The 144179-nt window shown below is 40.5% G+C and overlaps 2 protein-coding genes across 2 annotated transcripts in view; one reads left to right on the top strand and one right to left on the bottom strand.

Moving 5' to 3' along the window:
* Positions 1-40084, bottom strand: part of ICE1 (interactor of little elongation complex ELL subunit 1) — a gene marked incomplete at its 3' end in the record, with an annotated part of 45230 nt that extends 5146 nt beyond the window's left edge. Inside the window, exons 1-14 of the mRNA XM_081996465.1 lie at positions 39995-40084; positions 39131-39189; positions 37546-37601; positions 36197-36306; positions 35137-35213; positions 25536-25573; positions 23565-23647; positions 23258-23297; positions 23112-23168; positions 19437-19526; positions 14252-14601; positions 6183-10925; positions 4240-4408; positions 474-634 (exon numbers count right to left, since the gene is read on the bottom strand). Of these exons, the coding sequence (XP_081852591.1) occupies positions 474-634; positions 4240-4408; positions 6183-10925; positions 14252-14601; positions 19437-19526; positions 23112-23168; positions 23258-23297; positions 23565-23647; positions 25536-25573; positions 35137-35213; positions 36197-36306; positions 37546-37601; positions 39131-39189; positions 39995-40078 (6117 nt within the window). The 5' untranslated portion in view covers positions 40079-40084. The remainder of the gene's footprint in view (positions 1-473; positions 635-4239; positions 4409-6182; positions 10926-14251; positions 14602-19436; positions 19527-23111; positions 23169-23257; positions 23298-23564; positions 23648-25535; positions 25574-35136; positions 35214-36196; positions 36307-37545; positions 37602-39130; positions 39190-39994) is intronic.
* Positions 40085-73032: 32948 nt separating this feature from the next.
* Positions 73033-138879, top strand: NFX1 (nuclear transcription factor, X-box binding 1; the record flags this gene model as incomplete). The annotated part of the gene is made up of 24 exons (XM_082015571.1): positions 73033-73057; positions 79666-80715; positions 82424-82585; positions 88767-88844; positions 91093-91198; positions 97703-97774; positions 99421-99560; positions 100627-100726; positions 100835-101052; positions 102126-102223; positions 103662-103692; positions 104833-104915; positions 105352-105460; positions 110838-110957; positions 111614-111693; positions 112027-112257; positions 112549-112622; positions 115309-115410; positions 118387-118428; positions 118790-118888; positions 124806-124872; positions 130533-130678; positions 137204-137305; positions 138804-138879. The coding sequence occupies 24 exons, from the start codon at positions 73033-73035 to the stop codon at positions 138877-138879; spliced, it is 3411 nt and encodes a 1136-aa protein (XP_081871697.1).
* Positions 138880-144179: the final 5300 nt, after the last annotated feature.

The following is a 144179-nucleotide window of genomic DNA, read 5'->3' as shown; positions in this document are numbered from 1 at the left end:
AAGGAAACACACAAGCCTGTTACACAAACTCCTTCTCCAGAAGTAAAGTACCTCCAGCTTTCCATCTGCATGATATAAATTTGCTCCTAATGATAATCAAGTGTGTCCCAATATTTCCTCTTTGCAACATCCCTTTCAGGATAGTAGTATGTGACTGCTGAAAACTGAAACAAATTAAATGACTCACCCAAGGGCCCAAAGACTCAAAGTCAAATCTCAAAAGTCCTTCTGCCATCACTGCAGTTTTGTACTGATCATCATCACTGCTTATGAAATTAATGGACTCATTTTTTTTGGTGATAAATGTGTATCTACAGTCTACGTCACATTAGTTGTGCAATTGTACAGACTCCATGGGAGATTCACAGGGTATATTCATACCCTTCATCAGAAGTAAGCTGCTTGATTTTGCTCAGCCAGCAAAGTGACCAACGCAGACAAAAGCTGATACTGACAACAAAAGCAGACATTACCTGTTCCCAGTTGAGATAAGCATTCAAACAGGCCAGCATCTCACTGCTTGCACCTTGCCTAACAACTAATTGCATAGCTTTGTTAATTGCACCTTGGAAGACAAATATGTCAGGCCATACATTTGTGATAAATAAAACCAATTTTTCTGAGTCTGGAAAGTCTAAGAAAAAAAAAAAGAGAACAAAGTAAGTTTTTAACATTTAAAAATTATAAAATATATACTCAGGCATTAAAAGTTAGTACACTCTTCAGCAAGATAACTAGGAAAGAAGGCATAGAAGTCACGTAATGACTGCAGCCCAGGAAAGGGGGAGTCATACTAGCATATCTCAGCCCCAAGATTAAATAAGAAAAAAAGACCCAAGGAAAAAAAAAAAACCCACACATCCCCAAGCCATCTCCCCTATTGTAATTTCACTTTTTTTTTTTTAAAGGGGGGAAAGGCTTCACTGGACTTTGCTGTATGATGACAGTGCAAAAGGACCTTTCCTTTTGCATTTTGAGGTTAGTCTCCCTTCACCATTCTTAGTGCACTTTAGTCCACTAAGGAGAGTAGTCTTGGAGCTTTGAAACTGGATTCTTTTAGGATGAAATTAAACTGGGAGATGCACTCCAGAAGCTTACCTAATATACTAATGAGCACTCTGATCACTTGGTCAAACTAGAGCTAGTCCAAAAGAAAAAATAATTCTGAGATGTGTAATAATGTAAAAAACAGGTCTTCAGTACAAATCCACAGTACTTGCTAACACCTTGCACCCATACACCTATGAAATCCACATTAAAAAAAAAACAAAACCAAAGACTTTGCAAAGAACTTTCATATAATTCAAATACGAAATGTGATATTGCTCAGCAATCTTCCCAGACTCCGTCAGGTAAATTATACAAGTTGTAAGTGAGCGTATATGAATGATGCATGTCAAAATTTTTATTTTCATAGACACAAAAACGTGTGCTACTGATATAATTGAAGAAACCTCATTTGATAAATTAATTCAGAGCAAGTATCTGACAACTGTATATCCAGAACAATATGCGTAAGAAAGGACAGAGTTCCAAGCCATCAAATGGAAGCTAACAGACCCTTCTGAACACCAAAGCAGAGATCTTCAAGGCAAAATATTAAGAGAAAACATGAGTGTGTAAACTGCAAGCAATAAAAAGTACACTGGAATAAGCAAGAAGTAGATATTACTTTCATGCATGAAATAAAATACTGCAATAAATATGCCTGAAACACTACTGTCACTGTAAAAAGCTATAAAAAAACATGAAAACTGAAAAGCTAAATGTGTCTTCCCTCTTCACTTCAGCATAACTTCTACATTTTTAGAAAGATCTTAAGATCTACTATTTTTTTTTGTTTAAACTGTGAAGGATTGAGGTGCTAGAGTGTATCCAAAGAAGGGCAATGAAGCTGGTGAGGGGTCTGGAGCACAAGTCTTATGGGGAGCAGCTGAGGGAACTGTGCTTGTTCAGTCTGGAGAAGAGGAGGCTGAGGGGAAACCTTATTGCTCTCTACAAATACCTGAAAGGGGGTTGTGGCGAGGTGGGTGTTGGTCTCCCAAGTAACTAGCGATAGAACAAGCGGAAATGGTCTCAAGTTGTGCCAGGGGAGGTTTAGACTAGATATTAGGAAAAATTTCATTACTGAGAGAGTGGTCAAGCATTGGCACAGGCTGCCCAGGGAGGTGGTGGAGTCACCATCACTGGAAGTATTCAAAAAACGGGTAGATGTGGTACTTCAGGATATAGTTTAGTGGGCACGGTGGTGTTGGATTGATGGTTGGATTTGATGATCTTAAAGGTCTTTTCCAACCTTAACGATTCTGTGATTCTGTAACTAGCGAGCATGTGGAGATACATCAAATCCAGAAGTTTTAATGGATTCAACCGAGCATAAAGAATTTACAGAGTTCCATCCAGTGTCTTGGATGGACCTTCTCTATTTTGAAGCTCCTCATCACATAAGAAGAAACTTTTTTTTGTCAGAACAAGGACTGTTGCTAAATTAGAATTATCTACATGCTGCAACTTGAACTGCCTGCCCATGAATTTGGAACACTTAAAAGACTCAGTGATGAGGAAGAGTTAAACAGGCATCAAAAGAAGAAAAGAGAAGAAGAAAAAAGGAGGGGAAGAGAGGAGAGGTAAAAGGAAAAATAACCAAAGAAAGCTAACATTTCATTTATAGTTATTTAAAGCAGAGTATCTGAAAAGAGAACAGAACAAAAAAGGATGGACAAGAAGACAAGAGGACAGATGATGCAAGTCTAATGAGGTAGTACTGACTGTTTATAGTCAATTTGGCAATTGTGTAGCTGGCACATAGCTCACACTTGTATTATCATAATTCTGATGGGAATTAATATGTGAAACTATATGAAAGAGAAAACCCTAAAACAAATGCATTGAATGCAAATCAAAATAAACAAATAAAAACTCCAAACAACACTTAAGATGTGTTTACAGCTGTTCACACTCAAAAGATAGCAATAAAACCACAGAACAACCACAACAGGAATTTATGCATTTCAAACTATAGAACAGAAAAATCACTCAAGAAAAATCTACATTTAGCTACTGAAGTTTTGATCTTACCCAGAATAAGAAAGGAAAAAAATGGGAATGTTTAATATTTGCAAGAGCCCACAAAAAGACAAGTTACCAAGGTACTGCAAAACAAAAGGCTTAACTGTTAATTTAGACTAAGAAAAGATATCTGACAAGTAATAGTTTCTGACATGGTGCAGTATTAAAATTACTAACATGAAAAAAGTGAAAGGAGAGTTATAACAGACTGCATGAAGGACAGAAAAACAGATAAAAAACCAGGAATTCCAAAAAAATCACAAGCAAAAAAACCCAAACAAAAATAACCAAACCCAAACAAAAAAAAAGATAATTAAGAACAAAATAAAATTACAATCCTTAATAAGATAAAAAAAAAAGAAAATAGAAAACAAACAGGGATGTTATATGGAAGATAACCACTAACTGAAGCAATCAAAAGTTGTACCATTTTGCTCCTCAGTGGTCTCAAATTTTATTTTATTTTAATTTGAAAGACAGAAACCAGTATACTGTTTCGAGCCCTGGATGGCTCAGTATTCTCAAACTAAGTGAAATCCTTCCAGAACTAAGCCAGATTCTTAATTTAGTACAGTGATAGTATGTATGTATTACCTTTGTTACGCGGAACAAAAAGCAGGGAGGGAGACGAAGGGAACCAAAATGAAAACACCTTTCAACCAAGCAAGACTTTGGATAATCGGAAGTAATAAAACTTTTAAGGAGAACATGCTGTACAAGTGGAATGGTTTTGATCAAGGTATTGTCCAGCTCCTGACACTATTTTAAGCCAATACATGTTTCTAAATCACACTTGCTTTATGAATCAGTGCTTACTCAATTAGAATTAGAAAATACTAATAAGCAAAAAGTATAAAATTCCGTGGAATCACATTAGCATTTTGGAGATGATGGGGCAAAAATGAAAGCACAAAGAGGATCCTAAATAAAATATTTCTTTTGAAAAATAAGTAGATTACTAAGAGCCCCGGTCATCACCAAACTGAGACACAGATGTGGAAGAACTGTGAGAAGGGAAATTTCTTCTAGAATAGTCTATTCTTCCTTCTTCTAAGGAAAATGTCCCTTTCATAGGATTTTTGTTTGTTTGTTTTTACAAACATAATCATTCTGGAACACTACAGCAAAGACAGCATATGTATGATACAAGACCACCAAGCCATACTATACCTTCTTTAAGTAGGCTGTAGCAGAAAAGGCGGGCTCTTTCCAAATCTCCCAATTGTCGACAAGTTCCTGTATAGACTCGACATAGAGCCTGACTGAAATTGTAATTCATGGCATTCTTCTGAGCCTTGAGTTTATTGAGAATTACATGCAGCAAGGACTCTGCTAAATGCTACAAGGCACAAAAAATATTGTTAGACTATTATATACTTGAGAATATTTAATAACATTATAGTAGTGTGACAAGTAAAAAGAACTACTCTCTTATTTGCAAGAATACTGTTTGCATACATATAAAAATGCAGAGAACTAAATCAGAGGCAACCAGCAAAAGAAAAAAGAGTGAGGAGCAACTTCCCAGAATAAACATGCCTTGAACAGATGCAGAATAGGACTACTGTTCTTTAAATATAAATTGTATGTGATGAAAAACTATCTTCCTTAAAGAAAAAGTGAGGAGAGGAACAATGGCAGGTAGAAGAACCCCAATAACCTCATCAGAGCAAATGGAGCTCCCTGACTTGGCTACTTCCAGAGCTGTCACAGAAGGACAAACAGCCCATTGTCCAGGTGTAAGACTTACTAGATTAGTCAACAGCAGTCTCTCCCCAGATCATCTTACACACTGCAGGAGGTGGGTAGGGGGTGTTACTGTCTACAGTAACATGGGACTCCACATGAGATACAAGGAAGGAGAATACTGGGATTGTGCAAGACTTACTATAGGATGTTCAGAGGGAGGGCTAAAAGTGGGGAGTAGAATGAGAGGCTTAGGAGCCAGGTGCTGGAGAGGCCACAGGTTAAGACTGGCTACCTGCAGATACCAGGGAGTCTGAGTGTTGGCTTCATGAGGAATCAGAAGGTCCAAGACAGCTACCTGAAAGACCAGGGGTCTGAGGGTCAGATGCAGGCAAGGCCATAGGTCTGGACCAGCTACTGGAGCGATCTGTGTGTGCTTCTGTGACTGTAAGTCTGTCAGTGCATGAGACAAGTGGGGAAAACAGGAGTCACCTACTGGAAATACTGAGTGTCTAATGTTAGCTACCGGAGGGATCCATACTGTCTGTATCTACATGTATGTATCTTCCACTACCAGGCTTTCATCCTGATCAGCCAGAGAAGGGAACAAGATTAGGTGCATATTGTGTGCATGTGTGCCTATTAGCAGTACGTATCCTGCCTTGCTACTGACTGGACCTGGAAACAAAAAGCTGCCGCAGCCTTGCTTCTATGAAGTTACCAGATTTGGCAACTTCTAACAAAGATGACCTCAGAACTTGGTAGCAACCTCTGGATAACTTAATTATATTCAAGAACTGAAACAGGGCAAAATGCTGCCATGCATCAGCTGGTGAATTGCTGTGCTACAGACTACAAATTATCTGTAAGAAAGATAGCAGTTAAAGTGAATTTTTTCAACACTGACGCTAAGCAAGTTCTGAAAAACAGACTAATGCAGGATTTTTACAATAAAATTCATTTGAACAACCTGATGTAGAATAATAAAGGTAAACATGGAATGAAAGGGTATGTCACTGTTGACATACAATGATATATGACTTCATATGCAATGAAGTTTATCTTATTTAATTGAAAAAATAAAAATGGTAACCAAACCTCACACTTTTAGAGCAACTCCTTCTACAATTGTTAATGCTATCCACTACAAATAATGCTGCAAAGCCAAAGTGGTTTATGCATACATCAGGAAAGCGAACGTATTTACAAATGCAGTTTTGCGTCTTGGACACCATTGAACAGGAATTTCTTGAAGTTCTTTATTTTCTAAAGTTATACAAGTTTAGATGTCTGATAACCTTTCAAGACTGCACTTTGGCACTGCACATTACCTGAACAATTGATAATTCAAATACTACATACTTACACTATTTTCGTTTGCACAGAAGCCATTATTAAAACACAAAATTAAAAATTATGCTACTTACCTTGTTTTTTATACCAAATTCATAGACAACTTCTTTCTCTTCATCTCTCATTATTGGAATCTTTGAGATATTGCCGACATATATGTGACCTTTAATAACTGGTAGTAAGTCAAAACAGGATTCAGCAATTTTCTTCAATGCCAAAGAAACTTTCTGGCAGTCAGGATCAATAACATTCTTTACTGGTAGTGATGCTTCTAAACTGGAACTGTGTATGGAATCACTGATTTCACAGCCTCTGTCATGGAAAGCCTCCTGCATTTCAGAGATTGTGTCTTCAGTATTTCCAATAGCAGCAATATCATTAGGCTCCACCTTTGGTGGTTCACTGTCCAACCTCAGCCTCTTTGCACTTCTTGGCATAGATATTGGCAATAGTGTCCGTTTTTCAAGATGATTTGATGAGTTTGAAAACAATTGCTGATTTTGCACCTCTTTGTCTTCATCTTTGCTGCTATCAGATTTCAAATTGTTCCCAGTTTTAACAAAAGCAGTTGAAGTAGATGCAATTGCTTTGAACCCACCTATTTGAGCCACGGGTCCTGGCAAACTTTGGCTGTCTGAAAAAGCACATCGGTTAAGCTGAATATTGCCTTTCAGAATGTTTAGTGTCCTTGCCCTTGCAGACAGCTCTGGATACATAGTGTCCAATATTTTCACAGAGTTCTCCTGAGGAGCACCTGGAGCAACACTATCAGCTGCAAACAGGGGAAGTCTTCCTGGGACAGGAAGTGCGTGCTTTGGAATGGAAGTACAAAATTTCAAAGGTGAGGAGCGAATCTTTCTACCTACTGCCATTTCTGAGGGTGAGGGAGGAGAAAATAAAAGAGCAGATTTGGCTGTTGGAGTATCTGTTAATGGAGACATGAGAGGAGGAACAGGAGTTTCATGTAGTGGGGATATCAGGTCATCAAGAGGGGAAAGCAAAGAGGATCGACCCGTAGAAGACATTACTGGGGACATAGTATATGCAGCTTTCGGAGGAGTAGCAATCAAAGGCAGTAGCAAAGGGGGCAGAGGAGGACCCATCTCTTGCCTAATTTTATTTATAGTCTCAGATGAGCACTGTGTTGGCATAGAAGTATCAGCATTTGCAAGAACTGGCTGAGTTTGTTTAACTTTGAGAGTCTTTGTTTTTCTTTTACCTTGAAACAGCCTCTTTGATAGCTTGGCATGCATTACTTGGGCAGCTGTCTTGGTTGAAAGGGTCAAGGTTTCAGATTGTTCTTGCTCTTTGCACTTCAATTTGTTGCTCTTTTTGAGAGCAACATCCACACAAGACACTGACTCTAACATACATAGCTTCTCAAATACTGGGTTTTGTGGCTCAGAAGGCTGCCCAACGGTCTGACAACTGCACTGTACATTACATAGGGCTGGATTTCGAAGATACTTGACAATTTTTTTTTTTCTACTGCTACCATCTAGGATAACACCAGTGTTGTTTTCTCCTATGTTGGAAGCAGTGCAAGTTTGATTGTGATTATATCCTTCAAACACTGAGACCCTCATATCAACACCATGTAGACTTTTCTCCACATTTGACTGAAGTTTTCCAGAATCATTTTCTTCTAAGGAATTTCCAAGTGCTAACATTCTTGTATTTAATTCACTGTTTTTTACAGCCAGTCTGCAAGTTTCTGAGTATCTGGTTAACATCAATCTATTTTTTGAAGCATTTGGTATCACAGGGCTTTCTTTTGATGTTCCAGTTAACAGACTTTCCTCAGTGTCACTGATGCATCCAGCTTTGTTAGAATCTACCATACATTCATTAGCACCCTCAGTATTTTCAGAGGTTACTAACATACACTCTCTTTTCCAAGAGCCTGAGTCTTCAGGACAACACTCCCCAGCCACACTTGACAACTCATTTGCAGTATCTGGAGGAGTATTTGTTTCACAGTGTGTATCCATATCCACCATAGTGTCTCCTTTTAGATGACTAACTGTCAAAGTATTTCCTGGGTGCATGGTTGAATGAAGTTCACATACTTGGTAATCAGCATCAACAATTGCACCAGTTTCCAGAGCATCCACTGCAATTTTCCTGGAAGCTCTCAGTTCCTTTCTAAACATGGGAAGACATTCAGAACATTTCACATCTCTAACTTCTTGTATAGAACAGTCTTTCTCTTCAGATTCAGTGCTCTGCTCTGGCATATTAAAATCATTTTCAGATGTTTTTATGGCATTTTTCTCAGATGCCTCAAAAGTATTCAATTCTTTGCTTTCTCCCCCAGCAGTTAGTGAAACAGTTCTAGAAGGACCTGTTCTAACCTCCCACATAGAAGTCCTGCATCCCGATTCTTGAGAATCAAACTTCTGGAGAAAAAAAGTAGTGTTCTTATAAGAGTTTGCACCCAGGATCTGTGATTGAATAGATGCCTGAGGTTCTTTATCTACTGGCTGCTCCTCCTCATCTGGAATTTTCACTTCATTTTTGTGTACATACTCCCTCTCAGGGCAGTCCAGTTCTTTGCATATGTTGTCTTTTTCAACAGATAGGATCTCAGCACCCTCTTTCAAGCTTTCTGAAGAACAGTTATACGCACTATCTGTAACACAATTTTCATCTTCTTTGTTTTCCCATGTATGGGAAAAAGTAACCTTTTCTGTGAAATTAGTTTCAACAAAACCGACAACTTTCTGAAGACTGAAATTTAGATCAGGAGGCATTGTGGACTCCAAACCAATTCCCACTTGCACAGGAGAATCTCTTTCTTCAGTATTTATACAGCCCGTCTCCAAGTCCCCTTGAGTAGACAAAGCCAAGCCACTATTAAAATCCATTTCTGAAGTAGGCTGGCGGATAATCTCTGATATATTATTTTTCTTCACAACATTCTCTTCCCAGTTAAATGAACTGGAACATGTCTCAGCCAGCAATTCCTTGCTTTGTTTATTTAATTCCCCTTTTATTTCATCACATTTAACATTTTCAGTTACCGAGAACTGATTCAGAGGTTTTGCAAACTGTGCCTGAGAAATAAGATTACTTTCTACTAAGGCAGATTCAATGGTATCCAATCTTTCTAACAGCTCACTGCTTTCCTCTCCAAAATCTTCTGGATTAACTTTCAATTCAGTCTCTTGAGATTTAAACACTCTAAAGTTTTGAGTTTTGGACAACTCGTGTTCTAGTGTACTACACCGGTTTTCAGGTTGTTTTATTTCTGCAAAATCTAACACAGAAGATTCACACTTAGCTACATTGCTTTCTGCATCAATGATGCATGCTGTCTTTGGTAGTGCAAGTATACTTTGCAAGTCTGACTTCCCTTGCGATAAATTACTACCATTTTCTTCGTGGTGTGGTTTGCCTTTTAAATATCCCTCCTCCTTTCTATCTACTAATTTTCCATTTTCTGCACTATGGAGTAATTCTGACAATCCAACTATTTCTACAACACTTTCTCTGTTAAATTTCATGGCTAGCTCAATAGTCTCTGGTCTGGTTATGTCTTCAATTTTGAGTTGTTCATCATCTTTTGGAAAGGCTGACAAAGCTGTCCTCTCCATACCTACATTTTTGTCTATGTCATCCATAGACAATGAATTTCTGGTTCCTTCAACAGCAGACACAGGTAGGTAATGTCTAGAGAATTCAACAGTCTCTGGTTTGCATTCTCTGTCCATTTCATCTTTTACTGTTTGCACACGTTGCTTCTCCAGTATCTCTGTGCTGTAATGTTCTACTTCAGAGCACTGACAGTGTGCAGAGATCTCAACAGCTCCAGTGTCTGCCTCAGTCTCTGTAATTATTCCTTCCCTATCACCCTGTATCATTAGGTCTTTAGGACACTCCACTTCACAGAAGGATTCTGAACTACTGAAATCAGATAATACATTTTCAGAGAGCTCTATCTCATTATTTGCCTCTGTACGGAGTCCCTTCATCTGTTTCGCAGCTGTTATTTCCTCTCCAGTTATCACTTGTTTTATGCTTTCCCCTATATCTCTTGCCATATTAGTTACTTGGATTAAATTTTTTGATTCATTTTCACCCACTTCATTCTGTATCAACACATCAGATTTCTCCTCAGAATCTTCACTTTGAAGCACAATGCATTGCTCAGGTGGCAAATGAGCAACATTTGGGGAAAGAGATACTGCTCTGGGAGTTTCTCTCTCTCCTGATAATCCAACTCTTTCTGCTTTCACCAATTCGCCATGCCTTTCATGCATACCCTCATGATCAACAGCTCTGATTAAGATTACATTCTCTGTTTGCTCTAACTCTCTACATTTCTCCATCTGATTCTGAGGTTTAAAACTGTGTAATACAAAATCAGCTGAAGAACCTCGCTCTTCACTGTGCATGTCCTCACTATCTCCTTTCTGTTTCTCGATGGCTTCCAATTCATGTGCTGTTGCTTCAGTTAGTTCTCTCTTCTCAGCTTCCTTATTCTCAGAACTCTCCTCCAAACAATCTTTGTTAGTTTCCATGTTTGTAATTAAAGTAGCAGCTTCAGCTTGCTTTGTTTCAGCATCGCTATCCTCATTGCTTGACATCTTTGGACCAATATGAACATTCTTTTCATTCCAACTCAGGTTACAGGAGCTTCCTGCATCAAGACCATGCTCGCATGATTTGCTCTGTCTGTTACACTCCTCACTGACGCTGAATACATTGCAACTCTGAGGCTGAACTTGGTCTTCTTGCAAAATATCTTCCACTGCAGAAGAACTGCAGTCAACTTCTTCGTCACTGGAACCTGTGACTTCTCCAAACAATATATCCTTCAATGAAAAATACAAAGTTAATATTCCAAAGCCTGGTGTCAGTTTTAAGATCTATTTCTTTAAATAAATACACTGGTGGCCCTGACATGCAGTGGTTTTGAGAGATTAAGGCTGATCAACAGAATTACATCCTTCTCCATCATTGAATTTTGGGTTTTTTGACCATGGGGCGGTTTACATGGCACTGGGCCTCCTCGCAGCAGATGGAGTGCAACTGTCTCCAAGGGGCAAAAGGATTCTTGCTCATGAGCTGGCAGGCCTCATCGAGAAGGCTTTAAACTAGATTTGGAGGGGGAAGGGGATAGAACCAGGCTCACTAGAGATGAGCCTAGGGGTGGCATGCCAGAGTTGAAATCGATAGCCCAGCTCAAGTGCATCTACACCAATGCACACAGCATGGGCACCAAACAGGAGGAGCTGGAAGCCATTGTGCAGCGGGACAGCTATGATGTAGTTGCCATCGCAGAAACATGGTGGGATGCTTCTCATGACTGGAGTGCTGCAATGGATGGCTACAAGCTCTTCCGAAGGGATAGGCAAGGAAGGAGAGGTGGCTCTATATGTTAGGGAGTGTTTTGACTGTATAGAAATCAATGATTGTGAACACCAAGTAGAGTGCTTGTGGGTAAGGATGAGGGGGAAGGCCAATGAGGCAGATGTCTTGCTGGGAGTCTGTTACAGACCACCTAACCAGGACGAAGAGACAGATGAGACATTCTATAAGCAACTGGCAGAAGTCTCACATTCGCTGGCCCTTGTTCTTGTGGGGGACTTCAACCTACCGGACATCTGTTGGAAGTATAACACGGCAGAGAGGAAACAATCTGGGAGGTTTCTGGAGTGTGTGGAGGATAACTTCCTGACACAGCTCGTGAGTGAGCCCAGCACGGGAGGTGCCTTGCTGGACCTGCTGTTTACAAACAGAGAAGGACTGGTGGGAGATGTGGTGGTCGGAGGCCGTCCTGGGCTTAGCGACCATGACATGACAGAATTCTCAATTGTGAGTGAAGTAAGGAGAGGGGTCAGCAAAACTGCTACCATGGACTTCCGGAGAGCAGATTTTGGCCCGTTCAGGTCACTGCTTGAGAGAGTCCCTTGGGAGACAGTCCTGAAGGACAAATGGGTCCAGGAAGGCTGGACAGTCTTCAAGAAGGAAATCTTAAAGGCGCCGGAGCAGACGGTCCCCATGTGCCGTAAGAAGAGCTGGTGGGGAAGACAACCGGCCTGGCTGAACAGGGAGATTTTGCTGGGACTCAGGGAAAAGAGGAGAGTTTATCACCTCTGGAAGAAGGGGCAGGCAACTCACAAAGAGTACAAGGATCTTGTTAGGTCAAGCAGGGACAAGATTAGAAAGCCAAAAGCCCAGCTAGAGCTCAGTCTGGCCACAGTTGTAAAGGATAATAAAAATGCTTCTACAAATATATTAACAACAAAAAGAGAGGCAAGGAGAATCTTCATCCCCTACTGGATATGGCGGGGAACGTTGTCTCCAAGGACGAGGACAAGGCTGAGGTACTTAATGCTGCCTTTGCCTCAGTCTTTAATATCCAGTCCAGGTATCCACAGGGTATTCAGCCCCCTGAGCTGGAAGATGGGGATGGAGAGCACAATAACCCACTCATAATCCAGGAGGAAGCAGTCAAGGACATGTTAAGCCACCTGGACACACACAAGTCTATGGGACCTGATGGGATCCACCCGAGAGTACTGAGGGAGCTTGCCAAGCCACTCTCCATCATTTATCAGCAGTCCTGGTTAACAGGGGAGGTCCCAGAAGACTGGAGTCTTGCCAGTGTGACACCCATCTACAAGAAAGGGCGGAAGGAGAATCCTGGGAACTACAGGCTACTGAATGGCGTTAAATCTGGCTGGCAGCTGGTCACAAGCAGTGTTCCCCAGGGGCTTGGTTCTGGGGCTGGTCTTGTTCAATATCTTTATTGATGATCTGGATGAGGGGATCGAGTGCTCCCTCAGTAAGTTTGCAGACGACACCAAGCTGGGTGGGAGCGTTGGTCTGTTGGAGGGTAGGAGGGCTCTGCAGAGGAATCTGGACAGGCTGGATCGATGGGCAGAGGCCAACTGTATAAGGTTTAGTAAGGCCAAGTGACAGGTCCTGGACTTTGGCCACAACAACCCCATGCAACGCTACAGGCTTGGGGAGGAGTGGCTGGAGAGCTGCCCAGCGGAAAGGGACCTGGGGGTGCTGGCTGACAGCCAGGTGAATATGAGCCGGCAGTGTGCCCAGGTGGCCAAGAAGGCCAACAGAGTCCTGGCCTGTATCAGAAATAGTGTGGCCAGCAGGAGTAGGGAAGTGATCGTGCCCCTGTACTCGGCACTGGTGAGGCCGCAACTTGAATCCTGTGTTCAGTCTTGGGCCCCTCACTACAAGAAGGATGCTGAGGTGCTGGAGCACATCCAAAGAAGGGCAACAAAGCTGGTGAGGGGTCTGGAGCACAAGTCTTATGGGGAGCGGCTGAGGGAACTGGGGTTGTTTAGTCTGGAGAAGAGAAGGCTGAGGGGAGACCATATTGCTCTCTACAACTACCTGAAAGGGGGTTGTGGCAACGAGGATGTTGGTCTCTTCTCCCAAGTAACCAGTGATAGTATGAGAGGAAATGGCCTCAAATTGCGCCAGGGGAGGTTTAGACTGGATATTAGGAAAAATTTCTTCACCGAGAGGGTGGTCAAGCATTGGAACAGGCTGCCCAGGGAGGTGGTGGAGTCACCATCTCTGGAAGTGTTCAAAAAACATGTGGATGTGGTGCTTCAGGACATGGTTTAGGGGACATGGTGGCGCTGGATTAATGGTTGGACTTGATCTTGAAGGTCCTTTCCAACCTTAGTGATTCTGTGATTATTCATAGCAAATGGAAGGTACCTCTGTGAAAAGTCATAGACTTCTTTACCTACCTACCTACATTTTAAGATTACTGGAAAACAACATTTGAGTAGGTTGCCTTTGACTTTCAACTGTGGAATTTTGCTATGAAAGCCACGCTTATACCCAACAGGAGATGGAACTGTAAGTCTGTAAGTTGGAACTGTAACATTGGGAAAATAAATTATGACAGCATTTGAGAGATGGGTGGCTTTGTTTTAAATATACTTCTGAAAATTATGTTTTGTCCCCTTCTACAGGCAGTATGCTAGAAGGTAAAAAAGTATTCATATGAATCTAAACACTCACATAGAGACCCTTTCAGTGCATGAGTAACTAATGCTGATGCTCAAAAAATTAAAAACCCCCCAGAATATAAAATCATTATTTTTGCAGTAATTATACAACCAAGTTAGTGCCAAGTCAGACACATCCTGAAGCTCACCTGTGTAGTTAGTGGTGAAAGCTGTACTGGAGAAAGTAGAGCAGGGAGAGGCCTGGCCCAATTCAATATATCCATCACATTTCCACCTGGGCCCTTTTGCTCCTGATCAGAGAAGTCTGAACTGCTGTGTGCCTCATCTGTCTGTATTATCACATCTACAGTTTTATCCTCACCACTGTGCAGACATTCTTCAGTAGTCCTGTTCTCAACACAGTCATCAAAAGGCTCAGTACTTGCTTGAAATTCCATGCCTGTTACAGAATTTTGCTTTCCAGCACTTTCTAGGGAAGAATACCAAGGTCGCGTCTTGCCATCACGCTTCCTGATCTTTTTGTGGATTTGTACAGTTTCTAAGACACAAACATATTGTTAAGAATTTTTTTCCCCTCCCATTTTTCTTCATAGAGGTAATAAATGATAGTAATAAGAATGCATTCCCATCTTTTCAAGTGTTGTTACCATAGACTAGTAATATGAAACACTTAATGCCACTTTCGGAAATATTTGCCTTACAGAAATCAGATGTTGTTATTCACAAACTATTATTTTTTCATGAAAAAGGTGTATGTATGTGCACAGAGCTCCCCACAAACCACTTCATGACTTGAATCATTAAGACTATTCTTCCCAATTTTTCTTATCAGGAAGGGCCATACTGGGTAGGACTGAAGGTCCATACAGCTCAATTATTTTAGTTTTAGCCCGATAGCTAATGTTCAGCAAAAGCAGGACAAGCATGCAGTGACACTCCCCACTCAGGCTGCAATTCTCAGCTGAAAGCAACCTGCATCTTTCAGCCAGCAGCTGCACTCGCAGGCCAGTTTCAATTATACCCTGCCATAAATACAGTAAGGGAGTTCTTAGGTATATTCCTAGTTTTATGATTTAATACATATATGCTTTTAAAGTGTTTGTTCTTTAAATTTCAATACTGAGTTTAATCATACAAGATTTTGTCTTTAATTATGTGACTTAGTTAAAGCTGGTCCCTTAAAAAAAAACAACCTTCTAAGAAGTGAGGCTCACCCTGCAACATACCTATGCACAAGTGTTTGAACCACTAAGACAATGAAAGATACTGAGCAGTTGACAACCCTTTCAAGATTATGTCAACTATACCAGTTTTAGTTATTATAGCAGCAAGAAAGCATGTCCAAGTGCTCTGTGTGATTCTTTGCATTGTACTTTTTTCCTTTTGAAATCACACTTTTTATTACTACACAGTAACCCATTTCTTATGCATGCAGACAAAACATGTTGCCTCAGAAAAGTCTAAATAGTAGAGACAGAGAAATTAAATACTGATTATAATTCTGCTAGATACTTTTAACAGTGCAAAGATGGCAGAGTTTTCTGAAATTTAAATTCTATGATTTCATAGAAAGAAAAGATGACATCCAATAAACCAGTAGAAATCAACAATCCCAAAACCCCAGTGTGCCACATAGAACTAGAACCTATTCTGTAGTATTTGCGATTCTTATACAACATTTGTATGTGCAATCTTTATAGTGCTCACAAACACTACCGGACACAGAATCAGCAGTATTCAAGCAAGAGATAAAACCTATTCTGTGTACATCCAAGAACCATCCCACAGTATAAAGAACAGCACGTGCACAAAATGGTCTTGAACAGAGGGTGTATCGATTTAATTGGCACAACTTGTATTCTGTTGGAAAAATAAAAAAGAATAGCATGTTCGTTATTGCTGTCAGTGTTTATCCACTCCTAGAATTTGCAGAGATACTCCTGAAGTAGGATCAATGGTAGTATAAGATTCAAAAAATTTAATTTGATTTGACAGGTGAAAATGACCTCCCAATAACCTTTAAGCAGATTCTGATATGTTGGCTCCACTAAAGAAGTTAGTAGGAAAACTGATCAAAAACCATATTTCCAAGATCCATCTCAGTCACTTCATGTAGCAGCTCCATGTCAAAATCTCAGTTTTTGAAATGGACAGTAGGAGGAGGGAGAAATTGTTCGGCCTAAAGGGCCTTACCACCTCATCTTCCCCAAAGATAAGTAAGCTCTGCTATCTCCTTTGATCAAAGCAGCATCTTACCAGTTTTAAGATCACACACTGTTTCATAAAGCTATTTCAGCCAAGAGAGAACATGTGAAAACAACTCTGCAGACACCAAGGTCAATGAAGAAGGAGGGGGAGGAGGTGCTCCAGGTGCCAGAGCAGAGGTTCCCCTGCAGCCTGTGGTGAAGACCATGGTGAGGCAGGCTGTCCCCCTGCAGTCCATGGAGGTCCACAGTAGAGCAGATATCCATCAGTAGCCTGTGGAGGACCCCACACCGGAGCAGGTGGATGCCCGAAGGAAGATTTGTCATAGCAAATTTCAAAGGTTCCTCTTACAGGAAACTTGCCAACTCTTTGGCACCAACTTCACATCCAGGAAAAGCCCTACTGATATAGAGCCCTTCTCATCATAAGGATCCTCTCCAAGATCGTATTTCACAGACAAATTTTACTTTATCCAGGGAATTGCACTCTTCATTATGTCACTTACCAAAATGATTTTTGTCCTCACATCTACAACCTGGAATCTAGTCCACATAGCTTCAAACCCTTACATTGCTGCCTGCTCCCACTTCTGAGAAGGTTAAGATTACTCTGATCTGAAAACACCATCAAAATCTACCACACAGTACTGTGAAATACTTCCTTGACAAAGAATGGAGAAAGGAAAGCAGAGATGAAATAAGCAAGCCAATGCTCACATGAGCTGCCTTGGTACTAAACAAATTGAATTGAATTTTACAGCTGAAATCTTTGCTCACGATTGTCCACATTGCAGGGCAATTCACCGTTGCAAACCTTCTCTCTCCTCCTCTTCTCCCCACTCTAAACTACAAAGCAACTTTTTGAAACAAGTCTTGTTTCTTTCTCTCAAAAAGAAGGACCAGATTAAGATTCTGGATATTTTATCAAAACTCATCTAGCCATAGATGAAACCTCTTCTGCTTTCCAGCAAAAAACTCGTCACTATTAGCACAGTGACTACAAGTGCCTGGCAGCAGCAACTTGCACACTTCTCAAAGACAAACAGCAATATTTCTCTGAAGAACAATCCCTCCACAGAAAGTTCGTAATGCCCTGCTGACAACCCTCAATTTTTCAACCTGTTTCCAATCATGTGAGTTTCAGGATGTTTTATACACTAGCTATTATTTAGAGCTACAGACAATATTCTGGTTTACAGAGGCAGCAAATCCACACATCCCATCATATGAAACAAACAGTTAGGGTGAACATTGCATGGTTGAAGCTAAATGCACAATACTATGCTACCTACAGACGTTATTTTGACAGATTTTCATATGGTCTTAATGACAGTAAATGCAAAGCTTTGGATATTTTACAGCACGCTTGAGTGTAAATCAGCCAAAGAGGTATCTTTCTGAAAGGCTAGATCCAGACAGACAGAAGGACTGACATTCTCTGGAAAAAGTACTTCAGCAATACTACCATCAAGCTGATTTGCTCTCTAAGATGAAACCATTATAATATGGGACAAGAAATTAGTGTAAACTCATTAAGATTTTTTTTTTCTAGAAGACTGCATCTGTAAACACAAACATTTTGCTATTATGAATGCAAGGTAATGGCTACTTTCATGAGAGGCAGAACAAGAAGATTGCTGTCGGAGGCTTAAAGAGGGAAAAAAACAAACCCAAAGCAACAGAAGATAAGATGTATTTCTACAATATCTAGCCACTCCAACAAAAGCAAAAGAGGGATGGACCATAAAGGGGTGTTATGGAAAACTGCTTCCTTTTGTACTGTAGTTTCCTTCAGAAAACGTGAATAAGAAAGATGGGACAGTACTCCTGGAATCTGAAGTTCCCCTTGTGGTGGATGGGAAGGGGATGACACTAGAACGAAATACCCCTGAAATAACCCATATTTTAAACTCTTCAGTTTCTTGTGCTTGTTCTTGTTATTTGATTGACCCTTGATCAAGAAATCCAATTCAGAATCTCAGGGGACAACTGTCTAGCTCAGTTTTGGAGCTGAAGCCACAGATCTGCTGCACTAAACTGGTGGTAGTGAGGTTGATAAACTGGTTTATGAGTCAGTCCTTGTATTTTGGCATCTCTTAAGAGGATTCCACTGGAACACAGTCTGAAACTAGATTCATTGGGATCTACATTGGTAGCAAATTTACAGAGTTAACAGGGTGGGGAGACAGGATAATAGTTCACCTTCAAAGCTCTTAAAAAGCCAGGGTATGCCAGACAGTATCTCTACAGCCTGAGTTACAGAAAAACAAAGTAGTAGAGAAAACAAAAATGCAAGATTAATAAGCACACTCTGGAGAGATAACTACAGAAACACTAATGCAGTTTCAAGGCACCTGTTAATCTTGAGGGCAGAAGGAAAATTACATCCGTTATGTGAAGTTAAAGCAGTTCAAGTTTGCTGTGAACATGCATGTGGATAACTACTCAGATTATTTTTTGCTATTATACTGAACATCATGTTACAACATTAAAGCTATCACCAAATTATGTGGTTTGTTTCTCTGTATCACAAACATGAAAATTAATGCACTGTTACCTATTATTATTCAGGCAGGCATGAATGAAGAAAATGGTGGCAACAGCTTTTAAAAGTTAGAATCCAGCTATGTCACCATGCGTTTGTTTTTAAAAGAGTTCTTGCATCCCATAATTCTACAAACTGCAGTTTATAATGATATAATAATTAAGGTATAAACATGAGAGGTGAGTTTTGACTACTTAGAAATAGTCAAAACAGCTGATAGCAAAAGCATTTGATTTCTCAAATGCAGCAGCAGATTACAACGGCTTTTAATCAGAAGAGCATTCCAGTTTACTTGGCTGTTCAAATTAATATTTGCAATTATTTTCAAATATTCTAATCACACATGTACTTGACCAGGCAGTCACCAAGGAAAGTATTTAAATCTCTCAAAAAAGCGTTATGCAAACAGTACCCAACCTGATGATACCCCAGTAAGACTAAATTAATGCACCTGCATATTAATAAATTCACATTTACTGGAGCCTACCTTCTGTAACAGTCAGTCTTCTTTTTTCAGGCCACACCTTATCCTGAACAGAAGCTGAAAAGGTATACCAATATTTATTTTTGGTCAGAAAAAGAGACAGCTTCAAGAATATGTCAAGACTTTGCATGCCATCTTACCCAAGACAGGATCATTTTCCTGATTCTCTCTTTTCCCTGTTGCACTGTCAATGCACATCCAGAGTTCTTCTAACAAGAGCTTTATTTTTTCTGTTAAAATAAATATTTTTATAAATTGAGGGAAATCTCAATTGCTCAGAGAACTAAGAATTTACATTTCTCTGTTTTTATTCAGAACACAGACATGCCTACAACAAAATACCCACAACAAAAATTAAGACAAGGGACATAGGGGCATTTTAGCCTTACAGAAAGTGAAATGCTAGATGTCATTGAGGAAATGTATCCTGTACTGGCCACAGCCACACAGCAGAGTACAGCAACATTTGCATAACACTTTAGCTTTTCCTTTCTATAGTGAGGGTAGTGAAAAGTTGTAGCAGCCCCCTGAATAAAATGTAAAAGAAGATTTGAATGTAGAATTAGTAAAATTAAACAGCTTTCTAAAACAACCCAGGTGACATAAATGGGGGAGGAAATCTTGTAGGCAGAAAGTAATTCACAGAATCACAGAATAGTTTGGGTTGGAAGGGACCTTTAAAGGTCATCTAGTCCAGCCCTCCTGCCATGAGCAGGGACATCTTCAACTAGATCAGGTTGCTCAGAGCCCCCTCCAACCTGACCTGGAATGTTTCCAGGCATGAGGCATCTACCACCTCTCTGGGCAACCTGTGCCAGTGTCTCACCACCCCTCATTGTGACAAATTTCTTCCTTATCTCTAGTCTAAATCTACCCTCTTTTAGTTTAAAACCATTACCCCATGTCCTATCACTACAGGCCCTGCTAAAAAGTCCGTCCCCATCCTTCTTATAGGCCCCCTTTAAATACTGGAAGGCTGCAGTAAGGTCTCCCTGGAGCCTTCTCCAGGCTGAACAACCACAACTCTCTCAGCCTGTCCTCTAGGAGAGGTGTTCCATCCCTCTAATCATTTTGGTGGCCCTCCTCTGGACTCTCTCCAACAGGTCCATGTCTTTCCAGTGCCGAGAGCTCCAGACCTGGAAGCAGTACTCCAGGTGGGATCTCACCAAAGCAGAGCAGAGGGGCAGAATCACCTCCCTTGACCTGCTGGCCACACTTCTTTTGATGCAGCCCAGGATACAGTTGGCCTTCTGGGCTGCAAGCACACATTGCCAGCTCACATCCAGCTTTTCATCCACCAGTACCCCCAAGTCCTCGGCAGGGCTGCTCTCAATCCCTTCACCTCCCAGCTGTATTGATACCAGGCATTGCCCCGACCCCGGTGCAGGACCCTGCACTTGGCCTTGCTGAACCTCATGAGGTTTGCTTGGGCTCAGTTCTCAAGTTTGTCCAGGTCCCTCTGGATGGCATCCTGTCCCTCAGGCACATGAACCGCACCACTCAGCTTGGTGTCATCTGCAAACTTGCCGAGGGTGCACTTGATCCCACTGTCTATGTCACTGATAAGGATATTAAACAGTACTGGTCCCAATACAGACCCCTGAGGAAAACCACTCGTCACCTATCTCCATCTCTACATTGAGCCGTTGACCACTACCCCCCGGATGTGACTGTCCAACCAACAGTCCACCCATCAAATCCATACCTGTCCAACACAGAGAGAAGGATGCTGTGGGGGACCATGTCAAGGGCCTGACAGAAGTCCCAACAGACAACATCTGAAGCTCTTCCCTTGTCACATTACCTTGTCATTCCATCACAGAAGGACACTAGGTTGGTCAGGCAGGACTTGCCCTTGGTGAAGCCATACTGGCTGTCTCGAATCACCTCCCTGCCCTCCACGTGCCTTAGCATAGCTTCTAGGAGGATCTGTTCCATGATCTTCCCAGGCACAGAGGTGAGGCTGACAGGTCAGTAGTTACCAGGGTTCTCCTTGCTACCCTTTCTGAAAATGTGTGCAATGATTTCCAGTTCCCAGGGACTTCACCTGACTGCCATGACTTTGAAATATCATGGAAAGCGACTTGCAACTATATCAGCCAATTCCCTCAGGACTCTGGGATGCATCTCATCAGGTCCCATAGACTTATGTATGTTCAGGTTCCTCAGGTGGTCACGAAACCTGATCTTCTCTTACAGGGGGAAGGTCTTTGCTCCTCCAGTCCCTGTCTTGCAGTCCATCCACTCGAGAGGTGTGGAGACACTGCCAGTGAAGGCTGAGGTAAAGAAGTTGTATCACTCAACCTCAGCCTTCTCCTCATCCGTTGTTACCAGTCTGCCAGTCTTGCTCATCAAGTTGTGTACACTTTCTTTGACTTTCCTTTTCTGGCTGACATACCTGTGGAAGCCCTTTTTATTGTTCTTGGCATCCTTTGCGAACTTCAGCTCCAGCTCCTTGGCCTTCCTGACCAAATCCCTACAGAATCAGACAGCATCCCTGTACTCATCCCAGGGTACCTGTCCCTGCTTCCACTGCTTGTGCATTTCCTTCTCACTCTTTAGTTTCACCAGCAGGTCTTGACTCAGCCATGCTGGTCTCTTGCCTTCATTTCCTGATTTCTTACACCTGGGCATCGAGCACTCTTGCGGTCTATAGAAAGTGTCCTTAAATATCTGCTCCCTTGCTTAACTAACTTAATTAGTGTACATTCTGTTAGTGTTCTTGCACACTTACTTAACTATCGTCAGATCCAACAATCAGGAACTGAGACTATCAGTTTTGTGCCAATTCCATAAGTCAAAGACCACAGCAAACTGCAACTATTTTATGAAGACACATATTAAAAAAACTCAGTACATATGAGGAACAGCCGCCAAATTTTGCATGATAGCTATTAATAAACATTAACAGTTTCTCATTAGTAATAAATCCTTGCTGCTATTTGAAGCTTAAATTAGAGCTCTGATCTTAATTTTCACATTTTGCCATTAATTAAAAATTAAAGGATGAAATTGGGTACCAATTTAGTACAATCCAATAGGCAGTAAAAATATGCCAAGACACACAAGAACTGACAAGGCCTACCTTTTTCAGAGAAGTTGAATTTTGGCAACAAACTTTATATACAAATATTGCAAAGCAAGAAATAGAATAGGGAAGTTCTTTTGCCTGAAAATTGCCTTCAGAATTTCTAACAACTCAAAAGCATTACCAGTATGTTAGAAGACTGAAAAAATACAAAAAAATATATTTGCTTAAAGTTTGGCCTCAGGACTTCAGAGGAAGTTCAGAAGGAGTATGCTCCATTACACAGATTCAGACAATTTGTAGCAGATATTTTAGATCACTAGGGAAAAAAAGTCAATAGGATAAGAAGGAACTATACATCCTGGATTTCCACTATGTTAGCCTCACATAAAAATTGTAGCAGATTACACTCCTATCTTGTGCCTTTTACTTTGCATGCTTCCTTTATATGATTCCAATGAGCTTCAAAGACAACGGGATTATTTGTATTTTTCTCAGTGTTTGCATTCTGTTTTAGAATTGCACATCAATTGACTTCACACACACATGGGGTAGACTACTCATTTTAATGAAACAAGTATTTTCCTTACTGCAAAACTGAAAATAGTCATCTATTACATTAGTTCTTCATCAGCGCAACATATCTGTATCAAACACATCTGCTCTTCTAGCATTTCTGTCAGTACCCTGTTTCCAAAAATGCAACTCCAGAAGAGTTGCAATAAATTCATAACAGTTGGTTCCACAGAGAGAACAGTCTTGGGGGAAGAAAAAAAAAAAAATTTACCTTTGTCTATATCTGTCGCAAGATCTTCACTTGAACTCTGGGTCTCAGCATGCTTAACTATTAAAAAGAGGAGAGGGGGAAAAGGAAGTGTTCAAATAGAAAGATACCAGACATAAATCTGAAGGCAATGAAATGTGAACACTTACCTTTTCTGCACTTCTCTTTAAGCACACCATCAAGTTCTCCCTGTTAAAATTAAATAATATTTATTTTTCATGTCAGACATAGTTTATAGAGTATCTACTCTTAATTAGCATGAAATCTATATCAACATTTAAAAGGTGATGCTTCAGTTGGAAAATTTCTATCTTTTAAGGTGAATTACTATGTTTAGTTACTCAATATCCCCCAAAAATGTAATTTTACTATTTCCGTATCTGTATTACTAGTAAATTCCTTTTTTCCCCCCGGAAATACTAAGAAGCTTCATCCAAAAGACCAGGAGAGACTTACTTGTGCCTTCTTTAGCTCCTTTTCAAGCTTTTTCTTTTCAGTTTTCAGTTGTCTGAAGTCCTGTGTATGCTTTGTTGCAGCCTCTTCAAGAAAGAGAACCAAAATTCAGGTTAGAAACTACAATATGAGAGACAACTAATTTAAGTAGTATTGGTCACCAGTTTGCAAATCAAATTACCAGAAAAAAACAATAGATAGCATGAAATACCAATCTATTGAAGTTGTATTTTGGCTCATTAAGACAACAACTCATGCATAAAAGTATGTGGTCTTCCACTGCATAATTACTGTTCTGAACTACTGAAATACATTTATTACTTTTTGCACTTACATGCAAGAATGAAGAGTGGGTCATATTGTAATGATACTGCACTGTAGAACAATATACACCAAGTGAAAAAAGGGAATAAAATTAAGAATGAGGTGCAATGTTTTTTTCATGTGTTTTATTTTCTTATTTAAAAGAGGGCTCTGGTTCAAAGATGAAAACACAACAGCCAACTGCATTAGAAAGGTGTAGATAGCACTTGATACTAATAAAGAGAGAAGAGTGCCTTATCTCTTAATATCTAACAGACACCTGGGAAGAGTGGAGATGGGATGGGAATAAAGAGTACAGGGCAGGAAAGTGAGGATTGAATGTGAGGTTCCTAGGGAAATTCTCAAGCGAGAGAGATACTTGAGAGAACTCCCAAGAGATCAGCTTGGTGACTTATATGTGGACAGCAGAGAAAAGACAGATGGAACTTGCCTGCTGATCAGATCAGGTCACAGAAGAGAGCATTTCAAAAGAAAGAGGATTAAAAAGGCAGTTCAGGTGGTAGGTTGACAAAACACAATCATGGGAAAATTTCAGATTGACAAAAGATACCAGGTGGGGTCTGGGATATTTAATGAACACAGAAAAGAACAAAACAGATAAAACAGTCACTCAAATTGGACCTAGTGCAAACTATCTCACATTATTTTGTTCTAGCTCTGCCAGAATTTGAGTTTTTTGGGGCAAGAGGGTATAAAAACATTGCTACCATGTAATGGAATTCCAAAATGCTCAACAAAATAAACACCCTGTACCTGTACTTTACAGTAGGATTTGTGGGGTTTCTAACACTAAGATAGAAGTCACTCCCTTCATTGTACTTTAAACTGTGGTAAGCACAGCCGTGTGCCACGAATAAAAATATTTGCCTTACCAACTAACAGCACAGCAAGTGAAGTATCAGAATGCTTTATGCATATCTACTCTCTACTAGCAAAATAAGAAAAACACAGCACCCTGAGGCAAGTGCTTTATCTCTACTTAAAAACAAAACAAACAAACCAAAAACCAATTGCCAGAATATTTAAAAATCATAAAACATGTGTCAGGATCACTACATATCTAAATATTATTATAAACATGACTAAAAGAATCCTGCCATTATGAGAATGCTGGAGCACATGCTCTATGAAAACAGGCTCGTTGGACTAGATTTAATTAGCTTGAGACCCAAAACCCAGAAAAGCCACCTCAGAAGGGATCCAAGAGCAGCCTTCCTGCACCTACAAGAAGGTATCAAGAAGATGGAATGAGACTGTTCAATGGTGCATGGTGGGAAGACAAGAGACATCAGGCATAAGTTGAAACAAGAGAGTTTCCAACTAGCTATCAGGAACAGCTTCATCACCATGAAGACAGTCAGTCATGTAGCGAACCAGAGTGCCTGGACAAGCTGGGCAGAGTCTGTCCTTTGAGGTTTTCATGACCAGAAGTTCCTTTCCAACTTCATTTATGCCATGTGCCTAACATACTGAATAGAAAACATTTTGCAGGAGGGCTGATGTAATTCAGAGACTAAGCACCACACATAATACTGTCCTGCCTTGCTCCGTGAGGCCTCAGAGTTAGAAAGTTGCAATTACTTTTTTGGATAAAAATGGAATCAAGACATGGAGTAGGAAACAGCACAGTAACACAGTGTAGAAAGTTACCTTCAAGTTTCTTCACTTTTGTTTCCAGTTTCTTTCTCCTGTTAAAAAGAAAAGATTAATATGTAATTTTTGTATACAATTATGTTGCATGAAAAGTCAGGGGAAAAAAAAAGTCTAGCCATTTCAGAGAAAACACATTTCCTAGAGCCAGGACCTGTGAGACCAACGTGTCCCTGAAGTTGAAAACGTAAATCAGTGGCACACTGGTGTCATTCTCACACAAACAGCTGTATCTGTTAAAAGACACAGTTTGCTCTTAAGAGTCAGTCCACTAATCCAGGTACATAAATATGCCTTCAGCTACAACTTGGAGTTACAAACACAACCCAAGAAAACTGGCTTCTGGTTTTTGCATTTCTGCGATGTAACACAGACGGGTTAGTTTTACTCCTTAAAAACAATTAAGCCTTGCTTACAATCAATAAGATCTAAGCAACGAGATAATCAGGAATAGCCTTCAGGATCACTTATGTCCCATAGCTTTTTGTTCAGAATATCTAGGTGTTTACTAAAGCCAAATGAAAACCAGTAACAATTATGCATCCTGAACAATTTTGACTTCAGAATTTCCAACCCTACCTTATATGTAAAAATACACAGAACCAGAAAATAAATTTTTTTAAAAAGTAAACACTTCTATTATTTCCTTCTGTTAAACACCAATATCCCAGAAACAGTTTTTAAACTCTTGTGATAAGCAGAGGACTCTGTCCTGACAAACACAAGCTACCAACGCTCACTGATTGCTTTCCTGAAGAAGAACACAGTTCATCCATTCCCATATTAAAACTTGTATAACGGATTAAGATGTATAGCCTTTCTGGATGTGCAAGCTTTAATCATCACTTCAGGCATTAACTGGAATAAATTTGAAAACCCACTCAGAAACAGGATGATTGACCATCTTTGGCACATTCAGTAGTCGAAGCATTTATAATATTAAGTAACAGACAGATGCACTTGGGCCTTCTCAGCCTGAACAGGTTCATACTTAACTCTCTAAACTGATGATAGCTTTGGCAGTCAAGCCATAGGTGAGAATTTCAGAATAAAATCCTCATAAAACATTTCCGCAGAAAAAAAAAAGGAAAAAAAAAAGGAGGGGGTGGTTGTTCTTTAAAAAGATAGCAGGTAATGAACTTCTCTTTCTCTGTAGATTATCTTCTCACCAATGCACACAAGTACCACATCTACAATGTATAGACACTGGAAGTAAGGACAGGCAACATGGGAGGCCTACAGAGATGCTGTTCGCCATTGCAGGGAGAAGATTCATGCAGCCAAAGCTCAATTAGAGTTCAAGCCGACCAGTACTCGGAAGGACAACAAAAAGAGCTTTTTAAAGTATGTTAACAGCAAAAGGAAGATCAGAGATAATATCGGTCCATTACTTCATGAGGTCAGTCACCTACCAAATAGGGACACAGACAAAGCAGAGACATTTAATGACTTCTTCACCTTTGTCTGTAACACCTGTGATTGGCCCTGGGACCCCAGGAGTCCTGTGTTGGAAGACTGTGACTGGGGGGTGATAAACTTCCAGCCAACTCTGAACTTGCTCAAGGCTTGCTGCTTCAGCTGGATGCATGCTTCAGCTGGATGAACGCAAATCTATGGGGCCTGATGGGATTCTTCCTAGGGTACTAAAAGAGCTGGCTGATGTTATCACAGGACCTCTCTCCATTATTTTTCAATGGACTTGGGAGTCCAGAGACATCCCAGTTGACTGGAAGCTGGCAAATGTTGTTCCAATTGTCAAGAAGGGTAAGAAGGAAGACCCTGGTAACTACGGGCCTGTCAGTCTCACTCCAGTGCCAGGTAAAATTATGCAGAAGGTTATTCTGGGAACTATTGTAAAACACTTGAGAGACAATGCAGTCACTGGTCATAGCCAGCATGGGTTCATAAGGGGAAAGTCCTGTTTAGTTAGCTTAATTTCCTTTTACAATAAGGTCACCCATCTAGCTGACCAAGGGAAGCCAGTAGATGTGGGGTTTTTTTGATTTTAGCAAAGCTTTTGTTACTGTCTCTCACAGTATCCTTCTGGACAAAACATCCAGCATACAGCTAGACAAGGCCATAATATGTTGGGTGAGCAACTGGCTGAGAGGTCAGGCTCAAAGAGTTATAGTAAATGGGGTTACATCAGGCTAGCAGCCAATCACCAGTGTGGTTCCTCAGGGCTCAGTTTTAGGGCCAGTGCTCTTTAATGTTTTTATAAATGATCTGGATACAGGAGTCAAATATGTACATTAAGTAAGTTTGCCAATGATACAAAATTAGGAGGAGCTGTAGACTCCCTCAAGAGTAGAGAGGCCCTACAGAGATCTGGATAGACTAGACAGCTAGGCTATCACCAACCATACGAAATTTAACAAAAGGTAATGCAGTGTTCTCCACCTGGGACAGGGTAATCCTGGTTATATGCACAAATTGGGGGATGAGAGGCTGGAGAGCAGTCCTGCAGAAAGAGATCTGGGGCTTTGGGTTGATGGCAAGTTAATCAAGAGTGTTACCTGGCAGCCAAAAAGGCCAACCATGTCCTGGGGTGCATCAAGCACAGCACCAGCTAGCTGGTCAATGGAGGTGATTGTTCCACTCTACACCCCACTGGTGCGGCCCTACCTCAAGTACTGTGTGCAGTTTTGGGTGCCTCAATATAAGATAGATATCAAACTATTAGAGTGTGTCCAGAGGAGGGCAACCAAGATGGTGAAAGGTCTTGAGGGCAAGACTTATGAGGAGCAGCTGAGGTCATGTGGTTTGTTTAGCTTAGATAACACTAAGGGGTGACCTCATTGCAGTCTACAACTTTCTCAAGAGGGGCAGCAGATGAGGAGGTGCTGATCTCCACTCTCTGGTGATCTGCGATAGAGCACAAGGAAATAGAATGAAGCTGCATCAGCAGAAGTTCAGATTGGACATTAGGAAAAGGTTCTTCGCTGAGAGAGTTGTCGGTCACTGGAGCAGGCTCCCCAAGGAAGTGGGGCACCAAGCCTGTCAAGAGTTCAAGGAGCATCTGAACAATGCTCTTAGTCATATGGTTTAGTTTTAGGTAGTCCTGCAAGGAGCAGGGAGTTGGACTTGATGATCCTTATAGGTCCCTTTCAAGTAGAGACAGAAATTCTATGATACAACCGACTAAGTATCTGAATAACCAGACAGCCACTAAATGCCAACATTTATCACTGCAATGATATTTACAGTTTAAATAGTTAATTTTACAGGTGCAATAGTATGCTGGCTAATTTCATCAACACATGAAATTACATTAAAAAAGAAAATAGGTCAACGCTAAATCTAGTAATTCATAAAAAGCAAGGTTTGTAGATGATGCATTTAGACAGAAGTCTCCTCTTATGCTACGCAATTCAAGCTCCTACCTGATATTTAAGATGCATGCACAACTTCAGCTAGCAGAAAGGAAGTTGCATTCAGAAGCAGCATACATCACAGAATCACAGAATCACTAAGGTTGGAAAGGACCTTCAAGATCATCAAGTCCAACCATTAACCCAGCGCCACCATGTCCCCTAAACCATGTCCTGAAGTGCCACATCCACACGTTTTTTGAACACTTCCAGAGATGGCGACTCCACCACCTCCCTGGGCAGCCTGTTCCAATGCCTGACCACTCTCTCGGTGAAGAAATTTTTCCTAATATCCAATCTAAACCTCCCCTGGCGCAACTTGAGGCCATTTCCTCTCATCCTATAACTAGTTACTTGGGAGAAGAGGCCAACATCCTCGTTGCCACAACCCCCTTTCAGGTAGTTGTAGAGAGCAATATGGTCTCCCCTCAGCCTTCTCTTCTCCAGACTAAACAACCCCAGTTCCCTCAGCCGCTCCCCATAAGACTTGTGCTCCAGACCCCTCACCAGCTTTGTTGCCCTTCTTTGGATGTGCTCCAGCACCTCAGCATCCTTCTTGTAGTGAGGGGCCCAAGACTGAACACAGGATTCAAGCTGCGGCCTCACCAGTGCCGAGTACAGGGGCACAATCACTTCCCTACTCCTGCTGGCCACACTATTTCTGATGCAGGCCAGGACGCTGTTGGTCTTCTTGGCCACCTGGGCACACTGCCGGCTCATATTCAGCCAGCTGTCAACCAGCACCCCCAGGTCCCTTTCCGCCGGGCTGCTCTCTAGCCACTCCTCCCCAAGCCTGTAGCGTTGCATGGGGTTGTTGTGGCCGAAGTGCAGGACCTGGCACTTGGCCTTATTAAACCTCATACAGTTGGCCTCTGCCCATCAGTCCAACCTGTCCAGATCCCTCTGCAGAGCCCTCCTACCCTCCAGCAGACCAACGCTCCCACCCAGTTTGGTGTCATCTGCAAACTTACTGAGGGAGCACTCGATCCCCTCATCCAGATCATCAATAAAGATATTGAACAAGACCGGCCCCAGAACCGAGCCCTGGGGAACACCGCTTGTGACTGGCCGCCAGCCGGATTTAACGCCATTCACCACAACTCTCTGGGCTCAGCCATCCAGCCAGTTCCTCACCCAGCGAAGAATAAACCTGTCTGAGCCACGAGCCGCCACCTTCTCCAGGAGAATGCTGTGGGAGACGCTGTCAAAGGTTTTCCTAAAGTCCAGGTAGACAACATCCACAGTCTTTCCCTCATCCACTAGGCGGGTCACCTGGTCATAGAAGGAGATCAGGTTGGTCAAGCAGGACCTGCCTTTCATGAACCCATGCTGGCTGGGCCTGATCCCTTGATTGTCCTGCACATGCCCTGTGAGCACTCTCAAGACCAACCGCTCCATGATCTTCCCTGGTACAGAGGTCAGGCTGACAGGCCTGTAGTTCCCAGGATCCTCCTTCCGGCCTTTCTTGTAGACGGGCGTCACACTGGCAAGTCTCCAGTCTTCTGGGACCTCCCCTGTTAACCAGGACTGCTGATAAATGATGGAGAGTGGCTTGGCAAGCTCCTCCGCCAGCTCCCTCAGTACTCTCGGGTGGATCCCAAAAGGCCCCATAGACTTGTGGGTGTCCAGGTGGTTTAACATGTCCTTAACTGCTTCCTCACGGATTATGAGGAGTATATTGTGCTCTCCATCCCCATCTTCCAGCTCAGGGGGCTGAATACCCTGTGGATACCTGGACTGGCTATTAAAGACTGAGGCAAAGGTAGCATTAAGTATCTCAGCCTTGTCCTCGTCCTTGGAGACAATGTTCCCCACCATATCCAGTAGGGGGTGGAGATTCTCCTTGCCTCTCTTTTTGTTGTTTATATATTTGTGATAACATTTTTTATTATCCTTTATGACTGTGGCCAGACTGAGCTCTAGCTGGGCTTTTGCCTTTCTAATTTTGTCCCTGCGTGACCTAACGAGATCCTTGTACTCTTTGTGAGTTGCCCACCCCTTCTTCCAGAGGTGATAAACTCTCCTCTTTTCCCTGAGTCCCAGCAAAATCTCCCTGTTCAGCCAGGCCGGTCGTCTTCCCCACCAGCTCTTCTTACAGCACATGGCGACCATCTGCTCCTGCACCTTTAAGATTTCCTTCTTGAAGACTGTCCAGCCTTCCTGGACCCATTTGTCCTTCAGGACTGTCTCCCAAGGGACTCTTTCAACCAGTGACCTGAACAGGCCAAAGTCTGCCCTCCGGAAGTCCATGGTAGCAGTTCTGCTGACCCCTCTCCTTACTTCACTCACAATTGAGAATTCTATCATGTCGTGGTCGCTAAGCCCAAGACGGCCTCCGACCACCACATCTCCCACCAGTCCTTCTCTGTTTGTAAACAGCAGGTCCAGCAAGGCACCTCCCGTGCTGGGCTCACTCACCAGCTGTGTCAGGAAGTTATCCTCCACACACTCCAGGAACCTCCCAGATTGTTTCCTCTCTGCCGTGTTATACTTCCAACAGATGTCCGGTAGGTTGAAGTCCCCCACAAGAACAAGGGCCAGCGAATGTGAGACTTCTGCCAGTTGCTTATAGAATGTCTCATCTGTCTCTTCATCCTGGTTGGGTGGTCTGTAACAGACTCCCAGCAAGACATCTGCCTCATTGGCCTTCCCCCTCATCCTTACCTTTAAGCACGCGACTTGGTCTTCACAATCTTTGATTTCTATGCAATCAAAACACTCCCTAACATACAGAGCCACCCCACCACCTCTCCTTCCCTGCCTATCCCTTCGGAAGAGCTTATAGCCATCCATTGCAGCACTCCAGTCATGAGAAGCATCCCACCATGTTTCTGTGATGGCAACTACATCATAGCTGTCCTGCTGCACAATGGCTTCCAGCTCCTTCTGTTTGGTGCCCATGCTGTGTGCATTGGTGTAGATGCACTTGAGCTGGGCTATCGATTTCAACTCTGGCACGCTATCCCTAGGTTCAACTCTAGTGAGCCTGGTATTATCCCCTCCCCCCTCCAAATCTAGTTTAAAGCTTTCTCAATGAGGCCTGCCAGCTCATGAGCAAGAATCCTTTTGCCCCTTGGAGTCAGTTGCACTCCATCAGCAGCGAGGAGGCCCTGTGCCATGTAAACTGCCCTGTGGTCAAAAAACCCAAAATTCTGACGACAGCACCAGCCCCTGAGCTACGTGTTGATCAGGTGTGCTTTCCTGTTCCTTTCAGCGTTCTTCCCTGTCACTGAAGGGATTGATACAGCATTACAATCTACTAAAATTACGAAAAACATGTGATTACATTTGTAATACTCAAAAGTTGAAAAATATAAATCATTCTACATAATGATAAAAGGATATACAAAACAAGTGAGGCACAGCACAATTGCTCACCACTTGCTGACCAATGCCCAGTCAGTTCCTGAGCCGTGGTGCCTCCCCAGCCAGCTCCCCCAGTTTATATACTGAGCATGACATCATATGGTATGGAATGTCCCTTTGGCCAGTTTGGGTCAGCTGTCCTGGCCGTGCCCCCTCCCAGGCTCCTGTGCACCCCCCGCCTGCTCGCTGTCAGCTGGGAAGCTGAACAGGCCTGGACTGTTTTCAGCAACAGCCAGCAACTGGGGCAACCTGTGCCAGTGCTCTGTCACCTTCACAGTAAAAAAGTGTTTCCTGATGTTCAGAGGGAACCTCCTGTGTTTCATTTTGTGCCCACTGCCTCTTGTCCTGTCACTGGGCACCATGGAAAAGAGCCTGGCTCCATCTTCTTTACACCCTCCCTTCAGGTATTTAAAGACATTGATGAGACTCCACTGAGCCTTCTTTTCTCCAGACTGAACAGTCCCATTTCTCTCAGCCTTTCCTCAATGGAGAGATGCTCCAATCCCTTCATCATCTTTGTGGCCCTTCACTGGTCCTCCAGTATGTCCATGTCTCTCTTGTACTGGGGAGGCCAGACCTGGACACAGCACCCCTGGTGTGGTCTCACTAGTGCTAAGCAGAGGGGAAGGATCACATCCCTCAGCCTGCTCACAATACTTTGTCTAACGCAGACCAGCATGCTAGCCGCTTCCTTTGCCACAAGGGTACATCACTGGCTCATGTCCAACTTGATGTCTACCAGGACCCCCAGGTCCTTTTCTGCCAAGCTGCTTTCCAGCTGGCTGGCCCCCAGCATATACTGGTGGCTGGGGTTGTTCCTCACCAGGTGTGGGACTTTGCACTTCTCCTTGCTGAACCTCCTAAGGTTTCTGTCAGCCCATTTCTCCAGACTGTCAAAAGTTCATGCTGGATGGCAGCACACCCCTCTGGCCTATCAGCCACTCCTCCCAACTTTGTGTCGTTGGAAAATTCACTGAGGGTACTCTCTTGTCCCATCATCCAAATCACTAACAAAGACGTTAAACAGGACTGGACCCAGTATGCAGCCCTCTTCCTCTCCCCCCAGGGTACACTGCTAGTTACCAGCCTCTAACTAGGCTTTGCACCACTCATCACCACCCTTAGGGCCCAGCCATTCAGCCAGTTTTCAATCCACCTCACTGTCTGTTCATCCAGCCCCTACAACATTTTGAGGGGCTATGAGGCTCTTAAGGCAGACAGTTCATCGTAGAAGTCTATCAAGTTGGTGAAGCCTTGGTGAAGCCATGCTGACTACCCCTGAGGAGTTTCTTGTCCTTCATGTGCCTGGAAATGGGTTCCAGGAAGAGCTGCTCCATCACCTTCCCAGGGATCAAGGTGAGGCTGACCAGCCTGTAGTTTCCTGGCTCCTCCTTCTTGAAGATATGAGTGACAGATAGGAGCTATGTGATATACCTATATTGAGACAGTATATTGCCAGCACATTAGGGTGGCCAGTTCCCTCTTAAGATGCAGTTAGCAATGGGGTAGCTGCTCCCTGCTGTTCTTAAATAGAGCAATGTGCTAAAGACTCCTTTAAGCTCACAGGACATAGAGTACCTATATGTGAAACAAGTGCAGTCTGGCAGAAGTAGTGACAACAGCAAGTGACAACAATGAGTCTGCTTGTACAATCTTTTGTATGATAGCGGCTTGCTGCTGTGCTTGTGAGTACCATATGTTTCACAAGCCATGTAAAGATACTAGGATATCTCATTTGAGAGGTGCTTCAGTCCCTTGATCATCTCTGTGGCCCTTCGCTGGACTCTCTCCAGTATGCCCATCTCTCTCTTGTACAGAGGAACCCAGAACTGGACACAGTACTCCAGGTGTGGCCTCACCAGTGCTGAGCAGAGGGGAATGATCACCTCCCTCGACTTGCTGGTAACACCAAAATAGCTTAGGAACACCAAAGTTAAAAATGATAGCCAGTTTACAAGGAAGGACATAAGGAGTCACCAGTGAAAATCCCACTGGGATGTGTGCTAGAACACATCAGAAATAAAAGCTGACTACAAAAAGCAGCAGAAGAGTCTTAGAATTCCAAGCAACTAGACAGCAGTCATTGGTGTTGACAAATGCAAAGTGGAGCACACATGGAGAAAAATAACCACAACTATAACCACAACTACAACCACAACTACAAACTCAGAACACCCAGCTTTATATTAGCTGGTTCTCTTTCGAGAGCATAAGTATCTCTCCATACAATACTGAGAAGTCATAGTTCCCTGATACAGGTGATTTAGATGCTAGGAGTACAACAGCACTAAAAAGCAATTAGACAAATTCATTATAGAGTCCATCAAGAGCTGTCAGACATGGTAATACACACATATGCTCCAGGCAAGGAAGCCTCTGAGTGAATGCTTACTGGAAGAACAACCGCTGGGAATTATCAAAGCACAGCTTTGCAATATTCTGTACTATGTAGTAATCCCTCCTGCCCATTTTCAAACGTGGTGGACAGTTCAGGGCCTGCTGAGTTGTTTCTTTAAAAACAATTATTTTAAGGACTGATTTTAAGTGCAGATAATTTAGCTGTATCATTTATATGTTGTCCTCAGAGATTCATCAGCACAATGGAAACGGACAGCAATAACAAAAAGCTAAGACCAAGAACCATTTAAAACTGGAGAAACTACAGCTGCTTCTCCAGTCTCATCCTGTTCTTAAAAACCGTCGCTAAACAACCACCAAAAGCCACTTCAACTCCCTGTTCTAAGAACCTGTAAGCATAGAAATTTTAGCAAAATGTAAAGCATAACTAGGTAAGGTACAACACTAAGTTCTGGAAGAGATAAGAGGAGGAAAGAGAGGTTGTGAAGAAATGTAGCATCACTCACACAGCATCACTGTTTACTATTTCTTCTTTAATTTTAACATATTCCAGTTGACTCTCGCGATAAATCTTGAGAGAACTCTGTGGGGAAAGAAAGCATGGTTAAAGATGGCAGACACTTTACCTATTCTAATGAAAACAGTGCATAGCCAAAAAAGTATATTCAATGAGAAAATAAGCAAGTTGAAAAGTCAGGTTATTCTTCTTTAAAGGCAAAAGTTATAACAAAACAAACAAATAAATCTGTATCTATCTATCTATCTATCTTTTGATAATATGCCTTCAACACCCATCTGGATAGGATTTCAAAGCTGAAGTCAAGAGCACAACTATTATACACCATACATATAACCTTTTTCTGAAGTGCCATCAGGACATCAGCTACTAATGCTTGCTGAGGGAAGATGATTTAAAAAACATTTCTAAAATAGAAGAAAAACTAGGTACAGTGACAAGACAAATGTTGATTATCCTACTTTGTACTGGCATGAAAAAACTACAAGAAAGAGGGTGGGGTATTTTTTTCAGAATTTTTTTTTCTAGTTAACATCTAGAAAATACATATATTTAGGCGATTTCAACAGTCAAAAGCTTGTCTTCTGTAGACTAAATCTCAGCTAAGAGATGCGAGAGAAATTAGGAATAAATTCAAATAGCCAATAATGTAAAAGCGTATGTTCAAAATGGTAACAGAAGCAAAATCCTATTCTGCACAGACCCTCCTTGCACCTTTAATAGTACAAGTTATACAGAGTTCAGTAATCTAACAAGATCAGAACAGAACCAAAGGAATTTGAATGTATCTCCTTCCTTCCTAAATAAGGAAATCAGACTCAAACAATGCGATTTAAAAAACATATCACAGAAACTACAACAGCCTGAACTTTTTGCCTATCTGAAACCTGCTGCCATTTAATTAATTGCACCTAAAACCAGAGCTGCCTGTCCTAATGGACTGGAAATAATAACTGGGCTCATTAAAGCTTCTTCATTAAGATGAGCATTAAATATATACATTTCCTTCAACAGAAAAAGTGCAAGTTATTTAAATCTTACAAGCACACCTTTTTTTCTTCCAACTCTGCTTTCAGGGAACCCAACTCTTCCTGGCACTTTTCCAGAGGCAGGATTTTCTGTAGCATCTGCTCCACTTGGCAACGAAGAGCAGAGATCTCTCTGAAACGGAAAGAGCAATTAAAAAAAAGTTTCCAAAAAATATGGGTGCTTTCAAACTTAATGTTCTGACTCTTCAGGCAAGAGTCTGAATATTTTGCTTTCCGCCTATGGAAAAATGCTGAGAGACACCCAAAGGCTTGTAAGAGTCTAAGTGTTCTCATTTTTCCATCCAACATTTTAGATGCAAAGAAAATGCAACATCTGATTTAAAAACATTAAACTGAACCTAAAGCTAGATGCAAGCAGATGCCATGTGCCACACAGGAGTACTGCCCAGCTACCTACACCGAAGTGCCAGGAATAAGTGTCTCCACATAGATAGCGCTATGAAATAAGAGCAGAGTCCAACTGCAGGATTTTTCAGCAGGCAGGATGGAGTCCATAAAGACTATAGGCTGCCTCCTCCCCTGTAATAGAGTAGAGTAAGCCAGGGCACACAGCCACAACTCTAAGACAAAATGCTTCATATAAATAGGGCCGCCCCAAATACGCTTACATTTAATCACCACCAAAAGATGAGCTCCACATCTCCTCTTGGTCACTTTAGACTTTCATGTAACACAGGGCCAGGAAAGCATTTCACACAGGTATTGTAGAAAGAGGACAGATTTCTCTCCTCATCAAGGGTATCTCTGCTAACTATGGCCTAGGAACCACGGTTAAAAAACAAAAGGACCATATTAAAAGATCAGCCTAGACCTAGGGCTGGCTGTTGCTGTTACAATGTCAGACTCCTAAAACTGTCCAAGACAAGGAGAACATAGCATCTTTAGTAAACAGTTTAAATCAAACTCACCGTTCAGCAAATTGAAGCTGTAATCACTTGTTAAGGTAGAAATTAAAAGCAGTTTATCAAATGTCTTTATATATATTTCAATCCAATTGCCACTTGCAAAGAAACATCCAATGAAGACTTCCACCCAAAAAATACAGGACTTGCAGAACTGTTTGATTGAAACATTTCAATACATTTGATGTGAATAAGCAGAACTTCTTCCGTTACATGAGAAAACTTGACTCATTCTCAGCAAAAGAGATTTCAAATAGTCCATATTAAGCCCTATATTAGATACAGCTGGATCTTAAGTGGATAGTTTTAATTCCAAAGCCCTATTTTCTTTACAAAGCCTATCCAGTCTGTTCTTTATTTGATGCACCATCTCTTAACTTAAATGTTAAATAAAAAGCCGCAAGCCCTCTTATAAGAAATGCCAATATACTAATTCTGTAAGAACACCAATAAAAAAGTAAAGGATATCAGTGCATTTCTGTTGATACTCTGTCAGCAAACGACTGCAAGAAAAAAAAAAAGACATTACTCATTCTCTCACCTGATTTTAACAATCTTAGGACACCTTTCCTTTTGCTTTATAGATAAATACAGAAAGTTTAAGACTGGTTTGCATTTTCTGATAGTAGTCAATACAACCCTTCTGTTTCATTAACCCATTCAAACCTCAAACAAGGCTGATTTAAAATAGAAAAAAACCCACCGCAACCCAACTGGCAATTACATGAATTTGTAGCCATTAACTATTTGCAGTTTAAAAAAACCCAAAACAACCCCCCAAAAAACCCCAACAAAACAAAAAACCCCAACCATATTATTTAGATAAAGAATGTAATATATATATAATCAAAAAAATACATATAATCACAAAATCATATCCTAGTTCCCAAACTTAAAAGGAAGTTTTCCTAGGAAAGAACACATAAATGTAAGAAAAATAGTTCAAAAGACCCTAAAAGGCAGCCATAAAAGGGTAACGCTCTTCTCCAAGGTGTACTGTGGGCCACAGGACAGCACCACAGTTAATAAAGTTATTATCTCCTTTCCTCAAACATTATGGTTTTTAAGAATGGAGAGAAGAAAGGACAGGAAAGAGAAATACCGTGGAAGTTACTCCCGTACACAGAGAGCTGCATTACTTTCTCTTGTAACAGTTACAAGTAATCAAGTAAGGCAAAAAAGAAAGAGTCTGAGCTGCAAGTAGTTAAAGAAGAGGTAATTCCAACAAGAAATGTATGCACTGGCAGAGAGAAGAGGGACACAAAGTTTGGAGGTCCCAGAAAAGGGTCCCAGTTAAGACAGTGAGGGTTCTCTTAAACACTTCTTGGAAGTGCAGGATTGGAATTGAGATTTGCTAAAGCTAGATTGACACATATCTGGGACAGGGTACATAAGAAATAAACCATTACAATTGGGAGACATAGCAAGGATATTAGGCCATAGAGCTATAAATAACATATCTTGATACATTATTCCATACAGTCATATGTTGGTGGTTATTGAGACAAGGTGGAAGCAGTCACAGAAGAAAAAGCAAACTATGAAAAGCGTTTTAGAACCTTACTGTTCTGACTGATGTTTGGCCTCACTTGCCATATTCTAATATTTAATCCCAACAGCATTTCACACCTTAATGCTTGGACTAAATTCTGTTGAAAAGGTTTGTATACACCCTTGCTTGACTTTTAGTTCTCATATCGTATTCTTCACAATAGATAAAATGAAATACATCTCTTCAAAGAGCTGCTCCTGCTAGTATACATAATAATACATTAGCTGTTATAGCTACACAAAATAGCCCTGTTTTACTACCATTACACACAGATGTTTTAGGGCATAAATTAAAGAAGTCTTACAGTCTAGATTTAGAGCCTGTTTGTGAAGAAATTACTTCATTTTGAGGAGGATTTTGTTTTAGGCATTAGCAAATATCTACATTCCACAAAATGTATTTGCTGCATTGCTTTACAAACTTAAGAGCAATAAAAACCAAACCAAGAAAAAACAAAAACACTTGTGCAATTGTACTTACTCTCCATCAATCATTTTTTGCTTCAGTGCAATTAATGCGGCTACATATTCATTTACATTCTGTAAGGAAGAGTCTCAAGTTGGTAAAGAAGTTTCACCCCAAAAACCTGTACTATACATACACTGTAAACAGCACCTGAATTGATTGCTAATATTCTACACAATACAATAATCTTTTTTTTTCAGTTCTCCTAGTTACTAATTCACCAAAAATATATTCATACAAATACATACAGAGAATGCAGGCTCCACAAGAAAGTAAGCATACTTAGCTGAGGCTTTACTACAAAAGCTCCTCAAACTTTCCCTTTACAGTAGATTATACACTAAAATCCCCATAACTTTTCCTCTCAAAATCAGATTAAGCTTTGGCAGAACATTACCGATAAACGGCATCTAGCTCACTTGAGCCTACAGATTTCCCAGATTCTCAATCCACACTCATCCTAAGTGTGTCCGAAGACCTCCTCCGCCCTCTGAACTCCCAGCAGGTTCCCAAAGCGTTTTGCTATAACACTACACGCTCACTGAAGAAAGGAGGTCAACGATGACACTCCCTCCACTACACCGAAGCAAACTCAAAAGGATACGCCTAGAAAGTCACTAGCAGGTCCCGCCGGGCTCGCCGCGGAGACACGAGCTACTTCTCCGCACCTTCGCCCGGCTAAAGCTCGCCACTGCTGCTGCTTTTACAGAGCCCGCTTGCCACATTCGCTATCCGAGCCCCCGCCGCACCTGGAGCGGTGACTGCAGCGCCCAGCGCTTCCCACCCGCCAGCGGCCCGGCGCAGCCCCGCGGCCGCGTCCTTAACCAAACACCCCGCCCCAGGCGCTCCAGCGCCACAGGGACGGCGGCCCGTTGCTACCTGCTGCAGAACACCGCAGTTCGCGCAGGCCGCGGCGGCGGCTGCAGTCCCGGCCGGCGGCGGCGGTGTCTCTCCAGGCATCATGGTGCCCGCCGCGGCCCGGCAGCGCCCCGCGCAGCCACACGCGCCCCTCCGCCCAGCCCCTGCAGCGGCGCGGGGGTCGCGGCCGAAGTTGCGTCACACGCCGCGCGACGGCCGCAGCAAGGACCCAGCCCGCCTTCGTCTCCTGGAGGGTGACGTCACCGCTGCCTGACTAGTGGCAGCGGAAAAGACCGCGGAAGGTGCTCTCTGCAGAGGCCGAGCGTCGAAAGCGCCCGGTGAATACCGTCTTGTCCCACTGAAAGGAACAGCTGCTCCCTCATGTGCCACGCCCTTCTACAAGCACAGTCATTTATTGTTTTGCAATGCACCGGCACGTCCGCGGGCGCCGCTGCGGCCCTGGCCCTGGCGCAGGCGCAGGAGCAGAGTGGGGTAGCTTCTTCTCGCCTGGCGCGAGAGGCTGGACGGGGCCGCTGCTGGGGCGGGGCGTCGGGGGGGCGGTGTCTGTGCGCTCGGCTGCCCCGCCCCCTCCCCGTGCGGCTGGGGCGAGGCCGGTCTCCGCCGGCGCCGGTGTGGGCGGGGCTCCCTCCCCGGTCATCTGCGGCGCGCGCGCCGGCTTCCCTCCGATCCGCCGCGGGCTGCTGGCGGGTCGCGCTGCCCTTCCCTGCCGCACACAGAACCGGGTCTTAAAGCGGGAGCATTCCGGTTCAGCTCACCCGGACAGCGTCTTGTGGGAGCGTGTGGCAAGAGACCGACCTTGTCATTTCACCCAAGCATCCGTAAAGAGGTTTTAAAGGGCAGTATTTAGCATCACTTGTCGTCATCACGGCTGCCGGCACCTACCACCCACACAACGTCTTTATATAGCGAGCGAGCCAGAAGACTCCATGCGTTGCAGCGCGCGCTTTCGATCGTATAGAGGAGCAGCAGCGAAGGCCGAAGCCTCTGAGCGTGGTGTCCCAGCCTGCCCCACCGCCGAGGCACGGCCCCGCCGCAGCATTCCCGCGGCAGTCGTTCCGTATCTGATTGGCAGGAGAGGTGGCTGCACGCCATGTGAATTAGCTTCTGGGTTTTTCTCTATTCAGCTCATGCTGTTGGACTTTTATTTAGCGAGTGCTCTTTGCACCGTTGCCGCTGCTTACACAACTTTTAGTCTACCTGAAACTTTCTCTGGTTCACAGTTTATCCAAGTACTTAAAATTGCTTTTTCGCTCTTGTCTTCCTGCTAGCTTGTACGTATTCCTCAGGGGAGCCTCTGTTCATCCCTGGCTCTGCGGAGCCACATTAAATCTTCCTTCTCGCTAACGATAGTGCATACAGCTGCATGGTTGACTGGACCTTGATTAAGACATTGAAACTTGTAACTCCTGTATAGGTGCTCTGATCAAACAGAGTAGTTCAGGCTTTCTCAATCTTTCTACCGTGAGAGCTTTACAACAATGTAATAACATACTCATTAGAGCAGGAGTAGAGTTCAAGTGACAGTGCCACTGGAGTGAATCACTGCCTCTGGGGTGAGTAAACTCCCCGTGTGAAGTGCCCTTCCTGGGGAACGGAGCTGAGCACTACGCGTTTTAGATTTGAGAGGTTGGGGCCGTGGTTAGGTCAGGTAACAAGGCACTTTGTTACGTGAGATAGTTAAGGGCTGGGTTCTGCAGAAAGAAACTGCACTCTATCAGAAAGAAGTGAATAGGTAAGATGTTTTCAAAAGAGTTCAGTGTTCCTTGCGGCTATTTGTGCTTTAGTGAGAATGTTACTCTCAAAATTCTGTTTTAACACTGAAAATACCCAAATTTTCTAGTTGTTTATACTTCTTCTACAAAAGCTCCTAAGTTTCAATGCTTCAGACTCTGAATACATGCAGAACTAGGCAAGCAAACTTAATGAAAATTCAGTATTGCCATTTTATTTTTTATATTAAGTTCCCGTTCCTTGACAAGAATAAAGTATTTTAAAACTGTTTTAACACACCCTACAAAAACTAATTATTAAAAGCATTTCCTTCAAAAAATTAAGATATTTTAAAGTTATAAATAAAGAGTATGAAATAATAATGTAAACTATGTGCTTTTTTTTTAATTGCACTTCACTTCATTAGGCCGAGAAGAGAGATGGTAGGGCCTGGAGTTGCGAAGTTCTGCTTCATTGTATCTCAAGTGATGAGCACATCAGAATTCCGAGAAGATGCATGGTGGTGGGAGGGCACTAGGAAGGGCAGACAGGATCTAAAACAGGAGGGTTATAAATCTGTAATTTAAAAACCTCTGTAAGTTCAACAGTAGACTTATACAGAGCTATGATGTGCCATGTGGTCTGAGTCACAGGGACTTTGGTTTCTTGTTGATGATAAACCAGAAAATCGGTCACTGTTGATAGCTGTGAATCTCCTCATTGCTGAATGGGGCCATTTAAAAAGAATGAAATGATGCCTGCAGGGTTATTGGGTTTATTTAGCAGAACTGAAATAGCCAGCATCACATAAACATACTTCTTTACTGTTGCTCATAGAGACAACATAAATTGTCCCTTCTGTTTCTCATGAGTGAAGAACAGAAAGAATCAGACACTGTTGTTCCCAAAGAAGTTCTGCACAAACAACACTCAGGTGGTCATTCGTAGCACACAAGTGTCATCCTCTCACCACCAGTAGCTGAAGGCAATATTGATCATAGGTGCAATGTGAGAGGCTCTGCAGAGGAAATGAAGAAGCCTAACCATCTTCACCACTCAACGTGACACCACCATGGTCTCTGGCACTCTCAGCTTTATAGCAGAAAAGTTCATTAACTATAGTAAGTGTGAAAGAAACTTGTATTAATCCAGCACCAGTTTTGTTTCCACATACTCCCCAGAGAGCTCTTGCATAAACAAAGACTTAAAGGACTGGATGATGTTTGAGAAGTCATTGGATCTAGTGTTTGAAGCATCCTAAACGCAGTCTCCAGTTGGGACAAACTTAAGGCTGATTTTCATAATTAGTTTATTAATTGGAGAAATTATAAGTGACTGTCATTACTCATGAACAATACCAAATTTTTTTTACATTAATGAAGAACTCTGAGCATTAAGCTATTTCATTAGAAAAATGTGTGAGTATTTAAAGAAAGCGGTAGAGAAGTACTACCATTTACATAAAATCAAGATGTGAACTAGCAGAATGAAGCAGCCAGAAATCCCTGCTGCTAGCCAGAAATATCTGTCATAGGTTAGAACATCATATTATGAGCAAATTAAAAAAACCTCTCCACGTTGGATATCAAGCACCTCTGACTCAAAGCTGCTTCACTGATAGGAGGCATGCTTGCGGGGCAGGGGCGGCAGTCCTGAATGGCAAAGGAGTCCAGGAAGGCTGGACATTCTTCAGGAAGGAAATCTTAAAGGTGCAGGAGCTGGCCGACCCTCTGGGCTGCAAGATGAGCCAGCAGGGAAGATGACTGAACAGAGAGCTTTTGCTGGGACTCAGGAAAAAAAGGAGAGTTTATGAGCTTTAGAAGAAAGGGCAGGCAACTCAGGAGGACCACAAGGATGTCAAGGGGCTATGCAGGGAGAAAATTAGAAGGGCCAAAGCCCAACTAGAACTCAATTTCACTACTGCCATAAAAGACAATAAAAAAAGTTTCTGTAAATACATTAACAACAAAAGGAAGGCTAAGGAGAATCTCTATCCTTTATTGGGTGGGGTGGAAGCATAGTTGCACAGTATGAGGAAAAGGCTGAGGGACTTAATGCTTTCTTTGCCTCAGTCTTTAACAGAAAGACCAGTTGTTCCCTGAACACTCAGCCCCCTGAGCCGGAAGACAAGGACAGGGAGCAGAATGAAGCCCCCATAATCCAAGGGTAAATGGTTAGTGACCAGCTACACCACTTAGACACACACAAGTCTATGGGGTGGGATGGGATCCACCCAGGTGTACTGAGGGAGCTGGCAGAAGTGCTCACCAAGCCACTTTCAATCATTTAGCTGCAGCCCTGGTTAAACGGGGAGGTCCCAGCTGACTGGAAGTCAGTGAATGTGACACCTGTCTACGAGAAGGGCCGGAAGGAGCATCTGGTGAACTACAGGACGGTCAGTCTGACCTTGGTGTTGGGGAAGGTTATGGAGCAGATCATCTTGAGTGCCAGCACATGCCACGTACAGGACAACCATGTGATCAGGCCCAGGCAGCACGGGTTTATGAAAGGCAGGTCCTGCTTGACTAACCTGATCCCCTACGACAAGGTCACCTGCTTGGTGGATGAGGGAAAGGCTGTGGCTGTTGTTTACCTGGACTTTAGTAAAGCCTTTGACACCATTTCCCACAACATTCTCCTGGAGAAAGTGGCTGCCCATGGCTTGGGCAGGTGTACTCTTTGCTGGGTAACAAACTGGCTGGACGACCAGGCCCAAAGAGTTCTGGTGACTGGAGTTAAATCCAGTTGGCCAAAAAGGGCTGTCGTGGTTTAGCCCCAGCCGGCAACTAAGACCCACGCAGCCGCTCGCTCACTCCCCCACGGTGGAGTATCCTTACCAGCAGTTAGGCAAAGGTTCTAGTTTAAGTCTTATATATAAAACTGTTACTGCATAAATATAAACTCTGGAGCGTCGACCAGAATATTCCCTTCGTGGATAAGTGTCCCAACTATTCATTCTTCCCTCTGCCCCTCCCCTTCCTGATCCTGTAAGCTGGGGAATAAAGAGATTTCTCTTCTTGTCATTTACTCAAAGAACCTTACTTTCTTTTGTGTTGAATGTTTCGGCAGAAGGGATGCAACTTCACTGCTTTCCTTCCCCGTCCAGGATAGCCGCTAGACTAGTATACTGAAAGCAATTTAATCTCAAAGGGAAAAAAAAAAATTGTACTGACATAATAACTATAAGATTGTGCATGTTAAATTTCTCACACTAGTGTTTGTACTGGAAAAGACTTAGACTATGACTTAGACTATGATATCAAGAGAACAAGACTCCCCTGTGTCCTTTTTCAATAATTTCAAGATCCACTTAAGTTTGTATTTTATCCTGTCTAACCAGAAACATACAAAAGAAATAATCGGCAGGAAAATATAAGTTTAAGAGGCTGGAACCTAATCTCTCTCATATGGAGATAAGTAATGATTTTAGTGAACTGCCTCTGTGAATGATACATTTAGGATCAGAGTCTAAAGTAACATTTTTAGTCTGTATTAAATTTTATACCAATCCAATCTCAAGAGTAATACCTCATCTAAAATCACTGTATCCAGTTAACAGAAAGTTTGCTGAGATCTCATTCCTCTCCCTAAACTACATTTCTCTTTCTATTTCAAGGCTATTGCAGTGCTCCATTTTCAGAAGGTATCTTCACAGCATATCCAAACAGTTTTCAAGTTGCAGGATTTTGTAAAAATATCAGCACTTTTCTCCCTTTTTTCTCCCCTTACACATTTTTGGTGCTTTTTTTCTTTTTGTTTGGTTGGTTGGTTGCTTGCTTGGTTTTGTTTTTTTTCCTTGCGGAAAAACTACATTTAGTAGGTTTTTCAAATGGCCATAGAGGCATTTCCACCACATTGAACTGGCTGCATGAAGTTTTGCTTACAAGTTCTTTCCTCCTTATTCAAGCCCTTGTAAGTAATCAGTTATCCATTTAGATCACTGAACATAAATGTTTTGGAAGCCGATCCTTGTGTTAAAAGGGAATGGAAATGAGGGGAAACTTGTGAATTAGCAATATGCTCTAATACGATGTAATCTCTGTTGTTTTTGCCAGAGATGAATTAGCTTTCACAGTTATGAAAATACTTCTGAAAACCAATTAATTTGCATTTTCAAATGAATACATCTGTTTCTAAAAGGCAGAGTGCTAAAAATAGAAATTATATTCCCTGACACATACTAGAAGTTTTTCTTTCCCCTGTAGCAAGCAACCTGAACCGTATGCGTTCACTAAGCAAAAACATATTTAATGCAAGTCTGTTTGTCATGTAATACTGTTTAGCTCTTTGGTAATGGTTATGAGAAAGTTCTGGTTTAAATAAGGAAACAAGTAACAAATAAATTCACAGTTTCTTCACCCACTCGTTTCTGGAAGCAAATAACATTTTTTTTCCATCTTTGGAGGAGATTATTGTGCATACTTTGCACAGATGGAAGCCACAAAATAGGTCCAATGCTACCAGCTGCTCTGCTAGTTTTCCAGAAAATTTCTTCCAAGAAAATACTGAATTTCTCCATGAAAAATAGTTTTTACCTCATGGGTACCAATTAATGTTTTTTCAGTATCACTTAGTGGGCACGGTGGTGTTGGGTTGATGGTTGGACTTGATGATCTTGGAGGTCTTTTCCAATCTTAATGATTCTGTGATTCTGCGATTTTTCTTTCCTTTTCTTTTTATATAGTACTGTACTTGCCAATGCAGTACATGAGAGAATGACGTAATGAGCAGTTTAAAAGTTCAATAAAAAAAAGAAGGCCTTCAAAAGTGTCATTGACATGAAGTGTACTAAAAAATGACTACACATGCAATAATACAAAGGTAAACTGTGGTCTAAGAGTTAAACTCATCATTGAGCTTTCTGTGGTGAAGCCTAGATCAGGTAGATTTGCTGTTGCACTTCAAAAAACAAAACCTTTTTGTCTTTCTGTTTCTTGCATGCACAATAAGGGAAGAAATGGTATATCGTGCATGAGTGTTGCAAGGCTTTCTTCTTAAATGGGCAAAAATTGTTTTAATGGATAGCACAGTAAAATGGTTTTGCTTTTATTAATGTTGAAAATACTGCCATTTATTCAGTATTTTCAAGGAAAGGGATATCAGTGTCCCACAAACGTTTTTTAGAAGTTCTTCAATCTGATAATTTTTCTTTTGAATCCCTGTTTTCATATCCGTGCAGATAACAGCAGTAGTATATTGACCCAAGGGGTTACTAAGCTACCTATTTTACAAGAATCCCAACTCTTTCCTGTTGAACTACTGGTTCATAGTGAACCGTCAGTTTATTTATTTTCTTGAGGCAGAATTTACATTGCACTTGGGTTATCATTGCATGTCTTCAACTATTAAAAATATTAGATGCGTTCCTCAACTGAATTTCAGTCACATTCCCCACCCAACATTTGCTGCGTTCCACTTTCTTTTTCTTTTGCAAACTTAAATTTAAATCTATATCAAGAATTGTTTTAACTAATTTGCATTCAGGGGCCAATAAGAGAACAGTGGTTTTGTTGTGATTCTGTGTGTTACCTAGCTTTTAATAATATTTATCATAGAAGTCAAATATGTTTAAAATTAAAGTGGCTGGCGATAGCTTACAACTTTCTGATTTTCATCAAAATGAACACTTCTTCCTGTGGTTGGTGGTTGGTGTATAGTGGTTGGTGTTCAGTTACTGACAAGCACATAGAGAAATGCCCTTTAGTTCACAACAGGGTGTTAAGTTCAGACACTGGACATTCTAGGGAAGGCAGAAAATGTAATGAAGTCATGTTCAGTGCCAGTATTCCTGGAAAGTGGCAGGATTTATATGTCTCATATCCCATTTTGTACTTTTCCCTTCTCAAAGAAGAATATAATTTTTATTTATTTCTCCAGAATCCCTTGTATCTGGTTTTCTATACCTTACTTTATATACTTACAATTACTTCCTTAAATACTGTGGCTAGCTTGAGTGGAAGCCATCCACATGCAAAATACGTTACCTAGGCTCCCTTGATACTCATTAGAGAGGACAAGCACATTTAAAATGCACTTCATCTGACCCGTTTTAGAGGTGTAACATACGGTAAGATGAAACACACCATAAAAATAATTTTTTCTGTCCGTAGATTTATAGGAATCTAGATTACAAGGTCAGATGTAGATACCTACACATGTGGGTACATGAATCCAAATGTAATGTCCTCTTTTTTTGTATTCTCTAATTTTAACAATAACATCAGCAGTTTAATTTTCAAGTGCTCATTTATCTTCTTGGCATAGAATATAACTGGCAAGTATGTATCAAAAGTATTCCCCCATACCACAGCAATGAAAAAAGCCCTCGTACTAATGTGAACATTAGAGAATGTATAAGTTTTAAACTACATACCCACATTAAGAGGAACAAGCTACAATTGTGTTCTATAACTAAATCAGCCCTGTGCATATATTTCCTAGGTACACATTTTTCTCAGTTTGTGTGTTATATTCCTTCTTCTTCTGTACTGGGCAGTATCCATGCCTTCTCAGGGAAGGAAGATTCCAGGGACTGCAGTGTGCGGCAGGCAGAAAAGAGTGAGAGCAAGCCTAGGCTGAATGAAGTAATATTTTCTAGGAACCAGGGAAGACAAAAGTAAGAAGCTTGAAGTTCATAGAAAATAAATCTGGAAGCAACAAACCCATCTTCAAGGATGTAGTGCATGGGGAAAGCCCCATTTATAAATCTTTGTGTTGTGTTAAGTTATGTGTTCTAGTTGATACTGCAATAAAATCCGACTTTCTTGAACTTAAAAAGTCTATTGGCCTTTTCTGAGGAGCTCACTGTTGGGAAATAATCTGAACATAACCACCACAAAATGTTGGCTCTTAAGACATGCAGTTTCATCACTGGATGCAGTTAGTATTATTGAAAATACTGGAAAAGCATCAATCTGGTAAGATTATTCAGAAGTGGGCTCAGGACCCATGATGCTTTGTTGAGAGTTTTGTTGCTCAGCAGTACCATCCAGCCTAGATCGTATGTGATCACAGCATTAGCAAAAAATGACAGCAAGGTTTAGATGTGCCTGAATTTTTACTAATTTTTTACTAATTTTTACTAAGTTTTCCTTCTTGTCTGTTTTCACTGGCTGTAGAAATGAAATGGTGTGAAGCATTTGGGCTGTAACTGTGGCGTTCTAGACGCCGACTCATTAAGTCGTGTCAGCACTGTCAGTCTGGCGCAGCAAGTGTTTTATTCTTCATTCCCTGGTCAGCTGATCCTCTGTACTAAATACGGGCTAATATGATCCAGGGCTCTCCTCAGGTAAGTGGAAGAACTAGCTCAGTTCAAGAGGAAACCATGGCACATTTGAGATTTGCTCGGTGTTATTCACACAGCAGACAATGTGAGCATGTAATATGTGAAATTAGCTCTCTCCATTCTGTAGAGCCCGCTAATATCTCCTCGGCAGACCTCTTGCCAACAAAAGGTGAACAATGCCTTCCTATTTCGCCTTGGCTGCTTGCCATCGGCTATACTGTGAAGTCGCACGGCCGGTGAGTCACAAAACAGCCATCTCAAAACTTTGATCCCTTGCCCTTCTGTGGTTCCAGCTGCTCTTTGCTCGTGCCTGCCGCACCCCCTCCTTGGGCAGCCTGAGTGACGGGCTGCTGCAGGGTGGCACAGATCACCAGCGCTTGCCTTACGGCACTCAGCTTCTTAAAAGGTTTTGTCCAAGCCACAGCCCTTTAGTACAACACATATATTGTGCCCTAGGCATCAACTACCAAGTAGGTCTACAGCTTGAAACAAAAAAATCCTGCAACCGTCTAATAAAAGTGGAAATGAAAAAAAAAAATCATGAAGGTACAGTCACAATGTAAGAGGCAGAAACATTACACAAAAGCTACTATTTCCATACAACATCTGAGGTGCATGATACAGGATTGCCATGTCAGATACTCTGTGAGGGTACCTAGTTTGACAGGATATGTGGGTAGCAAACATTCAGCATAAAAGACAGCAGAGAAGTAATAAACTAAACACGTAGGTACATGAACCTTAACGAGCAGGAGATAACAAAGTCCAGAACTCTTGGTTCAAAGGCTGATGAGCCTTTGAAGGAACCACTCGGGCATAACCTTGAACAGATACAAACAGAACTTTGTAACTGATGAGAAGAAGGGAAATAAGATTCTCATGGAAAATTTATTATGGGAGATTGTTGTGGTTTAACCCGGCAGGCAGCTAAAACAACCACATGGCCATTTGCTCACACACATACCCCCCAGCAGGACAGGAGAGAGAATCATAAAAAAAGCCAGAACTCATGGGTTGAGATAAGACATTTTAACAGGACAGGGAAAAAAAAAATATTGTTAAGAATAATGATAAAAGGATATACAAAACAAGTGAGGCACAGCACAATTGCTCACCACCTGCTGACCGATGCCCGGTCAGTTCCCGAGCCACAGCACCTCCCTGGCCAACTCCCCCAGTTTATATACTGAGCGTGACGTCGTATGGTATGGAATGTCCCTTTGGCCAGTTTGGGTCACTGTCCTGGCCGTGCCCCCTCCCAGCCTCCCGTGCACCCCCCGCCTGCTCGCTGTCAGGCCAGAGCTGGGAAGCTGAACAGTCCTGGACTGCTTAGCAACAGCTGAAAACATCAGTGTGTTATCAACATTATTTTCATCCCAAATCCAAACCACTGCACTGTACCAGATATCAGTAAGAAAATTAACTCTATCCCAGCCGAAACCAGGACAGATATTTGAGAGGGCTTGTGAGACTGTGTAAATCTTATATGGGTTGTGTTAAGGGGACTGCATGAGTCTTAGGATTTGTAGGGAAAGGGCCAAAGGCAAGGAATGAAGGGATTAGTGTGTTTTGGGGAGAAAAACATGGAGAGAAGTGAGGATAAAAGGGTCTGTAAAAAGCTGTTGGTCTGTATGCTGGTCTAGCCAAGTCCTGGACCTAATAGTCTATTCCATCTTCTTATTAAACTCTATTTCTAACTATAGCCATCAAACAGGAGGAGACCAGCATCTGGAAAGACCCAAGTTCTGTTCTGGACTTTGGATAAATGAAGCCCCAAATCTGGGCATGGATTCTGAGTAAACTTAAAGGTCTGGTCTAGGGTTTGAGGAACCTGCACGTGGATCAAGAAACTGAGTATCTCCACTAGTAAACTTCAGGCCTTATCAGCTACAGAGGAGGAATCGGATGGGGCTTGGTGTCATTCATGTGCACAGGGAGCACATTCTGTGTTTGTCTGGCTGCTGGTAAAGGCGTTGCTGTCTGTGTTGATCTCTGTGGCCAGCCTTATGTATAGGGCGTGCATGTTTGTATGCCTGCGATATGTGTACAGCCCTGCTACCTGCTGGACTGTTAGCAGACTGGGGAAGAGATTGCCATGGGTCCTGACTTCCAGTGGGCTCATTGGAACCAGTCTGCTCTTGACACATTGTAAACCTTGGTCTTAAGATGCAGGTATGACGGAAGGCAGAGTACAGGTAGCAGTGTAGTTCCATGTGTTCACAGTCACTTCAAAAGACTTATAGGCCCATAATCCTTCTTCTCAACAAGATATTCCTTAGAGAAAGGGTCATGTGGGTTTGAGGCAGAGGACAACCAAGCAGCTTCTGCTGAGAAGCATCCTGCACATACTCTGGAGTAGCTGGAAATGATAGCTGGAGCTGTTGGAAAATCTCCATCTGAAATATGAGTGCATCTATGCCCCAAGAAAACTAGCAGGCAATGCTTTGAGGTCCATGGCGACCCAGAGAGCAAGACAGGAGAGAAGTGGGAAAGCTTCTCAGGCTTTTGCTAGTCATGAGCCTCCTGCTTCGGAGAGCTGTTGTGATAGTGCATCACGTTTACGTGGCAAAGTTCAGGTAGTGCAGAGGCTGCAGGGGTGGCCTCTGTGAGAAGAGACCAGGAGCTGCTCCCATGTCTGACAGAATCAGTTCCAGCTGGCTCCAAGATGGACCCACTGCTGGCTACAGTTGAGACCATCAGCAATGCTGGTGGTGCCCCCCTGATAACATATGTAAGAAAGGGTAAAAAAATGCTGCATGGCAGCTGTGAGAGAGAGGAGTGACAATATGTGAGAGAAACAACTCTGCAGACACGAAGGTCAGTGAAGAAGGAGGGGGAGGAGGTGGTCCAGGCTCTGGAGCAGAGATTCCCCTGTAGCCCATGATGAAGACCATGGTGAGGGCAGGTTGTCCTTCTGTATTCCATGGAGGTCCACGGTAGAGCAGATATCCACCTGCAGTCCATGGAGGACCCCACATTGCAGCAGGTGGATGTACCCTGAAGGAGACTGCAGCCCATGGAGATCCCACACTGGAGCAGGCTCCTGGCAGGAACTGTGACCCTGTAGAGAGAAGCGCATGCAGGAGCAGGTTTTCCGGCAGGACCTGTGAATGCATGGAGGACCCATGCTGGAGCAGTCCATTCCTGAAGGACTGGTGATCCCATGGAAAGGATCCAGGCTGGAGCAGTTCTTGTAGAACTGCAGCCCATGGGAAAGACCCACATTGGAGAAAGTCATGAAGGACTGTCTCCCAAGGGTGGGACCCCACACAGAGCAGGGGAAGAGTGTGGAAGAGGAAGGAGCAGCAGAGACAATGTGTTTTGAACCGGCCACAACCCCATTCCCTGTCCCCCTGCACTGCTCAGGGGGAGGAAGAAGTTGGGCATGAAGTTGAGCCTGGGAAGAAGGGAGGGGTGGGGGCAAGGTGTTTCCAGATTTGCTCTTATTTCTCATTATCCTACTCTGTTTAATTGGCAATAAATTAAATTAATTTCCTCAAGTCGAGTCTGTTTTGCCTGTGACAAAATTGCTGACTGATCTCCCTGTCCTTTTCTCAATCCACAAGCTTTTTGTCACATCTTCTTCCAGAGTCCTGTTGAGGAGAAGGAGTGATAGAATGGCTTGGTGGACACCTGGTGGCCAACCAAGGTCGACCGACCACGGATAGCCTCTGTTAGAGAGCATCCACCAAATCTTTTTGCTTCTCCCTCTTAAGTAATCCACTCTAGTAGCGTCTGGATGCAGGAGTCAATATAATCATCTTCTATAGGCGTAAAGGCGGTGTATGATCATCCCAGTTGTTTAACTGTTTGCACAGTGCTTTGGGGCTGTACTAGCCAACATTCTTCCAAACATGCCTTGACTAACTATTGGATAGCTATTGGGATAGGACTGAAGTAGCAACGTGGACAAGTGTGTGCTGTTTTAGCAAGCACCTTTCAAAATGGTCCTCTTGGCATGTTCTGGATCAAACACACATGCACCCTGTAACACACCATACCTAGGACATACCAAACATACCGTCAATAAAACAGCACAGGAACCCTCTTGCAGAGGCTATGAAAAATCCTGTGTTGCTTGTCTGGAATCTCTATGTGACTGTGGGGCAAGAGGATGTAAGGGCAGGCTGCTGGCAGAGCCCCAAGGGCACAAGTAGGATTTGGCTGCTCTAAGAAGCCTCACTTGGGACCTCTATACATGCCCTCTGCCCATGGACCCAGGAACTGCATTTAAGCTCAAATGTGGGTACCCTGTCTTTGAATGAGCTATGTGTAATTATAAGAGCTCCTGTGGAAATTGTGATGTTCCCCCTGGCAGCACGTGGGATTCAGAGATGATTTTTTCAAGGGAAATTGCAAGAAAAAATATGCTTTGAGTTTTATCTGTTTGAACCCTCAGTACCAAAATTTGGATCCAGCTTTTGGTCTTCTTATAGCATCTATGTGGTGTCCCATGGAGCAAGAGTAAGAAAAGCTGTGGTGCCAAAATGACAACTCTGAAGTGAATGGTAGGAAGTGAATCCCAAGGAGTAATCAAGGCAGGAGGCTGTAACATAAACCATGGGATCCCAGGTGATAAAATAATCAGCAGTAATTAATACTGCTGAAGAGACTAGTGTCAGCTTTGTAAACTGTAAGGCTATAATTTTTTTTTTTGTAAGCCTTAGTATATTATATTGCATTAGATAATATAGGAAATTACGCAAAATATTAAGGAGCAAGAGTGGGACCTGAGTTGTTCAAGTGACAAAAAGGTGACACTAGATATACATATTTATTTACACAAATATAGAATTAACTTCTGTCCTTTGAATCCTAATGATTCAGTTTGTGAACTTTGCCAGTTATCAATAAAAATCTAGTTATGATAAAACAAGTTACCTGCATTTTGAAGGAAATTCAACTGTATTGCTTCATTCAATGTCAGAGCAATGACAATCTGTAAAATAGATAAGTGAATAGGTGGTCTGCCATCAAAGGAATTTTTCTCATATATCCTCAACATGAGGATCTGCAGACTCAAACTCAACATGAGTTTGCAGACATCCAAAACTACCTATATTACAGTTTGAAACATTGATGCAACAGATAAAAATCATCCTGTATGGAAACCTCACCATGATTCTCTTAAGACATTTTAACTTAGCTTCCTGAAGGAATGAACAATATGCCGTTAGATTGTGTGTGTCATCCACTCCCTCATCCCTGAATTATTTTTGAATCTATTAATTTTTTGAAATTATATTTGATGGTAGTAGGCAGAGAAAAGAAATTACAAGAAAACAGAGAAAATAAATTAACAAGGCCAAGTGCCGGGTCCTGCACTTGGGTCACAACAACCCCATGCACCGCTACAGGCTTGGGGAGGAGTGGCTGGAGAGCTGCCTAGTGGTAAAGGACCTGGGGGTGCTGGTTGGCAGCCGGCTGAACATGAGCCAGCAGTGTGCCCAGGTGTGCCAGCATCCTGGCCTGTATCAGAAATAGTGTGGCCAGCAGGAGTAGGGAAGTGATCCTGCCCCTGTACTTGGCACTGGTGAGGCCGCACCTTGAATCCTGTGTTCAGTTTTGGGCCCCGCACTACAAGAAGGACATTGTGGTGCTGGAGCATGTCCAGAGAAGGGCAACGAAGCTGGTGAGGGGTCAGGAGAACAGGTCTTACAAAGAGCAGCAGAGGGAACTGGGGTTGTACAGTCTGGAGAAGAGGAGGCTGAGGGGAGACCTCATTGCTCTCTACAACTACCCGAAAGGAGGTACTACAACCCCATGGTGAGTGTTGGTGTCTTGTCCCAATTGCTAGCAATAGGATGAGAGGAGATGGCCTTAAGTTGCACCAGGGGAGGTTTAGACTAGATATTAGGGAAAAATTTCTTTAGAGTGAGAGCGGTCAAGCATTGGAACAGGCTGCCCAGGGAGGTGGTGGAGTCACCATCACTGGAAGTGTTCAAAAAACATGTAGACTTTGCACTTTGGAACATGGTTTAGTGGACATGGAGGTGTTGGGTTGATGGTTGGACTTGATGATCTTAAAGGTCTTTTCCAACCCTAATGATTCTATGATTCTATGACTGTTTTCTATGAAATTATCACTAAAGCCACTGTATTAAACCCATTTCATGCCTGCATCTTAGAAGTTGCAAGTTGTTCCTTTTTCCCTCTTCTCACTTCAGCAGTCTAAAAAATGGATATAACACAATCAGAAAAATTCAGAGAAGGGTATAAAAGAGAAACAAAGGTAGGTAATACATGCAAGAACATGCAAGAACTCTGACAGAAGAGGGGTGACCAAGGTATTTTTATAAAAGCCTATTAGAACTTGAGTTGCGTGAAGGACTTGTTTACTTTGCCTTCTGATATAAGAATGGAGGACATCAAATAAAGTTGCTGAGTAACCCCTTCAAAACAAACAAACAGAAATAGTTCTTCACATAGTATTCAGTTAAACTATGGAAATCCTTGACACAGGATACTACAGATGCTAAAAGTTTACTCTCCCAAAGAGTCATACCAGATTGCTCTCTGAATTGATTTTATAGCTGTCTCTATTATGAATGACAATTTCATACTGCAAAAAATGTGTCCAATGGGAGGAAATTGTATATTAGATCCCATCTTTGCAGGCAAAGACAAATGGGTCACAGACTGTGAAATTAATGCCTGTTCAGATGACCATACTTTGACTTGTATTTATCAGGGGAAAAAGTAAAATTTGTAATGTATGCTTGCTTTTGTTTATAAAAGTTTCGCAAAACTAAAAACCATTTTGAACTAAACAAGGTGAGAGGAAAGCTTTAAGCAGAAAATCAAAAAGGATTGCCATGATGACTTCATCATTAAATTCAACTGCAGGAATCTATCAGAAATGTAAATTCCCATGAAATTACTGATTTTTTAGTTCAATTCACTGACAGAAAACAGAAACAAAGATTTCATTGCTCATGTTAAAGATGTTGGTCCTGAATCTGCTTTTACTCCTGCAAATTTCTGAATCTACACAAGTGAAAAAGCCCTGATTTTGAATTTAGTGCTAGAGATATGACACTAGTTTTGATGAGGTTAGTAGGGAAAAACTGAAGATTGAGACACTTTCTTCTGAAGCTGCTGACTAATCCACAACTTATTATCTTGTATCATGCAGCAATTGTAAATTAAAGTCAGGATGATCCGAATGAAATATCTCAGTCCTGAGCTTGATGTAAGAAGGTTACTAGTCAGACCTGACCACTGAAAAGAGAAATTTGTTTCGTGCATACCAATTCCTATGAAGCTCAGAAGACAGTATAAAATTCACCATTTTTTTTTTCTATAGCAATCAGAAAAGAAAGCTAAATTTTCTTTGGATAAAAAACTGATACATGAATAACCAATTCAGAAGTAGTTGCTTCTACTCAATTTTAGAACAAGATGTTCAGACCTGCCTTTGAGGATGTTCTTAAATCTCTGTTTTAGAATAAGCACAACATTCATACTATCACTAGAAATGCATCCTTTGTAAAAGGGGGCTAGGATTTCTGTAAATTTCGTCTATGGCCTTCCAGTTACAAGCTGCTAAAACTCATGAGATTTTCATTGTAATTGAGATTGTCTTTAGGGAAAAGGAGATACTTAAAGCCCTGCTGCTTGCAGACAATACAAGGAAAAAAATCTTTTTGTAGGGTGAGGGGGTGTAACTCTTACATAAAAGCTTTTTCCCAGCTAAAATCAGTGACATTAGTTAAGAAAAAAAATCTACATTCTTGCTGTATTTTTAATGCTAAGATAATGTATTCCGAGCCCTAAGGAAAAAATATCAGCACAGCCAAAGAGTTGTGTAGGCTCACAGCATTTGGACTGTGCAGCCAGATTTTGTCTCTGTTCACATGCTATGTAGAGAATACAGAAAAAGCTGGTATTCTTACGTGCCTCTTTCTGAAGAAGGGAAGTCTTTCAAAAGTCTAATGGGTTGGGGAGCAGCAAGGGCCAGTTGCTCCCCGGGGGATGGGAGCCAGGGTTGGCAGCCAGATTCAGCTGAGGGTCCAGATCATGGTGACAAGGCAGGTCTGAGGTTCAAGCTGGGAAAACAAATCTACAGGCCATTTGATTTGATCTACAGATCAATGAAGTCCATGGCCAGACACAGGCATGGCTGTGACAGAGCTGGAGACTGGTACTCCTGTGACATCACTTGGGCAGGGAAGGAAAGCCCAGGCCTGAGTTCAAAAATGTCTCCTGGCATCCAGTTAATTCAGTCCCACCGACTGATTCCACAGTGAAGAGAGCATGAGAGTGATCAACAATGATAGATTCATCTGTCTTAAGGAGATTTCATCTCTTTTGGTACCAAGTCCAGTCTGTGGTATCAAATGGAGACCGTTTGGACCCCTCCCTTTTCCAGAGCAGGGAACAACGTTTTAAATTGTGTCATCCGAGTCTGTCATTTGTTCCATGTTCCAGCAGAAGAAGGGAAGGCAGTTCTAAACACACAATTAAAATAACACAAAGTCATAACTGCTTCATCAGAACTTTTGTCTGGATAGTGTAAAGCTATATTTGGTATTTTCACCTTTAGTTAATTGATTGATACTCCCATAATTCTGTTGTTTATTGTTCCTCTCCAGGTAACTTTACCTTCAGAGAGGCTAAGCAGCTATAGTTTTGCTACCAGGCAGCTTGCCTTTACAAGGTCTTGTCTGATTTAAGTGTCTCAGCTGACTATGAAAACATATTATTGTAATTACGCACACATTTATCATGCAGTAAATCCCAATGAGGTCCATGAAAGTAACATTCACATAACTGAGAGCATAATTTGTTTATTTTAATGAAATCTACATACAACTGTCAACTATTTTAAAAATAATTTTATAAAATCTATCTGCAAAGAAAATTTTATTCACAGATAAAACCAAATATTACTTGATTGACCTTGAATAAGGTCAGCTATCCAAAATGCGAATAGTTTTCCCTTCATACAGATTTCTTGGTTTGACATTTTAGAACTTCAACCAGGATAACTCTGTTGCAGTCAGCAATGAAGTATTCCTGTTGTCAGCTTTGATGCTTTTGGCATTTGAAACATCTTACTTGCTCACTCTACTAGCTTGCATGCAATCTTTTCCAAGTTATTACCACAGAGCAGTAAAAACTGTATTCTCATTCTGCCGCTAAATTATCAGCATGAAATGCTTATGTAAATTTTATCACTTAGCCAACACAAGGATCATCAGTACAGTTACTAGATCCATAATTTTTTTGTATTCCCATTGACTAGTGCAGAACAGCCGTGCCAGTTGCAATCCGTTAACAAGCAGTGCGAAAGTTACAGCTTGGCATGGTGATCAGACCTGATCAGTAAGGTGATCTGGGAAAATTTTCTTGAGTAGCATTAATCGTTAAAATGTATTTCGGGCAGTGGCTAATGACATCCCTGCTCATGCTTCATCCTTCAGTGACATATATACTTCCAAGTACATACAGCACTGAATTTTATTACTAAATTCTTGATAAAGTGATGAAGACAATGTCATTGAGAGATATATTGGTGGCAGTTTATCACCACCATGTATTCATAATTTATATAGAAATTAGGAACATGGAAGCTGGAAGAAATCTGTTAAAGCATTGAGTCAAGCATTTTGCAATCACATGTAATACTTTACAGCAATTATCAGCTATTTAGATTTCGTATTCTGTTTACATTTATTGGGAGCTGGTCCAGAATGTCACTCTCTGATTGTTAGAAGCCTGTTTTTAATTTGCAGTTTATATTTAATCATAGCCAATTTATATTTTTTTGTTTTTCTGCCAATTCTTGTGTTACCTTAAATGGTTATCCTCACTTCCAACTGTGTACCCCTATGCTGTATTTACAAGAACAAAATCAAACTCTGTCTTGGCTTCTCTCGACCCTGTCCTGTTTTGTTTTGGCCTCTATTATGCTAAGCAATCTGAGCTGATTTTGCTTTATCTCTTAGGAGAAATCTTCTATTTCCTGAATTGTGGATCATATTTTCTTAAACATAGGTGACCGGGGAGGTACACGAATTAAATTCCAGGTGAGTTCTACTTGTGTTTTGGATAATGGCAACTCAGTTTCTTTAACTTTGCAAGAGAGCTCATCTCCTCTTGCAACTGAAGATCCTGCTTGTCGCCTTCTTGAGTATCTAAACATTGTGATTGGTTTGTAACTATTTGCGTGGCCTGGGTATTGAGCCATTACCTTCCACTGAGATGCTATCACTGCATTCTCTATAATATGCAAGTAGTTCTCTACGCTGTCGCAGTTCCTCATGGACAATGCTTAGTGTCCTCAGAAAATTCTATTATCATGGACTTAATCTGATGTGAAATCCATTAATAAAAATAAAAAATATTATTGGACTGATACAAATTGGACTCATTATTAAGCATTTATATAAATGACCTCATGTAATTTAACAAGGACAATGTAGAGTTCTGCCCCTGGGGAGGAACAACCCCATGCACCAGTACAGGTTAGGGGTTGACCTGCTGGAACGCAGCTCTTTGGAGAAGGACCTTGGAGTCCTGGTAGACAGTAAGTTGTCCATGGGACAGCAATGTGCCCTGGTGGCCAATGGTATCCTGGGGTGTGTTAAGAAGAGTGTGACCAGCAGGTCGAGAGAGGTTATCCTCCCCCTCTACTCTGTGCTGGTGAGGCCTCATCTGGAGTATTGTGTCCAGTTCTGGGCTCCCCAGTTCAAGAGAGACAGGGAACTTTTGGAGAGAGTGCAATGGAGGGCTACAAAGATGATTAAAGGACTGGAATATTCCTCGTACGAGGAAAGGCTGAGAGACCTGGGGCTGTTTAGTCTGCAGAAGAGAAGGCTGAGAGGGGACCTTATCAATGTCTATAAATATCTGAAGGGTGGCCGTCAGGAGGATGGAGCCAGTCTCTTTTCAGTAGTACCCAAGGATAGGACGAGGGGCAATGGGCATAAACTGCAGCACAGGAAGTTCCACCTCAATGTGAGGAAAAACTTCTTTACTGTGAGGGTGATGGAGCGCTGGAACAGGCTGCCCAGAAAGGCTGTGGAGTCTCCTTCTCTGGAGACCTTCAAAACCCAACTGGATGCGTTCCTGTGCAACCTGCCCTAGGTGATCCTGCCTTGGCAGGGGGGTTGGACCAGATGATCTTCAGAGGTCCCTTCCAACGCCTACCATTCTGTGATTCTGTGATTCTGTGAAGTTCCTTGGCTTGATATCCCTCTCAGCTGTTTGGGTTTTTTTCCCCTTTAACCTTGCACCCCTACAGTTCTTGTACCAGTATGATTTTTCACTAGTATAGCTAATACTTTACCTACATTAAACTCTGTCAAAGGCTTTATTGGCATCCAAATGACTTACCTGATGTTTAATAAAAATATCAAATGAGTAATATTACTCCATGGAGATGTGCCCCTTCTACCTATCCCAGCTGTGGTGATATGCAGAGGCACTTCCTGTGCAGAACTTCTATGCGGTCTTTCAATGGAATCCCTTGTTTCAGCTGTTCTTGCCAATTTCAGAGCCTTGTGGTGTTTCCCTGTTGACAGTCTAATGTACAAGGTGTCTGAAGTGCTTCACATCTCCAGAACAGAAACGCAGACAAATAGGATCCCATTCTTCTCACTAAAGAGACAAAACTTTGGGATGGAAGTGCAATCTTCACTTTTTCTTGCTTCCTATCCCCAGTACCCTGGGATGCAATAACGGTAAGGAAACAACTCATTTAAGATGGACTTGAAAAACCTATTTCATTTAGACATTAGCAGGCAAGGATATTATAATTTTATTATTATAAATAATATTACACCACCATAGAAAATATTGCAAGGGACCTCTGAAGGTCTGTAGTCCAACCTGCTCAGAGTGGATTTAGCTACAGGCTAGATCAGGTTGCTTAAGGCCTTGTCCAGGTGATTTTTAAAAATCTCCAAGGATGTAGATCCTACCATCTCTCTGGCCAACCTGCTTAACTGTTCTAAGTGTGACGAATGTTTTTTCTTCTCCAGTCAGAATTTCTGTCATTTCAGTTTGAATTTGTTGCTTCTTGTTTAGCTGTGCATCTCAGAGAAGAGCTTGTCTCAGTTGTCTCTATAAACCCCCTTAGGCAGTTGAAGATAGCAGTCAGATCTCGCGTTTAGTCTTCTCTTCTCTTGGCTGGACAAACACAGTTACTTCAGCCTCTCCCTGTATATATTATGTATATATTATGAGCCCCCCCCCATTCCTCCAACTTGTCAAAGTCAATCTGAACAACAGGCCTGCATATCATATGCTCCCTGCAATTTTGTGTCATATGCAAACTTGCTCAGGGTCCTTCCGTCCCCTTTTCCAGGTCATTGGTGAAAATGTTAAACATCATCAGCCTCAATGTTGACCTTTAAGAAATGCTATTCAATTAGGCTGCCAGCTAGGTGATCACTGGCAGTTAGTTATAGAGGAGTCCTTTACCTGTTGTCTATCTAGTATATCCAAACATCTCTTCCTATTTTTCTTCTCTGTCTCCCTCACTCTCTATACAGATAAGTACACACACACACACATTCTGCAGAATTATGAGTATCTGTTACATATATTGACAGTAAAGGAATTTGAGACAGAATACCCTATTTTTTGCTCTTCTGAATGGCTTTATTTCCACCTGCTTTTTCAGGTTTTTCCTGTAGTGTAAGACAAATCCAGACACATCAGTTGAACAGTACACTCAGCACTACAGACTCATCTGATGGGCTATCACTGCACAGTATTCAGAATTCTGAGAATAAATATATGGGTTTTTTTTTTTAGATGACTGTACTACAGGACACAAATTGCTTCTTTTTCCTACAGTCTCATGGACATTGTGTAGGAATCCGGGTGAGTCAACTCCTAGTTCAGGGTGAAAATGATGTATCATATTCTTATCTCCCTTCTCAGGCTTTCTCCTTCTTTACTGAGTGCTCTGTGCATATTTCTTCAGTACTGCAATAACTTTTTTAGATCTTTTTTTTTCTTTTCATCTCTGATCTGTCAGATGTTGGAAGCAGCTCTGTTGCCACAGGCTGCTCATCAATTCAGAGGTACAGTTTCTTCTGATTATGAAAATAACTCTGAAAGGGGCTCTGGTTCTTTGTTCTGTTACCATGACATCAAAGATTTTTTCTGTATTATTCCTGAAGTATCATTCTTAGTGCCTCCTCTCAGTATTGGGAGAACATCCAGGTGGTAAATTATCTGGCATGATCCTCCTGTATACTTTTACTGCGTGCAGTGAATTCTTTTACTTGTTTGCCTCTGATATTTGAATGATAAGTGGTAGAGGAAGGAGAATGTACTGGTTACAAGGATCTATTTGAAATCCACCGTGTTTAAATTTTAAGATCTTCCTTTAAAAAAAAGGCTTAAACTTATTGTAGTAAATCGGGTGAGACAACATTGACAGAATCCTCTTTTATTCTTTTCCTTTAAATTACATCAAGCAGGAAAGGTTGACTAGAAATCACAGGAGTGTGACTACTCAGTGCTTGCAGATCCACTGCACGTCAGCTGTACATGTGACAGATGCAATGTGGAGCAAGTGCCTTGTGTTCTGGTTAGAAGTGTAGTTAACTGAGAAGTATATGCACGGTAAGCCCAATATGTTGTATTTTGCATGGGCATTGGAGATGCTTTGTGTTCATACTGGGCATCTCAGCAGCACAATACCTGCCACTCATTGAGATTTCGCAGATGGAGCTAAGGATGCTCAGAAGCTTTGTAACAAGATATAGTTTATGTTTATACAGCGAAATTCTTCTTCTCCCAAAATAGGGTGTCTGCTGCATGCAAATCAAAAGTTAGTTGCCAGGAGTCCTTTAGCATAAAGGCCTTTAGTCCTAATTGCCAGCATGTCTTTCTAGTATACGTGCAGACTGGTGATCGGTGCTTAGCTCCTGGTAACACAACATGCTGTCTGTGGGTGATGCACGTTCCTACCACATTTGCTGTTTGTGTTCATGCCAGGCAGCTTAGGCCTGTGGGGGACCTGCCTCTTTCTTCCACCTAGGACAGCAGAGCTGCTGCTTGAGGGAGGCTCCAAACCAAGACGCAAGCTCTGTGGAGCCCTGTGGGGCTGGTCAAGTATCTCAGCAATGAGTAGAAGGGAACAGCTGCTGGAGGCCACCTCTTTTTGTTGGGGTAAAAGGGCTGTGTGGGGACTTCAGAACTTGTCCTCCATAAGCTGTACATCAGGGAAAGCAGTGTTGGGACCTGGGACACCAGGACCAAAGGTAGGGTCAGCTTGTGCTATGCACCTCTGAAATCAGAAGTGGGTGCAGAATTTCAACATGTGAAAAGCCACCTCTGAGACTGTTGGGATCACCCTGCAAGGGATCCACCTTAAGGAGAAGGAGCTGTGGTGTTGATCTGCACGGCTCGACCTTAAGAAGAAGGAGCTGTAGCATTGAGAAGCTGGTAAACAGCTGGATATCTGCACAGCTTGGCCTTGAGGAGAAGGAGCTGTGGTAAACAACTAAGAAGAAGCGAGGAAGACAGGAACACCTGCAGGCAGCAAATCCTGACTGTGTGAGAAGCGCATGGACAGCGCATGGTATTTTGTATATAGCCAATTGCAATAATGCGTGTAACAAGCTGTAACCAATCATGAGTGTGTGCGCAGTGACTAAACAAAGATTATGATATATATTGGAGTCAGACAAGACAATAAACGGCTTCGGAATATAACTCTTATAGAGTTGTGAAGTCCATCCTTCTCCGGCATGAGACTCCCTGCTGGGCCACTGTCTTTTGCGACCACATCACTCTGGAAAGAAAAGAAGTCACTGGAGCCATCCTAGGTCTGACTCTTACCAGTTTATGGGAAGACTATTAGATGTTGGCACGCTCATGATAGACATGAACCATGTCTGGTCTGTGGTAGCCATGTTGATAGGGCTGCACAGGCCTTTTGGCGTACCTAGACTGTAGCGAAAAATTAAATAAATAAAAAGCTCTGATTTCTTTCTCTCCATCTGGAGAGATTTCTCTCATATTTCTCTCTCTCACATATGCTGGCAAGTTCTGCAAGTTTCCCTCAGCTCCCTTCCCTACCTGTATTCTCCACATTCAGTCTCTTCTCTCCCTTTCTGCCTCTCCAATGCATGTGCAGGTAACCACAATTTATATCCACAGCAGCAATCTCACTTCCACTTTCTGCTGACACTGCTGATGTCTTTCTTCTGTCAAGTCATACAGAGCACTGCTGGCTTTGGTGCTGAGTGGCTGACTGCTCCCAACAGTTGGGCCTTCCTGAACTGAGGTTGCAGTGTTTGAACAAAAAGGGGCACAAAGATATTCCAAAAGAGCTGCTTGTCTATCTGTGGTTTGAGCTGCTCCATCTGCTAGAATAGTTGGCTGTTGAGAACTGAGAAATTCTGCTAGTGTAGAGCTGAGAGCAGACAATGCCATGGCATGTCTGCTTTGTGTCCCAGCTGCTCCTGAGGTAATGGCTGCTCTTGTTCTTGTCCCTTCCCTTGTAAGAGCCTTTCCAGGAAATGGGTGAAGAGCCATCATTTTCACTCCTACCACCTCAATCAGGGCAACCTCTAGCCTCATCCCGGTTCCTGTGGTTTCCAATCTCAAATGCCCCTGTGGAGAAAGAATATTGGGAGAGATATGTTTCTTGGTGTTGTCTGGAGATACACACTACAGCACAGCATTGCCCATATTCTTCTTCCCTGTAGACGCCAGTATTCCAAGACTTCAGCTTGCAACAGAGCTGGAGGAGGCCTGAGATAGACTTGTTCCTCTGCACATCATGTCCCAGGAGAACTGCTAAGAACCAGTCAAGACTCATCTTTTTTAGGCCCTTTTGGCCTTGTCCAGCTGAGTTATGAGGGGGGTGGAACTCTGCTGGAGTTGTGTGAGCAGATCTCCAACTTGCAAGTAAGCATGAAGCAGCTGGTGTAGATTGATGACTTCACAGGAGGAAACCAAAGTTAGCAAAGAATGGGGTCTGCTGTGTAAATATATGGATGTTGTTAACATGGGTGTCCTGGTTTCAGCCAGGCTAGAGTTGGTTTTCTTCACAGAAGCTGGTGTGAGGCTGTGTTTTGGATTTGGGATGAGAAAATGTTGATAATGTGCTGATGTTTTGAGTTGTTGCTAAGTAGTCAAGGACAGTCCAGCTTCTCGTGCTGGCCTGCTAGCAAGGAGGCTGGGGGTGCACGGAGAGCTGGGAGGGGACACAGCCAGGACAGCTGACCCAGGCTGGCCAAAGGGATATTCCATACTATATGACATCATGCCTAGTACATAAACTGGAGTTGGCCGGGGGGCGGGAATCGCTGCTCGGGGACAGGCTGTCGATCGCTGGGTGGTGAGCAATTGCTGTATTGGGCATCACTTGTTCTTGTACATCCCTTTGTCGGTATTATTATTGTTGTTATCATTGTTGTTTCCTTCTCTCTTGCTGTCCTATTAAACTGTTTTTATCTCAACCCACGGGTTTTTTCCCCAATTCTCTCCCCTGTCCCACGGGGGGAGGGGGGAGTGAGCGAGTGGCTGCGTGGTGCTTAGTTGCCGGCTGGGGCTAAACCATGACAATGGGCAAATGCTACCAACAGGAAGATGGTGACTCTCTCATCTTTGGAGGAAGTTACAAGAAAGAGAAGAAAGTTACACTGGAGGTATCGGTCCAGGATTTGATTGATGTTCAGTCTGATGATCTGTCTGAGAGATGGCACAAAAAGTGGGTTTGCACTTGGAGAAGGCTCATAAGCTCTTTTAAAAATCTGGCTGTTAAATGGGCCTCTTGGTCACTAATTATGCTGTCTGGGAGGCCATGGCATCATAAAACACACTTTAGGACAGGTGAGGAAGTCTGTGGGGCTGTGAGCAACTTTCTGAGAGGCACTATGTTGGTGAACAGGTCCACAATCACTATGACCACTGCATTCCACTCCAAGCAGGGCAGGTCTGCTATTGAATCCATATCCACAAATAACCAAGGCTATTTGGCAGCAGGGAGAAGCTGTTAGAGACCCTGTGATATTTTGGTGTAAGCACAGCGGTTGTGGGCCTAGGCATAGTCAGCCACATCTCCCTGTCCTTTGGACCACCAGATAATCAGGTGTCATCCAGCAGTCCCTGTGTCTGGGTGCAGGAACATGATGGCATCAGCAGAAGACTTGTGTCTGCAGTGGTCCTTATAGGATGTAGAGCTGCCCGCGATGGTACTGGCAACCATCCTGTTCTTGCAGGCTGTGCCAAGGGGATGCTGTGTTAGGTTCAGGTTACTTTGTGTGGCCTGGAAAAATTCTGCAGTGAACTCATCCTCTTCCATGGCTGGAATGAAATGTCTTGGGGAAAACAGGGTTGGGGTGCATGCAGAAGCTGTGCATCCAAATCTGAATCTTCCTTCCACAACAAGGCACTTGCCTTGCTGTTCTGCTTTCCTGGACATAATGTGAAAGTGAAGGGGAAGCATGTAAAGGGGGCAGGATGGAGAGAGAAATGCTTCACCCATTGATACTCTTTCATGTTCTGACGGTTGGTCAGCAGCACTGTTGTGTTTTTTGCCGTCTCAAGGAATTGCTGCTGTTCCTCAAAGGTAGTTTTGATTGACAGGACACTCCTTATGCCAGATGAGCTTCTAATTCCTCTCAGCAGGGAGGAGCTGCTAAGAGAAAGAAGGGTGGCACTCCTGTGTAAGGCTGACCTTCTGGGCAAGGATGGTCACTGTGGCTTGGTCTGAGGCATCTGCTTCTGCAAATTAAGGCCAACTGGGGTCTGAGTAGAATAGATTAGTACCTGTGCTGAATGCCCATTTCATCTTCTCAAAAGCCACTTGTGCTGCAGGCATCCACCAAAAGCAAGCCCAGTTCAGGTGAATGCTCCTGTAGGAACCACAATATCAGAAAAAAACCCTCCATGAATTGTCGATAGCTGTTGTCAAATCCTAAGATCCTTTGCACTGTCTGCACACCAGAAAGTGACGGCTTCAAATTTTTGGGGGTCCATATGCCAGATGTTGAGGCCTCAGGAACTCCACCCTCTGCTGGTCAAAGGACCACTTCTCGAGTTTGTCACAGAATTCTGTGCAGCCACAGGAAACTCAAGACCTCCCAGACATGGTCTACATATGCCTGTTAAGTGGTGCAGAATATCAAAGATGTCATCTGCACATGCTGCTACGTAGTAATGAAGCAGGCCCTTCACAACATCATTTACAATATGCTGAAAGTTGGCTGGAGCATTGCAGAGAGCAGATGGCATGACAGCATACTCTTAGTAGCTGTATGTCATGTGAAGAGCAGTTTTCCATCCATTCTCCTGCCAGGTCTCTCACAGATCTAGCTTTGTGAACCAGTAAGTTCCCTGTTCATAGAACTCCAGGGCAAGAGGCATAGGATGCCTGCTCTTTACCGTGGTGCCATTCAGCCCGCTGCAATCTACACAGAGACTTTTTTTTTTTTAAGAAGGAAAAAAAATAGGGGCCCCAGCAGGGACTTGGAAGGGGTGGATAAACCTACACGCCAGACAGTCCTTGTGGTCCTCCTTGCAGGCTGCTAATTCAGGGAGCTATAAGGCAAAGATGTACCTGAAGGGCACCCCCTTTCCTGGTGCTAGGTCAATGTGGCAGTCATGAGTAATGGGATAGTAGTGTTTTCTGCCTCCTCCTTCTCACAGACATCCACAGGATCACTGTATTTACCTGGGAGCATAGAGGGGTAATCTGGCACGACGGAGCTGCAGTGGTGTAGGAGCACCGGGCTGAGGCTGTGCTGTGGTGCCTCACCCAGTGTAAAACCAGAATCATGGGAATCCAGACCAATCCACCTGGGGTGCTGAAATGGGAAAGACAGCCTGGCGAAGACCCCAGGACAGACTTTTGCCCTCAGGATCTGGATGTTCCTCTCCTGCAGTGAAACACAAGAAACACAGTTGCCAGTTAATGAGGTTGTGCTTCTGTAAGGGAGCAGATCGGACATAAATTGCAGCGCTTCAGCAGCATGTCGCAGAGGTGGCATGCAGGAGAGGGTCGTGTATTGCCCTGTGCCAGTCACTGCCAGTACCAGATAACTCTGAAATCAATGTAAACAACCCACTACACCCCAAAACTTCAGAGGTGCACATGGCACCCCAGCTCACACATGTTTAAGAGATAGTAGCACCCCTTAGGGAGGAAAAGAGGGAAAGACACTGAGAAGAAGCAGAGGAGACATGAAGGAAGAAATGGAGGAAATAGAGAATGGGAGAAATGGAGGAAACACACATTGTTTGGGACACAGCTGGAGATGCACTCCTGAAAATAGGGGCTCTACACCTATGGAAGTACATCCTGAAGGGGACTGCAGCCCATGGGTAAGCCATAACAGAGCAGAGGAAAACGGGTAAGAAGCAAGAGGCAGCAGAAAGAAACCAATACACAAATTACTCCAACCTCGTGCACCACCCATCACCTCAACAAAGGAATGAATTTGAGTAGGCAGTAGTTTGTACTGGGCATTAAGAACTCATTCTTCCCAGCCAGTCTTCCACAGCCAATGCATAAATTAGATTGTCTGGTCACTTGTACTCTTTTTGAGATGGAGGACCCAGATTTGTGTACGATGTTTACCAATTTATACACTTGATGTTTTCTCTGTTTTATTCTTTACTCCTTTCTTAGCAATGTTTAATAATTGATTTGCTTTCTTTCACACTACTGGGCACAGAGAAAACATTTTCATACAACTACCTGCTATAACCATTGCAACAGCTCATGGCTCTTCATTTCAAATGTGAAGATAGGACGGTTTCTTCCCATATGCACTACTTTAAATTGAGCTTCCCTAAATCCCATCTGCCCTTTTTTGCCCATATACTCCGTATCCTAACACTCTTCTGCTTGCAGGTCTCAGCCTGACATTGTCTATATTTCCCTAAATAACATTGTACCATCAGCAGACTCTGACACTGCCATTTCCAGATCCTTGAGAAATATCTTGCACAGATCAGGTTCCAGAAAACATCCTTGTGGGACTCCTGTTGGTGACCTCCTTTAACTATGCAAACGGACTATGGACTCCTACTGTATTATTTCCTGTCTTTCAACCAGTTATTTACCCCTGCAATTATTTTTTTCTTGGCAGTGTAACTTTTAAGAGCTTTTGATGAGTGACCTCTCCAAATACCTTCCAGAAATCCATGGTCAGAATTCCAGAGTCTATCTCGCTTAGCCACGAGCTTGATGATTCAGAAATGCTTCCGTAGGATTGTGACGCAGTTCTTCCCTTTACAAACGCCATTTTGACTCATCCCTATTACAGTATCTGTATGCATATGCTCACTGATTCTAATCTATCTTACAGTTTCCGTTAAATTGCCTGCTATAGACATCAGGCCTGTACTTTTGTAGATTTCCTACAGCATCCTTTTAAAAAATTGACGTTACAGCTGACACATCCCTGTGTCCTGCTACCAAAGCAGTTTTATACTAGAGGTTGTACAGGACAGTTTGTAGTTCACCCTTGAATTCCTTCAGAATTGCTGGTTATATCCCATCTGGTCCTTTTGATTTGTTACTATTAATTTTGCCTATGTGTTCCATAACTTATATGTTCCATACTGACTCTTTCAAGATACAGGCCCTGGTGAGTCCCCCCCATAAAGAAGAAGAGCTGGCTTGGGAGTCTTATCCAGCTCTGCTGTAGTGAACACAGATGTAAAGAATTATTTTAGATTTTATGTTATTTTCTCTGTATGCTCCTTTAAATTTCTTTTAATTTTGCTGGTGCTGCAGACTGTCTGGCAGGCTTCCAGAGCCTGAAGTGTTTGAAAAGGGATTTATTATTAGATTTCATGTCTTATGCAAGTTGTTCCTCAAACCCTTTTGGCCTGTCTCATGGTGTGGTTTACTTTTCATCTGTCACAAGTTTGGATTCTATTTGCAATTTTAGGCCCAAATTTAGCTTTTGGAAGGATGCTTCTGAAAAGCTGACCCCAGCAACAGGCTCTCTTGTCCCTGTTGCTTAAGTATGGCAGGTTCCTTTTGGCCCTTACATGCATTTGCCCTGAGCCTCCAGTGTGGTATCTTTAAAGTCTCCATATAACCGTCAAACAGATAATTATTTTAGCTGCCCCTCCATTTTTAACATGCTGTTTCATTTTTGGGTGGTTTCCTTTTTTAGAAAAATGCAGGCACATATTGGTGGGCTTTTTTTTTGTTTGTCTATAAGGGCTTTATGTAAAGAAGGAAAGGACACAGGAGACAAAAGATCACTGTGTGCTGCATTGGACCGTGCCTATAGCACCTTATAACTCTTCCTTTGCCTCCTGGAGGCGTACACAGTACTGTATTAAACTACTGCTTCTGGCTGCAGGGATTGTAACCTCAATGGCACTTGGAAACACCTAGGAGCAGCTTCTTGAAAAGTCAGGAACTCCAGGAAATCCTTTGCACAAAAGGGTATTGTGTGTATGCAGGAGAGTCATGCTGAACATCTAGCCTTGCAGTTGATTGGCAGTAGTCCCTCTCATCTTCCTCATCAGAATCTCATCACCATGGCAACCTTGCACTCTTCATGTCAAGGCATCTCCTGAGCAGTCACTGACCCCACCACGAGCTGACTGGTCCTTAAAAATGACTATACCACGATGCCAGCTCAGGAGTGAGTATGTTTCTATTAGCAGATTTATCTTCCTTGACAGTTATGGGATTCCCTCCCTTCTGCTTCCCTACTTCATCTCCCCTCTCCCTGGAAGGCAAGCCTGTTTACCAGCATCCCTGCTGCATATAGGAGAGATCTGTGATTCTAAGGGCCCTGAGCACCTCTCTCCCATGTCCCTTCCCAGCACCGTGGGGGTTTGTCTGGATGGGCTCAGCGCCAACTTTTTAAAGTGGCTGTCAGGCCATGAGAAGCATCCGTAAGTGTCTGCCCCTCATTCTTTCCCACGCTGCTTGAAAATTCATGCTCTTGTCCTTGTTGTCTGCCTGAACTACGTTGCAAGTATGCTCGTGCCTGCCCTCTCTGATCCTTACCCACTGGCTTGACTTCTGGCTTGAGCTGCCCAGTCCCGACCTGCTTGCCTGGCAACCTGGCCTGTTGCCTGAAGGCGGACCTGCTCTGCTCTTCTTGCTCGGGTATTGTGGAGTTTGCTGACTCTCAGGTCCCAGCTCTACTTTCCATATGGAGCAGTCTGTCCCTGCTGCTTCCTGGCAGTCATACTGGTCAGATGGAAAAATGCAGCCGCTAAGAAAAGAAAAGCGTGAGAAATGGCAAAAGGATGGGGAGATAAATATTCAAGCATGACAAAGTAGAAACAAAAAATATGTTTTAAGGGAAGGCGTATGATATAGCATGGAGATCCTTGCCCCTATCCCTGCACTGAAAAGCAGAAATGATGAGGAAGAAATGAAAAGACTATTTTGGCCAAACTAAAGACAGAGAATAAAATCACATGCTTGTACAGAAATGTTGGGCGACTAAGTTAGGCTATCAGGAGCAGGTGGGATTGGCCCAATTCAAATTTAAGATTTAAGACAAGAAAGGAAAAAAAAAAGCAGAACTGTTTAGATAAAAAGGGAAAAGGGGTAACAAAGGAAAAGCTGTATAAACCTAATTATTCGCATTTGTGCAGCAGCACATACAAGTGCAAATCCCTATGGTGCTTTCCATACCACAACTGGTTTTTTGGTGGTAGCAAAAAAGAGTGTGGATACTGAAGTGATAATGCTGTGGTATTCATGTAAAACAGTGTTAAAAATTTGTAGTAGTTTTATGTGACTGTTATGGTTGCATCTCTACAATAGAGACAGAGAAGTCTATGGAATCGAGGACTACTGCAAGTTTTTTGACAGCAGCAGGAAAATCATGCATTACCTCTGAAAGGATGCCACCATGGCATGCCTTTCTTTGCTACCTCAGATGGTCACCATGTTTACACACAGCAAAGCACTTCAAACACACTCAAAATCCATGGCAAAACATACAGCATCTTCATAAGGCTGTTGCCATACCGGTTTGCAAGGCTCCTTTGCATCAGCGGCAGGAGTCTGGGGCTCGTTGCAACAGCTAGTGTTCCTGCAACAAGCCCGCTGGTTCTTGGATGGCTTTGGAGCCATGAACTTTGCCCACTAGGAGGGGAAGAGCTATGCAGCCAGAGGAACTTTGACCGGAGATTTTCACCAGGAGGGCGTGGAGGGCAGAATTGCAGGGTCTGGCATGCAGCAGTGCTCCTGAGGTGCCATTCCTCGGAGCTGCAGTTGCTGTGGAGCTGTGAACTAACTCTGCGCTACCTGAAAAGATCAGCAGCTCCATAAGGACTCTGGAGCCGCCTTGCAGCAGTGAAAGCATAGAACTGTTGTGTAGATGTACTGTAACCATGGCACTGCAAACCTCTGCAGGGAGGTCTGAATCATACAATGGTTAAACGCTGGTGCCGAAACCCGCAGTATGAGAGGGCGTGTAGTTCTACAGAGTATTTGCAGCTGGACCATGATCAGATTTGCCTGCAGCACCAGGTGTAGTATGGGAGCCCTTGTGTGGGCTTTCCAACAGAAGCGTAAGTTCCAGCACCCATTTGGGATGACAAGTGTGTGGCTCTGCCACCTCCCTAGAGCAGTGCATGCAGGATGCAATAGACAGACTGATGACACATCCCTACTTTCTACCCTGTGTCTAGAAAGACCATCTCTGATGCACTGGGCCAGAGCCAGGAGCCGTCCTGTACGCACCCGCCCGCTCTCGGCCCCTGGAAGGCAGCCAGGACAGCAAGCCCACTTTGGGGACAGGCCGCAGCAGGCGGGCTGGTTGCCGAGCAGATGGCCAATTCATTGCCAGCGCCGGCGTTTCTTTGTGGCTGCTAGTTTCCCGTTCTTCCTCCTGTGCCATACCGGACACGGCTGCCCGCCCCTCGGCGCCGGCAGCCGCGGCCCCCGCGGCCGCCCGCCCCCGGCCACGCCCCTCCCGCCTCGTGCCCACCTCGGCTCTCCCTGCTCGCGCTCGGAGCGCCAGTGCGGCTGCGCGCGCATAGCCGCGCTCCGCCGGGGGGCGTGGGCACGGGCTGCGCGCGTGCGCGGCGGCCAGAAAGCCGGACCTCGGGGCGGGGGGCGGTGTGCGTTGGCATGGCGGAGGCGCGGCCCGGCGCAGGTGAGTGCGCCTGCTGTGCGCCGGGAGGTGAGAGGTGGGGAAGGGGCCGGGGGCCGGTGGGCTGGGCTGGGCTGGGCTGGGCTGGGTTGGGTTGGGTTGGGCGTGGAGGGGAGGAGCAGGCGACTACAGCGGTGCTGTCGGGCAGAGGGCCGTGCCGCGGCGGTCGCGGCCGAGCGCTGGTGTGTGGAGGGGCGCGAGCTGCGGCACCACCTGTTGCCGCCGCCCCCGCCCGCCGCAACTTCGCGGCCCCTGTGGCGCTCAAAATGGCTGTGGGCTCGCTTTTGCCGCAGGGCGCGCTGGGGAAACTTTGCCTGCGGAGGAACATGCGAGCCTCTAGTATGTGACACACGAACGGGGACGCCAGAAAAAAATACAAAGAGCCGGTTGGTTTCTGGAAAACTTAGTGCTGTCTGCCCATCCGTGCTCGTGAAACCCAGCAATGGGCGGTGCTGTTTGCACAGGGCGGCCTGACCTGTCCCAGCCCCATGGGCCGCTGTACAATTGCGGCGTTCCGTGGGGTCTCGCTGGGGCGGAGCGGTGGTCTGGGGTGTGCGGGAGGTGACTGCCTAGAGCAGGTGCCACCTGCCCAGAGTGATCTAGGCAAGGGCTCACGGGTGGAGAGCGGCTTGAGGACCCGGCCAGGAGTGGGATGGAACGCCACGAGTGCAAGAAAAGATTTTTTTCGTCTGTTTTACCCTGCTGGCTTTTATGATGCAGGTTCAGATTAACTTTCATTTTACTGGGTGTGGCTGCTGAGGAGGAGGGGGAAACAGCCTTTCGAGATCCCTGTTCCAGCCTTGCATTTAGTAATATATCATGTATTATGGGCACTTGATGATAAAAGAACACTTATGTAATTGTCTCTTGACTGTGTTACTAGAAATAACACTGTTGCCCAGAGTCATTAATGACATTTAGTGTTTTCATCATGTCTCTTGATTTTTCTTGCAATCTGCGTAGACTTCTCAGGTAATCAATGTCACTTTGGGGTCACTTGATGAGCTAACTCATTTTATTGTTTATAGAGTCGTTAGGTTTTCTGCCAGGAAGAATCCTGGACTTCTGTGGCTGGGTGGAAAGAAGAAAACATGAATCTCGAGTTTTGCAGCACCCTGATGTTAATTCAGATTAATGTTATCATTTGCCTGTATCCTAAATAACATCCTCTATCTTTTCTTCTCTGTTCTTGACAGCCTGGCTATCATGACAGAAAAGTTATTTGAATTGATTTTTTGATGGGATGCAAATGGGTCCACAGCTGCCTTGTGGGAAGTGGAATAGCCTGGTACATGGTTCAGAACAGAGGCTGATAGTTTCAGTAAAGAGAAGCTAGTGCAGGCAAATATCTGCTTGGCTGTGTCTTCCATGCTGTCAGGCTGTGAGTCAGTTCTGGTCCTGAAACCTTTTGTACAGTATATATGTATTGGAATAAAGCCTTAAATAGGTGTACTGAGCTAAAAATAGCTTTACTGAAAAGCAGTAGATTAGCCTGGATGGTACACCATTTCTACATTTGCTTTATAATACTTAATCTAACACAGATACTGTCATGGCATTAAGTTCTGGACTTAATTTCTTGTTATGGCAATACATACTGTGTTGTCAAGAACTATCTCATAGGTAAGTTTCGAATTGTGCTTCTACAGTATTAGAATGGGACCTGGCTTTTGCCCTGCAACTTCATAGACAGAGCAAGTGTCTGATTTTGAGATCTTCAATATGAAAGATATTTCTGCTCTTAGGGTAAATCAGGGAAGGAGTTGAGGTTGAAGAATGACAGTTTTGGGTCATGACAGACGTGCAGCCTATCCAGGATATTTTGCCAATAGTGAACAATTATTGAGACCCAGGGAAAAAGTATAAGAGACAAAGGGGAAAACTATAAGAAACAAGGCAGTTGTAGAATGATTATTCACATTGATACACCTTTCTATTTTCCAGCCCTGTGCACCTAGATGGGACAGGTGGTATTTGTATTTAATAGCCATTAACAGATGATTTTTTTTTTCCTATCTGTTGCTGTTGAATGTAGTTATGGTTTTTTGCCTTCACAATGACAGCTGCGTCATTATACGTGGTACAATGCATCATTAAACTGAAGGGAGTTTAATGCTATAAAGCATTGAGTAGTCCACTGTAAGTATGAAAAGGAAAGTGAAAACTTATAACACATTTATTCTCCTTTTTGTAAAATCCATTCTGTCATAGATACTTCTCTTAGGATGGTGAAGCTACTTATAGCAAAGTTGTATTTCTTTCCCTGCTTTTAGATTTCTGCTATGTCATCTTGAAATGGGCTAGCTAAAACTTCATGTGCTGTTCAAAATTGGATGCACTGAATTTGGACAAGAGCATAAAAGAGCAAAAACATAGCACTGTGCACCAGTATACACAGGAGGGTTAACTATCTGCAGGGACCTTGGGGTCCTTGGTGGACTATAAGCAGACCATGAGTCAGCAATGCACCCTCTCTGTAAGGAAGGTCAACAGTGTCCTAGACTACATCAGGAAGAGCGTTGCCAGTTTGTCAAGGGAAGTGCACCTTTCCCTCCAGTCAACACTGGTGAGGCCTGCCCTGGAGCACTGTGTCCAGTTCTGGGCTCCACTGTACAAGGAAGACATGGGCATACTGGAGTGAGTCCAGCAAAGGGCCATGAAGATGATTAAGGGATTGGAGCACCCCTCATATAAGGAGAAGTTGAGAGAAATGGGACTGTTCAGTCTGGAGAAGAGAAGTCTCAGAGTGATCTTAGTGCTGTGTACAAATACCTGATGGGAGTAAGTAAAGAATATGGAGCCAGATTCTTCTCAGTGGTGTTACGTGAAAGGACAGGAGGCAACAGGTATAACTTAAAACACATGAAATTCCATTGAACAGAAGAAGCCTTTCTACTGTGAGGATGGTCATACACTGGAACGGGTTGCTCAGAGAGGTTGTGGCCTTTCCATCCTTGAAGATATCCAAAACCCAGCTGGACACAGTTGTGGGCAACTTGCTCTGGCTGACCCTGTTTGAGCTAGATGTTTGGACTAGATGATTTCAAGAGGTCCCTTCCAACCTCAGCCATTCTGTGTTTCTATGGCAATGATGATTTTGTGTGTTAATCTTTCTGTAATGATTTCTGGCAAGGGTTGTGGGAAGGGAGGGTATCTTTCATTAGATGAGCCATTACAGTTGGAATAAGCAGTAAATTTGGGGCAGACAGATTGTTTTGCATGAAAATGGGTTGCACTGCTTGAGACTTTAAGCCTGAAACTGTATTTCCTGTTGTAAATATGTGTTGTCTCTGGGAATGATAGGATGCTGTAGCTGAATAAAACGATCAGAGAAGACAGAAAAGATAAAGCTCGGTGTTTTGTGAGGAAGAGGTTTAAAGCTTCCAATGCTATGGGGAAAGCCTCAGACTTCTGTAATGCACCATTCCTGGTTGGTTGGTTTTTGTGGTACAGTGTAATATATTATAGGTACCATACGACCTGCAGGGAGTGTCTTCCCTGTAACTTGTGTTCAGCTGACTGGGCCATTTCTTGTCTGGATATATGCAGTGTTGACACAAATAGATTGTTATGTATGCACTCTGTACTATTGTCTGCCTTTAGGTGAAAGAATAGGTTATTTGAATTGCTTTAAAACTGAAGACATCTGTCCTGAAATTACTGTTGTCTTCTAGTGGGAGCCAGTATATAAACAGAACATATAATCATAGAATATCCTGAGTTGGAAGGGACTCAAAAGGGTGATTGAGTCCAACTCCTGAGTCTATGCAGGGCAACCTAAAAGTTAAACCAGATATCTGGGAGCATTATCCAAACACTTCTTGAACACTGAAAGGCTTGGGGCCATGACCACTTCCTTGAGAAGCTTTTTCCAGTGCTTGATCATCCTCTCATTGAAGAACTTTTTCCTAATGCTACCCAATCTGAACTTCCCTTGACACAGCTTTAAGCCATTCCCTTGTGTCCTATCACTGGCCACCAGGGAGAAGAGATCAGCATCTCACTCTCCACTCCCCCTCATGAGGAAGCTACAGACAACAATGAGGTCACCCCTCAGTCCCCTCTTCTCCAAGCTGAACAAAGCTAGTATCCTCAGCTGCTCCTTCTAAGTCATGTCCTGTAGTCTTTTCACCATCTTTGCTGCCCTCCTTTGGACATGTTATAATATTTTTATTGCCTTCTTGTATTGTGGAGCCCAAAACTGCACACGTTATTCATGGTGATGCTATTTTTGGTTGAATTTATGGGTATCTCAATAAGAAGTGGTCACTTAAAAGTAAGTGCTAGTCCGGTCGAAAGACTGGTACAGTCTTCTTCAGTGTTATTTATTTAGTTCCAGTTTTGTATTGATCTGAAGCTTCAGAAGGAAAATCAGAGTTATTTCTACCTAGGAGAAAGAGCTGAGTTCATTTAAGAGTAAAGAAGTACTACCTCTGGCACTTAAGGGGCTACTCTGTGGACTCTTGCACCTATTATAATTTTTTTCTGGCTGGACTTCTTAAATATTTTCTTTCTTATATTTATTCTTAATTATCATACAGTCTCTGCCTAATTAGTGTACATTGTTTAATGGCTCTTCAAGCTAAATTCAATTAGATTTTGCTGAAACTGCTAAGAAATGTCACTTAGGCATGATGTCTTTCAGTGGCACCTTCAAATGTCATTATTAATGACTTCATAAAAAAAGTACCTAAGTTACTAAGTTTGGCTCTGCTGGTCCCTAAAATAAGCTCTGTTTTTGAAGCAAAGCTTGTACTTACTAAAATGAGACATATGCTTACTAATTTGCTTTATATTTTCACATGTCCTCATAAACTTTTTCTGAAGGATAGTTCACACAGACCACCTAACTTTGCCAGGGTATTCTGGTTCTGTCCACAGTTAATGCAGAAGTCATGTAATGTGTAATGTTATGGCAGAATAGGCATGAAACCATATGAGTTTCATATGCTTCATTTGAATTCACATTCAAGCTCTTGGGGATATTAAAATCTGCAATGTAGAGGTTGTTTCTAAAGGTACTGTGATTTTCTTCATTTATTTTCTAGAAATACAGGCTGGAATTTAGCTTTGGAAGTTCCCTTTTTCTTGGGATTTATGTGTATGTACATGTAAACATATCAGAGGAAATTTGAACCAGCATTAGTTATTGATTATTACACTTGTGTGTGTATTTTGCTGCTTCTTGTCTTGGCAGACACAAATGGGTTTTAGTAGAATTTATCACTTTGGAATTTTTTTATCATGTAAAAGCTGACAGTAAGAATAGAAATCCTATTCGTGGGTGATATAAAAAGTCCTAATGAATTATTCATATTTTGGAGGTGCTTTTAAATATCTGAATCCTTGTTTCCCATCTGTTTCTTCAAACCTAATAAATTCTTTGGGAAGTACTTTCAAAAATATCACTTCCACAGCTACATTTCAAGTTCTGGTTATGTTTCTTGGAGGCCATGCTCAAAAGTCAATTTGACTATATTTTAAAGCCATGTCCAGCATGTTTTTAATGTTAGTATAAGGTAGTATGTTTTACTGATCTACAAAATGTACTTTCTCAAGCTTATTTACTGCATTCATTTGAGAGCCCTCTGCAGCAATTTTTTTATAATTCATGCATACATTTTACATACCACATCTTATAACTGAATAAACAATGGTCTTTGATAATACAATATACTTTTTAGAGGCAAGCTGTGTGGTTTTTTAAAAACATAATTTTATTAAACATTAAGAAGCCATTTGACTTACCTTGTTATATTTATCTGTCAGACTTATAATTTTAGGGTCTTTAAGAAAACTTGAAACAACCCATTTTATTAGTTGGTTTAAATAAGGTTTATATGTAATTATAGGATTGCATCCTGTCTCAGATCAAAATATGTGAAACTCTGTTTTAAGTTATCTATATTGAATGACTGCTGTTTACATTATAATGTAAAAGGACTGTGATTTATGTTTGTAGTCCTCTTTATTAGTGATAGAAAAGAAACTGCAAAACATCGGAAAAACTGAAAATAAGTGTAGTTATAGAAAGTAAAAAGGACAACTTTATATTTTGACTTCTTTACACAGGTTACACGTGCAAACGTGAAAAAATAGAATGTTTCCAGGGAAACTGCTTGCAGTCCAAATTCTTTCAGATGTGTAAGCCTAATATTTTGTACCTACTAGGGTCTGCAGTCCTAACGATAGAATAGAATAGTTCAGCTGGAAGGTACCTACAATGATCGAGTCCAACTGCCTGACCACTTCAGGGCTGTGTGTATATGTAAACATGTTAGGAAAAGCTTCAGCACATGTTAATGCTTATGATCACACTTGAATGTCTTGTATACGTACAGTGGTGCTTCAAATGTTTTCTTTCACCTTACGGTTTTTATGTTCTTATCCTCTCTCTGGATCATCACAGTCTTTCTCCAAAGATGATGAGAGAAGGTAACCTCCACAAAGCACTCTAGTTTCTGGAAATTTGTTTGCAGTTGTTCTGTCAAGTGTGGGACTGATTGAACTTCCAGGTGTTTGCATGTGTGGTAGTTTTGCTGAAAATAAATGCTTATTATTTAATAGTCTATAGGTGGGTTGTTTTTGTTTTTTTTTTTTCCACTTTTTAGGTGCATCAAATTTCAATCCTGATGCTGCTGATTCCATTCCAGGAGAAAGACCCCTCACAGATACAAACTGGGTAAATAAAGATAGGAAAGACTCTAACAGTAATCAGAATAGAAATAATTTACCATGTCCTAGTCTGTCTTCTGAAAGAGGTACAGATTATGAAAGCTCTTCCACAAAGCATCATGGCTTTTGTAATCCAGAAGGTCAGTATGGGAATTCTGAAGACTTCCACCAGTATTTTGGTACCAGTAAAAGTTTGAAGAATCGCAACTTGCAAAGCCAGAGATGGCACAGATCCAGAAACGATAGCACATGTACTAGAAGTAAGATAAGGCAAAGTACTGCTGATGTTGCTGCAGGTCCAGGAACTTCAGATGCTGCAATAGTACCTGGGAGAAGAGCACCTCCTAGGGGATACAATGACTTTCTGTCCTCGGAGAGTGACAGGGAGGTACCTAATGCGGATAGTAGAGGAGCAAAGCCAAAGAAAACGCATCTGATGCATGCATCTGGAAGAGGTTTCAGGGAGAAGGGAAAGCAGGTACATGACCGGGAAAAGAGAGTGAGCTCTAAACAGAAAGTAGAGCTGTTTGAAAATGTTCCATCTTTGGATTTGACTCAGTCTGACTCTTCAGAATCGTCTGTTGGAAAAGCATTCTGTGATGCACCTGTTGGTAGTGGGGATGAGCAGAAAGGCTACAATTATGCAAACAAAAGATATCCCCGGAAGCCTGTGTGGAATAAACCTCCGGTAGAAAAGGAGTGTCAGAAAAGACATGATTATCACCGTAGTAAAAATACAAAAGTAGGTAAGAAGTCTTCTCTTGCATATACTCCAAAAGATAAAAATGAGAGGAAGAAAGATCTCTGTGTTCACAAAAACAATGATAACTTGCCCAGTGAAACCAGGCATCAGTTGTCTGATTCTGTCAGATGTAATGGACGAAAGTTCCTGCTAAAGGGGGATCAGGCACCTGCACTTCATTTCAGCTGGACCCAGTACTGGAAAAAGCAGAGTGATGTACCAAAAAACAAAGAAACTCATACAGGTAAGCTTGCTAGACTGTCCTGTACTCCTGTACTAAAGATATGATCTTGAATAATTTAAACTGCCTTCACATTTGACTAGCTCAAGAGGCTTGTTTCGCATTAGGTCAGTAGCAGTTTCAGCGGGTAGAGTTAAATGTAAATGTGCGGTTTCTGAGTGGGGAGGTGTTCTGTAAATTTACTAGGGAAGAACAGATTTTGTTTAAATTATTTTGTTTTACTATCAAACTGCAAATGATGGCCTGATCAAGCACCATGTTAAAACATGTATGTTGTGGGAGTGGGGAGTAAAAGTCTGAGCATTGTGAACAATGGGACTTGAGAGGGACAATCCTAAAACTGATTTTTGCAGAATAAGTTTCCTCATATTGTATATAGAAGTAGGAAAATGCCAGACAGAGGAACTGTATTCTGTTCCTAACTGGAATTTCACACACGCACCCCCCACCTCCCCAGGTAGTATCAAAAGGTAATTAGAAATGGAGAAAGTCTCTGGATACTATTTTTGGAAGTTCAGAATAGAAGCATGTGCCCTTGACAGTGTAAAGCAGACCCACAGGTTTTGACTGAGTGAATTTTGTGCCAGCTCATACCATTTGGGACTTAAAACATTAAATGGAAATCAGCTGAATCTCTTCCATGCCACCGAACTGGTTTCTGTTTCTAGACAGCCTAGGGAGCTTTTTCTTACTGTTTGAGATAAGCTTAAGTGTGCACTGAGAAAGTAGTGTCCTGTTATTTATAGCACCCAGCCAGAGGCAATAAGGAAGGAGAAATTAAAAAGATAATTTTAAAAAATTTAATTTTAAATTTATTTTTTTAATTTATCCCTTTCCAGTTGAACAAACACTAAGAATTATGTTTAGTTGTTTTTTACAGAGCATCTCGGCTTGGTCTCCTGCTGCCCAGAGTGATAGAGACAGGAGGCCTAGTTCCTGTTATCTTAACTGTGGTATTGAATCTTTTGAAGATTTTGCTTCTCGGTGTCTCTTCTCCTTCAGAGCTGAGAAAGTAGTAGCATAATCAGGAAGCATAAGATAGCTCCTGTTCCCTTAGAAGAAGCTCAAGGATCAAAATCCTCCTTGATCCTTTCTAACTTAAATATATTTAACTCTCATGCTCCTGGGTTCTACTTAAATCATAAAATTAAAGATACCTCAGTTTTTCTCCCACCAGTATTATTGAATGAGAAACATCATTTACAATAAGCGGGAAGAGAAGTAGTAGTCTCTTACAGGGAACTTAAGGAACTTCCCCCTCCAAAATGGCAGTCTTTCTTTGCATGCTTTAGTTGGGAGCTATTTTGGAAACGGTATCTGCCATTATTTTCAGGAGACTGAGTCGGTGCTTTTTAACAATTCATGGGGCAGCTATCCCTTCTGAGTATGGTATAGCTTTAGGTGGGGATGCTTTCTTTGCAGCAGGTAATATAGACAAATAAAACTACTAATTTGTAAGATCAGAGAGATTGCTGTTCATCAGTGGAAATTATTATTGCTACTTTTATGACAATCTCATATGGGAATCCCTCTTCCTGCTCTGAAACTAGAGCAATGCATACCAACTATCAAACTGGAGTCTTGCAGGAGTAAATTAGTACCTTGCTGATAATGTACCTGTTATAATTTAAATGAAATCTTGGAATCTAATTTTAATTTTGTTTCTCAGTTAACTGATGTTTCATGCACAAGTAATATATTTTATTTGCAGGGTCGTTGATTGAACAGCTGACCACAGAGAAGTACGAATGCATGGTATGCTGTGAGGTGGTCCGAATAGTAGCCCCAGTATGGAGCTGTCAGAATTGTTACCATGTATTCCACCTGAATTGCATTAAGAAGTGGGCACGATCGCCAGCTTCACAAGCTGAAGGTTGGTATTCTCTCTTGCACACACTTTCTGTCTCACACTTTCTGTCTCAAATGTGTGAGATAATAGCAAAGTTCATGTGTTTTGTATGTTGGAAAAATACTTAAAATATTGTCTAAGCTAACTAGTAAGCTGTAAACAAAGCAAGTTTTAAACAAAAAATGTTTTTTTTCACGGTTCTTTAGGTGCTTTGTATAATCCTCCTAACTGGTTTGATTCCTTGTAGTATTCTAGCTGAAACTAATTTCCAGGTTTGGATACATAAGTATAAGATCACTTAATGAAATCAAGTGCATCAAGATGCAAAGCTCTGTGGCTGTGTTTTTACACACCAAGAAATGTCTCATCTTCTCTCATCTGTGCTTGGCTGAGCAGTCATACAGAAGCAGCACTCCAAGCATTAGTTGACTGCTTTTACTCAACCACTTAGTTCTCTTCTCAGACAAAATACTCATGAAACCTGTCACTGATGCCATGCAATAAAATGAAATTCAGAGAAGACAGAAAGCTTCTGCCTTTGTCATTAGCTTAAACTGTTTCAGATTCTTTGTATTATACCACTGTTTGGAACTTGCATACCACTACATTCTGCCCTTTGGATGCTGTGTTAAGGCTGAATTGCAGCCTCTTTGCTGTGTTCAGTTGTCATGTAGACACACTCTGAAGCCTAATATTTATCTTGAATTAATTTTTTCTGTACACTGCTTGTTTAGCTTTTATCATTTTTAATTTGTCTTTCTGTCTCTGGGCAGACTGAGGAAATATAGTGTTTGAGGGAAGTTCAGTACAGAGGGGAGTACAGTTCTTACGGACTGTAGATCTCCTGCAGAAAGGATTGGTTGCAGAGTTCTTGGATTTCTGAAGATGCATAGACAGATTTCTGGGTAGTGTCATGCTTCATACGGACAGTAGAAGGGCAGTTACAAATATCAGCATGAGATTTGAAACATAAAGGCATTGGAACGTTTGAGAAGGGAACAGATTTTTGGGCAAGACTGAGATCCTAAGCCAAACTGAGAGTGACTGCTGAGAAGCTTTTTCTCTTAGCTGATTTTCTGTCACCTTCTTTGGAGCTGATTTATCTCCCTGAAACAGCTTATTGCTTGATCAAAAGAGTATCTGCTTGTGTAAGGGAGGTTTTGCTTATCTGTTAAGAAAGTGACATTAGATCATAGAATCCTGACAGTATTTCAAATAGCCATATCTTTTGGCCATTTGCTTTTCTTTTAAGAATTTGTGCACTAAATATGTTACTGTATCTTGTGTATGAGAGAACTTGAGCTAATCATTAATTGAAATTAAAGGTGGTGGCCTCAGCAGAGCTGAGTCCCTAGCTCCACTAAGGACACCAATGTGTATTTCTTGACCTGCAAGGCCCTGCTACCCCATCTTGATCAGAACTTGTAGTTCAGAGTGTATTTGTTTTATGGTAGGTTGTTTTGGTGTAGAGTCTACTTTTCAGGCTTTGTATAATGTGGAGGAATTCACTAGACCTGTGGCAGTAATTACTGTCTACCAGAAGAGAAACAGGGCACTGTAACGTACCTAACTTAATTTGCTGTTTTTCTGGAAGAGGAAAAAACACTGAGGTGTGTTTTTTGGACATGATTTCCTTAAAATCTGCTCAATTCTGCAAATGCTATAATGAATTCCAGGAAATCTTATCTAATCTCAGCAACTCAACTTTTCACTGCTCTATTTCACTTCCAGCTGTGTGAGAATATTCTGTTTGTAAGAACATGAGAATGTTCATTCTTTTATGTTCTTGAAGCAACTGAATGTTTCAATGAGAATGTCCCTCCATTTGGGGCCCTACAGCAGCTCCTTATTTCTATGACACAGAGTAGGAGGCTGGAAGTATGTATGTGTATGTAATGTCTCAGTTGTTTTTTTTTGTGATCACAGCATTGTGTTGGAGAAATCCTGAATACTTGGATGAGGTAGATAACATTCTTGTGGGGTATCTTCTCATGTAATTCAATCTTCCAGATCAATAGTAATGGGTATCTGTTATGAGGGAAAAGCAGATGCGAATCCCTTGGGGACAAGGTGCAACACTCGGCAAGTGAAAGCTTTGGCTTTAATGAAAGTGTAGCATTACTGTGGTGGGAGCCCCAGGACACCAGTACTAATCAAATGGGCCCAACACTATGGAACCCTACTAGGGAGTGAAGCTCAAAGGAGTGCACCACAGGGGTGGATAATAAAACTGGCACTGATTAATATATTTTACATCTGCAATGTCCTGTTTTGCTTGTTAGTGAACTCGCTGATGTAATGCAAATGCTGCTGTCCAGATTCCAAGATCTGCTGCTGGCTGTCAGGTTGGCAGCCATGCAAAGGTGGGCATAGATGATGGGGAAAGTGAACTATCCTGGGTTGCCATGTCAATGAGATAAAATATGCTTGGGACTCCACATTCTCAGGTGGGAAGAAGTGAAGAACTATCCTGAGTTACCACAACAAAGTCTTCTCGCACCCTGCAGTAGCTCTCTTCTTGGGGAATCTTTCAGATGTGTTTTACTGAAGGTGTCTTCCCTCAGAGACTTTTTTACCTTCTATTGTCTTGATGGTCATCTGAAAAATTAATTTTAGTTTAGCTAAGCCAGGTGAAAGAATCTGATTATCTTGTGGGGAGTAATAGGGCATTGCTTTATTCTTGATCTGAGTACATTAGACTTGTGGTTGACATCCAGTGTTCAGTATTTCTACAATGTAGACTGTCAGCGGCACTCAGAACTAGGGAATGGATTTTCATTGTGTATTAGAGATGTCTGGGTCAGGAGGAGGAGCTCTGCTAGGCATCGCTTTGCCATCATGTGGAAAGATTCTTTCCTATAAGTAAGAAAATAACTTTCTTCTTAGGAAGCATTCTTATTAACGATTTGAATTATGTCTTGGGGGAATGTGGCATTTGGATATTGCACAGCTAAGGTCAATCTTTACAAAAATACCTGCATTGCACACAAGATCTTTTACTGTATTATGTTTACAAAGGGGAAATTGTTCTCTCTTTTCCCCTCCCTTCTACTTCTTGTAAAAACCAACATTTTAATGGTGTTTGACTTGTGCCCTTACAATGGTCGAACAAAGTTTAAGCCATCTGCTCCCTTCTTTGCAGGGAAGGTAGTTTTATTGGTATCTTCATTTTGGCTGGAAGGATTGGAGATATTTGAGTTATTACAACTGTCTCTCTTCTGCTCCCTCTGCTGCCCCTGCCTTCTGCTTCCAGATCAAGTAGTGGTGTGTACCAATCCAGTATTGGCCTCAAAGATAGCTTCTGAGTTTCAGTGATCAGAATATGAATCTACTTGCCTATTTTTTTCTTTCTTCTTTCTTTTTTTTTTTTTTCCTTAAGTCATGCTGTTCAAGGGTTGAAGCCATTCTGTGTGCCTTGGATATTACACAAATTTTGTCACTTTTTTTGTAACTGGGACAAAAGCTTTTGATTGTGTCTAGCTCAGAAGTCAAAGCAGTAATTTATTCTGATACAGATTATCTCCTTGGAAAACTGCACAAGACCTTTTAGGAATGGTAACCTGAAACTGCCAATGTTGATTCTAGTATATTCTGCTACAGCTGAAGTGACTGAAATATTCTATTTGGAGTTCTTATGTACCTAGCAATGTATATATGTTGAAAATTCCTGCTGTACTGCTGCATTTGGAAATGTAGCCTTTTAGCATTCACTCTTTATTCCAGCGGATGTGTTTGGATCCTTTCTTAAGTAATTACCTATGACTCATCTAGGCAAGCATGTAAAGAGGAAAGTTGCTTGTTTGAAACTGCATGTAAAGATCCCTAGTCTGTGTATGTAATTCCCAGCTCTTCCCACTCATGGTTCTTTTGAGCCCCTTAATCCTTTAGGATTCTGAAAACTGAGGACATCGTTCACTGTGCCTTTATGACAACAGATATGTGATAGGAAAGGGCAGGTTTCTCGGCATACTACCACAGATAAAGATTTTTGTGACTGAAAGTGCTACAGATAGGGGCACTTGCAATATGAAAGTGTATAGAAAAAGATTTGTTAAATAATTACAAGTAAGGAATCTTTTTATTCCAGGAGGAGGGAGAGGCTAGCAAATACTAAAACAATCTCTAGTAAATGGGAGGGAGGTGTGTTGATTTTGCTTACTCAGCTGTCCTTTTGGTGTCTTCAGTTGGAATTCTGCCTACTTTGCTCCTATTCATGAGAAACTTCATGAGAGTGGAATGTTCATTTATGAGGTCATCCTCATTCTCACTTTCTTCAGTAATCAAGGCTTGTGAGGACTGGTCCTGTAACCACTCCTTGCAAGTGTGGATGTTGGGAGTCATCCTGCTGTCATTCTATCCTACTGTAATTGCATCTGAATCCAGGAAGAAAGCTTTTATTTCTTGTGTTTTTGGAGGAAGGGAACTGTGCATGTTCCTCGTGGGGGACACACATGAATGTAGTTATGTCTTAGAGGAGCAAAGGATAATCAATGATGAAGAAGAACAAAATATATCTTGAAAGTCCGTTTTGCTTGGTAAAATGTTCCTATTTTGCAAGGACCTTCACTATACTTTAGAGAAACTGTTGCTTGTAGAGGACTAGGCATCCTGCCCTGGGAAAGATGTTGATAGGAGAGGCCTTCTGCTGGCCTGAAGCTTTGATGATAGGCTTACCTTCACAGCTTTTGAAAAACATAACATGGAATAACAATGAAGAAATTATATTGTTAATGTAATAGTTTAGTATACTGTACAAAGTAATCCCATAGATTGGAATCCCTTAGTGTTTAGTATGCTAGCTTTGGAAGGTGCTGACAGCTTCATCAGTAGATACCGTGTTCAGTCCTTGCTGCCAGTTTTTACCTGTAGATTTTAACACTTCTCTTGGAGATGTTTCAGTCTGCAGCAGTCAAATAAAAAAAAAAATCTTGGTCAGGAAATACAGGTTGGTCCTGAGCATCAATATGAGAGTATACTTCTTGTGCCACTGTCTTACAGTTGATCAACCCATGATTGTACAGCTCTCTGCAACAGTCTTGGTGGCACAGTGATATGAGCCAGGGTAATGAGGGGTGTGAATAGGCACCAAGTATTGAAAAGAATAGGTATGCCTTAAATTTGCATTTCGATAGTGTCAAGGCAGTCTATAATCATTTCCAGTTTGTGAAAAACATTACCATTGTGCGTTATGATGGTCAACATAAGAAGTCTCTAATCCAACCAGTAGCGAACCTAGGTGTGCCTGTTGTTGCAGTGCAGTTGTCTTGTCACACATAGGGTTTCCTGTTTGCAGTCCCTCCTGTGTTAGTAATATGAAAATATAAATCTTGGTCAGATTTCTTAATCGTGAAGAACAGTTCTAAAATCACAGCTTTATTAATTTATCAGCATTGAATTGACTGGTTAAGAGAGACAGAGCTAATCAGTTTATATATCTTTATATCTATAATCTCTCTTGCTCTTCCCTGCCCTCCCTTTGTGTTAGTAGTGCTCTCGTATTGGTATTCTTCATATGTACTGAATTTGGGAAACATCTTCATGAATGTTGCTTTCCTTATACTGAAATTCTTCCTTTTACTGTTAACCAACACTGTCCTGAAACTATAGAAGCAAGAAAACTACTATTTAATAAAATACAAACTTGAAGAATAATATCCTAGTCAATAGCTAGGTATTGTCACCTTTAAAGTAGATCATTCTGGTTTATATAGCACTAATTTATTCTAGACATGAAGCAATACTAAATTGGTCTCCTACAAGACATGTAAACTCATAACATGAGAGGGTAATAAAAAGGAAAATACAGGTGGTGCTTAAGACTGTAAGTAACTATATTTTCCTCACCAGTTTCCCAAACTTAACACTTTTTTCTCACATCTTTAGATATGATGAAGATTGTCTCTATTCCAGTAGAATGTCTTATAACAGGGTGCATGATAATAGAAAAAGTGCAATTTTAAAATTTGTTCTTGTCTTCATATAAAGTTGGAACCTGGTCAAATGAAGTACCGCTGCTGTCTTCATCTTGATACTGTATAAAATGTATTTTTATTAACTGGCTTTCTCACTACTTCTGAGTAAATAGAAAAATTTAGCTTGGTTGCAGCTGTAGTAAGCAACAAGGCAAGAGCCCTTATTCTAGGTTTGCAAATTAGCTCCTTTATTTACTTCAAGTAATTTTTATCTTAAATCTTTTTATCTACAGATGGTAATAGTGGTTGGAGATGTCCAGCTTGTCAGAATGCTTCTACTCAAGTTCCTAAAACTTACACTTGTTTCTGTGGTGAGTTTCTTGCTTGCTTTTGCAAAGAAAACCAATTTTATAATTTTGATTCTTTTTTCTGATTTGAATTGATATTGCTGTTTGCTTGCTTACCTCGCTGAAATTTAACCTTGTTTAAAACTTCATTGACACTGGAAGGTGGCTGTGCAGAGAATCACACATATGTTGCTTAACATTTAAAAAATGAAATATTAAATCATAAATGAGAAATATTTTTGTATCACTATGTAAAAACAGTTATTTTTACAGAATAATGATAGAATTGACCTGCTATCCTACAAACTTTCCTTCTGTAGGAAGACAGAAGTAACCTGCATATCTTATGTCTGTTTTTGTGGCAAGATACACCAAAATAATACGCAATTCAAGCATACAACTATCTAAACCTTTAAACTGATTTAGCAGTTTTGCTATTTATGTTGATTGGGGACATATACAGGTTAAATAGGAAATCATATTCAGACTTTACAGACCTTTATGCAGATACATGTTTAATAAAAGAGGTAAATGAAGTGAGTACAGCATTCGCTAGGCTGTAAGTATATGAAAAAAAGGGAGAAATTAATTATGTTAATTGCATACATGTGATGAAATTTTGTTTGGGATTTACACTTTTGAAATTTGTGTTGATTTCACATAGCTTTCCCTTCCTTAAGTCAGAGTCACTGGAAAGTTTCACCTTGCTTTCTACAAAATAGCATATTCTGGAATTGAGACAAGAACTGGGTGTCAGTGAACTTGCCCTAAAGAAACTAGTACTATGGTGTAGTAGGTAACAATTTTATCTGAAGTTCTCTTTATCTAAATGTGTCAGTGAGTCAGTTAAGAACAGTGCAATGCAAGTAAGACAGTTTTTGTATGACAATGTGTGCAATCTTACACTTACAGGGATGATAATTTAGTTTGAATGTTTTGATTCTGAAAGAAAATTACACTTTTAAGACAGGATGTTCATCTGTTAAATAGGAAAGAAATTCTGCCAAGACTTAAAGACTGTTTCATTGCTTTGGGACATCCACAGTAGGAACCTCAAGTTGTCCACAGGGTTAATATTAGCGAAGGACCATGTTAGAACATAAGACTTTAATCTTTTATGGATAATTTTACACTGATGTCCAAATGCTGTATCATTAACAGTTGCTTATGCAAAGCTATCTTCTATTTGATGCAAAATACTAACTATGTGTTGAGTGTGGTTAGGTGTGGGTTTTTTCACCATTCCATGAGGAAATTCCTAGCTTATTTTACTTTTGAATCTTCTAATTTTCAGCATTTTCCTGGGTATTCAACTAGTTTAATTGAAACTTGGGGGAATAAATGCCATCTGTGGTGCTTATTCATATTTTCCTAACTTGCTACTTGTAGAATATACAAAGGTATACTAAAAGAGTTAAAATGATGTAACTATGTCACAAAAAATACATTTTCTTGTTTTAAACTGTTGCAACTCAAATTTGTAGCATTGGCTCAGTTGCTTCCTTGTTAATGTAATTCCCCTCTTGCAGAGAGCAAAATTAAGTTTGCATGTGTTAATCACGGCAATTAATTTTAACCCTGATGATCATCTCATGCACTTAGAGCAATGGGATTTGCTAACAGTATGTCAGATTAATTAAAATATGTTTTCAGTGCTTGTCTGAAATACAGAATACTTGAAGCTAACATACTGGATTTATCACTTCTTGTTCAAGACTTTCTGCTGCATTCATAAAAATGTCAAGCCTTAATGTTTATGTAGAGTCTGCGTCTTTTTAGAAAAGTGACTTTAATAATTTGCCCAGTCATTTCATACTGCCACTATTCCACATTGCCTTACCAACTATATCTTATTTTCTGGGAATGGTGTCTTTTTTTTCCTTTGCGTTGAGGCAGCAAGGAAGTTTCACCCTTTAATTTTCTTGCCTGCTATGCAGCCTGACCAACTAAAAGGGACTTTTTAATTTTCTTGTATTTTATCAGTTTAATGTAAAATACTAGCTACCTAAGTGCCTGCTGAGAGCGCTTTCCTTCCTGAGAAGGAAAGAATCTTCTGGAGCTTGATACTCCAGTGGCACTTACTTGTAAAGAAGTTGAGTATATATCAGCACTGAAAGCTGAGAAAAACATAAAACATCTTGTGTCATTTTCTTTTTCAAAGACTGCTGCCGGTATTGAAAATACAGATTTTTCTTTTTGGTGTGATATTTTTCCCCAAATTCAATATTGTATTCAAGGCAATAAATATGTTTTTGTCTTTGATATGGTTTAGGTAAGGTGCACAATCCTGAATGGAACAGAAACGAAATCCCACATAGCTGTGGGGAACTTTGCGGAAAGAAGAGACAGTGTTTGGACTGTCCACATCTTTGTAACATGTAAGTAAATGTTTATCATACGAATATTGAGATAATCTAGACAAAATTTCTGAGGACTGTATTTAAATATTGTTTTTACTGTAGGGTATGCTTAGAGGTGTATTTCGTTTATAGCTCACCTGAAGCCTGGAAGAAATGGAGGCTATTTGTGCTTGTATGTCTAAAGTGAGTTCATATGAGAGAATGAACAGGTCAGCAACAATAGTTGTAGCAACATTTCCATCATATTTTAGGAACTGAACAAGCTGCCTGACTTGGTTTCAAGAACTTTAGTTGAAGTAGAGAAATAATAGTGAATAAAAGTAATTTTAAACGTATATCTAGTGGTCCACCAGAAGTTTTAGGTGCTGCTTTTCCAGTAATAGTGTTTGTGTATCTTAATCTAGGAGCAGTGGTACTTGGTTAAACTGAAGGACCACTTACTTCTATCCTTTGTTTCCTTTTCTTTTCTTTGGGTTGTCAACTATTGAAGATAAGAGGGTATTATATGTATTTATCTGTTTGTTGAGACCACCAGATGGTTGAACCAGAATCCCTCATGGAGATTGTAATCAGTATATATAACTCGGATTGTTCTTGCTAACATTTATTAGTATAATTCAATGAAGGGAGGCAAAGAAGAGTGATTCTATTTTCCGTTTTGGATGTTTTCCTTCAGATCTTCTTTCAGCAGTGTGGTAGTACTATATTGATACATTTAACAGCATTAGGCAAGCTTTTTCAATGTATAAATATGCTTGCTAGTCAGAAAAATATATGTTGTTCCCAGTGTATATAGCTTAATTGTCCACATATGGAAGTTGGTCCATAATACCTGTTCATATTTCTGTTTTGAGAAGTTCTTAATAGTCAGAAGTAAATGTTTCTTCTCTAGGTACACAGTCAAAAACTTCTGTCATTCGAACAAATAGACTGTCATCTTACAGTTTTTCCAAGGTTTAGTAAAACTCAGAACTTTACTAGAACTTACTCAAAACTTATTTAATGGGTTCTGTTTCAAGCCTATTTCAACATCTCCTTGTATGAAAGAATATTTCTTTACTCTTTAATATTTCTTTCCCACATGTGAAAATATTATATTGGATTTCTTTTCAGACTATTTCAGCGCTATAGCTGTTTTTTTAATTCATCATCATACTAGATCATCTTTGCTGTGGTTTGCAGGGTAAAACTGAAACACAGATCAGCTTTCAGACTGCAGTTGATGTGGCCGATATCCTGACAGCAGAACACTGACTCTTTTGGAGGCCAGCTGCTGGCCTCCATCTCAGGAGAGGCATGTGTCTGTGGAGGACTTTTTTTGCCCATTCAGAAATAAGTAGACTCTAACTACTTTGAGAACTCCTTGACTGCAATTTGCTACCTGACAAACTTTCTTGAAGAAACAGCTGTTCTTTCCTCTTCTTTCTTGTTCTTTCCTCTTCTTTCTTGTCCCAGTCTACAATAGAGGCTCAGTCTCTGGCACTTCCTTCTGGGAAGTCTTCTGAACAGTAGCGCCTATTGCAGGCTACAGATTCATAGTCCCTGGTAGTCTGATCTGCATCAAGAGCTGTGAAAATTGTGACCTTTTAAAGTCCAAATTTGCTACCAGTTTTAAGTTGTAGAAAATTTAGAAGTGTTATTGTTCAGCTTGTTCCACGAGTAAAAAAACATGCTGAGATCATCCAGTCTTGGAGGCAAGGAAACACCAGGGATGCAGATCAAGATAATGGGTGGTTTGGCACTCTGACTTGTGATAGTGATCTGGAGGGGAATGCATTTTTAACATCAGTGTTACCCAGTTTTGGACATTGCTCAGTATATGTTGGACACTCTTTCCTCCCATGTGGGAGTCTTAGGTATTTATGAGAACATAACTCTGCCTCCATCTGCTGTATCAAAAGGCAAATAGAAACCTGGTTCCCTCTGTATCAGGAAGTGGTGGAGTTAGAGGTGTGGAGCTCTATCATCTGAATGCACCGTTGGCAGTCAGTCTTACTGGCTTCTCCCCACTGGACAACCTTACCTGATCTAGAAGTCCAGATCATGATTTGTATCTGGGCAGAGTTTTTTCTCAAGAGAGTACTTAAGGGTGGACTTGTTGCCATGAGGGCCAGGAGTCTGTTTCGTAGTTCTTGCTTGAGTTTAGATGATCTTGGAACTCTTGCAAGCACCTGTTCCTTTGTATTGTGGATCTGCTGTGTGCCTTTTGGGAACCTGCTCCCACAGGTTCTCGTAAAATGAGAAGGTTTGAACCAGAAATCCCATTCTGCTCACTGAGATCATAAAAGCGCGCTTTTTTTTTCTTCCCCTTCTGCACCAAATGTTTCGTGTCATTGTCGAGATCTTCTACCTCATAATGTGACAGGACAGTTAATTCTTTGGGGTAAACTATTCATGCTCTTCCCAAGTCTGTGTGACTTCAGTTAATAGTAGGGATGTATCCATTGTTATGGGCACTGAGTCTGGTGTGGTGTTTTTGATGTTGCCCTTTCTCCAGTATTTAATCCCATGTATTCTGGGAAACCATTTGCATTTGAAGTATGTGGGACTCTCGTTTAAGGTCCAGCTCCATCTATTTCTTCTAGTTGAGCACACCTCTGTATCTGCAGTCCTTGAGCCTCTGACAAACCTAATCTGGATGAATCCTGTTATGGACCCTATTAATTGGCCAGACTTGAATCTGAGCCTTGGGGAACCTGCTTTTTGAGTCATGAGATTCTTGCTTAGTTTCTTATCTTTCTTTGTATGTATTGCATCAACAGGATATGGGAGATTTAGATACTTACAGCTATCCCCTGCTCTTTATATCAGAATTATTTATGCAGTGCCTAGGAACAGAATCTGAATTGCTGTATTGTCCAAGTTGTCAGAAACCACACACCGTGTGTCTACACTGCAGCTATCTGACATGACACTATAAGGATCAAACAAACATCATCCCCTTTTCTCCTCGTATGTGACATCAGAGTAATGTTGTTCTCATTGCTTTGCATTAGGATGCTTGTATTTGCTCCCTCTGCCATGTAGTTGAAATGTGCAGAGTACAGGCGCTCTAAGTAAGCTACTGTAATAGTTGTTGGTGGTCTAAACTTCAGCCTCTCTCCTGCTGTCTGCCTTCTGCATGCATTGTGTTATGCTATGTGCTAGGCTTGCGTGAATGATTGTCCTCTGTGGAATGAGCAGCTCTGAGAGTGATGTGACTGGTGATGTAATCTTTTGGTGGTGCCAGTTGTGCTATTCCAAGTGCTGCTTAGGTGGTTACATTATTCTTAATGTAATATGAAGTAGCAAGTTGAAGTGGATCAAAGTGGATTAAGTTACTTGAGAAATTGTTTTCCCTTTAAAACTGAATAAGCATCAGACTCTTGTGGCTGAGAAGAAGGAATTAGATTAAAAGTCATGGGAAAACTTGTGCAACCTTGCGTGTGGGCACATGGATTATTTTTTTAATGATTGCCAATTCCCAGCTATTTCCTCAGTTTGACTTTTTTTAATGTAGATGTCATTGTGGTAATCTCCTTTCCATGGTGTGAAGTTTAGTTAGATGCTTGTTTAAGTGTGGCACTAGGTAGCCCATTTTGGTGAAAGTGAGAGGCTAATTTACACTGTTTTAATAATAAATCTTCAATATTTGCTCAGATTTATTGAAATGGGTTAGTAACCATTTATATGAACAGCTCCCTCGCAGAGCTGAGGAACAGGCAAGCAGCTGTTTGAAAGGGGAGTGCTTTGCTAGTGAGCTGTGGCATGCATGGCACTTCACGAAGTGAGTTCCCTTCACGTTTTTAGTTTAAATACAGTGAAATTCGTTTCGCTCTGTTAGGTTCCACATCAAAGAAACATCTAGCTTAACCTTCAAGAAAGTGTTCCTGATAATAAACTTCATGACAAACTTAAACTTCAAGACTCTGAAGTTGTCCCTGCCAACTGGAACTATGCAAGGCCTTGAGAGCATTTCAAAAAAGTCTTACAAAGGCAGTAAATTAAACTAGTAGAGAGAAAATTTCAACTTTGGTGTATGGTCTTCCTTCATAGATCTTTGGTGCTGTTATCTTTTCCACAGCAGTTACTGGAAGTCCCTTTGGGCTATCTTACAGTATCTAGTATTTTCACTGTCAGACAAATGAAGTTGAATTCTTATTATGTCTAGATGTATCTATCATCACAACCTTTCTTGTGTGCCAGTTCTTTAGAGCAGCAGCAGTAAATTGTGAAATAAATCCTCCATGCTAATGATAGAAAATGAAGTTTCAGTAAAAATAAGACTGCATTCACTGAACAGAAGTTAATAGTGAAGTCTTCAGTCTGTCTTTTTGAGTTTAGCTTGTAACACTGTTAAGTCATTTAACTTTTTTGCTTAGTCCCTTAAAACATACTAAAACTCTAAGGTATCACCCACCTTTATCATCTAATGAGAATTTTTCTGCACTTCCTCTGTGTGTCTACATGCTGAATGAAATTTGAATTTATCTTAACTGTTGTTGTATTGATGAAGTAAATACTGGAACTGTAGATGTCCTGTAGCTTCTGCATAAACCAAATTGTACCAGAGACTTTTGCTAAGTAAGTAGTGTACAAGTGTGTATCTGGTGGGATATATAAAGAATACTTACTTTTAAAGTCAGAAATTTGGTTTCAAAGGATTCATTTTTGCATTACTAGATTTTTTCTGTTCATGTTAACAAAATGACACAAGCTTACTTAACTGTCTCAGAATATATATAAGATACATCTTATCAAAACTTTGAGATGTCTGGAAATTAATTGCATGATACTCTTCTAACAGAAGGAATCTTGCTGTAAGTCTGCAGTCTACTATTATAGGTGTTTATGACTTAAAAATATCTGTGGTCAGTATAAATTGCTGTTGGGTGGTATAGTATCATCAGAAAGTGTGCCAAGACTGGGCTTACAGAAGCAATGTTGATGTTGCTTGAATGACAGTGTTGAGGAAAATACTAGGTAGAAAACCTAATGTGTCAAGATATCTGAAGATGATGTGTCTTCTCCCTTTTCCAAGTTATGACCTAGATCATAGTATTTTGAGCTTATATCTGCTTTTAATCTGATTCTTAAGTTTATAAGCTGGCATCCAGCCTTTAGAATCCTACATCGTTCTGTGAGAATTGATGTCAAGACAGTGAAATATATAGTGCTGTCCTTTTACAAGATGTTTTATGTTGCAGAAGGCCGAAGTTAATTCTCATTGTCTGAAGTTCCACAATACAGTTTTAATTTAATGGTTTTGTTTCTTCCTGTTTCCCTATGTATCATGTTTTCCCTGCTCCAACCTGTTTTGCTCTTTCCTCCCTTACCTCGTGCCTGCTCTGATGCTTATTTAACTGTTCATTATTCCATAAAACTGACCAACAAAGAGGGAAGGTTGTGGTTTCTTTGGTGGTTTGTTTTTTGGTTTTATTTTTGGTGGTGTATTTGTGTTGAATTGCTTTGTCGTGTAATGGCTTGGCTTTACTGTTAGAGCTGGCGTAAGTTGAGCGATAGATTAGGCCTTGTTGTTAACTGGAAGGAATGGTAGGGGAAGAACAGAGCCAGACCACTGTTGACAATGCTGGCATGACTCAATTATATTGCATATGACTATAGTAACTGCTGTACTAATTAGTGCTTGCATAGCAACTGTACTTGGGGAATTTAGGAATTACCATGTAATTGGGTAGCCTGTGTTTTTGGTGGTTTCTTTTTATTTTTGGCTGGGACATCTGGGCTGGTCAGTCCTGCTGATTAATGATTGCTCCACATGAGAGTTGCTATGTTTGTAAAGAAAGGGAACTGAGGGCTAAGGAAGAGTGCAGACAAGTTACTTAAGTATAATTTCACAAGCCTGGGCTTGTCTGTGCCCGACAGAGGTCTTGTATGCAGATAGGGACCATCTAGAGTTTCTTGAAATAGGCGGTGATATCTGATAATCACATAAAGGACTGGCATTGATGACACTCACAGGAAATTGCACTTGATGGTAAGAAAGAAAACTGAGGCAGACTTGCTGCATCTCCTACATGTTGCCTTACAGGAAGAGGAGCAACAACTCTTATGGGTGGTGTTAGAAATGCTGAGTTCAAAGATAAAACCACTAACTCAAAAGAAGAAATTCATAGAGAAGGTTTTGTCTCTAATCTATTTAGGACCTCTGAAGAAAGAAATGTGTTGATGGTTTCGACATGTGGTGTTTGTTTTGAGTGTTATCAGTAGTGAACACAGTTGAGTTGATGCATGCCTGCTGGTGAAATGCAAAATATGGAATGTGTTAGTAGTACTGTTGATTTGACAGCAGCAGGAATACTGAAGTTTTCCTTCATCAGTGACATTTGAGGCTTATGCAACTGTAATCTAATTTTTTTTTTCTCATGTTAATGCTTTTATACCCTGCAGGAGTATAGGTGGCTTGTATAATGTTCTCGTAATGCACTCTGGATTGGGTCTTGGTGGATTGTTTCTCTGGGATTGTAGAAAAGCTAAAGTTAACTTTACAATTTTATTTGCTTTTTTGACTCTACTTTTAAGCCTGTGCCATCCAGGACCTTGCCCTTCATGCCCAGCCTTTGTAACAAAAACGTGTGAATGTGGGCAAACAAGGTGAGAATGCTTCTATTATACAAACAACAGTTTATATAAGAATAGTTTATTAAAAGTCTATATAATAACATTTTTCTTTCTTCTAGTTTATTAAAATTTTACAGAACAAAATTTTTCTGAGCTGTAACTTTTATTTGTGCACTAAAACAATTTCGGGAATTTTACATTTTTAAAAAGTGCAATTACTTTTAATCTTTTAAGAAAAACATATAATAGAGTCTGTGTTAAAATCAATTTATGGTACATGTAGCTGAATTGTATAAGCAGTCTGAGAGTTGATTTGATTTTGAAATCCTATTCTAGTATTTATTTTTATTTTGTAAAAGATACAGAGAAAGAAGTAGAAAAATGTTCACACCTTTTCTATCTTAATAGAACATAACATTGAGTTACTCCATTCCAGAAATAATAATTCCAAAAATAATGTGTACATTTCTAGAAAGCTGTACCAGTAGCGAGAGAGAAGTCTGTAGTATATACCAGACTTGAAGGGTATCTTTTCCTTGAATTTTTGATGCATATAGTGTCATTGCCAACAGCAAAGCTATACTGACCTGTATCTGTGATCTTAGTCAGTTGTTCTGAGTCTTTAGAGTCCCTGTTTCTAGCTACCTAGAACTGATTCTGTGTAGTAGAATATTTGCCTGTGCTCATCTCCAGAACTAAACCAAACAAAAAACTATTTCAGTGTTAGCATTCTTGCTCTAGAAAAAGGTTTTCAGACTTTAACAACTATTGCTGAAAGTTTGAATGTAATTAAGATCTAAGTGATCTTAACTTTTCAAAAGAAGGTACAGCTATTTCTATGGTAGTATGTGCAGTTGAAAGCACTTTGTCTTCAGTAGAAAAACAGATTTTTTTGTAGATTACTGAATTTTATTTTACATAGTAAGATCACCTCCTTTTTTATTCTAGCTATTCCTTGCATTTAAAAGTTTAATGGATGCAACGAACTTTGCTTTATTATTTTTTCCCAGGTCCCAGCCACCTCACCAGATCAGTGGTTTTTGTAATACTACATTTAATGTACAAACTTGCTTCTAAATAGCATTTTTTCATATGTACTGTGTTAACATCCAAGATGCATGGTATGGCACCTTTTGACTTTAAGGTGTTTTAAAGTTACTATTTCAAATGTACATTTTATAGCCATTGTATGAGGCCAGCCAGAATGGAAAAAGAGGAGAATTTATTGTTTTGTCACAATTTTTTACCAATTTAATTAAAAAAACCCAACTCTTTATAGACTACTGACTCACTATGAAGGCCCACATCCCTATCTTTATTGTGCTCAGTCAACTTAGGAAGGTTTAAGTCTTTGGAAAGATGTCTGTAATAGAAATTTCTGCTCTTTTGGCATGATGTATAACCATACATTAGGTTCAAGTTGTACTGTCACTTTTTCTCTCAACAAAATGGAAAAAAAAATATGTAGACTCACTGCTGTGATGTGTTCAACTTTAGGGGGGCAGGAGAGGGGAAGCAGGGGGAAAAATAGGGGGGATTATTTCCGAAAAACTCTTTCATTAATAATTTATGGTCCCTTTCAAAGGCTTTGACATTTTACTGAAAAAGTATTTTCTGTTTTAATAAATGCTCTATAGATACTAAGGTAGTTGACTGACTATGGTGTCATTTCTCTACAGTCATTCAGTTCGCTGTGGCCAATCAACAAAAATACATTGTTCTAATGTATGTGGAAATACTTTAAACTGTGGTAAGCACAGCTGTACTCAAGTGTGCCATGCAGGAAAATGTTCACCTTGCCAATTAACAGTACAGCAAGGTAAGTATTGGAATACCTTATGTATATCCACTCTATACTATGAAAACAAGAAGGTGGAAAAAAAGAGTACCAAGAGGCAAGTGCTTCACTTCTACTTAACAAAACCAAAATATATTGTTAGAATATTTAAAAAATGGAAAATGTGTCACTATCACTATATATTTAAATAAGAATATGAACATGACTAGAAAGAATCCTGCCAACATGATTAGGCTGCTGGAGCATGTGCCCTCTTTAGGACAGGCTGGTAGTACTGGACTTCATTAACTTGAGAAGGCTGACTGGTGGCCTTTCAATAGCTAATAGGAGGTAATCAAGAAGACAGAGACAAGATGTGCATGGTTGGGGAGGATGAGAGACAATGAGCCTAAGTTGAAACTAGCTATGAAGAAAAACTCTTGAAAACCCCCAAGTTTCCAAGACAAGACTCAACTGAATAAAATACTGAGTAATGTGGTTTGACCTCATTGCTGCCTCTGCTTTAAGTGAGGGCTTGGATTAGCTAATCCCCTGTGGGCCCTTTTGACCTGAATTATCCTATGATCCTACTTAATCTTTTACTATAATTCTGAGACTTGATTAAATAGTACATGGAAGAATAGAAAGAGATATAGGAAAGCATATTGCAACAAGCTACTCATGGTTTCTGTTAAAATTTTCTAAACTTGGTCTTGAATGGAAATTAAATTGTCCAAGTATGTGTGCCAGTATACAAATAAATTTTTGTTAAATAGTTTATATAGAACGTTGCAAGGTAGTTTTACCAACTTTTAAGGTAATAATTAACTTCTGTATACTGCTTTAATAAGTAAGCTTTTTGTGCAGATAGTACTTCCCATTTAGTTTTTATCGCCTTATCAAAACAAATAAAACAAGAATTCCAGCTTCTGTAGGACCAAGAATCCTCTATTGCTGAAATAAATCTAAAGAGCAACTTCATTATCCTTCTAAAAACTGACTAACAGTTTTTCCCATTTAACCTTTTTGTATTTGCTGTACTGCTGGAGGTGTTTTGTCACTGGTTTTCTCTTGTGTTGTTTTTTATGGAGTATTGCTTTTCTTTCAGTGTGTTACTGTGGAAGCAACTTTAAAGAAGTATTGTGTGGGACAAAGGAAGAATTCTCTGATGGATTTGGGAATTTCTCATGTCAGAATATATGTGGCAAGTAAGGTCACTATAATTTAGGCTTTTGAACACAAAAAAGCTAACTTTAATCCCACTCATGATCATGATACTCTTAGATAATTCTCCCCCTTTTTTTTTTTCCCCTCAGAAAATTAAATTGTGGGAGGCACAACTGTACACAAGTATGCCATCCTCAGCCTTGCCAGCTCTGTCCACGACTTCCACAAGTAGTGTATCGCTGTCCCTGTGGTCAGACTCCTCTCAGCAAGTTACTGGAGTTAGGATGTGTTGAACGTAAAATATGCACAGACCCTATCCCATCATGTGGAAAAACATGTGGCAAACCTCTTTCCTGTGGTAGCTATGGTAACTAGAACTTTCTGCATCAGAGTATTCAAATTATCTCATTGTTTAAAAAAAAAAAAAGAGTGGCCCTTAACTCTTTCCTTTCAAGGAATAAATATTTGATTAGTGATTTTGGGTTTTAACCGAACTGAGTGTAAAAGCCACTGCAGAGCTTGCAGTCTGGCTGTTTGTTCGTCATGATACCTTAATATCAGGAAATACATTTGTCTAGAAAGCACTAACCCTAGCTAGCCTTTTATAATTTGTTTACATGTACCTTGCCTATATTGGCTGCAGGAATTCCCAGAGAGTAATATGTACTGATGTTTTTTAAAAGCCCGCCTAGATCTTTGACTTTCATGTGGTGACTGGTAGAGATAAATGACTTTGTTCATATGCATCCAGTAAATACTGATTTCCTGCTGCTGTAAGAGGGTCATGAAGTAAAAAGTAGTGTTGGAAAGTTGGAGTAAGTTATGTGCAGAAGCAATTTGACACTTCAGTGCGTGCATTAGGTAACTGAAATGTATTTAACTGTGAGATTGTCTGAAGCTCCAGTTTTATGGACTATGAGATTTGTTAGACTTTAGAGAGGAGAGAAACCAATGCTGTCAAGACGAGGGCTTTTTGTTAATGACTGATCCATTCTGTCAGTCCAAGGACAACAAGGAGAATGGGAATGAGTAATTTAGCTTTTAGTTGAATTTCATTTAACCTAGTAAGTAAAATATGAAGGTATGCATAGTAAGTCATTCTTCTGAGCTGAAAAAGAACAAAAAAAATTCCTTAAAATTCCTGGTAGGATAGTATCACACTATTTTTTTTTATAGGTTCTTTGAAAACGTATACATTTTAAATATTTTTACATGTTAATTGTAGACCTGAAAGTCTAGTCTGTAGATTCAGGATTAAAAAGTTGAAAATATTAGCAAAATTTTATGCATGTTTAACTCAAAATAGTTAATTTGTTTGGAAACCCAGCTGCACATAAGCAGCAACATCTCTGACCAGTGGTGCTCCTAATAAATATTGAGTTCCAGGTCATGGATTTTAATTTTTATTAATTGTTAATCTTTGTATTTTCATTTTGCTAGAGTTTGTTCATACATGTGAAAGCCTTTGCCATGAAGGAGACTGTAGACCATGTTCTCACACGTCAAATATTTATTGTAGGTGTGGCTTCAAAAAAAAGGTGAGCATATAAAGGTTGACCATGGAAACAGTTTATTTTTGTTGTTTTTTAAAGCTGTGGGGAAAGAGGAGCTGAAGTAGTTGAGGAAAGGAAAGCTAAGAAGTATAAGAGGTGCTGTGCTCCTTAGTTGCAAGAACCTCCATTGTGTAATAACTGCTAGACGCCAACTAGATTAAACTGTGAAGCGCTAACATAGGCTACTTACTGTGAAGGCAATTTTTGAAGTATTTTTGAAGAGTTTACACAGAATACTGTTTGCTTAAGCTGGCTGCAGAGTCCTATGTTATCCTGCAGTATTTATATAGCACAAAGAATGGTAGTTTTACCACGAGTAATGTAAACTGAGAGAAGAAAGGTAGCCTAACTTAAAAAGCTTACTAAAACTGTATAGTAGTAGCTTGTGGATTTGTTCTAGAATTTTTTTCAGAGAAAATGAAGCTTTTACTGGTCCCCTTTCTTTGTACATGTATATAGTGACCCAGCAGTTTCTCAGCAATTTTTATATAATTATTAGTATTTTTTCAAGCTATGCTACTTTCTGTAATCATAGCTTTGAAATATTTGGCTACTATCACAGGCACCTTGATGATTTTTCTGACCTGTTATATATCACCTATAAGTAGAGAGGGCTTCTGAATATATAAGTACATAAAAATGACTGAGGCTTTTCTTGAGGTTGGAATAGTTTTCTGCTGCAAGTTATGGGGTAGAAGGCTTCAGGTTGTCTTTCATTTTGAGGCCTGAAACAAAGTAGTGAAGTTTGGGTTTTAGTTTATACAGCTTTTCAAGACACTTGAAAGCTGCTTCTTGAAAAAGTATGAGTGAACTACAGTGATAACTTAAATCAGTCATGAAAAATGTGATGCTCAGTAATGACAGCTCAGAATGTAAAGTTGTGATGACTGAAGGTTTTAAAGGTAGTCGATCAACAATGTTCTTTTCATCACCTTTTATTTTCATGTTGAGACCTTTAATCTAGGTAAACCTCTTTGATCATGAGACTTGGCTTCACTCTCTTGTTCTCTTTTTTTAATCAAGTCAGACTTTTTGGGACAGTTTGTCAGGGCACAAATTTATGTGCTCTGTCAGTGTTCTCTGGGAGAGCGCTTTTGGTTTCCTCCATGCAAGTTTCTGGTTTCTTAGGACAAACTTGTTTCTGGTCACGTCACAGCATTATCTGCTTAATTAAGTGGGGAATACAAAACTACAGTTTTTTTAATTGGTATTGAATCTCTGAAGAAAAAGTATTGTGTTAAGGTTTGAGGATTTTTTTTCCACCTTTTGTTTTGCTTTTGTATATGTTTATATATGTTTCGCTATATGTATGGAAACTGGGAGTGCTGCTTCTTTCTTTATCATGTGACTAGGTGTTTTCTGGATAAGTAAGTTTCAGTTGTTTCATCTGTTTTGACCTAATGGCTCCCTGTTTGTTTCCTAGGAAGTCCCATGTGCTCTCCTCAGAAATAAAGGTACAATGTTATGTTACGTATATAATGTGAAATTATTTTAAAAACAATACACAGCTCATATTAATTTGGGGTTTGATTAAGTTGGCAAACATCTGATCAGTACTGCTTCTTTTATCCATACTTCCCTGCCAAGTTGGTCATTTCTTGACATGCTGCTACTTTTGGGAAGAGGTTTGAAATAACTCTTTCATTTCTATCTGTCTCTTACATAAGGAAAGACTTCAGTATTTGATCTTGAAGATTCCAGTCGTCTATTTCAATTTGAACAGTTTCTTATGCCACCTGCTATAGTCAGAAGGTTGCCCCCCCACCCCCAGCATCCTGTGTATCTTTGGGTCAACTTGCACAGCTCAGATGCAAAGAATGCTTTTGCTCTGCTTTTGCCCAAGTTCCTGGAGAAATACAAGCTTTGGTTCTGCTTCAGAGTTGTATGCTGCTGGTCTTTGCATCTGAGCTTGGCAGAGAGTTCCCATTTGACATGTCTTAGTATTCTGGATGTAGCATCTCAAAATTCACTTCTCTGAAATATTTACTTGATGGACCCCTGTCATACTGAGGTACTTATTTACAAGATACATAAGGTAGGTAGTAATAAGCATATTTCATAATTTGAACTTTTGTCTATGAAGACTTTGCTCTTCAGAATCCAGAAATGATTGCTTTTGATACCTATGGATGGTGATAAGGATGTTCTTTGTTAACACTAGTTTCATGAGCATATCAGCAGTAGTTGTATTTATCTGACTCTTACTGTCTTACCAATTTGAGCAGTCTTAAATTGGATGTTTGTGGTACTCCAGTGTATCAGGATATCCTGTATTCTGTGTTATACTGTGCAGATTTTATGGTGTAAAGACTAATGTGAAATAAACTAGTTTCATGTATTCTGCTCTCCAAAATCCTTCTGAACAAAGGTTTGTTTAAAGGAAGCCAAGTGCTCACATGGGGAATTAATATATAAGAGCAAGTAATTTGAAAGTTTTCTTGCTTACTTAGTCTGTATTAGTCTGTTCTAGACTATGCTTTGCAACAGCCTTAGCGTAATACTGTGATTGCAGCTTTTGTTCTCAGCATAAGCAAAGACCTAAAAGTCATGACTGTTTCTTGTTTTGTTTGTTTGGTTTTTTTTGTTTTTAATAGCTGCTATTACATTCATGTGTGACAAGCGATGCAACAAGAAAAGATCATGTGGACGACACAAGTGTAATGAAGTTTGCTGTGTGGTAAGTTTGCATGTGGTTTTATAAGTTGTTCATTGTGATGTGTGTTTGGTTTTGGTTCTGATGTTAAAAGACTTGTTTTGCTTTTGTATTTTTACGTTTTTGTGCATCTTCAGTCTCTGGTTGCAGTATTGATCATGCTCAAAAAGTTTGTGTGTGTGCATTTATTTCACAACATTTTTTTTATGGGTATCATTATAAATGTAAAACCACATTCCAGCCTAAATGCAGTTAAATCGGGGTAAAGGTGCTTTTGTCAATGCAGAATCCACTTTAAAAATTGTGTATCCATACAATGATGGAAAAACTGTATAGATCTAGCCTAGGCTATTTTTTCCACTGTACAGTTTTGTCAATTAGTAGATTATGACCTCAGAGAGAAAAATAAACCAATGGGGTTTATAGTTTAATTCCGATTTTCTTTTTTGCCTTCCCTTAGGACACAGAACATAAGTGTTCTTTGGTTTGTGGCCGTAAACTCAACTGTGGGCTTCATAGATGTGAAGAACCCTGTCATCGGGGCAGTTGTCAAACATGCTGGCAAACAAGTGAGTTATGTGCAAGAGTATATTATTTCTTATTTATTATAGAAATTTATTCACTTAACTGCTCAGAGTTGGAGAGAGAACGTGATCCAAATTGACCAGAACCTGAAGAATATGCAGTTGACTTTGACTGTATGTTTTTTCATGACGGAGAAGAGTTTACTAAGTGTTGGATTTTAATAGTTAAAATTGAATTCCAGTGAAAATATATTCAGTTATGTATGTTGATCCAGCAATCACTTAAAAAATTTGAGGAATCATGCAAGGGAAAACAGTTTAGAACAATAACTGCTAAGTTAAGGGAACTCTTGTTTAACAATGTAATAACTTAAAGATCTTGAAGTATGTAGTAGAATTTGCTTAGCTGCTTAGAATTCAGACTTTCCCAGCTTGGTACAGTAGTGATTTTTCTCTGGACAGGACCGTTTGTCACAAGATTGTCACAACAACCACATGCAATGCTACAGGCTTCGTGGAGAGTGACTAGAAAGCTGCCAGGTAGAAAAGGGGTGCTGGTTGGCAGCCAGCTGAACATGAGCCAGCAGTGGCCAAGAAGGCCAACAGCATCCTGGCCTGTATCAGAAATAGTGTGGCCAGCAGGAGTAGGGAAGTGATTGTGCCCCTGTACTTGGCACTGGCACTTGGCCACACCTTGAATCCTGTGTTCAGTTTTGGGCCCCACACTACAAGAAGGACATTGAGTTGCTCGAGTCTGCCTGAAGAAGGGCAACGAAGCTGGTGAGGGGTCTGGAGCACAAGTCTTAAGGGGAGCAGCTGAGGGAACTGGGGTTGTTCAATCTGGAGAAGAGGAGGCTGAGGGGAGACCTTATCGCTCTCTACAACTGCCTGAAAAGGGGTTGTGGTGTGGTGAGTGTTGGTCTCTTCTCCTAAGTAACTAGTGATAGGACAAGAGGGGTTTGAGACAGCTCCCTCAAGTTGCGCTAGGGGAGGTTTAGAGTGGGTATTAGGGAAAAATTTCTTCACTGAGAGAGTGGTCAAATATCGGAACAGGCTGCCCAGGGAAGTGGTGGAGTCACCATCACTGGAAGCATTCAAAAAACGTGTAGATGTATCACCTCAGGACATGGTTTAGTGGGCGTGGTGGTGTTGGGTTGATGCTTGGACTTGCTGATCTTAAAGGTCTTTTCCAACCTTAATGATTCTATGACCTGAAGAAGTAAGAGATGTCAGTCATGTGTCAGCCTTTCTGTTTATGTTCTAAATGGTGAAAATTAGTACTGAATTGCTAGAAATAGATTTACAGCCAGCATGTATTAATTTTCTTATTGAACTATTAAAATATTTTTAATACCGAACTATTTAAAGATTTAAGTTGGTGCAATAGCTTTTGACTATGTACTCTATTAAAAGCTGTGCCAGCTGAATATACTAGTTTTTTTACAACTCCTTTTTACCACTTGGTGTAGGGGACCGTATGTTGATTATTTTTCACCATTATAATAGGTAGATAATACTAAATTTTCTGGGTTTTGGCCTGAAGCAGACAGAAGAATGCTTTTATGTTTCCTTTTGCCAGCAGAACCTTTAGTTGATCTGGAACATCTTCATATGTGATAGCAGTTTTATTTTTTTTTTCCTGAGTCTCATATTTTAATATATCTTTCCCCTTTCTTTATGTAGATGTAGCTTATCACAGAAATTATAAGCTATTTATTAAATGCAGTTTTTGAAAGTTGGGCAGAAAAAGCCCTTAATGGATTCTTCAGCTTGTATCCATCCTTCCACTCAGTGTTTGCTTAAGAAGTTTGAAAGTTTTCTTTAAATCGGTCATCATTAAGTCTTACAGCTGCAAATTCTAGGCTTATTTTCGCATCTGCTGTAATCTACAGTAAAACTGAGGGGCGAGTGTTGGAATATAAATATTCACCTGTAGTTCCACTTGAGCTTTCATGAAATACAGTCTTTTGGACAGTACTGATATGGACATAGTCAAAGACCTCCATTTTTATGGAGACCAACTTTTTGTGGAAACATCCTGGAAAAGAGAAGGTACTAGAGCCTCTAAAGCTCATTGTGGTTGAAATAGCATTGTAGTATGTCTTAATAGCCTATGAATATGATGTGCATGCTGACTGTACCTTTCTAAAAAAATAAATGTTTCTGTGTCCAAACACTTCTCTTGACAAAGCAAAATAGTAATCTGAACATCTCAGAGGTCCTGTTAGTAACTTGTGGTCTAGTTGAGTCAGAACACACAGATTTTTGAGCAGTGATTTCCCCCCCCCCCCTGGATTTCATGAGTTTGATCTTCAAGGTCATTAAACTTCTCCACATTGCTGCAGTGTTTTTGAGGATTGTGTTTCACTCTCAGACCTAAGTTTCAGGTGCCTGTCTTAGCCTGGAGAGACCTGAGGATTGCCTCCCCTTGTAAATTGTTCCACTGTTGGGGGTGATGCAATTGAGAGGTCAAGCTTCAGTGCTGAAATTGGCAGCGAGGCTGTTTCCTGAGCACAGGAAAAACAGCTACCTACTCAAGGAACCAGATACTTATAATCATTTAGCTTAAACCTTTGTGTCCCTGAAGCCTCCCATTTTGAATCCGTCCAGAGGTAAATGAGCTAAGCAGTACCTTCAAAGGTTTTTTACCCGCTTTCCATGGATGCTGATAGTTGAGACTTCAGAGGCATACATTGTGTGATTCTGACCCTGTAGCTGATAGGGAATGCTTCTCTGCACTAAGTAGCCCATCATTGTCTTTGATTCACCTGTCTAGCCATGACTTTGCAGTTGGGCTGCATCAGCTATGGTATTGTGTGCTGTGGCATGGTCAGCTGCAAGCTGCTTGCCACTCATTAGATTGGATTTCTTGTCCCTGCCTCCATCTCCGCTACTGGTTTTGCTGAGAATGGTGAGGGCTGACATCAACATGCAGTACTAGAGTGCATCTACACTTCTGTGTGCTTCCCAGGCACTTTTACCTTTCCAGTGTGATTTCCTCAGTGCTAAGAGGTGAGGTCCCTTTCTGTGCCAGGATCTCTTTATACACATCCAGTCTACTTCAAGACAGCAATACGTTTCTTGGGGAAAATAAATGATGGCAGCATTAGACAGCTTTTTAAAAATCTGTCAGATGATGTATTTCTACTCTTTAGATCAGACCTCTCTGCACTCCCTCACCATTATCCTGGTTAGTGCTAGCTAAAGAACCTTCATTAGAGTTAAGATTCTTTACCTATCACTTCATCAATACCAAGCGGCCAGTGTAGCTGTCTAACACTCGGGTCTTCCAGGGACCTTGGTCTCTGGTCTTTCATCCTCCTGGACCAGAGAACATTTGTGGTTTTGAAGCCTGGAGGGTTATAGGTTGTTTCAAGACCTATAGTGAGGAACAACAAAAGCCCTACTCTTTCCCATGTTTGCTTTCCATAGAAAAATCCATGGATGTTCTGAAACTTCTCAGGTTTTTCTACTTCCTCCTTCTAACTCTTAACGTTTTATTCTCCCCAGCATTCTTATTTGCTTGTTTATTGTAATTGAGTCTCCTTAGACAAAAATTACAATCCTTTCTAGTTGCTGCGCTCTAAGATGCGTGGGCAAATGACTAGGACCTGGCCTGAGATTCAACTGACTGAACAGACTATAAAAAGCAACCAGACATGCAAAATTTCTGAATGTAACAAAAAACACAGTGAAAAGCTGACAAAAGTTTCAGATAGCACTATGAGGAATGGATGGATTTCACAGATGTTAAGGGTGAGAGATGACTGAACTTCACACATAATTGGAGGAGGGAGGTATTTGGAACCTTTCTGGGAGTGGAATATTGCAAGGCCAGCAGAACTTAGGTACTTGTGTGATGCTGGGATGACCTAGCTAATGATAGCCAAAATAGCAGATTAGGTACAGATGTAGCTAAACTGGGACCAATGGGGAGAAATTTATTTTGGTAAAATATTTGGGAGGAATCAAGGTGGATGCACTGGAAAATGGAGAGAAGGGGAGATAAAAGGCAGCATTTGCTCAAATGAAGCTGCTGGTCAGTGCACTTCTCTGACAGAGCCCTGTGCACCTCATGGCAACTGTCTATCATGTCCTAATTAAGGATATGATTTAATATCTCTCAGTGTAATCTCATTCTCTGTTCTGTGTGTGAGAGGTCTAAGTGCCAGCAACTGCAGACTTGGCTGCAGATCCTGTGAGGAAATATGTCTCTATGAGAGCAAGTGGAGACACCAGACATACTTACACCATATCCCAGCAGCTGGAGAATGGGATCACAAGTTATAGGGGTCCCTTGGTCTGGGTGCTAGCACTTGGAGGGACCAGGGTGTATGTCCGATTCCCTTGTTAATTTCAGGCCTCTGTGTGCCTGTGTATGTCTGGATGATTTGCTAATGAACTTCCTTCAAAGCTGGACTGACTGGCTAGTAGGAGGAGATCCACTTCTGGAAATACCCAAGGTTTCAGCCAGTGACTGCGTAAGGGATCTGTCCAGCTGCAGATATTAGGCAGAGCCTGTGCTAATGAGATCCATGAATGTGGTGTGCATGTGAATCTACAGCGTCTGTGTGCGTGTATATGTGTCCTCTCACTAATGAACTTCAATCCTTATGAGCTGGAGAGGAGGAAGAGGACTTGGCTATTGGTATTTCTGTTTATGTGAATCTTGTTGTTCAGTTGTCTCTGTGTTAGTCTGTATGTGTGAACCTCATGAGGTCCAACAAGGCCACATGCAGGGGTTGCACTTGGGTCGGGGCAACCCCTGCTATCAGTACAGGCTGGGGGATGAAGGGATTGAGAGCAGCCCTGCCAAGAAGGACTTAGGGGCACTGGTGGATGTAAAGATGTACATGAGCTGGCAATGTGTGCTTGTAGCCCAGAAGGCTGACCGTATCCTGGGCTGCATCCATGGAAGTGTGGCCAGCAGGTCAAGGGAGGTGATTCTGCCCCTCGACTCTGCTCTGGTGAGAACCCCACCTGGAGTACTGTGTCCAGCTCTGGAGCCCTCAGCACAGGAAAGACATGGACCTGTTGGAGTGGGTCCAGAAGAGGGCTACAAAAACAACCAGAGGGATGGAGCACCTCTCCTATGAGGACAGACTCATCATGTTTTAGTTGGGATGGTGTATATAAGTATTTCTATTCCTTGGTTTATTTTATCACTGGGGTTTGGAATCTTGTGTAAGAGTTTAAAATCTGTTTAAAATGCTGCTGTCAGAGTGTCAAATAATTCCTAATGAAGGATAATAGTGCGGTTTTCTTGTAGGAGCCACAAAAGCTAATAAATTCACTACAGTGGTCCTTAATATCAAAAAACGAAGCTGGAGTAAAAGACTTGCATGTTATTTAAAGATTTCTCATAGCGGAGAAGTACAAATAAATGTAGCCATTGGGATATATTTGACTTGTTTTTTTTCAGGTTTTGACGAGTTAACTTGTTATTGCGGTGAATCTGTGATTTACCCCCCTGTCCCCTGTGGCACTCAACCCCCAGAGTGTAAAAAAACATGCACCAGGCCACATGACTGTGATCATCCAGGTAACTCAGGCCATTCAGTTTTGCTGGGGTTTTTTGGTTTTTTTTAATGAAAATGTAGGAAAGCGTACATAGGTCTGCTTGAAAATATGCTTTTTATTAGATGCCTTTTCAGTTGTTGTGAATATTTCCAAAAGTCTACACTTAAGACAGCCAACTAACAACTTGCCATGAATACTAGTAGTGGTACTTCTGACTGGTAAGAGCACTAGATTTTTTTCTAATCATTATTAATAATTACAACACATTAAATGCTATATTCCAAAGATTAAGTGCTCTATTGAAACAGTAGGATAATCTAGTTAACAGTTTCTACGCTCCTTGGAATTACATTGGCTGATGACAAAAATATAGCACAGGTCAAACAGATATGCTTTCTGACAAATTCTGTCTGATAGTATAACCCTGCTCAGAAGTTACAAAATGCTCTACTGTTTAATTTAGAAAATATGGAAGAATACTAATCTAAAAACCTGCCATCATAATTTTTAGAGTACTTTAAAGAACAGATTATCCTTGCATGAAGCATCATAGTTCCCATAAATGGTGTAGTCCCGAGATGCAAACTCATGTTTAATAGTCTTTACTGTCTCCTTTAATGCATTTGACTGAAGTATGGTAATAAAACTGTGCTGGCTTCTGTATTTCTGTGACTGCAGTGTACCATTCATGTCATAGTGAGGAGAAATGTCCACCCTGTACCTATCTCACTCAGAAGTGGTGTATGGGCAAGCATGAAGTAAGTCTGGACACTTAATGTTTTGGAATATTAAATGTTCTAGGACTGTAGGCTTAGATTTTTGTGACCTCTTTGGTATGGAATATGTTACTGGAGTTTGACCTTCATGTGATTAAATTTAGAAAAGGATATCTTTTATGCCATATGCATTCAGACCAACTGCTACATTGGGCTGTGACATAAAGAAAAACTCAGTCTTTGTCCTAAGTTATTTTAGTATTATGATTCTTGCATGGACAGTGCTAACTGAAGGTATGAACAGTAAAAGTACTTTGAGATTTGTACTTATAACTTCTCATTTACAGTTGTCATCTCTTTCCTCCCCTCTTCCAGCTGCGAAGTAATATTCCTTGTCATCTCACTGACATTTCCTGCGGACTTCGCTGCAATCAAATGTTAAAATGTGGAATGCACAAATGTAAAAGAATCTGTCATAAAGGAGAATGTCTTATAGATGAAGAGTGTAAACAGCCATGTACTATCCCAAGGCTATATTGTAATCATCCCTGTATGGCTCCATGTCATCCTTCTTCACCCTGCCCAACAACATCCTGCTGTGCAAAGGTTACATACCCAAAGAAAATTCACAGACGAATTGTATGGTTTAATTATCAGCCAATAACAGTTGTAACAAAAAAATGACATGTTTGTATATTGACAGCATGACATTTTTTCTGTAAACTTAAAATACTGATTTAAAAAAAAAAAAACAACAAAACTATTCCTCACTTTTAATTAGCAATTATTCCACTACAATGTGACTTTTTAAAGGAATAAATTTACCTCCCTCACACCCCTCCATGGCCGTAAAAAGGCAAAAGTTTAAAAAAGCTGCTCTCTTTTGTGTTACAACAGGTTGATCTTCAGTGTGAATGTGGAAGAAGAAAGGAGAGTATGATTTGCTCAGAAGCATCTAATACATATCAAAGGTTTGTACTATAGTAATTCTTTTAATTCCTTACTGGGCTTACTTCTTTGCAGTTTGATTGAATTTCAGGCTTGACTAAATATATTTAATTCACAAGCTTTTTCTTTTTTTTTTTTTGGTACTTTCACATATGGTTTCTTTTTTGTATTCCCCTGAGCTTTCATACCAGTTATGCTGTACTAGAACACATTCCTCTTTGCTGCTGTTAGTCTAACTGTAGTAGTGTGCAAAGCTTGAATCTCCTATCCATGGAACTCTGCTCTACTCACGTAGAGCAATTAGATACAGACTAGTTGGGCAGCTCCAGATTCAGGCTCCTGAATGTAGGTGATTACAGTCCGTGTGTGAGTTGCTGTCTGTTTCCCTTAATGTGTGATGGAATGTAGTCAATACAGATGATGGAAGCTAAACAGTGATTTAAAGTCATTCTGAAATAGCTAATTTTAAACAGGAGAGCTTTGGCATCTAAATCTTGGTTCTTAATATGCAAAACAAGTCCTACCCAAATCCATTTATTGCAATTGATTTGTCTCCAGATTCCATTTCTAAACTGACTTTTCTTTCTGTCATATGAGAGAGGGCAAGGAATGGACAAGGAAAATAAAAAAAAGTAGGGCTTTTCATTTCTTGAAATGAAAATAGCAAACTAGTAATAATAATAATAAAAAAAATCTTCCTGTGAGGCTGTGATTGAGAGGGAGTAAAAAAATTAATCTGGAGAGTTGATATGCAACCCGAGTTCTTCTCTGCATCCCAGCTGATAGCAGAGCACAGTCACAGATTCTTCCTGTCTTTTAAAGAAAGCTTCCTAATGTTTGTTTTATTTGGAACTGCTATTTGAGGGCCTGATACCAGCCCATCTTAGGATATGTTGCTTTGTTCCTACTGAACAGTGCCCAGATTAAAATTCTGACAGAAGATGGCTTAGCATCTACGTAATAGGTGCTTAATAGTACCTAATGAAAACAAGGAGAAAAATGTGTTAATCGGCAACAGTTAAGAACAGTTGTAGTCAGTACTAAGTTGAATGCAAGATAGACTTACAGGAGTGGTGATAATTTTTTCTTTTTTAGAATAAATTTTTTTTTTCTTGTTAAGATCTATCTCTATGAGTACAAATCAGAAGACTGACTCAACTTTGAAATACCAGTTTAAATTGATACATGCTTTTCATTACCTTCCAGCTTATCATTAATGTAATTACAAGTCCAAAGTTTTAGAAGGCTGTTTCTATAGCTCAGGCACTGTTTCTCCACTGTTTCTATAGCTCAGGCACTGCAAAAGTAATCATTCAAGGAAATGGTTCTTTGAAGTCAGTGAGAGTCCTTGCATGCATAAGCTAAATGTGTATTTATCTAATCGGAGACCAAGTCAAGAGGAAGGGAAAGAAATAATCAGTTTAAAGCAAGTGTTTGTATCTGTTCATTCAAATGTGTTCATGTTTGTTTACAAATTACTCTTGGCCCTTGTGATATTAACAAAAGCATTATTTAATGCTAGCTAAGTTTGTGTAACTCAAACTGTTCAGGTTGCTGAAAAATTAAATAGTGTTCTGATTTTGTGGGAGTTAGGTTCAGCTTTTTCCCACCATCTGTACACTTGGGAAAGAAAGAAAACCAACCAACCAAAAAAAAAACCAAAACCCCAAGTACAACAAAGTAACTCTTGTAATACTGCTGTGGAAAGGTCAGCAAGTTAATGGGGTATCCAAGTTTTCTCAAAAATGTTTGAGGAGTGATAAAACAGCTCAGAGCTTTGTCAGTGAATGCTGGTGAAAGATTGCCCAAGGGAACAGGAAAGGGCATGTGCTACTATACACATGATACAAATTATGATGTCATATCTTCCAATGGCCCATTACCTAGACTTTGTCACCACCTGATAAATATGAAGCTGATGGTGCCTCTCTGTGCTTTTTGGTTTTTTTTGTAATATGATTATCCTCTTTCCTGATAGATAATCAGTTCTCTATGTGATGCAAAACATAGGGATAAACATATCCTTTTATCTGAATTTAACAGAAAATATGGTTCAGAGGATAGAATGTTCCATTTTCAGGGTTTTGTTTGAGAACGGCATGCGTTGTTTCACTGAAAACTTGCTATATATTTTAGTTACAGAAATTTTAGCAAGAAGATCAGACTGGAGAGGCTTGTTATTGAAAGAAAATTCTAACAGTCTCAGTAGGCTTTTTTTGTTCTTTCCTTATGACTTGTATCATCCATATTTTCTAAGCAAATTTCTAAGTACTTTATAAATTCACTTTACAGGTTTCAGTTGCACACAGTTCAGGAAGGATCACATAAAAATTAAAAAGGCAATTAAAGCTATATGGTCAGCTGTAGTTTGAATATTAAGCAGGTGAGAAGAAAAAGTAATCGCATTGCCTAGTTTAGACTTGCTTAGAATTGATGCTCTGAAAAATTCCCTGAAGAAGTGTGTCCATTTGTTAGTCTTGCTCCTAGTTGCTTGAGGTAGATGAGAGACAGTAACTTCCTTAATTTACATGGCTAGATTAGACTCCTGGAACTAGGTGATGTGGAACTAGAGTCCCATTCTGTAATCTGATGAGGAAATGGTCAGTCTGTCTTACTTCTTCCACCTGGAGGTCTAAACCTGCAGCTTCATACACCTTTTCAAAGGTTTATGTGTTTCCTTAAATGAAATCTAACGCTCTTCTTTTTCAGAATAGCTGCTATATCTATAGCCACTAAGTTAACAGATCTACAGCTTGGGGATTCAGTGGAAATCAGTAGGCTTATTACAAAAAAAGAAATGAAGCAGGCCAGGTAAGGAGATACATGTAGAAACATATTTTGTACTCTTGTGTGTACCTGAAACATGGGCGACATGGAAAATGCATAATATCATGAGCAAAATCCCAGCTAAAAGAGGAAGACTTTAAATAGCCTGACTCTACTGTAACAATACTGCTAAAAGAGTATTTTGCAATTCCTTAGCAGTTCATGTTTTTGCCTTCATGTAGAATGAGTTCTCTGTCATTGGCTGGTTTGTTGTTATAACAATATAATTGTGGTTTCAGAGTTTCTTTCTACCCAGCAAACTCCTTTAGAGTTCCTCTGGATTATTTCAGATTTCTAGACAGTATAACTTTTTGCTATTATCCTGTTTCAGCGTCCAGCATTCATTCCTGGATGATTAATAGGGCATATTTTTCCCCTAGTTGTCATCTTACTATTTACAATATTTTTGTATTACTCTTTTTAGATTTCTTACATTTCTGTCTCAGTTTGATTGGCTCTTCTGTCTTCTCATTCTGGCTGGCACTGCAAATCTGCTTTTAAGTCACAAAAAGACTTGTGACTTAAGTTTGATTGTCTGTTCCTCCTGATGTTCCTCAGGATTGGAATAGCTTGTCTTTTTACTTTCAGTATTATTTCTATAAGGAATTGTCAAGTTTCTACAACATCCTTCTGTCAGAAACTTGACTTCCTGAAGTCTTTGCCCTTCAAGTCCCTAATTTCTGCTTTTATTTTATTTTCTGTTACCATCTCTCCTATGTTAATTGTGAATCTGATTATTTCAGAGTCAGTCTGTTATGTGTGTTAAAATCTAATCTTCCTTTATATTGTGTAAAGTCAAAATAGTGAAATTTCACATACAGTTGCTTCATGACTTCCTATATCACAGCATACTGGAAGACCTTGTGCTGGTCATTCTGTTCTGTTTATTTGTTTGTCTCTGAAACTGGAGCACATAATTACCAAGTCCTTCTGGATAATTTTCTACACTGAAATAATTCTAACTCTATACAAGATGAACTAACACCAGAAAAGACATATGGGAGCACCTGCTCATCCCAGTCTTCAGCTTTGTTCTAGCTGGGCCAGTGTCATACTTCAGAAGAAAATGGGGGGAAAACACAAGGTAAAAGAGAGAGCTGTACTGATTCCTACACGCAACTTTAAGAGCGTGGTATTAGTACTGTATAAGCATGGTATAAGAAAGACAACAAATAGGAAACAATAATTGAGTGGTCTTTTAGCCTACTCTGTTTCAGTTAATTGAATACTCAAAAATGTACAATATAAGCATTAATTTTTGTCTCTAGAATTACTGTAGAATAATCTCTGCTTTACCCAGATAGAGCCTCAACTACTTCGTTCCTATTTGTATCACAGTGCCAACCAGATACAAATATACTCAACAATATGAAGCCAACTTCAGCTTCTAAAAAAAAAAGTCACTCTTTAAAGAAAGCAACCATTTGGCAGTGCTAGAACTTGGAGGGCGAAGATGAGGGTGTGGGGTGGTAGAAGAAGCAGGGATGAATTTTTCAGCTACTGAAGCTGCAAGTCTGTCATAACAGCTGTATACTTGCCAGGAGAGCAAATCAGACACCAGTGTGTCTCTTCGTGTCCCAGCCTTTGTAGTGTGTAATATAAATGGTCTTGTAGTTGCTGCCGCACATCTTTCTGTGTGGACAGACTTTGGGTACTGTGTGGACTGTGTGCCCTTTCCCTGAATAGTTGAAATTACCAGATTACTTTTCTTTGTGTAAATCTTTCCTAATATGATATCTGCACTGTGGCAGGTAGCCTTTATTCAAAGAGCCAGAGGAAGTATTCTCCCTTCCCCACTCTTCTCATCTACCAAATACCAGGGCAGGGCGGGAAAGAGATGGTGGCACATAAAATATTTATTATTAAATTTCTAGTTAATTGTCAAAGTAACTTACAAATCTGCTTTGTTCATTTACAATAGCAGAATATTTTATGCAAACTGCAGAGAATTCATTTCTTTGTTTCTCTGGTCCTGCCTGTAGACATGTTATACTTTAGTTTGGTTTCCTTATTAGGGCTTGGGGTGTTTTTTTGTGACAAATTTGGTCAGTCCTAGAGTAGCTTCTCTAAATTGGCTACAATCCTCTTTTAGAGCAGGAGAAAATGATTCTTAAAGCAAATGAATTTAAACAGTACCAGGTTGATCTTGGAGTGCAAGTATGTTATCTTTCTTCTGCCTTCTTTGAGGAAAAGCACCAAAAGTTCTGGATCCTATAGCTCTGTGTCTCCAAACATAATACATGTCACTGAATGAACCAGTTTCCCCTGGAGAAATTAATTGTTTGAAATAAGGGAACTATTATCAACAGAATCAATTTACTTAAGCAGTCTAAAGGGCAGAATTTTGTAACTGCCACCCTGAAATTCTGGAGAACTCTTGATCCTTCTCTGACATTTTAATCCCTTAAAATTATAAAATACCTTTCAAAGATGAGACAGAAAAATTAAATTCATAACTCTACTGACACTAGAAGTTGTGGGTTCAGTTGAAATACTGATATATTTTTTTTTTATGGTGAATCATAATCCTCCATATGCATAGCGAACTTTCCTGTTTTCCCTGACTGATAATTTTTTCTGATGTGACCTTGTCACATCTTCCTTTGCAAATTTCCTATCCTTCCTAGCATCCCCTCAATGCTGATATCAGTTGCATTTTTTTCTCAAATGATCTAATTTACCAATATAATAAAACCTAATTCAGAAGCTGTTTTTTTTTCTCAGCTTCTATATGGCTTTTGTAATTACAGCTTCTGTTCAAGACCTGGAGAAGGGCTCGTGTGCTCAAACATCTTGGTTGGTTGGTTGTAGCTGCATTATCTGATCTAATACAATAAACTGTTCTCACACACTCTCCTTATTTCTTTAGGCTGTGATAACAATATGACACCAACAAAGCTACAATTTGAAAAGTATGAGTAACAGCAGTGATTCTAATTGTATTTTTCTTTCATAATTCAGGTTGCAGTGTGATGAAGAATGCTTAGCTCTTCAGAGGAACAGGTGGGCGATGAATTCGCTTGCTTTTTTCAGAAGAAGTCTAGGTTCGGAAAGTTAATGCTATGTGGGAAAAAAGCCTTTCCTGCATGACCTAGAGAACTGATAAATGTGGAGATGATTCCTGTGTTACAGGGATCTGTATTGAGTGATCTGAGATCTCACTGGAATATTCTAGTGAAAACTCCTAAATGAGTGGTTTCAAATGTACAGACTATCTTTTGCGAGCTGTTCATCTGTATTAGTAACCCTTATCTTTACTCTTCAATGACAACATGCTTGGGAGGCTGACAGGATTTGTATGTTTGTTTTTGTTTGGTTGTGTTTTTGTTATGTTTTGTTTTTTCCCTCCTACCCTCAAATTTAGGCGTCTTGCTGAGGCTCTTGAAATAGATGATAATTCTGATCCTTTTAACATCCGTTCTTCTGGACCAAAGTACAGCGACCTTTTAAAAGAAGATGCAAGGTATGTGTTCTAATGATGACAGGTGTCACAGATAAACAGTGTTGAGAGCAAGATGTGAAATGCGGGATAGTTCCATTTACTCTAAAAATGCCCATGTTTATTCTTCTCTCTAGCCTTGGCAATAGGTGATAATTGAGGCAAAGGTGGTGATGTGCACTTCTCAAGACCTCCAGAATGAGAACCTGAAAAGTAAAAAGTTTCTGATGGGTTGCTTTGTTCTGTAACAGGACCAGGTTTAGAATGGGAACATCGTTTTCCACCATTCTTCTCACTATGAATTAGTACCTGTACTTCTTGCATCTCTACTGCTTTCGTACACAACCAACCCCCATCTCGGTGCTCATTGCAAACTTTTCAAGACAAAGACAAAATTGATAGCTAAGTAATGAAATATGCTTATTAGCCTGACATTATTTCCCTCCACCAGCCTCATTTATTTTTTTACCTTACTGCCTTTATTTTAAAAATGAAGAAACAGAATTAATAAAACACTTGATTGATGCAGAGCTAAGCCTATGCCAGTGTTGACTGCAGAGAGAGCTGCTAGACTGAAACATGAAAAATGAGACAATAGAAAGTCAAGGTAATATCAAAGGTATGACAGTAATAAATACTATGCAATCTAGAATGACAGGAAGGGATCAGACACACTTTTAAAAAAATCCTTAAATGATAAGTGCCATCTAAGAAGTTTTTACTCTTGTGTGTGTGTTTGTAGGCATGGCATTAATTTTTACAAGCTCTAAGTCTTTTAGTATAGCTCAATCTGTTTTGCTCTTGCTTCATTATCTTAACGATACATAAATTTCATATTTTTGTGAGGATGCTTTCTGCTTGAAAATCCTTCGTTTAAGTTGGTGATGTGTTGAGACAAATAAAAATTTTACATAAATAGCCATACAGAATTTAAGAGTAAATCACCTCTTGCTTTACTCCCAACTGATTAGCTTACTGTAAGATAAGAGGTGAATGCTTTCATTGTGAAGGTAGTGTTTTCTTAGTATTTGCACTTAAAAGTGGTATTTTATAAGAACTATTTTCTTAAGCATATATAGAATATGTTTTGCTCTACCTGCTTCAGAAAACAAAGCACACATTATCACTTCCTTACTATGTTGAATATCTTGTGTGTGTAGTCCCCTCCCTTTTTTTGGAGTACAATCCAGTCTCACCTTCCTATCAGCCATTTTCTTCCCATAGTGCATTGTTCATCTTTCATGAACAGAACTGACCAGAATCATGCCTTGTGTTCCAGATGGTCTGACGGATACCTTGAAAAGTAGCCTTAATGCTTCCACACTTCTCTATGAGAATATCTCTTCTCAGTTATTCTGCGATTGTACTTGAATTTCCTTTGTAGCCACTTTATATTGGTAACTCACGATAAACTAATATACCCAGGCTATCCTTACTGATTCACAGCTTAAAGCAAAAGTTTTTGTTAGTCTTCAGGTCAATGACTTTGCATATTGAATTACTGGATTTCATACATCTAGTCTTCAAGATAAATTATTTTCTCCCTCTATCTTGCTTTACATGAGCAGCAATCAATTTGTAAAGCTTTGGCTTTATGAACTTACTTCCTTGACTGCTCTTGATCTTTTCTTTTGTCTCAGCAGTCTTGCAAAAGATCTGGGTTTCCCTCGTGGCAGCAGCATCTGCAAAGTGTATCTATTACAGTATTTTTTCAGGTAGCTCAGCATTTTTTCTAAGTTTTGAAAGATGCGTTTATTCTTGCTTGAGCAGGTCACTCCAGTAATGCAAGAGTTCAGGGCTTGTGGCTTTCTGCAGAGTGTAAGTTATACAGCTATGTATGGGATCTCAGAATGATGAGAAATATGACAGCTGCCTTCCTGTGCATTCAGGGTCGCTGCCTCAAGAAGGTGGCTGCTGCCAAAACTATGAGTAGAATGCTGTGATATTATCTTGTTTAGGGGATCCATTGATCTGTGAAGCTGTTACATTGTCAAGAGCTGAAAAAAATGCACATCTACAAATGAGAACTCGAGAGAGCTGAGAGAAGACTGATTTTGAGCTGTAATCTTTAATTACAGAACCCTAAACCTCCAAGTACAACTCCAGGTAACAAGAAGATGAGTAAGTGGAAGCATGCAAAGATAATATGTCATCTTTGTAGGAGAATGGCAGGAGAAGGGAGCACCAGGAATAGTATGGTAACGCTGCTGCATGCTGATCTTGCTGATGTGTTTGTCAGAATCTGACAAGGAGAGAGGAAAAAAGTCTCTACATGATACAGCTTTACATGAGGAGATACTCTGCTGCCAAGGGGGATCCATCTTCTAGCACGGAGATGACTGCCAGCACAACTGAGCACAGATAAGGGGGTACAGATTCACTGGATGGACACTTCGGGACTGACCTTTTTAAGAGGCTCCAGAAATAGACACAGAGAGCAAACAAATGCTCAAGTTGGCCCATTGACACGAAGTTGGAGGGTAGACTGGCACAGGTATCGATGCCCAGTTTGACAAGGATGGTGCTAGGGCTGCTGTTTGAATTAAGACTTCTGGGGAAGAAGAGGAGGCCATATGGAGCTACACAGAAGAGAATTTTCTTATTTTGTCACTGGCTGTGCAAGACCTCATAGCAGCTGTACGGACCAGGGAAATCTTGGAACAAATAGCTAAGTCTAGAGAGACACAGAGGGAGATTAGTCCTTCATAAGCATCTTCTTAGCCGATCACCTGTGTGTGATCTGGCAACAGGGGCAGTGTACAGGTTTAGGGGTAGGAACTGAAGCCTGAATGAAGGGGAAGTGAGGGCAGCTTCTCAAGTACATGACAGGCAAACTGCAAGCCGTCAGTCACTTAGAGGCAAAATCTTGCACTGGCAAGAGTTGAAAGAATAAGAAGGTTTTTGGCAAGGGCAGCAAAATCTGAGGAAAGCAAAAAATACACAGCAAGAACTACAGTGAAAAACCAAGCAATGAGGAACATTCTTATGAAGTGGTGTGGTTGAGAGGAACTGAAATGGCAGTAGGCGTGCTTCTGCTTACATGCAATGCAAGGAGGTGAGGAGAAGCCTGATGTGCACTAGCCGCTGCACAGAAAGAGATTTTCAAGTCCCACGTTGCAGAATTTCAGTATATCCACTGTCAGATCAGATGTGTTTATTCTAAGAACTGCTTAATTTCCTTACTGTACATTATTTTTCATTAAGTGTCTATTGCAGGTTAGAACATTGGAGCTCACAATGAGCAGTTAGATGGTTGTTTGGCCATAACCAGTCATAAATAGCTTAATTGACAGAATCATGTGCAAATCAAGATTTCTGTGCTAGTAAGCAATAACAATATTCCTTTTAAGATAAAACAACAGCAAAATAACACACTTGGCAAAACTTGGAGAACTTATTGTGAGAGGTCGGACACGTAACTTAATAAAAAATACTTGAGAAAATACTTCAGTCAGGTAATAGATACTCATCAATATCCTGGGAAATGGAGACACTTCATTTGGTTTTAATAGGGCAGTATGAATTGTACATTGATTGATTTGCAAATATACATGTGAATTCCAGCTCAGGATGACCGCAAATGAAATTCCCCAAACAGGATCTGAGCAAGCTGATGAGTCATCAAAACAATCAACCTAAAAATGCAAGACTAGAAAACAAGACAAGTACAGGTGAGAAATAAGCAGTATCTGGTTCTTACTGTCCCTGCTTACGCAAGTATCTGATCAGGATCATACAGAGAAGACTACTGAACTTGCAGGACTTTTTTTTTTTTCATCTTATGAAATGATTTATAACAGACTTAATTTTCTTCCTCATCTTAATGGAGAGTTTCTATTACCCTTGGCCTTTCCAGGCCTTTGCTAACAGTTGACCTTGCCAATGTTTCTCGGCAACTGCAGGCTTCTTTTTGCCCTTCAGTGAAGTGTGGGCTCACGCTTCTGTATAGCTAGGAATAAAGAGTATACTTCCTTGCATGTTGATCTGCCACTCCCCTCTTCTTTTGTCATGGCAGTCTACTAAGGTTTGCTCCCAAATTTGAAAAGGAAAGAATGCACACTGTTGAAAAGAGACTTTAATTCTTTAGTGTTCCATCTGATGATCTCAAAGGGAAGTTTGATACTGTAAAGAAAAATCTTACTTATGCTTTGTCAGCACAGACAGAGGGGTAAACAGCCTGAAGTACTATTCTTCACTCTGAACATCCAGATACAGAAGATGCATCTTCCTGTTGGATTGCCTCAGCTGTTCACTGATGCATCCAGAACTTTCTAGGGCAATCTAGATGTTTGTTGAGGCTACCTCTTTCAAAGGAAGTTTTCAGATTAAGGAATACTGAAGTCCACCATTTCCTTGAAGATTCCTCAAACCAAATTATCTCAGAATCTTCTTGATGATGCCAAATAAAAAGCAATTGTTCTGTCTCTCCCACCATCTGCCCTTTGTTATTCCCGTCTGAACAGTCTGTAGGTTGGGGCTCACTCAGATCATCAAGTGCCTCAGAGTTGTTCTTCCATAAGAAAGATTCTGGAGATAGAAGATGCACATAAAATACTTGCCTTGCCTTTTGACTACCCATATGTGTGTTCAGACTCTGCCATTGTGTAGTATGTTACAAGCAAAAGAGAGTAAGGTCCTGCTTCTACTCCTTAGAGTCATTGGAACTAGGGATGTTAGACATTGCCTATGAAATTAGTTTCTGTACAGTTCATCTACTCCAACCCATCTCACCTTTTCCTACGGGGAAATAACATTCTGTTAATCAGTTGATTTCTGCTGCCTCCACCACCACCCTGGCCCTGTCTCCAGCATAGTATGCTTTCTGTTTTGTCTTCCTGTTTGAGTACTTCAGTCTTGACTATCTTGGGATTTCTTGAAGCAGAGAGACATTCTAAATATTTCTGAAAGAACTCCCACCTGGTTGATATCACTGGTGACTTCCAGTTGATAACTCTGTTTTTATAGGCTCCTGAAGGGTTGATTTTTTTTTTTTTTTTCCAATTTTTTTTGGCACATGTTCCCTAGTTTGTGAGCTGGTTCCTCAGTAGCTTTTTTAATGTAACACATCAGGTGTAATCCCTACTTTGTGAATGATGTAAGAATTTCCTCAGTCAAGTGCCTACCAAAGTGGTGTTGTGTTGGTATGGAATGATGTCTGTTTCTGAAGAAATAAGTTATTTACTACTAACCAGCTTTGAGGTATGAAATCTTCAAGTAGCCTTTTTCTCCGTGGGGATGGTGCCCTAAAAAATAACAACCTTCCTTTTGGTGTTAGTTTACCCACTTATTTAAGAACAGAGCGCAAAGCTCACCCTTAGGTGAAAGACTTGTCCTACTGTGATTAAGCAACGTAAGGATTTAAAAAAAAAAAAAAAATTTAATATCTCATATCAAGAGCATTTTGTTTGCTTGCAATAGCCTTATGCTGCCTTTTTTGTTCTTACTAATTTGTTATACTAGATGACTTGAAGATCAAAGTCAGGGCACTCTTCCTCTGTTTTGGAAGAGAACTCTGCTGTGTTTACCTAATCCCCAGAACATGATTAGACACTTTTGTGTCTAGTCATATATTCTAATTAAGTGAATTGCCTTAATGACAAATAATCTAAAAACACTGAAATGGCAACTTTAAAATCTACATTATCCATTTGAAAATGCAGAATTGTATTGTCAGAGAGTAGAGCAGAGTTGTATCATTGAATTTTATGCTGGGTTCCAAGGGTTGAAAGGAAAAGAAGTCATTATTTTTATAATGGTGATGATATACTAACATTTTTTAAAATGTAAATAGCATAATATATAAATCAGAATTTGGTCTCACCGCTGCTTCTGCTTCAGTCAATCGTGTTTTTTTAATTTTGTTCTTGTGGAAAATAATGTTATGAAAGACGAAGATACTGTATCTCTCTTGCCTCATTTACCTAGAATGCTGTTCTTGCAGGAAGGATTTAAAATTTGTCAGTGACATTGAGAAGGAAATGAGAATGCTTGTGGAAGCTGTGAATAAGGTCAGTATCCAGATATTCTGTATGACTTATAAGAAACAGATTTTTTTTTGTTTGGGGCAGTTTGATGTTACTAAACTGTATTAATACTAATAGTTATGAGCTGACACTAGATCTGTTTGGGCTTCAATAGAGTGCACATTTTAATTATGAATAGAACAAAATTTTTAGGAGACATAGTAGTTCAGGATCACTTTGGTGACAGCCAAGCTTTGTTTAAAGATTCAACCAGTGCTAGGCTTTAATGCATCGATGGATTATCATTAATTTTTGGATGTCCATTAATAAAGTATTAATCATCAAAGATGGTGTTTAAAGGTTCTGACTTTGAGGAGGAAAGCCTAGGTTCTTCTGATCCCTGTAGTGGAACTTGCTCACAGATTTGTGGATGCTTTCCTGCATTTGCCAGTGTGTGAGGTAGTCCTCCTTCTATAAGGAGACCCTGATTCAGCCACAGTTGTTTGTCAGACTCCAGTATACCTAGAGAGGTTGATACTACAGACACAATCACAGTTTTTTCAGTGAAAGCAGAATTCTGCCTTCAGGCCTGTCAGGTTAGCATATTCCTGGCTTGCTGCTGCACTGTGCCTGACCCAGTATATGTGGTTCAAAGGGCAGTGTAAACCATGCTATTCTCAGTTGCCCTTAGCTCAAGAAACAGTTAACCTGCTGTAGAAAGCATTAATTTCCTTCCCTCTACCCCTAAGCACAGTTACTTAACTTTATTCCTTCTTTTCTATGTATGACGTTTCTTCAACAGTCTTTGTGCTTGTCGACCTGTCTAATGTTCTTGCTAATGGTTTTACACTTTGCCGTGAAAGTCTAGAGGGGGGCCATCTGTGTCTAATTATGTTCAGGCCCCTCCAACCTCAAACACATGGTAATAGATGCATAGAACAGTTGTTATCACCTAAAAATAATTTGCCCGATGTTGCCTGTGGTTATCCTGTTTTACATATACCTTTATATACTGGCTTTTATCATACACACATATGCACACAAGTGTGTGCACCCATATATATTTCTATATATATGATAACTGCGTATACCAATGTATATGCCTATACTAATATCAAACCAAGATAGGTAATACATATTAAAAAAGGAGGCAACCACAGGTCTTGAATTTGCAACATACAATGAATTAGTGACATGAAATATGACAGAACAGGAGAACTAGAGAGCTCAAGAGCATCTCCAATGCTTTAGTTCTCAGCAGTAACCAACTGTTTGTTAAATAATGATCCTACAAAGCAGACAAATGGTGTCTGTTAAAGAGCATCCACATTGCAGAAGAGAATGAAAAAATGAAAACAAACCAGATGTGACAATCTTTTCCCTGTCTGACCTAAAGGGAGAATTACCCGGTGGTTACTTAAGCTTTTCTCATGATCAAGATGAAACAGTTAGGCCCATGTGACAGTTCAGCATCTCAAGGATCAGTTCTGCACCATACTGCCTCTCAGGCTGTTGGGAATTGCTATTCCATAAGGTACAAGTCATCCCCAGAAGTCAAATTATATTTCAAAGGGGAAGAGATTTCTTTCTGAACACTGAAGGCAAGTGACACAAACCTTGAAGCTTGGTATGCATATATTATAATGCAAATGCAAATAAGAAATCATTCTTCTTTCATGATGTCTTCAGTAGGCAAACCCAACAGTTACTTGAGGAGTTCCATGACAATCTCAATATTCTGTCCCCAAAAACTCTCTATGTAGTTACCTATTAACTTTCACAAGGCTGTCAAATTCCTTCTTGAAACGTTTAGATTCCTGATTACCGGTTTTCTGTTTAGATGCCCATTCTAGATCTGCATTATTCACACTGCTTACAAACTTCTTGTGCTTCTTTCTGCATGTGAGCCCATTTGGTAGCAGTAGATTGACTTGTGCCCTGCTACATGAGGCTGTAGTTGTTTCACAGAATTGTAGAATGTTTGAGGTTGGAAGGGTCCTCTGGAGGTCATCATACACAACCCCCCTGCTCAAGCAGGGCTATCTAGCATCTAGAGCCACTTGTCCAGAACCGTGTCTAGACAGGTTTTGATTATCTCCAAGGATGGAGAGGCCGCAACCTGTGCTCAGTCGCCCTCACAGTAAAAAAAAGTGTTTCCTGATATTCAGAGGGAACCTCCTGTGTTTCAGTTTGTGCCCATTGCCTCTTGTCCTGTCACTGGGCACCGCTGAAAAGAGGCCAGCTCTGTCCTCTTTGTACCCTCCTTTCAGGTATTTCTACACATTGATGAGATCCCCCTGAGCCTTCTCTTCTCCAGACTGAACAGTCCCATTTCTCTCAGCCTTTCCTCAATGGAGAGATGCTCCAATCCCTTCATCATCTTTGTGGCCTTCCACTGGTCCTCCAGTATGTCCATGTCTCTCTTGTACTGGGGAGCCCAGACCTGGACACAGTACTCCTGGTGTGGCCTCACCAGTGCTGGGTAGAGGGGAAGGATCACCTCACTCAGCCTGCTGGCAATACTTTGCCTAATGCAGACCAGGATACTGGTAGCCATCTTTGCCACATGTCCTGTTCAGCAGGACCCCCAGGTCCTTTTCTGCCAAGCTGCTTTCCAGCTGGCTGGCCCCCAGCGTATACTGGTGCCTGGGGTTGTTCCTCACCAGGTGTGGGACTTTGCACTTCTTGCTGAACTTCCTAAGGTTTCTGTCAGCCCATTTCTCCAGACTGTCAAGCTCATGCTGGATGGCAGCACACCCCGCTGGCCTATCAGCCACTCCTCCCAACTTTGTATCTTTGTCAAACTGCTGAGGGTGCCCTCATCATCCAAATCACTAATGAAGAACAGGAAATGAACATTGTGAAGATGTTAAACAGGACTGGACCCAGTATGCAGCCCTTCTCCTCTTCCCCCAGGGTATGCTGCTAGTTACTGGCCTCCAGCTAGGCTTTGCACCACTCATCGCCACCCTTAGTGCCCAGCCATTCAGCCAGTTTTCAATCCACCTCGCTGTCTGCTCATCCAGCCCCTACAGGAACATCTTGAGGGGCTATGAGGCTCTTATGGGAGATGGTGTCAGAAACCTTGCTGAAGGCCAGTTAGACACTAGCCACTGCTCTCCCCTCATCTGCCAGTCATGTCAGCTCATCATAGAAGTTTATGAAGTTGATGAAGCCATGATAACTACTCCTGAGGAGTTTCTTGTCCTTCATGTGCCTGGAAATGGGTTCCAGGATGAGCTACTCTATCGCTTTCCCACAGATCTAGGTGAGGCTGACCAGCCTGTAGCTCTGTGTGTCCTTCTTGCCCATCTTGAAGATAGGAGTGACAGCATGTGTGGAGGCCATGCTCTGACTTTCGTTTCCTTCAAAATGGTGGCATGTGTGTTGTAAAAGGGAACATGTCCCTTGCACTGTAAAGTTAGCCTGCTTTTCTGCTCAGTTCTTCTCTTTTGCATACATTTTCTTTTTATTTCTGGAAGTGTCAGAGGCTTTATTTCCTCCCTTTTAAGAGTTGTGTTTCATCTTGCAACCCACAGGTATTTGTGTTGTCTTGGGCATGTCTCTGTACCTGGTAAGTGTTGCTCATTCAGACCTGTGTCCAACCTGACCAAGTCAACTCCCCCTTTTTATGTTGCAAAAGATTGAGTTAATATATTTGACATGGCATTATGCAAGGAGACTGTTTTTAGTTGTTCTTCTGCCATGATCCCTAAGTCCTCCTTATGCTTGAGTCTGTGTTCAGTTGTTTATCATGACTCCTAAATCCTTTCTGACTAAAGATGTGGCTTATTTTCTTTGTTTCTAGATGTAGAGCTTTACTTGTATTAAGAGTATTTTGTATGCTAGTCTATCAAGCATTCAGGTAGCTCTGCCTGTATCAGTAGTATGTCTTTCATAGTGGTTACTGTTACTTATGCTTACACATTTCATTTTGACTTTTTTATTTTTCGCACTGTGCCTTTGGAGATACCAACTTCAGATTAACTGAATAAAAGAGTAGTGAAAAGGATTTCAGTGCTTACAAGTTTTAGCATTAATATGGTTCAGCTGCATCTATCACTATATTACTTTGTCTCATGAACATCTGTACCCTTAGACTCATCAGTATGTACTCATATAGCATAGCAGAGTTGTCATCGTGAGATATGTGAGCAGACAAGACAGGAAGCATTTATATCATTCAGCTCTGTCTGCATACAAACAGAAATTCTGATGTCTTTCTGAGTGTGGAACCATCACCACTTCTTTAAAGCAAGCATTACTAGCCAATATAAATAGGTACAGAATCTGTAGAGTTTTCTTCATTCAAATGCTTCATTCAATTGCTGGAAGTGTTGTAATAGGTGGAGGTTTATTACTGTTTATTGATAAGTAAATATTATATCCTGACAGCAGTCCTGAATACTTATGGAAATGATTGGTGACAGCCTGTGGTCCAGTTACTGTTCATAATGTAGCTATTTTACAATTTAAGAAGAGACATATTTTAACCCTCTATTGAACAGGGTAGCTGCAGTGTACGTCTAATTTAGGTGACTGACCTTTTGTAAATCCACATTGACTACTCCCAGGGACCTTTGCCTTCATGTACCTAAAAATGGCTTCTAAAAGGACTTGCTCTATGACTTTCCCAGGCTTTGAAGTGTAGCTGATCAACCCATAGTTCTTGGGTTGTTTTTCTTTCTGTTTTTTAACATACTTGCAACAATTACCTTTCCCTAGTCATTGGATTCCTACCTCATTCTCTACAATCTTTCAGAGATAACAGAGTGGGAAATCATCCTGGTCTCTCAGCGCCCTTAAATGCACTGCCTGCCATCCCAGGAACTTTTAATACGTTGGGATTTCTCTAGAAATCCCCAACTCAAACTTATTCTACTGGTAGTTTGTCTTCCCCTTGAACCCTATCTGTAGACCCAAAGGACATAGAAAACTTTGTTGGCGACAACCAAGGCAAAAGGTGAAGCAGCGTCTTGAGTCCCTGCAGCAGACTGAAGTACTGAGTGTCTCGTCTTCATCTGCATTTGTTGTTACGAAGTCACCCATCCCATTAGGATAGGGCTTATAGGGCCCTGCTTTTTTGTTTGTTCTTCTACTGTTTATATAGCAATCAGTGTTGAATCAAGCATTATCAGTCTCTCTTAACTGAAATTAAAACTATGCTTTTGTTCTTATTTAATAAATGTCTATTTTACTGCCATGGCAGGTTTGCAGATAAATAGCTGCTTTGATAGAAGGAAGAGATAAATAAATGACACCTCTGTAGCTATCTGCAGTATGTGCATTGCAAAGCCAGTCTGAAAAACAAAATTAGATCTGATTCAAAATTGGCAGATCATTCTAAAAAAATAAAAATTCAGAAAAAATAATTTTATCCTGCTTCTTTGGGATATAAGTAGAATGGATACATTCAGGACTTGTATTTCAAACTTAAGATATGTTTGTATGTGTGTGTATACTTTGAGGTCATGGAAACAACAGAGAACATGTAATTTAATTTTTGGGAAATAAATGGACATTTTTAGATGAGTTAGATGAGTTTAGATGAGAATACTGAGCTATTAATTTGTGGTACTAATTTTGTGTTAGTGGCAAAATTTAGGGGTACAAGCACTTTTTTCTTTTTTTTCTTCCCCCTGCCCGCCCCCCCCCCCAAAGGAAAACTTTACCTTTTTTTCTTTAACCTTTTCTCTTGAATTTAGGGCAAGCATACAAAGAAGAGCCATTGTTACCCACCAATGAACAGAGATCACCGCAGAATCATCCATGAATTAGCTCAGGTTTATGGCATTGAAAGTGTGAGCTATGACAACGAACCAAAACGTAATGTTGTTATCACTGCAGTGAAGTACGTAATTCATTATTGTTTTCAAATATCCAATTATTTAAACTGTAATTAATATGTTTTTATCACTTGAATAAGTTTATTTACAATGCAATTTACAACATGCAATAATTTCCAGTAGAAATTTTTTTAAACAGTTATTAAATTGATAATTTCATAGGCTTTGATTTCAACTAGTCAAGTAAATCTTCAGAGAAGAAAACCCAATGAGAAATGAAAAAGCTAAGAAAAGATTTGGCAAGGCTGTTTCCTGTTCATCTTAGCAGTAACTTTTTGTCTTTTTACCATCAGCTAAATTTGATAGTGGTATCAAAGATAATAAATGTAATAAAATTTGGTGAGATTGCTGGGTTGAGAAGTCATACCTAAATTTGCACCTTCTTTGAAAAAATCTGGTATTGGAACTTATTTGTTCTCCATCTATCTGAGCCTGCCACAGACTGTACTCCCTCTTTAGTTAATGGACAAAGAAGGAGCTGGAATTACTGCAAATTGAAGAGATTTCTAAGCAAAACTGGAAATATTTGGAGAAAAACCCACAGAAGGCAGTTCATGTTAGAGAAGAAAATGAAGGGAATATACCTGGGGGAAAAGCAAGGTGATTGAACTAGAGACATAGTATGGGAAGGCTTCCCAAATCAAGTATCAAGGCTTCCTTGATTCCGCTGCTCGCTGAGCAGCGTATTTAGTTTAGCACTGTCAAATTATGGTTCTTTGACAACCATTTGTTTTTAACTGTAGATATTGACTGTAGTTAAACAAACAAACCTGTCACCTTCTGTGCTACTAGAGTGCCATGAGCTGCTCCTGAGCCTGTTCATGGGTTGGTAGCTTAGCTACAATCTTGATTTCTTCCAAAAGAGATGGAACACCACTTTGATACCCCTTTCTGTTTCCATGAAACGATTTAAGATACTCTGTTTATTTCTAGTAAAGGAAGGTGAGAAAAGAAATGATATTTGAAAAAGCTTATTTAAGAAAAAGAAATATATGGTGGGGTGAAAAATCAGTGAAGAGGATAAAGTGTCAGAGAAAGGAGCAGGACAGATGACTATGCTTTAAAACCAAAGATGTGTCCTGCAACTTAAGAATTGGAGGCCTTCCTCTGCAGTTTTAGGAGAGATTGCACACTTACTCCCTCCCTAGTGTTGTTCAGGGAACAGTGTACTGTGCAGAATGCACATGCTGCTATTTCACCTTTGCCACTCTTAGAGATACTGAGTGGTCTACTAAGAACTTCAGCTGCTTAGCAATGTTTCTTATTTCAGTGGATTCATCCAAAGCTTCTTTCATTGTATTTTTATTTGCCACTTCTTCAAGACATAAAAACCATTGAAGCCTCAGACAAGTGGTAACTCAAGCTCCAGAATGATATTTTTTGAGTATTTCACAACAGCTTTTTCAAGTCCAGGGGCTAGTAGTCACCAGAAAGTCCAAATGGTTTGATTCATTTTGTTTCATCCTGTTCTCTGCATTCCCCATGGATTTCTATTATTGGCTCCTCCAAGTACAGATAATTCATAGTGATGCTAGGCAGAGTCCATTCTTGCTCTTCACACTCCCCCATTGTGTCATTGAAATGGTAACATTGCCATACAGGTCGGTCAGAGGAATGAGAAAGTCTCCTTGGTGCTAAGAAAGCTTCTTCCAACCCGACTTCTTCCTCTTCCAAATATCTATGAGCAAACACCACAAATCTGCTTTGCCCTCAGCCCTTACCCCCATCATCATTCCACCACATCAGTAAGAGTTGGTCATATTATATGCATTAGAATCACTGATGCACAGCATTGTCAATGTCTAACCACATAGAGAGCATTCGCAGTATTGACTGTCAAGTTTAATCTGAATTACAGTTCTGGTGTCGTTTGAAGTACAAGATTCTGAGTGAATCCTTGCAAGTGCCCTTCTCCGTGCTTCCCTGTTCGACATCTTTGCAGTCACCATCTTTTGAGCAGTTGCTTCTGAACCAGGTTCAAAGGTAATGTCTAGACTAGTATGGTGAAAAGGGGAAGGTTTTCCTCTCCAAGCTGACACATGTGCTTCACTGTACCTGTCAGGGCTTTCTTGAAGTCTCTTACTCATACGAATTTCCTCCTCCAAATAACTCTGGATGCCAGAGCCTGTTAAGGGGTGCCTGCTTGTTGTTATGTAGTGACCACTGTTCAAGCAGTTTGTATGGAATTGAGACATCCTGGAAGTGTTTTTAAGAACAGTCATCCCTGTAAGACCCATCCTTTTCCTGTTCCTTCCAGGAAGAACAACAAGGTCAGTCTCTCCTCATGGACAAAGGGACTTTCCAGGAAGGTGACAGGGTCCCTGCACATTGTTCTCACTGAGGAAACCACATCCTGCCACAGTCTCATTGATGTGTTCTCTGTTATTCTTCTTCATTCAGGATTTGTTTCCTGTCAATGAGGTCAGTCTGGAGGCAATTCAGGAGTGGTTACCTTAGCTGGAGGCTATGCCAGACCCACAGAAACAAAGACCTAAAGAAATTAAAACCCCATGGAACACTGTGATCAGATCATGGCAGTTGCATCACAGAGGGCAAAAACTGTACATCCCAGTGGCAGGGTTTGAAGGAAATTATATGCTCTGAGGAAACAGATTTATCTTTTGGCTTCTCTAAGTTTTCTGGACACATTTCAGTACTTGATCTCCAGGTACATGTTCATTTTACTTAAGTTATCTGTCTCTGCAGCCTTTCTGGTATCAAATAACTTCACTTCCAATTTGACAAGTTCTGATGACTCCCTGAGGGTGGTCTATTGTTTTAAGGACCTTATTCTACTCCACTCTATAGGAATTTTCTTGTCTGCCATGAGGAAAAAGCTAACTTTCTCCCCACCCCCTTTGCAATCACAAAGGCCTTTTCCAATGACTGCATCTCAACACCTCTAACCTCTAAGGCTTTTTGAGTAATTTAAGCACAAATAATGATACAGGTCACCAGACAAAGCAATTTTTAACAGCAGTCCTTCTCCAGAGAAGCGCTACATCTTCTTACTATTTTCCCTTCAATCTTGACATCGTTTGCCCTGAGAATATCCGTCATTCCACATATCCTATGATATTGAATCTGTGAAGTCTAGACAATCAGGAGATGGTTTGAGAGCCGCTTGCTTCATCATTCCACCCAAACTGTCTCAGCTTTTGGAGACATTTTTCACAAAAACCTGCTCTGTCTGAAAGTTGATGGATCATTATTGCAAGGCTACATGGAGTCAGTTCTGGACAGATTAGTGAGCAAAGAATTTTGTAGTAGTTCATACCAAAATAGAAAAATGTTGATCCATCCTGGAATTATGAAAATTGAACTTCCAGTCTTTAGGGAGAAGATAAGTTGAGTCCTGATTTCATTACAACAGGCCATCCTGTTGGCACTACCAGTGCCTTATAGTCAGCAGATAGTTATGTTCACCTTGCTTTTCCCTGGAGTGCCACTAGAAATTTGTCATCTCATCTTTGTTGCTTGGGGCAGGCAGTTGTCTTTTTTTCCTTACTTTGAGAATAAGTTAATAGAATGAAGAGTGGCAATTTTCTTATCAAAATGTCCAAAGTACTTGCAGAGCCTTTTGGTTCCATCTCCACAGTTCTGTTACAACTGATAGTGGATAACTCTGATTTACCTTAGCACGAAGGGAGGATCTGCTTTCATTCTTCTTTCTGGCAGTTGATTAGTCTTTTTTTTTTTTTTTTTTTTTTTTTCATTGTACAACTATTTAGTTTGGTTTTCTTCCATATGAGCTGAGTGTGATTGGCTGCATTTTTTTGGAACGGGAACACTTAATTTCAGAGCAGAGCTGCTGTGTTTACTTTCTTCGAATGTGGGAACATTTTGTTTTCTAGTAAGATTTTTTTTTTAGCTAATTGTAGATATAAGTGCACGTGTTCTTTAAAGAGTTCTGTTTTCCTGCATTCCAGAACTATCATTTATATTCTTTTTTTACTACACAAGTGAGATTTAGCATGATGTTTTAGACTAAAGATAGGCACCTTTACTTTACTTGGTGAAGGCTTTTCTAAGCCTTTCGTTGTTTTGCTTATTTACCTCCAGTCAATTTGGTTTCCATGTTTTTGCATATCACAGTTTTTATAAAAATGAAAGAACACAACAAAATATTCTTCCACGTACCTTTGACGTCTTTTAGTCTTTTCAGGTATTGCTCTGCAGTTGAGAGGTAACTGAAATGATGGAATATTTGGCTTTATATACCAGTTTTGGAGCTAAAGGAGGAGAGGCTTTTATGCATTTTATACAAGAGGGGAAAATTAGCTGTCCTTAACTGATAGGACACTAATATACTTGCTGTTAGAATGTACATGTAAATGTAATATAATTTTGAAAAAAATATGGTCAGTGGCAAGTAACCTTTTTCAAATAATGAACATTTTCAGTGTTGGGGAGATGGGGACACTTTGAATTGGTGACATATGTTTGCAAGGTTTTGCAGTTCATTTGAACAGACTCAGTTTAAAACAATACTGAAATGCAGTCAGGGATCATCACTTCATATTTTAGTGGACTTCTGACTTACCTTGAGAATGTTGTGGAGTTTTTCATCTGTGTTGCCACAATATCCCAGGAATTGGCCATTATATTTTAAGAACCAATGGAAACAAACATGATGGAAATAAGAAAAATACTTTTTTAAGCTCTGAAATAGAACTAGTGCTAATCTGTGTACTGATGTGAGATTTCAACTGCATAGAGTTCTGAGGGAGGTCAGGAAAAAATAAGAATTGCCAAGTATGTGACAAAGCATGGAACTCAACACATGCACATTTCTGGATTTGTAACATTACACAAGCCATCAGTTCGCAGCTTTTTTTGCTGTTCAGAATGTAATTTTTGAAAGACACAAGGTTAATTTGAAAGCAGGGATTTAATGTGACTAGTAAACACAGAGAATCTCATGGTCTAGAGGACTCTACTCTGAGAGGACTTTATTTAAAAATTCATTAATAAAATAAACAAGGAAGAAACATTACTTAGTGATTGACAGAATCATTTAGGCTGGAAAAGACCTTTAGGATCATTGAGTCCAACTGTAAGCCTAACGCTGCCAAGTCCACCACTAAACCATGTCCCTAAGCACCACTTCTATACGTCTTTTAAATACCTTCAGGAACGGTGACTCGACCGCTTCCCTTGTCAGCCTGTTCCAATGTTTGACAACTCTTTCAGTGAAGAATTTTTTCCTAATATCCCATATAAATCATTCAGATAGAAATAGTAAGGCCATCCAGTTTGTGGTTTGGTCTTAAAATGTCAGTAGCATGGGTTTAGAGGAAAGTGCAAGAAGGGTAAGAAATTGACGAGGTTTAAGAATTTTAATTTATTCAACTTATTCACTGCCAGAAAAGATGAAAAAGAAACTGTGAATGGAAAAGATGCTGATTGTGGAAGGTTTTTTCAGTCTTCAGTTAAATCATAGCCGTGACCTGAAGTTGAAATAAAGCAAGCTCAGTCTCGAAAGTGGTTGATGAATTTATAGAAAATTTTAAGACATCTCCACAGCCTATTGGAGATACAGTGTGTAATATCCTTCCTCTTTCTCTAGCCAGTGCAGCCTTTGGGCATGGGCTGCCATGTTGAAGTTGAATGTGATTCACAGCCAATGTATGACTAAAGCATATAAATATACATGCTAAAGTACGCTGTCCTCCTATATTGGAGAAAATACTGCCCTGCACCACAGCCACAGGGTGGCCCTTGTAGATAGGACAAGTGTAAGTGGGATGCTTCATTGTGTGGTTGTGATCGCATAATAGATTGTAACTAGTGTGGAGGGCAGGAAGAGTTGATTTTTTTTTTTTTATTATTATTACTTGTTATTTCTTTTTCCTAATGTATAATGTTATTTTTCTGATCTTGTTCACCTGGCTAGCTAACAAGGACAAGGCAGTGTTGCTGCATTGTTCCTGGGAGTGTGCTGCTTAGGCAGGGCTACTTCGAGTGCAGAGTGATAAACAAGTTTAACATGACTTACTGACAGAGTTTAGGAACATGTTTCCAAAACATGAGATAACATGTTATGAAGATGCAGTGAACTGTGTTCACATGATGATGTTCACTAGTTAAGCTAGTAAGTAGTTGCTTCTGATCTTATATTTGTTCTGTGAAGGAAAGGTATATGTTGCCCTAGAATGTAAGTATTGTAATTTTGGTATTTTAACACTTGATCACGTTGTGCGCTTCATAGTAGAAAGGAGTTGTGCACTTCATCTGCAGAAAGGAAGGAGTCTGGGCACCAACACTCAAATCTAGCAAGCTGCTTCCACATCTTTTATAGACAGTGATCAAGAGACATTTAGAATACTGGATATCTTGTGCTTGGTAATGAAAATGGACTTTGCACACTATTGGTCTCTGTGGTGGAAAATTAAATATTTGAATAGACGATTTAAGTGTACAAATATTTTACACCAGAACTGCTACTTAGAAATGTAACTCTTTTGCCCTAAATTCTTAATGAATATAATTTCCTATTGAATTAAATAACCTTTCTTTTATTTCTCTAGAGGGAAATCCGTTTGTCCAAGCAATACTTTAACTTCTGTGCTAGATAAAGAAATGCAGAGCAGGCCTCCACCTCCTATTCCTCACTACAAACAAACAGATAAGTAAGGAATCTTTTTTTAAAATTCTTCAATTTTGTGCCGGCTTACCTGAGGAGAGTGTTCCTGAGCTTCAACTTTATACTCCTTGTTTCTTTGTTTTCCCAACGCACACACAGCTTTGGAGCTTGCAGTCTGCACTAAGATTTTCTTTCCATAGAAGTAAACCTGAAATGAAGTGCTAAGAAAATGTAGGATTGACTATGTGGTATAGGAGTAGTAATATAACAAATATTGTGGACTTGAAAAAAAATTCTTTAATAAAGATTAGATAGTTGGGAAGAGATAGCTATTCTGGGGATGTCTTTTACCTCTGACTGTTCTGTGTAAAAGAGTAACGTCTTACTGGAATAAAACTTTATTTGGACAGGTAGTAAATAGATTTTTTTTTTTTTTTTCTTGTGTAGATATGACTACACAGTTGGCTAAAGGAGAACTACCATTTTTCTCAGATAGTGGTAACTACTAAAGATGGGATGTATAAAGGCTTCTTGGTGAATAGTCTAATAGAACAGTCTTTACTTTGTATGACCTGCCAGCTTCAGGTATCTGTAGTCATCTCATAGTTACAAATCTTTTTAATGGATGGCTTATTCTTTGTTCAGGTTTACCTTGCAGAACTCCACTCCCCCCCCCCCCCCCCCCGAGTTATTTACAAATTAGCATTTGAAATCATGTTCTGTGAAGTACCATTTGCAAAAAGGGACAACTTAATTTTGCAGTAGCTATTGGGTGTTTAAGGTGCTGCTGGAACACAAAGTAGGCCGTTCTGAAAAAAAAAAATAAATTGTTTCAGAACGAAGTATCTAGAGCAAAACACACGTCTAAAATGACTGCTTACAGTGTAACTCAAAGTGAATTTTAAAAAGGTTGTAACTCTTTATTTCCCCTTACTTCTGCGGGATTCCTGTCTTCAGCGACCCTAATGAAAGGGCTTTATGTGGCAAAATTAATTAGAAAGGGCTTTAGCAATTTATTTTTAACTACTAGAAGTGAAATTTCCTTAGAAGTGCTTAATTCTACAAAATCTTCTGGAAGATCTCATACTGTCTTATGGAAAAAATCTTTACAATGTTTGATTTGGTATTACCACATGTTTTTTGTTAAAACTGAGCAGATTTGATCAACTCACTTCAACAGTATTTCTTTTGCTCTTTCTTTTAAAAAGGCATGTTGAAAGTTTAGGCCTCAGTACAGTACTGTTTTTATAATAAATATTACCAGTAAATGGTAATTTATGGTAAAACCCCAAAACAAATTGTATCAATTCAGCCACATACTGACGTACATTAACTTAAAGTATATGTTTTTTCCAAGCAACCAGTTAACAAAGGCTTTATAGAACATTAAGGTACTTCCATTAAAACATAATTTAGAAATGCATGCCATTTACAAATGCAGTGTGCATGTACACACTGAGACATTATGGGAGTTTGTGATTGCGGTTTCCTTTGTAACTTGTTTTTCATGCGGTGAGTAACATCTGATATTCTTATAATTTCAGGAGTAGTGGAAACAGTGGCTTATCGAAACCATTAAAAGAAGAGCCAGTGATTGACTACTTTGATGTCCAGGACTGAAGCGACTGATGTAGAATTATGATACAGAAGCTTAGAGGTGAAGATACTAAGTTATTGTGTGAGGTGCTTTTTGGTTATCTGTCAAATGATCAGCATATTCATGATTTAACATCTAAAGTTAAATTGATTGTGATACTTTAAAAAGTTATGCATTTTTACAGTTCAGGTAACTGCATAATACCTAACAGTAGTATAGCTTTTTAAACCTGGGTTTGGTGCAATTTTTACCTAATGTGCTGTAGATTCCATTGATGCCTTTAAAGTGAGAGAACTGGTAATCAAATATATTTTTGGGGGTAGTAAGAACAATGATAAATCTCAAAGATTTATTTTTGACATATTTCACAGAACTTAAAATGGACCAGAAATAATCTGTGTTAAAAACACTGATGGGAATATTCTTAGTGTCTTCATATTTTATTAATTCACTTTTGTGTTAATGTAGTAAATATGGGAATTTGAGTTACTCTTCTATGTGGAAGGAAATATAAAATTCAGTCTGACTATGAATATATACACTAAATGCCCATTAAGAGCACAGACTTCCTTTGGTATCTGAAGAACCAGAATTTGGAGAAGGTGGAGAATTAAGACTTATTTTGCTTTATCTCAAATTTGATGTATTTAAAAAAAAAAAAACAAACAAACAAAAAAAAAAACACCACCAAAAGCCACAAAAACAAAAAAACCCTCAAGAAAATTATTAATATTTTGTTATTCAAGACCTTGAACAAAATGAGACTTTATATATATTATTTTGGTGTTCTATTTGGTTTAATTTGTATTTAGGTATATTAGCTTGATGGTCTTCTGGGTTTTTTCTTTGCATGGTTTTATTGGGGGTTTATAATCTTTTTCTGTACTGTGCAAGCTTAAGGTGAATGTGTGAAGTTTGATTTAAGTACATTATGAATTTGGAACATTTGTAAAATTTATAAGACCGTCTGTCGAAAACTGTTTGGCGATGGAAGATCTTTGTTTTATGGGAAATGCCATAAACAAAATGGGTTGATGTTTAAACAGTGAAAGACACCAAAGTCGTCTCATAGACAATGAATTGTTTCCAGATAATAGTTAAGGTAGGTGAGTAGCTCTCCAGGAGAGGAGATTGTAGGTCTGATATGAAGACATGGCACAGCTCTGAATTTGAGTACTACCTGTTAACTTGAAGGGTTTTTTTGAGTTAGTTAAGTTCAGTAACTCTGACACTGATGCACTCCTGTTTCATGTTCCTTGTGGCTGGCTACATGTAACACTTGAGGTGAGTCCCCTGTACAGCATCATTATGTTAAGCCCCTTTTAGCAGCAGCCGCCTGTGAAAAAAACAGATCTAGCAGAAGACTTGTCATCTGTTGTTGATTTATTTTTCAGACAGCTCACTTCTTGTTGCCAAGAAAATGGGAGGCAGTTATCCATGCTTAGATTCACTTAGTTATCACATGACCCTGAGCCTTAAGTGGGAAGCATTCTGTGGCTACATTTTGTCTTGAACAACTTGTGAAACGTGAAAGAATGCGCAGCAAACTCATAGACTGTATCTGTTTCCCAGAATATTTTGAAAATTAAAATGCGTGCTGTTAATTGCCTATTTTTGTAGGAGCTTATTATTTCACATAAAAAAACCTGTGCAGTCTTATATGTTTCTAAACATTTGAAATGCATATGCTTCACATTAAACAATTAGCAGAAGGATTCTCAACCCTCAAGTGTTCAGGCATTAATTTGCATGTAGTGGTTTGAATTGGTTTTACCTTTTTTGTCTAATATTTTGTGAACAGAAATTGAAAATAAATTAACATAGCTTATATTACCCTTAATTTCTTATGCAACTTAATGTTTGATTCTACAAGGTATACTGCTTTGCTAAGTTCAGCTGAGGAAGTAAGTTTTTCAGCATCCTCCCAGGAATGCCTGTCTTCAATCCTTTCATTGTGAGAAACGTATCTATTCCGGTGTTTGCAGACAAGTGCCAGTTCAATGTGGCCAAAGGTTAATTGTGGTTGTGAAACTCAGAGCTACAGTAATGTAGCAACTGTTTTTAAGCTAGTAGCACCTCTTAGCAAGAATGTACATAGTTATACTGCAAAGGTAGGTTCTGGGCAGGAGCTGGCACACATCTGGAGAGCTGGGAGTATAACATTAGATGCACGTACACTGGAGCACACACAGTTGGTATACCATAGGTAGACCTAACATTATGGAAAACCAAATTTATTTAGTTGATAATAAATAGAATAAAACTGATGCCTATTAACTTTCCACACAGTTATACATGAATATAGCTAAAACATCACATTTACACCTCTGATTTGAAATTTAAAACTTAAAGGAGTTTAAGAGCATTATATTTAGCTCTGCTTTTTGCAGTTTTTAATCGCATTATCGCTTTAACAAAAACGTGAACCTTGGTAAGATTCACTTCAGCCAATCAAGTATTCTGCCACTGCTTTTAATACAAAAACCCAGGTAATCTTCAGCCTCTCAAGATGAGACTAATAATTATTACTGAATCTATTCATACTAACAAGTCATAATTCTCATCACTAAACCTCTTAGCTATGCGAATGTTAAAACATTTTTATAGATCTGTATGGTACACATCTCTGAATCATGGCTGTTGGACCAGATCCATAGTTATGAAGCAAGTCACATGTACAGAGAAACATTTATTTTGAAATGCATTTTAATAACTTGGTTAAAAACACGATACCACACACTTACCCAGGAAAGTAATACCAAAAAGAAAGCACTGATGTCTTTCTTCCCAGAACACAGTTACATAGCCTTAAGAAGGAACTCAAAGTTTAACAGTGGTGCTCTCCTCTCTGTTCTAGCTTGCTTTTGCTGCAAAATATCTGTGACTTTCATGTGGAATAGTACTAAAGGCTGTAGTTTTGATACCTGTGATAACTCATCTTCATATTGCATGTGTGCCTCATGGAAATATTTTTTGAATAGCTATTTTGTAAATCTGAGCTGGCCTTTATACCTTTTATCTGATAGAAAAATGAATGGATAAAAGAAACTTTGCATCAGTGAAGTCAGTGGCAAAATCCTATTGACATTGCTGGAACCAAGACTTAAGCTTCAATATGCTATTCATTTTCCACAGCCCTAAGAATAATACTGTTTCTTCTTTTAAAAAGTACTCTGCAATAAGCATCTTTTGAAATGAATTATGTGATGTCAGTTGGAATTCATGCAACCTCATGAAATGCTTTTAAAATTGTGTATAAAATAGGCAGATGTTTTGGCATTTGGGCTGTGCTATTACCTATCTGTATTGTTTAACATGTTTAAAGTGCTCTGAATATTCAGTGCTTGGGTTTAAGTTAAAATTGTGTAAGATGCTTAAGTAGTTTTCAATACCACTGCTTCTGTGGCAGTTTTGTACAAATCTGCCGCATAATGAAATCAGTAAAGTAAAATTGTTTTAAAACACTTATTCTTAAGTTATTTGTTGAAAGTTTTATATTTTACTTGATTTTTTCCAAGTTACTGGTATAAAATTGCTTTCTTTATAAAACAAATATAAGTTGACATTTCAGTGCTTTGGAATTGTTTGCAAGCTTTGTCTTGGTATTCCAAAGTTGGAAGATTGAGATATCACAGAGAAACAATAAAGATTTAAATGGAAGTTTGGGGAGTCCTTTTCCTCAAATTTTGAAATATGAGGTGTGATTTTCTGGTTTTGAAGTGATTTTTAAATGAGTGCTGTAAGGAGAATGAAGCAAGTAAAGAGAGACTCCCCAGGAAATTGAGCGTAAGTATTGTCTGCTATGTTCTTGGGATTCAGAAATACAGGAGAGATGGTTATCTGAATAGAAATGTACATTTTGGTTATCTGAAAAACCCGTTACTATGTCAGCCTGAATGCTACTTGGCAATAAAATTTATGATTTTAACTCATTGTCCCTTCATTGTTTGCCCACTGTTCAATTATAATAGTGACTGTAAAGAAGAGTGGTATGGGTTGCAGGGAAGTCAGGACTAATGTCACTTAAAAGTCCCTGTGGGCATTAGATTTAACAAATATAAGATGACAAATGTTATTGGGGAGTGTGTGAAAACTTTCCTAGCACAGTGCAATAGATGGTAGGGAGACTCAAAAAGCAAACGGTCTGAAAATCAGAAGTTTGAAATTATTTGAACTCCTGCCTCCTGAAACTTTTACAATACTAAGTAATGCATCTCAAACAGCAAAAGCCACAGAAATGAAGACTAGCAGCAGAAAATTACAGTGGCTTGACCTGGTATTTCAGACAGAGTGCAAGATGGCTCAAAGAAATTCAATAAATGATCTGAGATTGAGGAGTTCTTGAAAGACAGCTGAAAATCTTTTGTCTTACTACCTCAACTGCCAGTAAGTTTGGACTTTCTTTTCAGGATTTTGGAGGATGAAGATAGCATGTTGCAGGTATACAGGCATTGCAAAACAGATCTTAATTGGAACTCTCTGCCTGAAAAAAATACTTGCACTTCAGTTCAGGACTGTCATTGACTAGAAGGTGACCAAACATGTCATTGTTATCAGCATGCGCAAATGGCAGCAGAAGAGGCAAATCAATTTTGCTTTCTACTCACTTATCTTGTCCATGTTTGGAAATAGTCATTCAAGTCATGACATGGTCACAACAGTCTCCTACTAGGTTGAAAAAAAAAAAAATTTAAAATGCTTAGATAGATACTACTGTTCAATACTCTTGGTTTTCAAGTATTTTAGACTTTGTAGATGCTGAATTCCCAGCATCTTGTTACTTAACAAATGCTGTTCTCATCCTTTACTAAGATGCTGAATTTGTAAGATGGTTGATGGGCAAATTTTTATGTCTACACACTTGTTATTTAACCATGAACCAGAATGCCAGAGACATTACAAAGGGTATCTTTAGAAAGGCTGTATTTTGGATGCTCCTGAGCTCTAGACTAGGTATCAGTCTTTGTCATCTCGGGATTTTTGGAGGAAGTAGTGCAGCTTCTTGAGCAAAGGGAAGGAGACTGTGTTGCTGCTATCCTGGGAGAAGCTAGGTCCCAGAAGGATCCTGTGAATACTTAAGTCTTAACAGCACGTTGTTGCAGGTAGCAACCTGTGGATCCTTCAGCCACCAGCCAAAGGATAAGTGAGTATGCTTTTTTGTTCAGTGAGTGAAATCTGCTGCTGAATATGCTTTGCCCCTTCTAGACTAGGGCTGTGGTATGAGTGACGTGCCCTTCTAAAGTCTGGACTTATGTCTTGTTCTGCCACCCCATGAGCTACTGCTTCCAGCACTGTATATTTCTTTTTTTTTTTTTAAGTCAGG

The sequence above is a fragment of the Phaethon aethereus genome (assembly GCF_964289735.1).
Source record: "Phaethon aethereus genome assembly, chromosome: 2".
Taxonomy (NCBI): domain Eukaryota; kingdom Metazoa; phylum Chordata; class Aves; order Phaethontiformes; family Phaethontidae; genus Phaethon; species Phaethon aethereus.
The sequence above is the reverse complement of the archived record's forward strand: the minus strand, read 5'-3'. Positions and strand labels throughout refer to the sequence as shown.